We start from the raw sequence: 144,179 nt of genomic DNA, 5'->3' as shown, positions 1-144,179 counted from the left end.
TATGTAACATTGATTACCTCTCCTTATATAGGCCCCATATGTAACATTGATAACCTCTCCTTATATAGGCTCCATATGTAACCTTGATCACCTCTCCTTATATAGGCTCCATATGTAACATTGATTACCTCTCCTTATATAGGCCCCATAGGTAACATTGATAACCTCTCCTTATATAGGCCCCATATGTAACCTTGATCACCTCTCCTTATATAGGCCCCATAGGTAACATTGATTACCTCTCCTTATATAGGCCCCATATGTAACATTGATTACCTCTCCTTATATAGGCCCCATAGGTAACATTGATAACCTCTCCTTATATAGGCTCCATATGTAACCTTGATCACCTCTCCTTATATAGGCTCCATATGTAACATTGATCACCTCTCCTTATATAGGCTCCATATGTAACATTGATTACCTCTCCTTATATAGGCCCCATAGGTAACATTGATAACCTCTCCTTATATAGGCTCCATATGTAACATTGATAACCTCTCCTTATATAGGCCCCATATGTAACATTGATTACCTCTCCTTATATAGGCCCCATATGTAACATTGATAACCTCTCCTTATATAGGCTCCATATGTAACATTGATAACCTCTCCTTATATAGGCCCCATATGTAACATTGATAACCTCTCCTTATATAGGCTCCATATGTAACATTGATTACCTTTCCTTATATAGGCCCCATATGTAACATTGATAACCTCTCCTTATATAGGCCCCATATGTAACATTGATAACCTCTCCTTATATAGGCCCCATATGTAACATTGATAACCTCTCCTTATATAGGCTCCATATGTAACATTGATAACCTCTCCTTATATAGGCCCCATATGTAACATTGATAACCTCTCCTTATATAGGCCCCATATGTAACATTGATAACCTCTCCTTATATAGGCTCCATATGTAACATTGATAACCTCTCCTTATATAGGCCCCATATGTAACATTGATAACCTCTCCTTATATAGGCCCCATATGTAACATTGATAACCTCTCCTTATATAGGCTCCATATGTAACATTGATAACCTCTCCTTATATAGGCTCCATATGTAACATTGATCACCTCTCCTTATATAGGCTCCATATGTAACATTGATAACCTCTCCTTATATAGGCTCCATATGTAACATTGATCACCTCTCCTTATATAGGCCCCATAGGTAACATTGATAACCTCTCCTTATATAGTCTCCATATGTAACATTGATAACCTTTCCTTATATAGGCTCCATATGTAACATTGATCACCTCTCCTTATATAGGCCCCATAGGTAACATTGATTACCTCTCCTTATATAGGCCCCATAGGTAACATTGATAGCCTCTCCTTATATAGGCTCCATATGTAACATTGATAACCTCTCCTTATATAGGCTCCATAGGTAACATTGATCACCTCTCCTTATATAGGCTCCATATGTAACATTGATAACCTCTCCTTATATAGGCTCCATATGTAACATTGATAACCTCTCCTTATATAGGCTCCATATGTAACATTGATTACCTCTCCTTATATAGGCCCCATAGGTAACATTGATTACCTCTCCTTATATAGGCCCCATAGGTAACATTGATAACCTCTCCTTATATAGGCCCCATATGTAACATTGATAACCTCTCCTTATATAGGCCCCATATGTAACATTGATAACCTTTCCTTATATAGGCTCCATATGTAACATTGATAACCTTTCCTTATATAGGCTCCATATGTTAAATTAATCACCTCTCCTTATATAGGCTCCATATGTAACATTGATAACCTCTCCTTATATAGGCTCCATATGTAACATTGATAACCTCTCCTTATATAGGCCCCATATGTAACATTGATAACCTCTCCTTATATAGGCTCCATATGTAACATTGATAACCTCTCCTTATATAGGCCCCATATGTAACATTGATAACCTCTCCTTATATAGGCTCCATATGTAACATTGATAACCTCTCCTTATATAGGCTCCATATGTAACATTGATAACCTCTCCTTATATAGGCCCCATATGTAACATTGATAACCTCTCCTTATATAGGCCCCATATGTAACATTGATAACCTCTCCTTATATAGGCTCCATATGTAACATTGATAACCTCTCCTTATATAGGCCCCATATGTAACATTGATAACCTCTCCTTATATAGGCCCCATATGTAACATTGATAACCTCTCCTTATATAGGCCCCATATGCAACATTGATAACCTCTCCTTATATAGGCCCCATATGTAACATTGATAACCTCTCCTTATATAGGCCCCATATGCAACATTGATAACCTCTCCTTATATAGGCCCCATATGTAACATTGATAACCTCTCCTTATATAGGCCCCATATGTAACATTGATAACCTCTCCTTATATAGGCCCCATATGTAACATTGATAACCTCTCCTTATATAGGCTCCATATGTAACATTGATAACCTCTCCTTATATAGGCTCCATATGTAACATTGATAACCTCTCCTTATATAGGCCCCATATGTAACATTGATAACCTCTCCTTATATAGGCTCCATATGTAACCTTGATCACCTCTCCTTATATAGGCTCCATATGTAACCTTGATCACCTTTCCTTATATAGGCTCCATATGTAACATTGATCACCTCTCCTTATATAGGCTCCATATGTAACATTGATAACCTCTCCTTATATAGGCTCCATATGTAACATTGATTACCTCTCCTTATATAGGCCCCATAGGTAACATTGATAACCTCTCCTTATATAGGCTCCATATGTAACATTGATAACCTCTCCTTATATAGGCCCCATATGTAACATTGATTACCTCTCCTTATATAGGCCCCATATGTAACATTGATAACCTCTCCTTATATAGGCTCCATATGTAACATTGATAACCTCTCCTTATATAGGCCCCATATGTAACATTGATAACCTCTCCTTATATAGGCTCCATATGTAACATTGATTACCTTTCCTTATATAGGCCCCATATGTAACATTGATAACCTCTCCTTATATAGGCCCCATATGTAACATTGATAACCTCTCCTTATACAGGCCCCATATGTAACATTGATAACCTCTCCTTATATAGGCTCCATATGTAACATTGATAACCTCTCCTTATATAGGCCCCATATGTAACATTGATAACCTCTCCTTATATAGGCCCCATATGTAACATTGATAACCTCTCCTTATATAGGCCCCATATGTAACATTGATAACCTCTCCTTATATAGGCTCCATATGTAACATTGATTACCTCTCCTTATATAGGCTCCATATGTAACATTGATTACCTCTCCTTATATAGGCCCCATAAGTAACATTGATAACCTCTCCTTATATAGGCTCCATATGTAACATTGATAACCTCTCCTTATATAGGCTCCATATGTAACATTGATAACCTCTCCTTATATAGGCCCCATATGTAACATTGATAACCTCTCCTTATATAGGCTCCATAGGTAACATTGATAACCTCTCCTTATATAGGCTCCATATGTAACATTGATAACCTCTCCTTATATAGGCTCCATATGTAACATTGATAACCTCTCCTTAGATAGGCCCCATATGTAACATTGATAACCTCTCCTTATATAGGCTCCATATGTAACATTGATAACCTCTCCTTATATAGGCCCCATATGTAACATTGATAACCTCTCCTTATATAGGCCCCATATGTAACATTGATAACCTCTCCTTATATAGGCCCCATATGTAACATTGATAACCTTTCCTTATATAGGCCCCATATGTAACATTGATAACCTCTCCTTATATAGGCTCCATATGTAACATTGATAAACTCTCCTTATATAGGCTCCATATGTAACATTGATCACCTCTCCTTATATAGGCTCCATATGTAACATTGATAACCTCTCCTTATATAGGCTCCATATGTAACATTGATCACCTCTCCTTATATAGGCCCCATAGGTAACATTGATAACCTCTCCTTATATAGTCTCCATATGTAACATTGATAACCTTTCCTTATATAGGCTCCATATGTAACATTGATCACCTCTCCTTATATAGGCCCCATAGGTAACATTGATTACCTCTCCTTATATAGGCCCCATAGGTAACATTGATAACCTCTCCTTATATAGGCCCCATAGGTAACATTGATAACCTCTCCTTATATAGGCTCCATAGGTAACATTGATCACCTCTCCTTATATAGGCTCCATATGTAACATTGATAACCTCTCCTTATATAGGCTCCATATGTAACATTGATAACCTCTCCTTATATAGGCTCCATATGTAACATTGATTACCTCTCCTTATATAGGCCCCATAGGTAACATTGATTACCTCTCCTTATATAGGCCCCATAGGTAACATTGATAACCTCTCCTTATATAGGCCCCATATGTAACATTGATAACCTCTCCTTATATAGGCCCCATATGTAACATTGATAACCTTTCCTTATATAGGCTCCATATGTAACATTGATAACCTTTCCTTATATAGGCTCCATATGTTAAATTAATCACCTCTCCTTATATAGGCTCCATATGTAACATTGATAACCTCTCCTTATATAGGCTCCATATGTAACATTGATAACCTCTCCTTATATAGGCCCCATATGTAACATTGATAACCTCTCCTTATATAGGCTCCATATGTAACATTGATAACCTCTCCTTATATAGGCTCCATATGTAACATTGATAACCTCTCCTTATATAGGCCCCATATGTAACATTGATAACCTCTCCTTATATAGGCCCCATATGTAACATTGATAACCTCTCCTTATATAGGCTCCATATGTAACATTGATAACCTCTCCTTATATAGGCCCCATATGTAACATTGATAACCTCTCCTTATATAGGCCCCATATGTAACATTGATAACCTCTCCTTATATAGGCCCCATATGCAACATTGATAACCTCTCCTTATATAGGCCCCATATGTAACATTGATAACCTCTCCTTATATAGGCCCCATATGCAACATTGATAACCTCTCCTTATATAGGCCCCATATGTAACATTGATAACCTCTCCTTATATAGGCCCCATATGTAACATTGATAACCTCTCCTTATATAGGCTCCATATGTAACATTGATAACCTCTCCTTATATAGGCTCCATATGTAACATTGATAACCTCTCCTTATATAGGCCCCATATGTAACATTGATAACCTCTCCTTATATAGGCCCCATATGTAACATTGATAACCTCTCCTTATATAGGCTCCATATGTAACATTGATAACCTCTCCTTATATAGGCCCCATATGTAACATTGATAACCTCTCCTTATATAGGCTCCATATGTAACATTGATTACCTCTCCTTATATAGGCCCCATAGGTAACATTGATAACCTCTCCTTATATAGGCTCCATATGTAACATTGATAACCTCTCCTTATATAGGCCCCATATGTAACATTGATAACCTCTCCTTATATAGGCCCCATATGTAACATTGATAACCTCTCCTTATATAGGCTCCATATGTAACATTGATAACCTCTCCTTATATAGGCTCCATATGTAACATTGATAACCTCTCCTTATATAGGCTCCATATGTAACATTGATAACCTCTCCTTATATAGGCCCCATAGGTAACATTGATAACCTCTCCTTATATAGGCTCCATATGTAACATTGATTACCTCTCCTTATATAGGCTCCATATGTAACATTGATAACCTCTCCTTATATAGGCCCCATATGTAACATTGATAACCTCTCCTTATATAGGCTCCATATGTAACATTGATTACCTCTCCTTATATAGGCTCCATATGTAACATTGATAACATCTCCTTATATAGGCCCCATATGTAACATTGATAACCTCTCCTTATATAGGCCCCATATGTAACATTGATTACCTCTCCTTATATAGGCCCCATATGTAACATTGATAACCTCTCCTTATATAGGCCCCATATGTAACATTGATCACCTCTCCTTATATAGGCTCCATATGTAACATTGATAACCTCTCCTTATATAGGCCGCATATGTAACATTGATAACCTCTCCTTATATAGGCTCCATATGTAACATTGATTACCTCTCCTTATATAGGCTCCATATGTAATATTGATAACCTCTCCTTATATAGGCTCCATATGTAACATTGATAACCTCTCCTTATATAGGCTCCATATGTAACATTGATAACCTCTCCTTATATAGGATCCATATGTAACATTGATAACCTCTCCTTATATAGGATCCATATGTAACATTGATAACCTCTCCTTATATAGGCTCCATATGTAACATTGATCACCTCTCCTTATATAGGCTCCATATGTAACATTGATAACCTCTCCTTATATAGGCCCCATATGTAACATTGATAACCTCTCCTTATATAGGCCCCATATGTAACATTGATAACCTCTCCTTATATAGGCCCCATATGTAACATTGATAACCTCTCCTTATATAGGCCCCATATGTAACATTGATAACCTCTCCTTATATAGGCCCCATATGTAACATTGATAACCTCTCCTTATATAGGCCCCATATGTAACATTGATAACCTCTCCTTATATAGGCTCCATATGTAACATTGATAACCTCTCCTTATATAGGCTCCATATGTAACATTGATAACATCTCCTTATATAGGCCCCACATGTAACATTGATAACCTCTCCTTATATAGGCCCCATATGTAACATTGATAACCTCTCCTTATATAGGCCCCATATGTAACATTGATAACCTCTCCTTATATAGGCCCCATATGTAACATTGATAACCTCTCCTTATATAGGCTCCATATGTAACATTGATAACCTCTCCTTATATAGGCTCCATATGTAACATTGATAACCTCTCCTTATATAGGCCCCATATGTAACATTGATTACCTCTCCTTATATAGGCCCCATATGTAACATTGATAACCTCTCCTTATATAGGCTCCATATGTAACATTGATAACCTCTCCTTATATAGGCTCCATATGTAACATTGATAACCTCTCCTTATATAGGCCCCATATGTAACATTGATAACCTCTCCTTATATAGGCTCCATATGTAACATTGATCACCTCTCCTTATATAGGCTCCATATGTAACATTGATAACCTCTCCTTATATAGGCCCCATATGTAACATTGATAACCTCTCCTTATATAGGCCCCATATGTAACATTGATAACCTCTCCTTATATAGGCCCCATATGTAACATTGATAACCTCTCCTTATATAGGCTCCATATGTAACATTGATAACCTCTCCTTATATAGGCCCCATAGGTAACATTGATAACCTCTCCTTATATAGGCCCCATATGTAACATTGATCACCTCTCCTTATATAGGCCCCATAGGTAACATTGATCACCTCTCCTTATATAGGCTCCATAGGTAACATTGATAACCTCTCCTTATATAGGCTCCATATGTAACATTGATCACCTCTCCTTATATAGGCTCCATATGTAACATTGATAACCTCTCCTTATATAGGCCCCATATGTAACATTGATAACCTCTCCTTATATAGGCCCCATATGTAACATTGATTACCTCTCCTTATATAGGCTCCATATGTAACATTGATAACCTCTCCTTATATAGGCTCCATATGTAACATTGATAACCTCTCCTTAGATAGGCCCCATATGTAACATTGATAACCTCTCCTTATATAGGCTCCATATGTAACATTGATAACCTCTCCTTATATAGGCTCCATATGTAACATTGATAACCTCTCCTTATATAGGCTCCATATGTAACATTGATAACCTCTCCTTATATAGGCTCCATATGTAACATTGATAACCTCTCCTTATATAGGCCCCATATGTAACATTGATAACCTCTCCTTATATAGGCCCCATATGTAACATTGATAACCTCTCCTTATATAGGCTCCATATGTAACCTTGATCACCTCTCCTTATATAGGCCCCATATGTAACATTGATAACCTCTCCTTATATAGGCCCCATATGTAACATTGATAACCTTTCCTATTATGGGTTCTATATTGATTAATTCTCTTTTTATATTGGTTCTACATTGATTTTTTTTAATTAGTCGCATTTTATTTTCATCTCAACCAGATGCGACAGACTTCTGATAAGTCGATGAGACTGGTGTTATCCACCTTCAGCAACCTGCGGGAGGATCTGGGCCATTTACAGACTGATTTAAATGTAAGAGTCACCATGATTGTAATGTGTGGGGAGCAGAGAAGTCGGGATTAATGTGACTGTTATATCATTAGTAATAATCACTGTGTCTGTATATATGTATGTGTGTATGTATATGGATAGATAGATAGATATAAATATAATATGATTTGTGTACAGTCATGGCCGTAAATGTTGGCTCCCCTGAAATTTTTCTAGAAAATGAAGTATTTCTCACAGGAAAGGATTGCAGTAACACAGGTTTTGCTATACACATGTTTATTCCCTTTGTGTGTATTGGAACTAAACCAAAGAAGGAGGAAAAAAAGCAAATTGTACATAATGTCACCAAACTCCAAATAAGATTGTTTCAAGCATGTCATGCTCCTTTAAACTCACCTGGGGCAAGTAACAGGTGTGGGCAATATAAAAAAATCACACCTGAAAGCAGATAAAAAGGAGAGAAGTTCACTTAGTGTGGCACACACAGACACACAATGCAAAGACTAAGCATGGGCAACAGAAAGAGGAGAAGAGAACTGTCTGAGGACTTGAGAACCAAAATTGTGGAAAAATATCAACAATCTCAAGGTTACAAGTCCATCTCCAGAGATCTAGATTTGTCTTTGTCCACAGTGCGCAACATTATCAAGAAGTTTGCAACCCATGGCACTGTAGCTAATCTCCATGGACGGAAGAGAAAGATTGATGAAAGGTGTCAACTCAGGATAGTCCGGATGGTGGATAAGCAGCCCCAAACAAGTTCCAAAGATATTCAAGCTGTCCTGCAGGCTCAGGGAGCCATCAGTGTAAGCGCGAACTATCCGTCGACATTTAAATGAAGTGAAACGCTATGGAGGAGACCCAGGAGGACCCCACTATGGAGGAGACCCAGGAGGACCCCACTATGGAGGAGACCCAGGAGGACCCCACTATGGAGGAGACCCAGGAGGACCCCACTATGGAGGAGACCCAGGAGGACCCCACTATGGAGGAGACCCAGGAGGACCCCACTATGGAGGAGACCCAGGAGGACCCCACTATGGAGGAGACCCAGGAGGACCCCACTATGGAGGAGACCCAGGAGGACCCCACTATGGAGGAGACCCAGGAGGACCCCACTATGGAGGAGACCCAGGAGGACCCCACTATGGAGGAGACCCAGGAGGACCCCACTATGGAGGAGACCCAGGAGGACCCCACTATGGAGGAGACCCAGGAGGACCCCACTGCTGACACAGAGACATAAAAAAGCAAGACTACATTTTACCAAAATGAACTTGAGTAACCAAAATCCTTCTGGGAAAACGTCTTGTGGACAGATGAGACCAAGATAGAGCTTTTTGGTAAAGCAAATCATTCTACTGTTTGACGAAAACGGAATGAGGCCTACAAAGAAAAGAACACAGTACCTACAGTGACATATGGTGGAGGTCAGTGATGTTTTGGGTTGTTTTGCTGCCTCTGGCACTGGAGGCCTTGAATGTGTACAAGACATCATGAAATCTGAGGATTACCAATGGATTTTGGGTCGCACTGTACAGCCCAGTGTCAGAAAGCTGGGTTTGTGTCTGAGATCTTGGGTCTTCCAGCAGGACAATGACCCCAAACATACGTCAAAAAGCCCCCAGAAATGGATGACAACAAAGCGCTGGAGAGTTCTGAAGTGTCAGCAATGAGTCCAGATCTAAATCCCATTGATCACCTGTGGAGAGATCTTATAATTACTGTTGGGAAAAGGCGCCTTCCAATAAGAGACCTGGAGCAGTTTGTAAAGGAAGAGTGGTCCAACATTCCGGCTGAGAGGTGTAAGAAGCTTATTGATGGTTATAGGAAGCCACTGATTTCAGTTATTTTTTCCAAAGGTTGTGCAACCAAATATTAAGTTAAAGGGGTACTCTGGCACTTAGACATCTTATCCCCTATCCAAAGGATAGGGGATAAGATGCCTGATCGAGGGGGTCCCGCCGCTGGTGACCCCCGTGATCTTGCATGCCGCACCCCGTTAAAATCAGTCCCCGGAGCATGTTCGCTCTGGGTCTGACTACTGTCGATCACGGGGCCGAAGCATTGTGACGTCACGGCTCCGCCCCCGTGTGACATCACGCTCCGCCCCCTCAATGCAAGCCTATGGGAGGGGGCGTGAAAGCTGTCACACCCCCTCCCATAGGCTTGCATTGTGGGGGCGGAGCGTGACGACACACAGGGGGGAGCAGTGACGTCACAATGCTTCGGCCCCGTGATCGACAGTAATCAGACCCAGAGCGAACACGCTCCGGGGACTGATTTTAACGGGGTGCGGCATGCAAGATCACGGGGGTCACCAGCGGCGGGACCCCCTCGATCAGGCATCTTATCCCCTATCCTTTGGATAGGGGATAAGATGTCTAAGTGCCGGAGTACCCCTTTAAGGGTGCCAATAATATATGTATATACACACTGTATAATTGAGTCATGTACTGTATAAGGAAATGCATAATTTAACTTGCTGCATCTTGGACAAACCTATTTTAGAATATTTTGTATGTATTTATTTCTTTTTTAGGTAGCAATAAATATAGGTCACTTTCTTTTTCAGAAATTAGAAACTGACAAGAACAGTCTGGAGAGGGACCTGACCTTCAAGGATTCACAGATCAAGGAGTATGAGACCATTTTGGCTTCTCTACGGGAAAAGAATCGCCAGCAGCAGGTACGTAATGTAGTAGATGTGTCCTGCAGTCCTATGTAACACCACAGATAACACAATGATAACTCTCTGAGTACAGATAATGTAGTAGATGTGACCTGCAGTCCTATGTAACACCACAGATAACACAGTGATAACTCTCTGAGTACAGATAATGTAGTAGATGTGACCTGCAGTCCTATGTAACACCACAGATAACACAATGATAACTCTCTGAGTACAGATAATGTAGTAGATGTGTCCTGCAGTCCTATGTAACACCACAGATAACACAGTGATAACTCTCTGAGTACAGATAATGTAGTAGATGTGTCCTGCAGTCCTATGTAACACCACAGATAACACAGTGATAACTCTCTGAGTACAGATAATGTATAGATGTGACCTGCAGTCCTATGTAACACCACAGATAACACAGTGATAACTCTCTGAGTACAGATAATGTATAGATGTGACCTGCAGTCCTATGTAACACCACAGATAACACAGTGATAACTCTCTGAGTACAGATAATGTAATAGATGTGACCTGCAGTCCTATGTAACACCACAGATAACACAGTGATAACTCTCTGAGTACAGATAATGTAATAGATGTGACCTGCAGTCCTATGTAACACCACAGATAACACAGTGATAACTCTCTGAGTACAGATAATGTATAGATGTGACCTGCAGTCCTATGTAACACCACAGATAACACAGTGATAACTCTCTGAGTACAGATAATGTATAGATGTGACCTGCAGTCCTATGTAACACCACAGATAACAGTGATAACTCTCTGAGTACAGATAATGTAGTAGATGTCACCCTCAGTCCTATGTAACACTACAGATAACACAGTGATAACTCTCTGAGTACAGATAATGTATAGATGTGACCTGCAGTCCTATGTAACACCACAGATAACAGTGATAACTCTCTGAGTACAGATAATGTAGTAGATGTGACCTGCAGTCCTATGTAACACCACAGATAACACAGTGATAACTCTCTGAGTACAGATAATGTATAGATGTGACCTGCAGTCCTATGTAACACCACAGATAACACAGTGATAACGCTCTGAGTACAGATAATGTATAGATGTGACCTGCAGTCCTATGTAACACCACATATAACACAGTGATAACTCTCTGAGTACAGATAATGTATAGATGTGACCTGCAGTCCTATGTAACACCACAGATAACACTACTAATACAGTACTTAGCTCTGTTGTATCCAAATATGTCTAGCAACTTTTTTTTTGTATTCAGCAAGAACTAAAGGAAATTCAGATGAAGCTTCGCAGCTCGGAGGAAACCATGTTGTCCTTCCGTAATGCAGAAAGTGACAAAGATTATCGCTTGAAGGAGCTGGAATACGCCAAGAACGCTCTACATCAGGAGAATAAGAACCTGCGCGTACAGGTGGGCGGGATCTCATACGGTCATTATATGACCAGGCATGCTGGGAGTTGTAGTTGTGCAACAGCTGGAGGCACCCTGGTTCGGAAATGCTGGCTTAAAGGGGTACTCTGTGCCTAGACATCTTAGATGTCTGATGGGGGGGGGGGGGGGGTCCTGCGAACTTTTCTCCGTGGCGGATGACTGGCACTGTGAGGAGGAGGCGTGTGACGTTAGTCATAAACCGCTTGTGACGGCCACGCCCCCTCAATGCAGGTCTATGGGAGGGGGCGTCACGCCCCCTCCCATAGACTTGCATTGAGGGGGCGTGGTTGTGATGTCTAGGGGGTGGAGTATTTTTAACCCCTTCATGACCCGGTGTTTTTGCGTTTTTTCCTCCTTACCTTTAAAAAATCATAACTCTTTCAATTTTGCACCTAAAAATCCTTATTATGGTTTTTTTTTTGTGCCACCAATTCTACTTTGTAATGACATCAGTCATTTTACCCAAAAATCTACAGTGAAACAGAAAAAAAATAATTGTGCGACAAAATTGAAGAAAAAACACCATTTTGTAATTTATTGGGGGCTTCCGTTTCTACGCAGTACATATTTCGGTTAAAATGAAACTTTCACTCTATTCTGTAGGTCCATACAATTAAAATGATCCCCTACTTATATAGGTGATTTTGTCGGACTTCTGGAAAAAATCATAACTACATGCAGGAAAATGTATACGTTTAAAATTGTCATCTTCTGACCCCTATAACTTTTTTTTTTATTTTTCTGCGTACGGAGCGGTATGAGAGCTTATTTTTTGCGCCGTGATCTGAAGTTTTTAGTGGTAACATTTTTGTAATGATCGGACTTTTTGATCGCTTTTTATTCATTTTTTCATGATATAAAAAGTGACCAAAAATACGCTATTTTCAACTTTGGAATTTTTTTGCGCGTACGCCATAACGATATATATTTTTATGATTCGGACATTTCCGCACGCGGCGATATCACATATTTTTATTTACACTTTTTTTTTTTATTTAAATGGGAAAAGGTGGTGATTCAAACTTTTATTAGGGAAGGGGTTAAATGATCTTGATTTAATTTTTTTTGTTTTTCACTTTTTTTTTTTTGCAATGTTATAGCTCCCATAGAGGGCTATAACACTGCACACACTGATAATTGTTATCCCATAGGGGGCTATAACACTGCACACACTGATAATTGTTATCCCATAGGGGGCTATAACACTGCACACACTGATAATTGTTATCCCATAGGGGGCTATAACACTGCACACACTGATCATTGTTATCCCATAGGGGGCTATAACACTGCACACACTGATAATTGTTATCCCATTGGAGACTATAACACTGCACACACTGATATTGATCAATGGTTTCTCATAGGAAACCATTGATCAATGATTCTGCCGCTTGACTGCTCATGCCTGGATCTCAGGCACTGAGCAGTCATTCGGCGATCGGACAGCATGGAGGAAGGTAGGGACCCTCCTGCTGTCTTTACAGCTGTTCGGGATGCCGCAATTTCATCACGGCGATCCCGAACAGCTCCCTGAGCTAACCGGCATTAGTTTACTTTCATTTTAGACGCGGCGTTCAACTTTGAACGCCACGTCTAAAGGGTTAATAGCGCACAGCACCGCGATCAGTGCCGCACTGTCCAGAGCAGGAGAGGTTTGCTATGGGGATTTTCTCCTGCTCTGGAAAGTTCCTGATACGGACAGAGGTGTCAGCAGAGAGCACTGTGGACAAGTCAAAAAATTAATTCAAAAAGAACAGAATATCCTCTGTAGCATACAGCTGCTAAAAAGTACTGGAAGGGTAAAGATTTTTTAATAGAAGTCATTTACAAATCTGTTTAACCTTCTGGCACTAGTTCATAAAAAAAAAAGGTTTCCACTGGAGTACCCCTTTAAGCTAACAGTCTACTGGATTGCCAATACTCCTTGCTCCAGTGGGCTATGCTGTTGCTGGCAGCTAGGTGTATCTTAGGTTGTAGTTGTGCTTTAAGCTCTGTTATATATGATTGGATGTGGATTTACTATAAATTTGTATATGTTCTCTCCTTAGGTCACCGAGACGGTGTCTAGCCCAGTGCTCCAGGCCAAGACGGACGAGATCACCAGACACTACAAGGAGATGCTTGAAAGTCTCCGAGCGGAGAAGGACAAGGAGATCCGCACTTTAAGGGTGAGTCTAATCGATTGTATCTTATACGTATTCTAATCTCTGCACCGGCGCAGGTTCCAGGGTGAGAAATGCACAATAGGCTGACATTCCGACGTCTCCATGCAAAGAGTCAGAACCAACAGTGTAAGGCCATGTTCACATGGTGGAATTAATACGGAAATTCAGCCAAAATGTACTGCCCATAGACATACATGGGATTCTGCCGTCCTATTCACACAGCGAATTTGCACAAAATTAAAAACTGGTCTTTAAAGGGGTACTCCCGTGGAAAACGTTCTTTTTTTTTTTTCTTTTTTTTTAAATCAACTGGTGCACGAAAGTTAAACAGATTTGTAAATTACTTCAATTAAAAAAATCTTCATCCTTCCAGGACTTTTTAGAGGCTGTATACTTCAGAGGAAATGCTTTCCTTTTTGGATTTCTCTTCTATCACGCGCACAGTGCTCTCTGCTCACCTCTGCTGTCCATTTTAGGAACTGTCCAGAGCAGCATATGTTTGCTATGGGGATTTCCTCCTGCTCTGGACAGTTCCTAAAATGGACAGCAGAGGTCAGCAGAGAGCACTGTGCTCGTGACAGAAGAGAAATCTAAAAAGAAAAGAATTTCCTCTGTAGCATACAGCCCCTAAAAAGTAAAGGAAGGATTAAGATTTTTTAATAGAAGTAATTTACAAATCTGCTTAACTTTCTGGCACCAGTTGATTTAAAAAATAAATAAATACATTTAAAAAAAGCTTTCTACGGGAGTACCCTTGCTGCAATGGAAATTCCGCATTTCGCAAAAATTTAAAAACAGTCATTAACTTCAAAAAGGATTCAATTTTGCGGAATCCCTTTGAAGTTTACGGGGCTTTGAGCTTTTTAAAACACAGAATTCCGCTGAAATTCTGCGGCAATTTTGTTCAGCAACCTTTTCGCAGAACGGAAATTGTGGGGGGGGGGGGGGGGGGGTTTTGAGATAGGGAATTTATCATTGGGTTTTACTCTGGTTTTTGGTGGTAAAAAACAAATCCCAAATTTATGGAGGGTAGAGGATGCATATATCACCTGTGCATCCTTTACCCTAATATACTGTATATTAGTCCTAGCATATATGGATTCATTGTGTATTGCAGACCCAGATCACCAAATTCCAGCATGATGTGATGTCTCGGGAAGGAAGCAGCAGCGATTTACAGATGCGACTGCTGGAACTGACGTCTTCCCTGGAGGAGAGAGACTCTCTCATTAAGAGACAGCAAGAGGTAAATATAAGGGGTTAATACTATGAAGAGGACAGATATAAGGGGCCTCAAGTCCCTGTCTAATTCCGGGGGCCATTTCCATGATAAATACTGTATGTTCTACAGAAGATGTTTTACTAAATCCCTTGGGATAGAGCACAGATCTCATTACTGCTGCCCCCTACTGGTAAGAATATGGCTCTGCGTCCCAAAAAAAAAATACATACCATTAGTATACAGCTCTGTTTCCCAACCAGTGTGCCTCCAGCTGTTGCAAAACTACAACTCCCAGCATGCCCGGACAGCCAAAGGCTGTCCGGGCATGCTGGGAGTTGTAGTTTTGCAACAGCTGGAAGCACACTGGTTAAGACACGGTGGTATATAGGGTGCAGAGTCTACAATCGGGCCCTGCTGCTTCATTAAAAAATATGCTTCTTTCTATTTAATTTTCCACTTGACGACTAGGGGTCTCCCTACCAGTCCTGGCCGCAAGACTTTTTTTTTTTTTTTTATAGATTTCAGACTCTTGCTGGAGTCCTAAATCTCAGACTGCAGCCAGCCAGGACACAGACAAGCTCAGCACTGCTCCCTGCCTGTCAATCAGACAGGCAGGAGCCAGCACTGTGCTCATAGCACAGCAGGGCATACTCCTGTCTCTGCCTTACTGCAGGCCCTCATTCATTTTACTATCTGAGCTCCGATCTTTCTTCTCTCTGCACATGCAGTTGTAAAAAGAGAGGAGAAGACTCAGATCTGCTGGCTGCTGTGTTCACAGTCTCTATGCTGGGCCATGCCCCCTTCCTCCCTCACACTAGGACGGCTGAATGAGCAGTAGAAGACAATAAATCAGGTAGAAAGAGGGGGTTTTGAATGAAAAGAAACACAGGGATAGTGTCAGTGAGAGTCAGGGACAGATGGGGGGGGGGGGGGGGTTTAGGGAGAGTTTAGATCATGATAGATACTCTTTAATAATGTATGGGTTACTAGGCTTTGTATTCATAGTGTATAGTTCCCTGTTTATGTTATAACAGCACCATCTAGTGGCCATTTGCATACACAGTAGATTATCACATTAGAAGTTTTACCCATTTCAGCTTCCATAGCCTGTAGCCTATGAACTCTTATAACATCAGCTCCGCCCTTAGTAGCCATTTCCCCATTTTACAGCCACCATATGGCTAGTAGGAGCCGTAGCAATCCTCTGCATCCAATGGTAGCATCGCTGTTTCACCACATATATCCTTGCACTAAAAGTTGAAGTTGGGCATTGCTCCTTTTGTCAATGAATTGCCGGGAAAGGTTTAGTTGTCTGTCAAGTTATGTATCCTCACACATAAGAAGGACAGACCAGTCCTATCATCACAGTCAGAGTTCATACTAATCCATTACAATGTTTCCTTTGCCCGATTTTTGATTTTTATTCTTCCTTCTCAGGAACTTTTCAAACTCCGCCAACAGAGAGACTCCTCAAGTGTCACCAAGGAGGTCATCACAAGACAGTAAGTGGATGGTGCAACTATGGGGGTACTCCGGTGGAAAACTTATTTTTTTTAAATCAACTGATGCCCGAAAGTTAAACAGATTTGTAAATTACTTCTATTAAAAAATCTTAATCCTTCCAGTACTTATTAGCTGCTGAATAACACAGAGGAAATCTTTTATTTTTGGAACACAGAGCTCTCTGCTGACATCACGAGCACAGTGCTCTCTGCTGATATCTCTGTCCATTTTAGGAACTGTCCAGAGTAGGAGAAAATCCCTATAGCAAACATATGCTGCTCTTAAAGGAGTACCCCTTTAAGACACGTAATATGTCTGCATGCACTACTTTTCTGTACCACAAAAGAATCGGATGCTGTAGCACAGAAGTATATTAGTAATGTACTGTATGGTATGTTTTATTTTAGTTTCCACATACCGTATTTTTCGCCGTATAAGACGCACTTTTTCTTCCCCAAAACTGGGGGGGAAAAGTCGGTGTGTCTTATACGGCGAATACACCCCTATCGCGGCGGTCCCTGCGGCCATCAACGGCCGGGACCCGCGGCTAATACAGGACATCACCGATCGCGGTGATGCCCTGTATTAACCCTTCAGACACGGCGATCAAAGCTGACCACGGCGGTCCCAAACAGCCCGACTGAATAGCCGGGTTAGTGCTTACAGGACACCGGGAGGGACCTTACCTGCCTCCTCTGTGTCTTCTCCGTTCAGGGATCCCCTGTATGGCCGGCGCTCTCCTTCCTCATCATCACGTCGTCGCGTACGTGTGTAACGACGAGATGGCGGCGACGGAGAGCGAGGATACCCGGCCGGCAGCAGAGACGTTCCAGAGCGGCGGGGACACGGCGACAGCGATGGAGCGACATCCAGGGCAGCGGTGACGGGTCCGGAGCGGCGGGGACACGTGAGTATTACCTCCTATGCAGTGGTCTTCAATCTGTGGACCTCCAGATGTTGCAAAACTACAACTCCCAGCATGCCCGGACAGCCAACGGCTGTCCGGGCATGCTGGGAGTTGTAGTTTTGCAACATCTGGAGGTCTGCAGGTTGAAGACCACTATTGGGTTCAAAATCTTAATTTTTTTAGATTTTGCCCCTAAAAATTGGGTGCGTCTTATACGCCGGTGCGTCCTATAGGCCGAAAAATACGGTAGTTAAACATATTTACCAAAAAAAAAAAAAAAGTTACATGGCTGCCTGGGCATTCTGAGAGTTGTAGTTTTGCAACAGCTGTTTGGAAACACTGGACTATAGGAGAGAATGGCTCTGCTATACGCTTCTATCTTTGCTTGTTCTTGCAATCGGTCCGGGTTTGAGCGTTTGAATGTATTTTAAAGCGACAGATACACTTTAATCATTCTTTTTTTGTAAGAGAAATACAGGAGATTGCAGGGGAGCCCCACGTGATTTGAAACTACTGTATATATTAGCACTGGTTAAGCAAAGGTCAGTGAGTGATTTCTCTTACAAAAAAAGCGAACGCCCGCAGCACCCGGCATTCTAAACAAACGACTGGTTCCTGCTGCAGTGGTCGTGACGTCACGGCCACGCCTCTCCATTCATGTCTATGGGAGGGGGCGTGTCGGCTGACACGCCCCCTCCCATTGACATGAATGGAGGGGGAGTGGCGTGACATCACAAGGGGTGTGGCTGTCACATCACCATCATGGCCTCCGGCTCAGAGCGTTCTGACCATAATGTTCAGTACGCTGGAGCACCGGGGTACCCCTTTAAATATATTTTATATAAATCTATTTTAATATATAAAACTGTCATGTTTCCGCTCTAGGTACAGTAACAATTACCCCATTCTCCGGTTGCTCAATGACTATAAGGACAAAGCTCCAACAACAGGGACACAGACCATCGTCATAGAGCGGCGACAATCGTCCAAACACGTAAGAGGATCAGTCTGTGTAATGACTATATTAGAGGCTTAAATCTATCATAGTTATTTTATTATTGTACCGTTAGATGTGTAAATTTCCTTCTAACCTGTATTTCTCTCTTTTTTTTAGGATTGAGGGAAGCAACTGCTGGAGGCCCAGACTGCTGACAGGTCTCATCGGGGGAGGGGGGGCGGCTTGAGGCGCCAGACGTCCTGAGTCTGAGTGTTAGATGTTCCGGCCTTGCACACACCAAGACCATCGCTGGCAGTGAGGACTGTGAGGCCGTATTGGTGGTGGTGGGACGGTTCCCTGGGATCGGGGTTAAAGTCTTTAACAATAAAACATGTAAAGAAAATGGTAGCTTTTTTGGACATAACATTGTATGCACTGAGAAAGTTGAGAATAGTTTACGCTGCCTTTATGTTCACCGATAGCTATTTTAAATGTTAGATTTATGTAACGAAGACTGGAATAGCTACTGGATAAAGTTATGACTTGGGGTGCAAATTATATAATTAACTTTTAACAAGATATCCACTGGAAAAAAAAAATGTATCCCCTATCTGCAGGGAATAAGTGTCTGATCGTGCTGGGACCTCCCGGTAATCTCCCGTATGGGGCCCCGGCTTTGCCGTAATGACGTTTCGCACCCAGCACGTAAGCCGGTCGAAACACCCCCCCCTCTATTCATTTCTATGGGAGAGGCGGAGACAGGCAAACGTGTGTCTCCGCCTCTCCCATAGAGCTGAATGGAGGGGGGCGTGTTTAGACCGACTTCCATGCCGGGAAGCAGCAGAGCAAGGGCCCCGTACGGGAGATCGTGGGGGGAGGTCCCAGCGGTCAGACCTTCCCATGATCAGACACTTTTTCCCCCCACTGGATATCTTCTTTAATGTATCTACAGATCAATTCACTGTAAGAGTCTGTTCACACATCCTGTATATGCTGTGGATTTTATGGTGCAGATGTTGTGCTCTGTAAGTGTGTATTCACACATGCAGGATTTTATGCTGCAGAGATCATGTAAAATAAATGACTGAACACAGCTTAAAATATGCAGCTTTAGGGTACGTTCCCACCTGGCTGCAGCAGCAGCGGGAAATACACTGCGTATCCCTCGCTCATCATACACACAAGGCTTTCCGGCAGCAGCCCTATGTGTGCAGTGAGTTTTGGAGGCGGGCCCGTGTGTTGGCGTGACTGACGCGCAGCTCCGCCTCCAAAACTCGCTGCACACATAGGGCTGCTGCCGAAAAGCCTTGAGTGTATGATTAGCGAGGGATACACAGCGTATTTCCCGCTGCTGCTGCAAATTTTGCGCAGCGTGAAATTCGTGGTGGGAACGTACCCTTAAAGGGGTACTCTGCCCCTAGACATCTTATCCCCCTATCCTTAGGATAGGGGATAAGATCTCTGATCGTAGGGGGTCCTGTGATCTCTGTGCAGAATCCGGCATTTGCTTAGAACGCTTGGTGCGGCGCTGGGGGCTCGTAACGTCATGGCCACGCCCCTTTGTGAAGCCACACCCTCTCAATGCAAGTCTATGAGAGGTGGCGTGATAGGGGATAAGATGTCTAGGGAGTACCCCTTTAAATCCTGCACATCAATATGCACAGAATACTGTACGTGTGAATAGACCCTAAATCAATATCATTAGTTGCAGCCTAAAATCTGTAGTGTATATAGTAATTGTGAACACACCCTAGAGCAGTGAAACCTTAAAGGAGTAGTCCAGTGCTGAAAAACGTATCCCCTATCCTAAGGATTAGGTTTAAGATTGCGGGGCACCCCCGTGATCTCCTGTACGGGGCCCCCGCAGGAAGGGGGTGTGTCGATCACCGCACAAAGCGGCGTCTGACACGCCCTTCAGCAATCTCCGGCTCTTCCATGGCGATGTATTGAAGGGGAGTGTCAGCCGCCACTTCGTGCAGCAGTCGACACCCACTATCTGGCCAGCGAGCCGGGGGGGGGGATAGGGGATACGTTTTTCAGCACTGGACTACCCCTTTAAACCAGTTCCCCCTCCAACCTGTGGCTCTTAAGCTGTTAAAAAAAAAATAATTCCCCATCATGCCCTAAAAGCCAAAGAGCCACCCCTGTCCATGGGTTATGTCTGGTATTACAGCTCAGCAGTGTTAAAAGTGAATAGGGCTACGCTGCAATACCATACACCGCCTGTGGACAAGGTTGGCACTGTTTTCCGAAACAACAGCCATGTTTTTTTCTACGACTGCACAACCTCTGGAGCTGTCGGTCATTCTGCTGCTGTGAACTCATGAGTGGGTCAAATAATAATGCCCAAGAATGTCCAAAAATTATGGGTGGGGGTGGGGGTTATGGGAGTGATTTATCAAAACCTATGCAGAGGAAAAGTGGTGCAGTTGTTCATAGCAACCAGTAAGCTTGCATCCTTAATTTGTTTTTTAATTCATTTGAAACAAACAAAAAAAAAAGAGTTCTGATTGGTTGCTATGGGCAACTGCACCACATTTCCTCTGCACAGGTTTTGGTAAGTCCCCCCCTTATATGTGTGTGGGAAGCACAAGGCATAATACCCGGGACTGGGGCTCTTACTGAGTGATAAATGTTATCATTGTATCATAATGTTTTTCTTGTAACTTTAATAAGCCCCCAATTTATTGTCTAAACTGGAGCCCGTGTGACCACGTGGTCATACGGGGCGGCTTACTGTACCTTGTATATCATAATGGGGGGGGACCGGACTTATTACTGTGGCTTACATTAAATGCTAATACCTGGTTGGTGGCTGTTTATGGACTTCATCTATTGGTTATTTTATTAAAGGGAAAAAAAACATTAAAAAAATAAATAAAAAACGCTAATTGTTCTGGGGGTTACAATCACAGGTTGTAGGTTCATACATGTTGGAATAGTAATGGACGTTCTTTGCTTCACTGATTGGGCTACACTGTGACTTTTTGTAGCGCTACAGTGGTTTTTCTTTCCAAACAGTGTGTCTCCAGCTGTTGCAAAACTACAACTCCCAGCATGCCCGGACAGCCGAAGGCTGTCCGGGCATGCTGGGAGTTGTAGTTTTGCAACAGCTGGAGACACACTGTTTGGAAAACACTGCACTACAAGATTGTTTTCAACTATGGAGCTACAGCTGCATTGCAACGCAATACATTGAGCTGTCTGCAATCATGTGGACCGCAGTATTTAAAGCGTACCCGTCAGATCCAACAAAATTTTTTTTTTTTTTTAAATATCACTCAGTACCTGATCCTGACCATGTACATCTAATTTTTATGTGTCTATCACCTTTATTTTATTTTTTTATTACACTTTTAATTTAGCTCACTAGTCTGAATTCCTCACTGTGCAGGTCTCCGCCCCCTCCCTCAGTATGCTGTCTGCTCACATCTCCCCTAGCATTAGTAAAACTACAACTCCCAGCATGTCCTCACTGACAGTAGCGGGACACAAGATGACAGTGGGAGGATTTTTCCTCCAGCTCTGAGCCCTGCACTCACAGCTGTCAATCAAGGAAGTGTGTCCATGACATAGGTGATGACTCATGGACACAGCAGGACTAGTATGTGTCCCAGCAGGCAGGGGGGGCAGTTGTTTGATTGGCTTTTTTAGTATGAAATACTGAGAATTTTCTAATGAAAGTAATTGCAAAACCTATTGGTTATACATGCTTTACAACATATCTAAAGTTTTTGTATCTGACAGTGCCCATTTAAAGGGGATCTCCACCCTAAGGTGATTTTAGTACGTACCTGGCAGACAGTAATGGACATGCTTAGAAGGGATCTGCTCTTGTTTTGGGGCTGAATGGCTATGTTGTGAGATTACCATAACACTGTGGATAGCTATTTGTGAACTGGTATTTCCCGTTTCAGGTTTCTTTTTTTGACTACAAATCCCATAATTCCATTTTCCTCCCTCCCACACATCAGCCACCCCACCCATTGAAATGTAAATGAGCTGCATCCATTCAAAAGACCTGTGGTTTTCAATCAGGGTGCCTACAGCTGTTGCAGATTGATCGCTCCACCCATTGAAGCAGACAGGCTCCCTGTCATCAGCTGACTAGTGATGTCAGGTCTCGGCCCCATTGCAACTTGGGAAAAATCTGAGACATCAGACCTTTTGAATGCTGTTAAAAATAACAATTGGGGGGAAAATCACATGAGAATTGTGAGAAAACCATCACACACAGGTACAGACACTATATTATGAACTACACTAACTTTACAGCCCCTGTTGCACAGTCAAATAAAAAAAAATTCCTGGAATACCCCTTTTAAAATCAATCCTGTAGCGCTACAAAAAGTTGCAATGTTTCCCAGGCCTAATGTTCCAGATCTCTTTTTGGGTGCGACCCCATGTAGTGGAATTGCTGCAGATTTTTTGCAATGGAAACTCTACAGCATTTCTGCACCGTAAATCAACACTAAACTGTGCAGATTATTTTATTATTATTATTTTTTTATCTCACAAATAGTCACTTGTGGATATTACTTGGGATTCACAGCAAAATTCTACACTGCAGATATATTGTAGATTTTGAGAGTCATTATTGGAAATCCATAATATATCTGCCACTAAAACTGACTTCCCATAGATCTGATATCTGCACCGCAGCAGAATCCCATTGAATTCAACAGGACTCTGCTGTAGCAGAATTTTCATGCAGAATTCCGCACAGAAATTCCAAGGTGTGGACATTGCATTAGGGTAGGCTGATTTTCGCCAGCAGAATCTCTGTTGTTGAAAATCCGCCGCAGACCCCATTGAAGTCAATAGGGTTTGCGACAGATTTCAAACAGCGGAGATTCTGCTGGTGAAAATCTGCTGTGGGTAGCGCGCGGAGAACCTGCCCCTTTTCATATTCACAGCGGGAAATCCGCTGCGAGTTTGAAAACAAATACGCCTGTGTGAACGTACCCTAAGAGAAGAGTAAATATGGCAGTTTATCAATTAACGCCAGAAAACTAGCAATGGAAAAAAAAAAGCCCCAAAATTTTCAGATGAAATAGCCTCCAGGCACACTATGGGTTGGGTCACTGGCCCGTAAAATACGCTGTCGATTCATTATGTGTGACCCTACCCTTAGATTGAAAAAATCTGCAGATTTGAAATTATTATTATTACATTTTTTTGGGGGTGATTTTTACATTCACCTCTCTGCAGCAACAAATCTGTAATAAAACTCACTCAATTGGCTTGGAAAAAAATGTGGAACAGACCTGTGTTGTGTGAATATAGCCCTATCCCTCCTGCGTGAACTTTGCGAGTTTATTGGGGGGTATTCCGGCCTTAGACATCTTATCCCCTATCCAAAGGATAGGGGACAAGATGTCTGATCGCGGGAGGCCCGCCACTGGTCCCGTGCAGCACCCGGCGTTCTGTGCTGAAGACATGATGCCATCCACACCACGTCCCCTCCATTCAGGTCTATGGGAGGCACAGAATCACGTGTCAGGGTGGGTTCCCATTACGTTTTTCCCCATACGGCAGGGAGGAGCTAAAAACTTGTGCTCCCGTATCCCTGTGTATGCGCTCCCGTATGTAATTCATTTCAATGAGCCGACCGGTGTGATATGTTCGGTGCGGTCGTCCCCGCACCTTTTCCCCCGCACCTAAAACCGTGGTTGACCACGTTTTTTTTGGTCCGGTTGTAACAGCACATACGGGGCAAAAATGAGCCGACCGGACCGAACGTTTCACTCCGGTCGGCTCATTGAAATTAATTACATACGGGGGTGCATACGCAGGCATACAGGAGCGCAAATTTTTAACTCCTCCCTGCCGTATGCGCTCCCGTATGGGGAAAAACGTAATGGGAAACCAGCCTCAGCCAATCAAGCAGCCAATGTAAAACACTGAAATGTGACGAGTCATCTATCACATTTGCCATCAGATCACAGAATATTTCACTACACCGGGTGCTGCACGGAGATCACTGGGGGTTCCATTGGCAAGACCCCCGCGATCAAACATCATATCCCCCTAGACTTTGTATAGGGGAGACTATGTCTACGGCCGGAATACCCCTTTAATTTTCCATAAGGGAAGAATCACTGGGTCTATGAGATAAGCGGATCTTACTTGGAAGGTTCTATGGGTGATATCTAGAGATGAGCGAACTTACAGTAAATTCGATTCGTCACGAACTTCTCGGCTCGGCAGTTGATGACTTTATCCTGCGTAAATTAGTTCAGCTTTCAGGTGCTCCGGTGGGCCGGAAAAGGTGGATACAGTCCTAGGAAAGAGTCTCCTAGGACTGTATCCACCTTTTCCAGCCCACGGGAGCACCGCAAAGCTGAACTAATTTATGCAGGAAAAGTCATCAACTGCCGAGCCGAGAAGTCCGTGACGAATCGAATTTACTGTAAGTTCGCTCATCTCTAGTGATATCTCCCGTCAGATGGTGGAAGGTGTTGGATACCTGTAAACGCCGACTGCTTGCTGATAGTCTGTGCATATTCTGCATTTACTGCTGCAGCTTTTTATAGGCTGATGCTGATGAATGGAATTTATTCTAAAATAAAAAAAAATTTAATATGATAAGACTGTGCCGGGACTATTTGTATCTATAAATGGAATATTATGTACTAAACATATAAACTTATCCATTTACAGCCGGAGCTGTATTCCGCATTCTGTTAGCTATTAACACTACATTGTAGAGACTCAGGATCCCCTGCTGCCTCCTGCTAGTTCGTAGTTTGTACACAGGACGGATCGCATCGAGGTAGATATAGGGTGTACAGCAGTGTTTCCCAACCAGGGTGTCTCCAGCTGTTGCAAAACTACAACTCCCAGCATGCCCGGACCGCCAAAGGCGGTCCGGGCATGCTGGGAATTGTAGTTTTGCAGCAGCTGGAGGTCTACAGTTTGGGGACCACTGGTGTACACCATGTACTTTGTAATGAATTGATTTGGCAATAAAAACCCTACAACACACCTTTGGCTGTCCGGGCATGCTGGGATTTGTAGTTTTGCAACAGCTGGAGGTACACTGGAGACCACTGTGTGCGCCAGTGTTTTCCCAACCAAAGTGTGGCCCTCCAGGTATTCCAGAACCACAACTCCCAGCATGCCCGGACAGCCGTTTACACCATGTACTTTGAAAAGTTGTATTGTAGTTTTTTTTAAATTATTATTCTTATTATTTATTTATTAATCAGTTCATTGCAAAGCACATTGTGCATTGGGGAGTCTCAGACAGCACCATGAGGACTGCTTTCAAGCAAAATTGCGTTGCAGCTCTATATGTAACTGGAGTATAAGGTCACGTTCACACGGCGTAAAACGTGCGGAATGTCCAGGTGTGGGCATTCCGCTTATTTGGATAATCCAGCGGGTGCTAGGACCGCTTGGAAATGTGCCGTCTCATAGACGCCAATGCATTTCCAAGCAAAATCTGCAAAAAAAAGATAGGACGTGTCTATTATATTTCCAGACGCCGGAATTGGGATTTCCGTGGAAATTTCACCATGTGAACAGTGCAGCAGAATCTCGCTGAAATCAACGCAGCAGCGGAATGTCCGTGCAGAATATTCCTGCAGAATTCGGCACAGACATTCCACCATGTGAACATACCTTAAAGGGGTACTCCGAATTTTTTTATTTAATCAACTGGTGCCAGAAAGTTAAAACAGATTTGTAAATGACTTCTATAAAAAAATCTTAATCCTTCCAGTACTTATTAGCTGCTGAATACTACAGAGGAAATTCTTTGCTTTTTGCAACACAGTGCTGACATCACAAGCACAGTGCTCTCTGCTGACATCTCTGTCCATTTTAAGAACTGTCCAGAGTAGGAGAAAATCCCCATGGCAAACATATATGCTGCTCTGGACAGTTCCTAAAATGGACAGAGATGTCAGCAGAGAGCACTGTGTTCCAAAAAGAAGAAAAAAATTCCTCTGTAGTATTCAGCAGCTAATAAGTACTGGAAGGATGAAGATTTTTTAGCAGAAGTAATTTACAAATCTGTTTAACTTTCTGGCACCAGTTGATTTAAAAAAAATAAATAAATCTGAGAACCTCTTTAAGGTATGTTCACATGGTGGAATGTCTGTGCCGAATTCTGCGGAATATTCCGCAGGGACATTCCGCTGTCTGATCACAGCGGTCCTGCTGCACCAGGCGTTCGTTTTAAAGAGTCTGGTTTAGCGCTGGAGGCTTGTCACGTCATGGTCACGCCCCCTCAATGCAAGTCTATGAGAGGGAGCATGACGGCGATCACGCCCCCTCCCATAGACTTGCATTGAGGGGGCGTGACTGTGACGTCACAAGCCTCCGACCCGCATCGCCAGTCACCTGGCACGGAGCACAGTTCTGGGGTGCTGTGACGGGACCCCTGCGATCAAACATCTTATCCCCTATTCCTTTGGATAGGGGATAAGATATCTAAGGGGAAGTACCCCCTTTAAGACCTGACGTAACTCAGGTTCAGTAAAACATAAGTAGACTTTAGAATGTAACCCAGCATGGCGGTGAGGTTTAAGCCATAAGGAGAGACACACGACGATCACATTTGCTCAGTAAACCCACTCGAGTCAAAAAAGGGAAATAAAATGCAAGATACTGCTCTTTATTTTTGATGCTCATTATGATGAGGAAACACAAATATCCGCACGTGAACATGGACAACCTTATCTTACAACGTGTACGTCATTTACACCCACACACTGCCACATTACTGCTTATTCCAGAGAGGAACTGGTTACCTGAAATAAAATAAAAAAAAATAAAAAGTGGAATTGATCCTCAAAAAAAAAAAAAGTTGAAAACGGACAACAAAAAAAAACAAACAAGCAAAACAGGTAAAAGAGAAACAAAATGTTAACATTTCTCGTTCTGTATAATAGTGCAAACAAAAGGAATCTGTCACCAGCACAGACCCCTATAATGTACAAGATGGCGCTCCGCTACAGCGCGCAACAACGACCTCCACATCCAACCACCCGGCTACTGAGGAATAGAAAGGAATCCCAGCGCACACAGCCCCAGTAAAAATTGGGTTCATTTCGGCCAATATCGGACATAATACAGGCACATGTGTCCATATTATCACTACAGGTCCCAGCACGACCATTGGTCTTCGATATCAGGCATCACGGGTAGGTGGTAGGTCAGTGCTCTTCATACTGCAGACCTCCAGCTGTTGCAAAACTACAATTCCCAGCATGCCCAGACAGCCGTTGGCTGTCCGGGCATGCTGGGAATTGTAGTTTTGCAACAGCTGGAGGTCCACAGTTTGGAGACCACTGTGATGGATCTGTAGAATGCAGAATCAGTGATGCTGGAATATAAGCATGGATGTCTGAGGATGCCGGATCCAAAGCGCAAATACTTTGCACAAATAGTTCAAGAAATTTCATAGTCACACTCTTTCTCCACTTATTTAAGCTTCTTTCCAACCCCTTATTTAAACTTTTCATCCACTCCGAAGAACTGCTTAAATGAGCTCACTGAGGGATCAGGTTACAACTACCCATAGATGTCTATGTAGAGGGGAGGAGGAGAATGCAGAGTAAGACAACAGGCAAAGCAAAACAGAGAAGCTACTGAATAGTGTTGAGTAGAGATGAGCGAACGTACAGTAAATTCGATTCGTCACGAACTTCTCGGCTCGGCAGTTGATGACCTTTCCTGCGTAAATTAGTTCAGCCTTCAGGTGCTCCCGTGGGCTGGAAAAGGTCGATACAGTCCTAGGAAAGAGTCTCCTAGGACTGTATCCACCTTTTCCAGCCCACCGGAGCATTGGAAAGCTGAACTAATTTATGCAGGAAAAGTCATCAACTGCCGAGCAGAGAAGTTCGTGACGAATCAAATTTACTGTAAGTTCGCTCATCTCTAGTGTGGAGCACAAATATTCATAATGCAAATTTTTACCGTGAATATCGGCACTTTGCCATTTCGCAAATATTTAGAATATAGTGCTATATAATCGTAATGACGAATATTCGTGTTTTTTTTTTTTTCACATGCAAATTTTTATGCAAATTTTCCATGCGAATAGGGATCTATCTTGTGGGTCTGTTTTTTTTTTTTCCTTCACATGCAAATTTTCCATGCGAATTTCCGCATTGAAAAACAAAGAGAATGAACATAGCGAATATGCTAATTTCACGAACATAGGATGAATAATCATCAATATATTCGCGAAATATCGCGAATTCGAATATGGCCCCTGCCGCTCATCACTACTGAAAACTATAGTAAGTATCATACCTCTCCCAGCGCTGGATTCACAGAAGAGAGGATCCTGCTCAATCCATTATCTGTGATTGTGCCAGGGCTCACAGCCAAATTTGCCAGGATGCCAAGAATTTGCCAGTATTACACAAGTTTGAAACCAGCGTTAGGGTACGTTCAAACGGGCGGATCCACAATGTATTTTACGCTGCAGATCTTCTGCTGCAGAAAGACCGCTACAGGGTGCCTTTAGATGTGCCTGCTCGGAGCAATACGCCGATACGAGCACACACACTGATGTGGGAGACGCCGCGCATGCGCAGTGTACTCGCACACATCGCAGCTGCTCCCCCTGCTCCCTGAGCTAGGCCAAGAGCAGTCGTAGTGTGTCTGTTTGTAGCCGCGTATTGCCGCTCCTACTAGGCACATCTAAAGGCACCCTGTAGTGGTCCTTCAGCGGCGGATCCGCAGTGTAAAATACTCTTAGGGCAAATTTAAGAGAGGTTGTATTTGGAAAAAGTACATAGAATGTTAGAAATCCCTTTCAGATGATTGAAAAGGTCAAAGAACTATCTGCAACAAATCGGCAGGGATGTAACTATAAGGCCCCTGTTACACTACCGTTGTGTTCCTGCAATCATTTCCATCATGAACTCCCACCAGAAAGTCCATAAAACGGCCGTCAAAAAATCCCATACATTTCAATGGGATTTCTGACCATATTTTAGAATCGGTTATGTCCAGTTAACGTCCAATATTTTTGACGGGGCAAATAACGGTGAATGCAGTAATTTTTGTCCCGTCAAAAATGACGATTAAGTAACGGACGTAAAATTTTTTACACTAAGGTCTATGGGTTACTGATGTTCACAAATGACATCCGTTATTGTCCGTTATTTCGGCGTCCATTTTAGGACATCGTCAGTCGTAACTCCGTCCCGCGTCAGGCAAAACAGCGTCCAGCCTCAGACCAATCTCAGTCAGTCATCAGCAACAACTCCCTCCTCCAAAACTCTATTATCCCTCAGACGAAAAACTTCCTGCCGTATAGCAGAGCCGAATTAGTGTTGACTCTGCTATACGGGTTCTGCTATACATGCTATTCTGTGTCGGCTCTGCTATACAGACCCTGTAGAACATGTAGGGGGCATTTATCATTGTAGGTGTAGGTGAACCATTTATCATTGTAGGTGTAGGTGAAGCATTTATCATTGTAGGTGTAAGTGAAGCATTTATCATTGTAGGTGTAAGTGAAGCATTTATCATTGTAGGTGTAAGTGAAGCATTTATCATTGTAGGTGTAAGTGAAGCATTTATCATTGTAGGTGTAAGTGAAGCATTTATCATTGTAGGTGTAAGTGAAGCATTTATTATTGTAGGTGTAAGTGAAGCATTTATCATTGTAGGTGTAGGTGAAGCATTTATCATTGTAGTTGTAGGTGAAGCATTTATCATTGTAGGTGTAGGTGAAGCATTTATCATTGTAGGTGTAAGTGAAGCATTTATCATTGTAGGTGTAAGTGAAGCATTTATCATTGTAGGTGTAGGTGAAGCATTTATCATTGTAGGTGTAAGTGAAGCATTTTTCTACACCTTTTTTTTTGTGTGCTGTAATGTGCAGAAGCACCAAATCTATTAAATGGTCACAGAGTATTTGATACATGTTGCGCAAGTCCGAAATTTCTCTCTTCACATACACCAAAAAGCTAAGCTAAGTCTGGGCTGGTGTAGTTTTCGAGACTTTTCAGTGGCCTTGCACCTTTTTTGCACCTTTTTACAAAAAGGTGCAGTTCATAAAACCCGTCCATATCTTGTGTATTGCCAAAATCAGTGGGTTGCAACTCAAAATCAGCAGAAATGTGTAAACCAAAAGGCGCAAATAAACCCTGTTTGCGCCTTTTCTAGACACAAAAACCAGTCTGAAGACAATGATAAATGTCGGTTGTGTAGTGCCTGTGGTACATGTGCAAGTTTCACAGTTACGACTCTGCTATACATGCTGTGCAGTGTCGGCTCTGCTAAGTGGCAGCTAGTTTCATCTGAGGGAGGAGAACCCTTTTTGGACAAGGGAGGAGGGAGTTGTGGCTGATGGATGGTGGCGATTGGTGTGAGGGAGGAGGCGGGACGCTGTTTTGCGGGACGGAGTTACGGCTGATGACGGACGATGTCCTAAAATGGACACCATACGTTATTTTTATATTCCGTTATGATCCATTATTGCTACTGAGCATGCTCAGTACAGCATCAGAACCAGGAAGTCACATGGAAATAAAATAACGGAAATAAAATAACGGACTATAACGGATGATAACGGATGGATACACATGTCCGTTAAAATTGGTCATCAGTTATCATCCGTTGTATTCAGTTATTTCATAATTTTTTCATGACCCGTTATTGCTGAATAACTGGTGTCAGAAGGCAGGAACATAGCGGTAGTGTGAAAGGGGCCTAAGGCTATGTTCACAGGGCAGAAATTCTGTGATCCTGCTCAAATTCCATCCTGAAAAGCTTGCTGCGGAATCTGAGCAGAATATCTCTGTGCTAAAAACACAGAATTCTGATGAAACTCCAAGCCCCATCAACTTCAATGGGATTCTGCAAAATTTGAGGACACGTTCAAATGTTTTTCAGAATCCGGAGAGCAGAATTTAGGGCTGCAGAATTTCTGCAGTCGAAATTCTGCAGTGGAAATGGGATAGCGGAAATCCCATTCAATTCAATGTGCAGTTAGTTTTGTGGAATTTTTCAGTTGAATTTTCCCAGCAGACATAACCTTAAAAGGGGTACTCCGCTGCTCAGTGTTTGGAACAAACTGTTCCGAACGCTGGAGCCGACTCCGGGAGCTCGTGAGGTTATAGCCGCGCCCCTCATGATATCACATCCCGCCCCCTCAATGCAAGTCTATGGGAGGGGGCGTGACTTGCATTGAGGGGGCGGGACATGACAGTGACCCCTTTAAGGACCCTTTCACATGGTGGAATTTCTGGGGGGACATTTTGTAGGCCATCTCCATAGCGGATTTCACAGAAATAATGAACGTGTTTCATTCTTTCTGCAGAGTCCAGAATTTGAATTTCTATGGTGGAAATTCTGCTATGTGCACGATGAAGCAGATTCCCATTGAACACAATGAGAAGCTGCAGCAACGGAATTTTTTCTGTTTAGAAATTCCACTAAGGCAGCGTTTCCCAACCAGGGTGCCTCCAGCTGTTGCAAAACTACAACTCCCTGCATGCTCGGACAGCCGAAGGCTGTCCGAGCATGCTGGGAGTTGTAGTTTTGCAACAGCTGGAGGCACCCTGGTTGGAAAACACTGCACTAAGCGGTGCAGAGAAGCCATACCTTGTCATTAAAGGGGTACTCTGTTGGAAAAAAATAATTTCGAATCCACTGGTGCCACAAAGTTAAACAGATTTGTAAATTATTTCTATTTCAAAATCTTAATCCTTCCAGAACTTATCAGCTGCTATAGACTACACCGGAAGTTGTATTTCTTTCTGGAGTTCTTTTCAGTGCTCTCTGCTGACACCTCTGTCCATATCAGGAACTGTCCAGAGTAGAAGCAAATCCCCATAGTAAACCCCTCTACTCTGGCCAGTTCCTGATACGGACGGAGGTGTCAGCAGAGAGCACTGTGATCAGACAGAAAAGATCTCCAGAAAGAAATTAAACTTCCCATGGAACATACAGCAGCTGATAAGTACTGGAAGGATTAAGATTTTTAAATAGAAGTAATTTACAAATCTGTTTAACTTTGTGGCACCAGTTGATTAGGAAAATGTATTTTTTTTTACACCGGAGTACCCCTTTAATGCGGTGTAATGTATTACTGCCACAAAAGACCCCAGCACATGACAGACACGGGCTTTGGTACAGATCTTCTATTTCAGGTTTGGATGATGTAATTTTATAACATTCATTACGGTGTGAATTAAAACTTAAAGGGGTACTCTGGTGAAAAACTTTTTTTTTTTTTAAATCAACTGGTGCCAGAAAGTTAAACAGATTTGTAAATTCTTCTTCTATTAAAAAAATCTTAATCCTTCCAGTACTTATTAGCTGCTGAATACTACAGCAGAAATTATTTTCTTTTTGGAAAACAGAGCTCTCTGCTGACATCTATGTCCATTTTAGGAACTGTCCAGAGTAAAAGGAAATCCCCATAGCACACATATGCTGTTCTAGACAGTTCCTAAAATGGACAGAGATGTCAGCAGAGAGCACTGTGCTCATGATGTCAGCAGAGAGCTCTGTGTTTCAAAAAGAAAAGAATTTCCGCTGTAGTATTCAGCAGCTAATAAGTATGTGAAGGATTAAGATTTTTTAATAGAAGTAATTTACAAATCTGTTTAACTTTCTGGCACCAGTTGATTTAAAAAAAAAAAAAAAAAAAGTTTTTCACCGGAGTACCCCTTTAAGTTTTAATAGGATTACTAAAATACACTAAAATAAAGATAGCAGGGTTTCCTCCACTAATAAAAGATCAACAATATACTCAGGGCTTATATTAGTGTATATTCCCTGTATATTCTTTTAGAATAATAATTACAATTTAACAACAGAAATAAGCAATCAACGGGGGGAGTAATGGGGGAGGGGCAGCTCACCCCAAACCCTTTTAGTCTATGTTCACACAGCCGCTTGCGTAAGGAATGTCCGCCCAGAAAACACGGGTGCACATTCTGCAAATCTGAATGATCCGGCGGGCGCTTGGAAATGTGCCATCTCATGGATGGCAATGCATTTCCGAGCACATTCCGCAAAAAGAATGGATATGTCTGTTCTAGCCGCGGATTCTGGAATCGGGATTTCCGTGGTAGAAACATCTGCTGCGGAAATTCTGCTGTGTGAAATCAATGGGACCCTACTGCAGCGGCTTGTCCATATGGAATATTCGTGCAGAAATTCCGCAGTCTGAACATCTGGGCTCCACACAGAAATCACTTCAAAGGGTTACTCCACTGGAAAACATCTTATCCCCTATCCAAAGGATAGGGGATAAGATGTCTAATCGCGGGGGCACCCCAGTCATCAGCACCTCCGCGGTGGTGGCACCCTAGTCATCGGGTGCATGGAGCGAACTCCGCTCCGTGCCGGATGACTGGCGACTATTGCCGCCACGCCCCCTCCATTCCTGTCTATAAGAGGAGGCGTGACGGCTATGTATTAGCCAATATGCCCCCTCCCAAAGACATGAATAGAGGGGGCGTGGCATGGCGTCACAAACACGGAAGCTCCAAGCTTCTGTGTTCCAGACGCCGCCGCTGCCGGCCCAGAGATCGCGGGGGTCCCCAGCGGCGGGACCCCTGTGGATCAAACCTCTTATAAGATGTTTTCCGGCAGAGTACCCCTTCAAGGATATCCCATAATTCTCCAGAACTGGTCATTAGATTGTGATTAGGCATCTGGAGTTGGCGGATGCAGCTGAATCCACACGTTTTTATGCATTCTCTGGATATATCGTGCACTATAAGAGTCTGTACCGGTGACGGACGTCCCACACAACACATATCAAAGTAATAAAAGACACACAAAACGTTCATTGTTGCAGGACTCGTCTGAAGTAGCCCTGGGCCGTGGTTTATGGAGTGCGGTTTGGTCGGCGGCATGCTAACAAACACACAGCGTTACTCTGAGAACGGGGGGGGGGGGGGGGGGGTGCGTAAATGTTCACTGGAAACCGGTGAATCTGCAGCCCCTTCACTGCAAAGGCTGATGGGGGGGGGGGGGGGGGGGGGGGGGGGGGAACGCACTTTACGGGTTACGCCACAGCTTGGAATTACGGGTGATTCCTTTCATTTGACAGAATTGAGGCTGTTGTACTGATCCAGTCAGTGGTCGGGGTGAAGGTTACAGGACAAATACTGCAAAACTGAGGAATTGCTTGGAATTTGATTATAAAGGATATTTAGATATTGGAATGTGCAATTGTCATGAGTGTCAGCTCTTGGGCCCAGACCCTGTTCCATGAGCTAATTGAAAATGATGGCCCTCCAGCTGTTGCAAAACTACAACTCACAGCCTGCCCGGACAGCCAACGGCTGTCCGGGCAGGCTGTGAGTTGTAGTTTTGCAACAGCTGGAGGGCCATAATTTGGAGACCACTGTATATGTGTATGTGTGTGCATATTATATATATATGTACAGAGGTCCCTCAAGTTACAATATTAATTGGTTCTGGGACGATCATTGTATGTTGAAACCATTGTATGTTGAGACCAGAACTCTATGGAAACCTGGTAATTGGTTCTAAAGCCCCAAAATGTCATCCAAAAATAGGAAAATGTGAAAATTAAAGAAAAATAAGTAGATAACTAATTATATATATATATATATATATATATATATATATATATAACATATAAAAGTAAGAAAGATCTGCTGGGAGCTGTAAATCATTGTCTATGTCAAAGCAGGGAGCCTCCAGCTGTTCCAAAACTACAACTCCCAGCATGCCCGGAGAGAACAGGAGCTTCTTCTGGGTCCTGTACAGTACACAATGTCCTAAAAAAGTAACATGGAGTCGCCCTCACCTGGTGTCCAAAGGAGCAGGTAACCCTGGTACAGGTAAAGAGTACAGAACATGTAATACCTCCCTGTACTGTAGGGGGCGCTACCAGACACCAGTCAGTGCATACGCATCAGTAATACAGGTAAAGAGTACAGAACATGTAATACCTCCCTGTACTGTAGGGGGCGCTACCAGACACCAGTCAGTGCATACGCTTCAGTATGTTTTTACCAGTAAATTGCCCATTCTGATTGGTCAGTTCTCTCGGCCATTGACAAGTTTCACAGATCTGGGCTGTCTTTGTCCAGATTGTCATTGTATGTGGAGTCTGGTTTCAACTTACAATGGTCCAGAAAAGACCATTGTATGTTGAAACTATTGTATGTTGAGGCCATTGTAAGTTGAGGGATCACTGTATATGTGTACACACAAAACACTTTTTTTTTTTAAATTAATTCTTATATATATATAACTATATTCCTTATAAGAGAACTCACTAGTATTGCAGTAGTTGTGCCAAACCGAGACCATCTCCTGCCGTCCCTCACTCGCACAAGACGCTTTCGACAAGAGATAAAAGTGCTAAAAGTTCTGGTATAATTCTTCCATCTATAGATATAATATATATTTATTTACATTATATATTTAAAAACTCCATCAGACTCATACGTACAATAAAACAGGATCCTACCGCACAACATTCCACTGTAGTAACGATACGTAAGGTCCTTACTCGGGACAATGTCGCCTTGTCTAGCACCTTTATATATCTTGCTTCATTTGACCTTTAGTATCGTGGAGAGGGAAGAAAAAATAATAATATATATGCTACTGAATCAATACTGTATCCAGCAACACGTCGTGTTAGCAGCGCTGTAAACTTTTTATACACAAAAACACGTCATTCACCGCTTCGTTTCGCAGAACAGGGAAGTTTTGCAAACGTTCAGGCACAGAGTTTTAAAAAAAGGAGCGATTGTGAACCCTGGACAGATAACGCCTTTTGCATTGGAGGTGGAGACAGTCAACCCTCCCAAGCTTGCTGGTACTTGTGGTTCTCTTGTGGTTTGGAGCAGCCACAGACTGCTCATTTCTGATCTGGAGAGATTAAAATAGACCCCCATCCCCCCCCCCCCCCACCCAAACTGAATCTTTCTTTTCAGGGTTGGTTCACACGTTAAAGATTTAACCCCTTCACGGCTGAGGAACGCACAGCAAAGTGCAAAACGTAAAAGGGAGAAGAAGAAAAAAAAAAGACTGCGGTTCCCAGCTTTGAAGCGGCTGAAATCTTTCTGCGCCCTAGGTGGCAGCTACAGTTACATGATCGCCTCTTTGTGGTGCCTCATGATATGCTGATTTTTTTCTGACGGCCTCCGGAATCCCTTCTTGCAGAACTCGCAGCGATGCGGGTAGTCCTTTGTGTGTATGGAGATGACGTGCCGCTTAAATCCGGATGCGTCCGTGGTGCTGTACTCGCAGTATTGGCACTGGTACACTTTCTTGCCGCTGTGCGTTTTCATGTGCTTCTTGAGTTCAAGTTGAAGCCGGAAGCCTCGTTTGCACTTTTTACATTTAAAGGGCAAGTCCTTGGTGTGAACAGAGAGGATGTGTCCGCTTAGTATGAAGGGGTCGGACGTTTTAAAGTCACAGTGTCGGCACTGGTGAATCTTTTTGCCCTTGTGGGTCTCACTGTGCTTCTTGAGTTCTGAGGGACGGTGAAACCCTTTCTCGCACACCTCACACTTGTGCGGGAAGTCCTTAGTGTGAACAGATATGACGTGCCGTTTAAGGTCGCTGGAGTTGGTGCTCTTGTGGTCACAGTGAGGGCACTGGTGAGTTTTGTGACCCTGAAATAGCTCTGTGTGCCTTAAAAGTTCCTTTTCATCAGTAAACGCCTGTGGGCACTGTTCACACTTATACCGCAAGTCTGTCCCGTGGCGGCTTTTAATGTGTGTTTTTAGGTTGGACTGGTCGGCACACCTAAATTCACAATAGTGGCACAAGTATGGCTTCTCGCCCGTATGTGTCCTCATGTGTTTTTTTAGCTCGGAAGGGTGCCGGAAACCCTTTCCGCATTCGACACACACGTGAGGAAAGTTTTTGCTATGGACTGCCAGCAGATGGCGGTTCAGCAGTCCCTGCTCACTGCTCTCATAGTCACAATATTTGCACTTGTGGAGTTTGGGCTCTTTGTCTCGCAGGATGAGTTTGTTGGAGTTGAGGGGGCTCGCCTCGCGGTACCTCCGCGTGTATTCTGTGAACTCGTGCGTCTTGTCCACTTTGCTGCTCAGTTTGTGGCTCTCCAGATGGTTGTGGAAGCTAACCTTCTTGTTGGTAGTGAAGTCACAGTCCGTGCACTGATACTTCTTCTTCATCATGTGATCGGGGTGATTCTTCATGTGTCGTTTCAGGAAACCTCGGGATTTAAACTTCTTTCCACATATGTGACAAGGGTAGACTGTTAGCGGCTGCCCATCTGGACCAATGATGACCGCTGAGCAGAAAACACAAGAGCAAAAACTAAAATAATGCAACAAAGTATAAGTATATTCAGCAGATGTTTTAGGTGTGGCCCCACCAAATTGAAGGGGCACTCCAGATAAAAGTTTTTAAATCAACTGGTGCCGAAAGTTATACAGAACTGTGAATTACTTCTATTTAAAAATCTTAAGCCTTCCAGTACTTATCAGCTGCTGTATGTCCTGAAGTAAGTCATGTAGTCTTTCCATTCAGACACAGTGCTCTCTGCTGACACCTCTGTCCGTGTCAGAAACTGTCCAGAGCAGAAGCAAATCCCCATAGTAAACCTCAACAGCTGTGGACAGTTTCTGACATGGACAGAGGTGGCAGCAGAGAGCACTGTGATCAGACTGGAACGACTACACAACTTCTTCTGGGGCATACAGCAGCTGATAAGTACTGGAGTCTTGCAATTTTTTTTTACAAATATTTAAACTCTCGGGCACAAGTTGATACTGGATGAGGAAGCTGTGCAGTAAAGAATGCAAAAAACAATCCTGCAGGATAGAAAAAGACCCTAAAATAACGTGAGTGCTAAAGCTGCAGTATTAGAAAGCTCTGAAGAAAAAGTGCGCCCTGAATGCCAATCTTGCATGATCAAGGAGCACCAAAGGTAAGTTTCCACGTGGCTGAATGTGGAGTGCCACGGCATGCTCTGAATGTGGCATTAGTATCTTAAAGGGGTACTCCAGTGGAAAAAAATTTTGTAAAAATCAACTGGTGCCAGAAAGTTAAACCGATCTGTAAATTACTTCTATTAAAAAAATCGGAATACTTCCAGTACTTATCAGCTGCTGTATGCTCCAGAGGAAGTTATTTTCTTTTCGAATTTCTTTTCTGTCTGACCACACTGCTCTCTGCCGACACCCCTGTCCATGTCAGGAACTGTCCAGAGAAGGAGCAAATCCCCATAGCAAACCTCTCCTGCTCTGGACCGTTCCTGACATGAACATAGGTGTCAGCAGAGAGCACTGTGGTCAGAAAGAAAAGATATTCTAAAAGAAAATAACTTCAACTGTAGCATACAGCAGCTGATAAGTACTGGAAGGATTCATATTTTTTAATAGAAGTAATTTACAAATAGGTTTCTGGCACCAGTTGATTTAAAAAAAAAAATAAAATAAATGTTTTCCACCGGAGTACCCCTCTAAAGCTAGCTCTCCCATTTACCTGGACAGGTGATAGAGGAAAGATAACAAAAGTTTTGACTGGTTAGGGCAGTGATTAGAGATGAGCGAACTTACAGTAAATTCGATTCGTCACGAACTTCTCGGCTCGGCAGTTAATAACTTTTCCTGCATAAATTAGTTCAGCTTTCAGGTGCTCCGGTGGGCTGGAAAAGGTGGATACAGTCCTAGGAGACTCTTTCCTAGCAATGTATCCACCTTTTCCAGCCCACCGGAGCACCTGAAGGCTGAACTAATTTACGCAGGATAAGTCATCAACTGCCGAGCCGAGAAGTTTGTGACAAATCGAATTTACTGTAAGTTCGCTCATCTCTAGCAGTGATTCCCAACTGGGGTGCCTCCAGCTGTTGCAAAACTACCACTCCCAGCATGCCCGGACAGCCAACGGCTGTCCGGGCATGCTGGGAGTTGTAGTTTTGCAACAGCTGGAGGCATCCCAGTTGGGAGACACTTGGTTAGGGTCTAAGTGTTTAGATCTCCCACAAATCTCAATGCATAGCTGGGGGAAGCGTACAGCGCTGCGCTTTACTCCTCAGCTCCCTGCAATCTTCTTCTCACTGCACTGGATATTAGATCTTCAGGGCTCATCTCATGGTGAGATAGAGATCGCAGGGAGCCGGGAGTGAAGCACCCAAAGCTCAGTTAGGCTGGGTTCACACTACGTTTTTTCCCATACGGGAGCGCATACGGCAGGGGGGAGCTAAAACCTCGCGCTCCCGTATGTCACCGTATGCGCTCCCGTATGTCATTCATTTCAATGAGCCGGCCGGAGTGAAACGTTCGGTCCGGTGGGCTCATTTTTGCGCCGTATGCGCTTTTACAACCGGACCTAAAACTGTGGTCAACCACGGTTTTAGGTCCGGTTGTAAAAGCGCATACGGCGCAAAAATGAGCCGACCGGACCGAACGTTTCACTCCGGCCGGCTCATTGAAATGAATGACATACGGGAGCGCATACGGGAGCGCGAGGTTTTAGCTCCCCCCTGCCGTATGCGCTCCCGTATGGGAGAAAACATAGTGTGAACCCAGCCTTATATCGAGACACTGGTGAGGATCTGAAGAATCAGACACAAACTTATGACATGTCCCTGCAACATGTGAAAAGTTTTTTTTTTTTATATAATGACAGGGACACTTTACTCGCTGTCGATCAAATAAATATACGTAATACTCCTGGCTACTTTGCCTTTGCTTTCCTGCAAATGGCGGTACCTGTCTGCCACTGCCTGGCGTCGCCTCTTCTCCTCTTCTTGGCCTTTTGTTTTAGAGCTCTGCTGGTGGCAGTACTGTCGCAGATCTGCAGGTACTGGGTCGCTGTTCCATTCTTGTTTTCCAGCCGTGGCTCCAAGGTTCCTGGAGCAGAAAATGCCATATGTAACTGGACTGTGCCGTCATCCCTGGCCCATCCATAAGTGGCGTAGTGTCACATTCAGAGCCAAATTCATAAGTCTGCTGGAGGTCACGTAGATTCAGACTTATTTTACCCATTACGCCTGCGTATGTAAAGCTTTATAGAGGTTCTCAGCACTGGAGAAATGTGATATAGAGTAGTGATCATAGGCAAAGGGGATTATGGACTTTTCCCATTTAGAAACATTATACTATACTGCATCTCCTTAAAGGATAAGTCTCATGCTAGAAAACGTATCCCCTATCCTTTGGATGAGTTTTAGATCGTGGGGGGTTCGAGCTCTGGGGCCCCCTGCGATCTCCTGTACGGAGCCCCTGTGCTTTAGCACAGGAGCGCCTCACGACCCCGCCCCCCCCCCCCCCCCCCCCCCGAAACGGAGGCCGCCACGCCCCCTTCATATAGTTCTATGGGAGAGCTGTTCGTCAACCTTCCACTCTCCCATAGAACTGTGGCGGACTCCGTTTCGGGCAGGGGTCGTGACGCGCTCCTGTGCTAAAGCATACAGCAGCTGATATGTACTGGAAGGATTACGATTTTTTAACCCCTTAAGGACCAAGCCCATTTTAACCTTAAAGGAGTACTCCGGGATGGAAAAATTGTCCTCCATACTGCTGGCAGTAAAAAAAAATAAAGAGAAACATACCTTCCTTCGCTCCCCCGGTGCCTCCGGTAACCCACTCCGGTCTCCTTCGGATAGGGGATACATTTTCTATCATGAGACTTATCCTTTAACTGGCTGCTTCCCAATTCAATTGTGAATTTAAATAGTGATAAGATAGATTTATGGAGTAATGTTCTTCGAACAACTTCTATTCTATAGTTCACAAGACTCTAATGCATTAGATTGTGCACCTACATAGTGATAAGATAGACCTAAGGATCAATGTTCTTTGAACAACTTCTATTCTATAGTTCACAACACTATAATGCATTAGATTGTGCACCTACATAGTGATAAGATAGATTTATGGAGTAATGTTCTTTTAACAACTTCTATTCTATAGTTCACTACACTCTAATGCATCATACTGTGCACCTACCAAATGTATGGCAATGCCTGCTCTGTCTGTGACACTGAACCTGCAGGGGTAAAAAAACAATACACCAGACCTCTAAAAAGGTAAACTCCAGACTCCTGTACCCCATGTAGACCCCTTTGGTCCCAGCTTATCCCAGTGAGAACAATTCTACAGAACTGCTAAAATCCATCATGTCCAATCCTTCTTCTCCCTGATATCTGTCACCAGGGGAAAGTAGGGTCACCTCTATAGACAATAGGTAGTTGGCCATTCCAACCAACGTTGTCAGATTTTGACGACTTTCCTCAACTGTCTGCGGACACTTTTTTTTTTTTATAAGGCTTTTCTTAAAAACAGGAAAACAAAACAATACAAGACACTCGACGCTGCACGTAGCCGCCGCCAAGGGCAATCAAAATTCAGTGTATGGAAGCAGGCAGCGCCAGTCATCCAAAGTTTCCATAGGGCAAAACAATACAGGTGGCGGAGCTGGAGTATAAGTGTCCACGGTGACATCAGTTAACGCTCCATAAGAAGGGGGAGAGTCTGTATAACTTCATCTGAGTGTGTATAGGCAGTAACAGTATCTCCTGCTACTTTATAATAAAAGAGAGTATTAGCCATGCCTTTATAGGAACCTAGTAAAGTGCCATAAAGTTCTACAGATTTGTAAATTACTTCTATTTAAAAATCCCCTTTCAGTACTTAGCTGCTGTATACTGCTGTATACTCCAGAGGAAGTTGTGTAGTTCTTTCCAGTCTGACCACAGTGCTCTCTGCTGCCACCTCTGTCTGTGTCAGGAATTGTTTGCTATAGGGATTTGCTCCTGCTCTGGACAGTTCCTGACACGGACAGAGGTGTCAGCAGAGAGCACTGTGGTCAGAATGGAAAGAACTACACAAACTTCTTCTGGAGCATACAGCAGCTGATAAGTACTGGAAGGATTAAGATTTTTTTAAACCCCTTAAGGACCAAGCCCATTTTAACCTTAAAGGAGTACTCCGGGATGGAAAAATTGTCCTCCATACTGCCGGCAGTAAAAAAAATAAAGAGATACATACCTTCCTTCACTCCCCCGGTGCCTCCGGTAACCCACTCCGGTCTCCGCCGCGATCCTCTTCCTGGTTGCCAGTGGTCGGTGAGTCATACTGCACTCAGCCAATCACCGGCCGCAGCGAAGCCCCGACTTGGCTGGCGATTGGCTGAGCTGACGTTTTTGGCAAGGCAGCAGGTGCCTTCGCTGCGGCCGGTGATTGGCTGAGTGCAGTATGATTCACCGACCACCGGCAACCAGGAAGAGGATCGCGGCGGAGACCGGAGAGGGTTACCGGAGGCACCGGGGGAGCGAAGAAAGGTATGTATCTCTTTATTTTATTTTTTTTTACTGCCGGCAGCATAGAGGACAGTTAAGAGGACACTTTTTCCATCCCAGAGTACACCTTTAAGGACCAGGCCAATTTTATTTTTGCGTTTTATTGCATACATTTACGTCTGTGGTCGTTAAGGGGTTAAATAGAAGTCATTTAAAAATCTGTATAACTTGAAAAAAATTTTTTTCCTCCATTATACCCCTTTAATATTATACTAAGAGTTTCTAAGATTGGGAACAGTCAGCAGAACACTTCCAGCATAGCTGTAAAAGTAACAAGTGTTTTGAAACTCAAAGCCGACCTCCAACCAAAACCTGAAAATGCAAATATAACTGCAAGAAAGACCTAGTCTAGGAAGCAAAGACACAGGGAGCTGTTTGCAGAGCTAATTTGTGTGTGACAGAGAATTCTCCTAACTACCAACACGGTGGCTTTAGGGGGGCACAAAGGAGAAGAAAATTCCCAGTGATCACAGTGTCAGGGCCCTGAAAGATTCCTGGACCCTGGATGGTAAGTTCAGTTGTATCAAATTTTAAGCAAAAAATGACAAATGTCATTCTGCCCGACACATTGTGAATGAAAAAGACGTTTGAGCTTGGTATGAAAGTGTTTGGGATATAGGGGTTTACTTTCATACCTTGCTCTGTAATAACTCACCAGTCTCCTGCCAGTCGCCATATTTCCTGGGCAGCTCTCGCTCTTCTCCTACAAAGAAGAAAGGAAAAAAAAAGTCACATACGAATATTAGTCATTTTTGGTAGTATAAAGTGACATCTGTCATTCTGAATATCCGAAAACAGATCTAAGTAATACAGGAGAACGAAATAAAAGATCTAAATAGTGAAGTGTAGAAATATGGACGGCACTCACCAGGGTAGTAGCTTCAAAATATCCTTTATTGTGCAAGCAGGGTGGCGGTGTCAGGCAGGTATCGTGGCAGGAACGCCGAAGGCGTTCCTGCCACGATACCTGCCTGACACCGCCACCCTGCTTGCACAATAAAGGATATTTTGAAGCTACTAACCTGGTGAGTGCCGTCCTTTTTTCTACAATTAGCTTTTGGATTTATTTATAATGTTTCTGGACTGAGCACCGTGCTGGCTAGGTAGCTATCTTAACACACACACACCTGGGTCTTTCTAGTGCCGTAGTTACAGCAGTGCCGAACTCTCTGCCTTGTCCACGTTAAAGGGGTACTCCGGTGTAAAACGTTTTTATTTTTTTTTATCAACCGGTGCCAGAAAGTTAAACAGATTTGTAAATTACTTCTATTAAAAAAATGTTAATCCTTCCAGTACTTATTAGCTGCTGAATGCTACAGAGGAAATTCTTTTCTTTTTGGAACACAGAGCTCTCTGCTGACATCACGAGCACAGTGCTCTCTGCTGACACCTCTGTCCATTTTAAGAACTGTACAGAGCAGGAGAAAATCCCCATAGCAAACATATGCTGCTCTGGACAGTTCCTAAAATGGACAGAGATGTCAGCAGAGAGCACTGTGGTCATGATGTCAGCAGAGAGCTCTGTGTTCCAAAAAGAAAAGAATTGCTCTGTAGTAGTCAGCAGCTAATAAGTACTGGAAGGAGTAAGATTTTTGAATAGAAGTAATTTACAAATCTGTTTAACTTTTTGGCACCAGTTGATTAAAAAAAAAAAGTTTCCACCAGAGTACCCCTTTAAATAAAAGATCTGTCAGTTTCCAGAACTTCCACTGGCAAAATGAACCACAAGTTGCATATTGTAAGAGACAGAATATTTAGGGCAACTCGACTGCTAACCAGAGTTCATGGAATAAATCTGAGTAAAAGTTCAGTAACTTTACAAAAACTTTTATTTTCTGCTTTGCATGGTATTTTGTACCATTCAAAACAAGAATCAAATACAAAATTCTGCTGCTAACCTATAAAATAGACAGCGATTTAGACCCCTCCAATACTTATCATGTGTACCCCGCCCCTCAATGCAAGCCTATGGGAGGGGGCGTGACAGCTGTCACGCCCCCTCCCATAGGCTTGCCTTGAGGGGTGGAGCGTGACGTCACACGCCGCCTGCCCCGTGGTCGCCGGTAATCAGTCCCGGAGCGATCATGCTCCGGGGACTGATTTTAACTGGGGTGCTGCATGCAAGATCACGGGGGTCCCCAGCGGCGGGACCCCCGCAATCAGGCATCTTCTCCCCTATCCTTTGGATAGGGGATAAGATGGATAAGCGCCGGAGTACCCCTTTAAAGAAGTTTTCCAGGACTATGAGGGAGATTTATAAAAACCTGTCCAGAGGAAAGATTGCCGAGTTGCCCATAGCAACCAATCAGATCGCTTCTTTCATATTTCACAGGCCTCTTTTAAAATGAAAGTCCAAAACTCAAATCCCACATAAGATGAAAACAATATTTAGTTACAAAGTTAGGTTTATAACCACTGTCCAAAAATTGAGCTTTTGCTTATTGTAAATGTTATTCTGTTTGCGGTGCCATAAAGCACTGATATTTTGCTACCATTGTCTCATAATAATCAGGGACGGCTTTTCACTTGCCATAAGCAGCTGCCCAGGCTACAGGAACAAATGTTTTGCTCAAGCTGGAGTCCTCACTCTGAGCCTCCGGAAGAGAAGTGGCTTCCTCTTCGCCCACGATGACCTCCATGTAAACTTCATCTGCAATTTCTGCGCACCCTGTGTATAATAAGAGAACTGATAAAAAAAAGTCCTGATGCACATCACATTTTCTGGATCAAAAACAGCAGATGGCAAGAGATAAGAGAAAGCTCTGATACATTGTAACAATCGGTCTGAGATAGCATGATATGGCTGTTCATAAACATTACAAGTCAGCCAAGACCGACTTTAAAAAGACCGACCAGCCATTTATGTGTATGGGGCAGCTGAATTTCAATATGTTCAATCAGAGAGGTCCAGAGGAGGAGAAAGATAGGCCCACAGGCGAAAAACAAAAAAGAAGCCAACAGAGGAGAGGGAGGAGGATGACAACAGGAGGGGACAGGAGGAGGAGGAGGATGGGACCAGAGGAGGAAGAGGACGACAACAGGAGGGGACCAGAGGAGGAGTAGGACGACAACAGGAGGGGACCAGAGGAGGAGTAGGACGACAACAGGAGGGGACCGGAGGAGGACAACAGGAGGGGACCAGAGGAGGAGGAGGACGACGACAACAGGAGCGGACCAGAGGAGGAGGATGAGGACAACAGGAGGGACCAGAGGAGAAGGAGGAGGACAACAGGAGGGGACTAGAGGAGGAGGACGACAACAGGATGGGACCAGAGGAGGAGGAGGAGGAAGACAACAGGAGGGGACCAGAGGAGGAGGACGACAACAGGAGAAGACCAGAGGAGGAGGACGACAACAGGAGGGGACCAGTGGAGGAGGCGGATGACAACAGGAGGGGACCAGTGGAGGAGGAGGAAGACAACAGGAGGGGACCAGAGGAGTAGGAGTAGGACAACAGGAGGGAACCAGAGGAGGAGGACGACAACAGGATGGGACCAGAGGAGGAGGAGGAGGAGGAGGACGACAACAGGAGGGGACCAGAGGAGGAGGACGACAACAGGAGAAGACCAGAGGAGGAGGACAATTGGAGGGGATCAGAGGAGGAGGACGACAACAGGAGGGGAACAGAGGAGGAGGATGACAACAGGAGGGGAACAGAGGAGGAGGATGACAACAGGAGGGGACCAGTGGAGGAGGCGGATGACAACAGGAGGGGACCAGAGGAGGAGGCGGATGACAACAGGAGGGGACCAGAGGAGGAGGATGACAATAGGAGGGGACCAGAGGAGGAGGATGACAATAGGAGAGGAGGAGGAGGAGGAGGATGACAACAGGAGGGGACCAGAGGAGGAGGATGACAACAACAGGAGGGGACCAGAGGAGGAGGACAATAGGAGGGGACCAGAGGAGGAGGATGACAACAGGAGGGGACCAGTGGAGGAGGCAGATGACAACAGGAGGGGACCAGAGGAGGAGGAGGAGGACAACAACAGGAAGGGACCAGAGGAAGACAATAACAGGAGGGGACCAGAGGAGGAGGACGACAACAGGAGGGAACCAGAGGAGGAGGAGGACAACAACAGGAAGGGACCAGAGAAGGAGGAGGACAACAACAGGAAGGGACCAGAGGAGTAGGAGGACAATAACAGGAGGGGACCAGAGGGGGACAACAACAGGAGGGGACCAGAGGAGGAGGAGGAGGACGACAACAACAGGAAGGGACCAGAGGAAGACAATAACAAGAGGGGACCAGAGGAGGAGGACGACAACAGGAGGGAACCAGAGGAGGAGGAGGACAACAACAGGAAGGGACCAGAGAAGGAGGAGGACAACAACAGGAAGGGACCAGAGGAAGACAATAACAGGAGGGGACCAGAGGAGGAGGACGACAACAGGAGGGAACCAGAGGAGGAGGAGGAGGACAACAACAGGAAGGGACCAGAGGAGTAGGAGGACAACAACAGGAGGGGACCAGAGGGGGACAACAACAGGAGGGGACCAGAGGAGGAGGAGGAGGACGACAACAACAGGAAGGGACCAGAGGAGGAGGACGACAACAGGAGGGAACCAGAGGAGTAGGAGGACAACAACAGGAGGGGACTAGAGGGGGACAACAACAGGAGGGGACCAGAGGAGGAGGAGGAGGAGGATGACAACAGGAGGGGACCAGAGGAGGAGGAGGATGAGGATGACAACAGGAGGGGACCAGAGGAGAAGGAAAACAATGGAGAGGCCTGGAGGAGGGGAATGACTAAGGCTTACTTCCCAGTCCACATTCAATACACATGCATACTCACCCTAAGTAAGTGTGCAAGCATTTGGGGGAGATGGGAAAGATAGCAATTGGCTGAAAGATACGTTGATAAAATAGGCTGCCCACATACAGAATCAATTATTGCCGGATCATAAAGAAATTGTCTGGGTAATCCAACACATATCTAATATTTATATTTATCTATTTTATATTTATGATTATCAATTCCCAAGGGAAACCAATGGAGTTTTAAATGCAGCTCTAGACATAATCAAAGTATAAAACAAGATATAAATCATAATCCATACAAGAAAAGTAAAATGTTTGACAAGGAAGGATAAAGACGTGTATATCTTTACCAATATCTTCATCTTCCTGAGTGGAGTCTTTCACAGTCATGTAAACCATCTTCTCCCTTTGTACTCGAGCCAGACCGCCCTGCTCGAGGACTCCGGCGATGGAATGCCCGTTGTGGAAGTCGCTTTCTGTAACAATTTCTGTCCCCCCTGGAGAAAAAAAACATTTTAAAACAGGAGAACTTCACAAAACAACAGCTTCTTAAAGGCAGGTAATATGGGGAAGATGTATATCAAGCTATATGTGACCATCTCCTGTGCACAGCCTGGGAGCAGATAGAATACAATGGTGTAATGTTAAAACTCCAACAGGAGCCAATGGGGGATAAGGGTCAAAATTTACAGTAACTTACACTCCGATGGCGCTGTACAATAAAAAAAAATTCTGTGTAAGTCAAAGGAGTAATATTTGCTACCTTTTTAAGTCCTAAAATTTACTAAATACTAACATACTTTACATCAGTACCACACAACGTTCCCATAATCCAGCATCAGACTTTTAAGCAAATTGATATAAATAAAAAATAAAATCTATGTATTTGATCTTCAGCAAACTTCAAGCTGGCCGTCAGCATCAGTGCCAGGGCCCCAGAAGAACCATTAAAGGGGTACTCTGCTCCTAGACATCTTTTCCCCTATCCAAAGAATAGGGGATAAGATGTCTGATCGCGGGGATCCCGCCGCTGGGGATCCCCGCAATCACTGTGCAGCACCTGGCGTTCATTTAGAATGCCGGGTGCGAGTGTCGTGACATCACGGCCACGCCCCCCTCGTGACATCATGCCACACCCCCTCAATGCAAGTCTATGGGAGGGGGCGTGGTGGCCGCCACGCCCCCTCCCATAGACTTGCATTGAGGGGGTGTGACATGATATAATGAGGGGGGTGTGGCCGTGACATCACGTCCCCGCCGCTTGATTCAAGCATTCGGGACAAAATATTCCTAATGCTGGGGCAGAGGAGTACCCCTTTAAGTTCTTTGCCTATTTCACGACTCAAAGATTTACTACAAATTAAAAACATCTACATGGGGAACATCTAGGGGATAAGATGTCTGATTGCGGGGTTCCAGCCGCTGGAGACCCCGCAATCTCAGCTGCGGCACCCCAGACATCCAGGGTACGGTGCAAAGTTCGCTCCGAGTCGGATGACTGGCGATGCGGGGTCGGAGGATCATGATGTCACGGCCACGCCTCCTCAACGCATAGACTTGCATCGAGGGGGCGTGGCCATGATGTCATGAGCCTCTGGCGCTGCACCCGACGCTCTAAACGAATGCCAGGTGCAGCAGTGAGATCGGGGGGGGGGGGGGGCCAAAGCGGCGTGACCCCCGCGATCAGACATCTTATCTCCTATCCTTTGGATAGGGGTTAAGATGTCTAGGGGCGGAGTACCCCTTTAAATATGCACTGGAGACGAGGTGAGGGGCCATACTACCAGCTCACTCCAAGTTAATCCCCAATGGGACTATTTTTGTCACATGAACAGATCGAATATAACAGACTAGCACAATCCTGACACTGAACAGCATTTGTCAGATTTTCACTTTTAGCACATTGCTAACGCAGTAATTTCTTGATTTTACTGATCTAAAGCAACAACCCAACTCCTGCAACATTCAACACAGTTCATTGAGGGAGCTCATGTGTCTGACATGTAGCAGCTGTTTCCAAACATTTGTAAAGCAACTATGGATGTGTATGGAGAAGAAATACATGAATCTCAAATTGATACAATGCAGCGGCCCTAATTTACTAAGAATGGGGTTTTCTTTGAGGGTTTTAATTCCATACAATTTTTTTTCCACAGAATTTATAAATTTTCCCTACATTTTGGTTCAAATACAATACACCACATTTTCTGTGGAAACCTTTGTAAATATGCTTTTTTTTGTGAAAATATCAGGGACACGCCCCTTTTCCTGACGGACACACCCCCTTTTCAGGGTTTCTCATTAAAACTAGAGTTGGTCGTTTTTTCTGGCGCAGTGAGACAAGAATCTGGCACGCAAGCCGACAAAACATGTGGGGTTTACAATAGTAAATCAGGGCCAGTAGAGCAATGCGATGGTGACTTGACCTTGATGTAGATTTGAATTATGAAACATTCTCATGAAGCAAAAAGACCCTTTAAACGAGTTTCCATGATTTCACTTAAATTGTCCAGGGGCAGAATATGGGAGGCTACATAAATAAATAAAAACCCTCTCGCCTGTCTGCCTACTCTGCTCACGCACCATGCATCCTGCGCACTCTCCATGTAGTCGATCACTACCCTCCGTAGTTACGTGCAGAGTGTATAGAACGTCATTGGGGCATTTCCGCCAAAGACTATGGAGCATCATAGCGCTGGATAAGAAGCAAGTGGACTGGGGATAATGTGTTGTCTCTTACAAAACCCTCTAACAAGCCAGATGTTCTGATTGGTGGGGGTTTGGATGAGCACTGTGCCTCTTTGTATCGAAGAAAGCATCCCAAAAAATAAATAAAAATCTATGGGTTTTCTGTAAATTTGTATACCACTCGCAGAATCCAGCGGTGATCATAACAAACAAACAGCTAAACACTACAGGTTCATTTTAGAGATTGGTGAACCCGGACCTTCACCAATTAAAACACCCTTTAAAGGGGTACTCCGCCCCTAGACATCTTATCCCCTATCCTCTGATCTTGGGGGTCCCGCCCCAGCGGCGGGACCCCTGTGACCTCCCTGCTGCACCTGGCATTCGTTTAGAGCACGCCTCGCTCGTGACATCACGGCCACACCCCCTCAATGCAAGTCTATGGGAGGGGGCGTGGCGGCCGTCACGCCCCCTCCCATAGACTTGCATTGAGGGAGCATGGCCGTGACGTCACGAGCCTCCGCCCCGCATCGCCAGTCGAAGTTCGCTCCGTGCACCAGGTGTCTCGGGTGCCGCAGCCGAGATCAGACATCTTTTGGATAGGGGATAACATGTCTAGGGGCGGAGTACCCCTTTAAGACCTGCACGTGTTTCCATATTGTTAGACTGAATGACCAGGTCTCCTAAAACTGATCCAGTAGGGGCCGGATGATTAGATTTCAGCTGTTTGTCAAAAAATATTGTGGAAATAAATGATGTTCATTATGCAGCTGATCGGAGGCAATGGATAGCTGATACAAGGTTATACATATTCACAATCTATCATTTCATGGTGAGATGGTTTGATGGCTGTGTGTGCAGTACTGACCTATTTCCACATCATCATCTGCCTCCGCTTTGAATATGTAAACTTTAATCACCTCTGAACCAAACCCATCTTCTTTAGACGCGGCGTCCCCATGGGAAACCTCTGTGCTGATTTTAAGAGGAGTGCTGCCGATGCGTTCTAACTTGTCCCCGACGTCATCTACTGAATGAAGGAAATGTATTTACATTATGTTAATTAATCTTGTAGAGAGAATGTGAAGCAAGAACGGTTGTCTGGCATAGATACAAGCACGAGAATAGTGCTGGGCGGTATACCGGTTCATACCGAACACGGGTGTTTTTTTGTATTTTTTTTAAATTTATTTATGATATGAATTTTTCATATACCGCAATACCAGTGAGTGTATACCCTATTGGGGATGGAGGGCGTACCTGTACACCCTCCGCCCGCTCCCTTCCTATAACGGTTATAATGATTATCCCTATAATTATAGCTGGTCGGGCCCGGTACCTAGCAACGGCCGAGACCCGTGGCTAATAGCGCGCGGCACCGATCGCAGTGCCGCGCGCTATTAACCCTTTAGATGCGGCTTCAAAGTTGATAGCTGCGTCTAGAGTGAAAGCTAATTAGCTCAGTGTGCTGTTTGGGCCCACCGCAGCTTCCTGAACAGCTGGAGGACACGAGGAGGGTCCCCTATCTTTCTACTACGTGTCCGATGGCCAAATGACTGTTCTGTGTCTGAGATCCAGGCATGAGCAGTCAAGCAGCAGAATCATTGATCAATGTTATCCTATGGGATAACAATGATCAATGTAAGAGATCAGTGTGTGCAGTGTTATAGCAGTGTTATAACATTGCAAAAAAAAAAAAGTTAATAAAAGATCATTTAACCCCTCCCCTAATAAAAGTCAGAATCGCCCCTTTTCCCATTTTAAAAAGTAAATTAAAATTAAATTAAAAATTCCCATTAAAAAAAAAAATAAATACTGTTAAATATTGTGAAACCGCCATAATTAAGAAAATACCATGATATACATTTTTGGTCATACCGCCCAGCACTACATGAGACCCCCACAAAATGACAAACCTATGTGGATAGATTTTATAATGAGTTGCGGGAACTAAGATCCACAGAAGGTCCACAATGATCTTGATTTCTTGTGAAAATATTTAATTTGTCCCTCACTGATTTGAATGACTGCTACAATGAAAACTGCAAATAGGTGTCGGAGACCCAATTCCTGTTTGTAGGAACTATTGTTATAGGGGAACAAAAGGTTTGTCTGATTTTAAACACAAAAATAAAAGCAGTGGGTGGTTTATCATGATGGGGGAGTGAACTGGGAAGATGATAGAATGTATCAAGATGATGACAAGTATTCTTTATAGAATTCACTTCTCATCACATGAATAAAAAATAGATAAAAAATTTAAAAAGATGCACTTCCAGGTTTGGCTAAAACAAATCCAACAGTCTACATGTACTTTCAAACCCCCTTTTATACACATTACAGCCTGCATTATAGTCTACAGCTACAGTCACTATTCAGATGGCTTCAGAGATGAACTCTCCAGTATTAAAAGAGCTCAGTTAAGCTGTTAGTGGGTGTCTGTCCATAAGCCCTCTGACAGTGTCCAATAACCTGCAGAATAGCGAGTGCAGCTCTGGAGTATAATACAGGATATAACTCAGGATCAGTACAGGATAAGTAATGTAATGTATGTACACAGTGACTTCACCAGCAGAATAGTGAGTGCCGCTCTGCAGTATAATACAGGATATAACTCAGGATCAGTACAGGATAAGTAATGTAATGTCTGTACACAGTGACTTCACCAGCAGAATAGTGAGTACAGCTCTGGGGTATAATACAGGATATAACTCCGGATCAGTACAGGATCAGTAATGTAATGTATGTACACAGTGACCTCACCAGCAGAATAGTGAGTACAGCTCTGAAGTATAATACAGCATATAACTCAAGATCAGTACAGGATAAGTAATGTAATGTATGTACACAGTGACCTCACCAGCAGAATAGTGAGTACAGCTCTGGAGTATAATACAGGATATAACTCAGGATCAGTACAGGATAAGTAATGTAATGTATGTACACAGTAACCTCACCAGCAGAATAGTGAGTGCAGCTCTGGTGTATAATACAGGATATAACTCAGGATCAGTACAGGATAAGTAATGTAATGTATGTACACAGTGACCTCACCAGCAGAATAGTGAGTACAGCTCTGGAGTATAATACAGGATATAACTCAGGATCAGTACAGGATAAGTAATGTAATGTATGTACACAGTGACCTCACCAGCAGAATAGTGAGTACAGCTCTGGAGTATAATACACGATATAACTCAGGATCAGTACAGGATAAGTAATGTAATGTATGTACACAGTGACCTCACCAGCAGAATAGTGAGTACAGCTCTGGGGTATAATACAGGATATAACTCAGGATCAGTACAGGATAAGTAATGTAATGTATGTACACAGTGACCTCACCAGCAGAATAGTGAGTACAGCTCTGGAGTATAATACAGGATATAACTCAGGATCAGTATAGGATAAGTAATGTAATGTATGTACACAGTGACCTCACCAGCAGAATAGCGAGTAAAGCTCTGGAGTATAATACAGGATATAACTCAGGATCAGTACAGGATAAGTAATGTATGTAGACAGTGACCTCACCAGCAGAATAGTGAGTACAGCTCTGGAGTATAATACAGGATATAACTCAGGATCAGTACAGGATAAGTAATGTATGTACACAGTGACCTCACCAGCAGAATAGCGAGTACAGCTCTGGAGTATAATAGATGATGTATTAAAGCACGACACAATATAGAAAATAGACAATGTAATGTGTTTATAGAGTGACACAAGGATTTGTGAGTAACATGATGAAATCCTTTCTGCCTGCAGCCACTGTATACAGATTTATACTATATTATTATAAATCCCATTAAAGCCAATGAGAAATCTGCATACACTGAGCTGGCCCATTAGATGGTTGCAGGTAGAGATGTGTGAAGTCACAGTGATTCGATTCGTCATAAACTTCTCGGCTCGGCGGTTGGTGACTTTATCCTGCATTAATTAGTTCAGGTGCTCCGGTGGCTGGAAAAGTTGGATACAGTCCTAGAAGAGTCTCCAGCCACCGGAGCACCTGAACTAATTTATGCAGGATAAAGTCATCAACCGCCGAGCCGAGAAGTACGTGACGAATTGAATCACTGTAAATTCGCTCATCTCTAGTTGCAGACATAGAGAATGTAAGCTTGTAGGTCTAAGAATATTTGGGTGGAAGCTGGGGATATGAAGTGCTCCAACAGAAAAGTTAAGCTCCTTCTCCTTTAAAGATATATTATAAAAAATATTGGACCTACATGTAAAATACTATCAAACAGTGGTGGTACGCTTTAAAATTCTAGGAACGAACAATGGGAACCATCAGTACTTAAAAGTAATAGGCGTCTTACAGATAACAGGCAGGTAAGTCATGGCGGTCTATTTGTATAGCATACTGTATGTGCGGGTACTTACACAACCAACGTACAATGGCATGTGATGGGTGAGTGACAATAATCTTTCAGGCTCTTATTTATGGGGTCATGATCCCCTCTGTGCCTCAAGAGGAATACAAGCTTAAGGAGCCCAACATGAAATCTGGGCTCTCTGAGTTTGATACCTCATGTAAATACACTGTGAATAGAAAAAAAAACAAGGGCAGGGTTTAGAAAATCCTTAATTTTAATAATTAATTTTGTTACTACCCCTTCCCAAGCCAAATACAGAGGTGAAACATGTTCTAACCGAAGAGCAATGATCCAGCACTTGAATATAGGAAAAAGCTTTATTAACCCCTTAAGGACCAGGCCTATTTTATTTTTGCATTTTTCGTTTTTTCCTCCTCGCCTTCTAAAAATCATAACTCTCTTATATTTCCATCCACAGACCCATATGAGGGCTTGTTTTTTGCGTCACCAATTGTACTTTGTAATGACATCACTTATTTTACCATAAAATGTACGGCGCAACCAAACAAATATTATTTATGTGGGAAAATTGAAAATAATCTTGTATTTTGAAAATTTTGGAAGGTTTTGTTTTCACGCTGTACACTTTCCGGTAAAAATGACAGGTTTTCGTTATTCTGTGGGTCAATACGATTAAAATGATCCCCATGTTATATGCTTTTCTATAATTGTAACGCTTAAAAAAAAATCTCAAACCATTAGTATGTTTGAAATTGCCCTATTTTGACCACCTATAACTTTCTCATTTTTATTTATTTATTTTTTTAATTCTCATTCTATACATTTAACATTTTACAAAAACTGCAAGGTTACATAATTCGCAACTCTAACCATTACATACCGTATTTTTCGCCGTATAAGACGCACTTTTTCTTCCCCAAAACTGGGGGGAAAAAGTCGGTGCGTCTTATACGGCGAATACACCCCTATCGCGGCGGTCCCTGTGGCCATCAGCGGCCGGGACCCGCGGCTAATACAGGACATCAACGATCGCGGTGATGCCCTGTATTAACCCTTCAGATGCTGCGATCAAAGCTGACCGCCGCGTCTGAAGGGGAAAGTGACACTAACCCGGCTGTTCAGTCAGGCTGTTCGGGACCGCCGCGATTTCACCACGGCGTCCCGAACAGCCCGACGTAATAGCCGGGTTAGTGCTTACAGGACACCGGGAGGGACCTTACCTGCCTCCTCGGTGTCTTCTCCGTTCAGGGATCCCCTGTATGGCCGGCGCTCTCCTTCCTCGTCATCACGTCGTCGCGTACGTGCGTCGGCGTGCGTAACGACGTGATGGCGGCGACGGAGAGCGAGGATACCCGGCCGGCAGCAGAGACGTTCCGGAGCGACGGCGACAGCGATGGAGCGACATCCAGGGCAGTGGTGACGGGTCCGGAGCGGCGGGGACACGTGAGTATTACCTCCTCCTGCAGTGGTCTTCAATCTGCGGACCTCCAGATGTTGCAAAACTACAACTCCCAGCGTGCCCGGACAGCCAACGGCTGTCCGGGCATGCTGGGAGTTGTAGTTTTGAAACATCTGGAGGTCCGCAGATTGAAGACCACTATTGGGTTCAAAATCTTAATTTTTTTAGATTTTGCCCCTAAAAATTGGGTGCGTCTTATACGCCGGTGCGTCCTATAGGACGAAAAATACGGTACATAACATACATACATAATCCTTTACCCAATCATCTCCCATACAGTGGCGCCCTCTTCTTCCTACATCTTATTGACAGTTTCCGTCTGGTGTGTTTCTCATTTTATTAATATTATCGAATTTTATACATTCCAATATTTTAGTAAGAATTCTCTATTTCTCCCTTAAATTCTTTCCATAGTGCCCATTTCTGATTAAATATTGTAGTTTCATTCCTTCCTATCGCTAATATTTCTTCTAATTTATAACAATGTTGTACCATATTAACAATTTCTTCAAATTTTGGGACTTCTGCTCGCTTCCAATATCTGCAAAGAGCTAATTTAGCTATTACCAAAATTTTACAAATCAAAAACCGCATCCCCACTGGATAAATTTGGGTTTGTAATAGTAGCAACGCTCTTTGTGGTGACAACTTGATTGAAATGTGGGTAACGTTCATTAAAAGTGATTCCACTCTGTGCCAATATACTTGACTTCTTGGACATTGCCATAAAATGTGTATGAGAGGGCTCATTTTTTGCACCATGATCTGTAGTTTTTATCAGTACCACTTTTACTTAGGTTTTACTTTTTATTTTAAAAAAAATGTTTTATAAAATGTGACAAACAAGCAGCAATTTTGGACTTTTAAATTTTTTTTATGTTTACAACGTTCACTGTACGGGTTAATTAACAATATATTTTAATAGTTCAGACTTTAACACACGCGGAGATAGCAAATATGTGTATTAATTTTTTTTTACGCTTTTTGGGGGGTAAAATTGCAAAAACGGACGTTTTACTTTTTTATTAGGGGAGGGGATTTTTAAAATAATTTTTTTTATTTTAATATTTTTTACACTTTTTAAGTCCCCATAGGGGACTATTCATTGCAATCATTTGATTGCTAATTCTGTTCAGTGTTATGTATAGGACATAGCACTGATCAGTGTTATTGGTGATCTTCTGCTCTGGTCTGCTCGATCTCAGACCAGAGCAGAAGACCCCGGGAGACGGCCGGAGCCAGGTGAGGGGACCTCCGGCCGCCATGCTGGGTGATCGGATCCCCGCGGCAGCGCTGCGGGCGATGCGATCATCCATTCAAAGTACCACACTGCCGCAGATGCTGCGATCTGTATTGATCACGGCATCTGAGGGGTTAATGGCGGACATCCGCGCGATCGCGGATGTCCGCCATTACCGGCGGGTCCCTGGCTGCTGATAGCAGACGCGAGCACCGCTCCGGTGATCGCGATCATGGCGGCGTGTAAATGTACGTCATGGTGCGTTAAGTACCACGTCACCATGACGTACATTTACGTCCATTGTCGTTAAGGGGTTAAAGATCACTGGACACAGGTAAAAACCGACCATACCTTCAGACGCGTTTCGAGCGCATGCGCTCGAAACGCGTCTGATGGTATGGCCGGTTTTACCTGGGTCAGGTGATCTTCAATAAAGCTTTTTCGTATCTTCAAGTGCTGGATCATTGCTCTTCTGTTCTATGTTGGAGTGCCCTGCCGGGCACAGACCCGTGCACTACTACGAGGTGGTGAGCTGGGATTCCTTTACATTTTGTGAAACATGTTCTGCCTCATCATCACCTAGTAAATTAATTCTGTAACCTAGCACCATGAATTAAATACCGAGTCCAGCACCTAACACCTGCAGGGTGACCTTTGGCTGTCCCGTAGGGGGTTAACATCATCTTACTAGGGACCATCTGATGGCTTCTTTGCCACTGGTGACAAACCAAAGCTGGACACTAGGCGACAGTAATGTACAGTACCAGTTAAAAGTTTGGACACAACTTCTAACTCCATGGATTTTCTTGTTGGCTTTTTTTTCTAAATTGTAGATTCATATTGATGACAAAACACATGTGGAATGAAGCAGTAAACAAATAAAACGTTTTTTTTTTTTTTTTTTTTAAATATATTTTTTATATTGAAGTATACGGTAATTATCATCTCGGTATTCCTAACTGAGAGAACACAAATTTACTAACATGAAAAGATTATCTATCCAAGTTATTTCTCTACATAACAAATGTTCACAGTGATTTCCATTGGTGACACTGCAGATGTCTAGTCCCTTAAGGACTCTTCTGTTTTTGCACTTTCACTTTTTCCTCCTTACCTTTTAAAAATCATAACCCTTTCAATTTTCCACCTAAAAATCCATTTTATGGCTTATTTTTTGCGTCACCAATTCTACTTTGCAGTGACATTAGTCATTTTACCCAAAAATTCACGGCGAAACGGAAAAAAAAATCATTGTGCGACAAAATCAAAGAAAAAACGCCATTTTGTAAATTTTGGGGGCTTCCGTTTCTACGCAGTACATATTTCGGTAAAAATGACACCTTATCGTTATTCTGTAGGTCCATACGGTTAAAATGATCCCCTACTTATATAGGTTTGATTTTGTCGCACTTCTGGCAAAAATCATAACTACATGCAGGAAAATGTATACGTTTAAAATTGTCATCTTCTGACCCCTATAACTTTTTTATTTTTTCGCGTACGGGGCTCATATTTTGTGCCATGATCTGTAGTTTTTATCTGTATCATTTTTTGTTTTGATCTGACTTTTTGATCGCATTTTATTTTTTTTTATGGTATAAAAAGTGACCAAAAATCCGCTATTTTGAACTTTGGAATTTCTTTGCGTGTACGCCATTGACCGTGCGGTTTAATTAACGATATATTTTTATAGTTCGGACATTTACGCACGCAGCGTTACCACATATGTTTTTTATTATGTTTATATATTTTTTACATGGAATTTGGGAAAAGGGGGGTGATTTAAACTTTTAATAAGGAAGGGGTGAATGTGTGTTTTTAAACTTTTTTAAACATTTTATTTTTTACACTTTTAGTCCCCTTAGGGGACTTTAAGGAGAAATCATTTGATTCTTCATACAGATCAATGTGGTTCCATAAAACCACATTGATCTGTGTGCTCTGCGCTCGATTGATAAAGCCTGGTCCTGCCAGGCTTTATCTCTCTCAGCGCAGGAGCCAGCATGAAATGAGAGGTAAGCCCTCAGGCTACCTCAGCGACCACCCCACTGGAGCCGGCGATCTAAAGGGTTAATAGTCGGCCGCGGCGATTGCGGCATGTCAGCTATTAACACCGGCCCTCAGGTACAGGAATCAGGTGGGGGCTGGCCGGTATGACGCGGGAGCCCGCGCCATACCACCTTAAGGGCACATGGACGAGTATAGACCTCCATGGTCGTTAACCGGCTAGGCCAGTGTTTCCCAACCTGGGTGCTTCTAGGTGTTGCAAAACTACAACTCTCAGCATGCCTGGACAGCCAAAGGCTGTCCAGGCATGCTGGGGGTTGTAGTTTTGCAACATCTGGAGGCAGCTTGGTTCGGAAACACTGGTCTAGGCAGTAGTCCAGTTTTGTCCAGAAATCTCAGCGTCAGTGTGTTAGTGATGCGTCGTCTCAGGTTGGTCAGATCCTGGGGCTGGAGGCGGGGGGGAGGGGGATACACTGAGTCCTTGATGTAGCCATAACAAAGGATTAGATCACTGGGTATTAGATCTGGTGATCGTAGAGGTCAGCGCAACATTTGGCCTCCATTTGGATGTTCGCAGATACCTGAATGAAATAGAACATTGGGTCGGCCACATCAAAAGCAATGATTCCCCAATGTTGCACTGGCCTCCACAATTGCCAGATATGACACCCTGTGTCTTCTTTCTATGAAAGCTACATCATGAACTCAGTTTATCTGTCCACAAAATCCCCCCACCCCAGGATCTGACCAACCTGAGACAACGCATCCATATGCCCACGTCTGAGTGCTGCCTTGACAAAACTTTGATAGATAATGCATCTTTTCATGTTAATACATTTGTGTTACGTTCTCTCAGTTATGAATATCAAGGCTTTAATCGTGCACCATCCTTTTTGAATCATCCTTTACTCTATTATACTGGAGCTTTCCTTGAAGACTCTTGGAAAATCATTCAAAGTGACTACATCATGAAGCCGATTGTGACAACGGCGAGAGTGTACAAAGCGGTCATCAATGCAAAAGACGGAAGAATTTTAAATATATAATCGTATTCTGGATTAACAATTTTTTACTTTACTACTTCTGTTCCATCAGTTTTCTTGTTTATAATTTGAATCTACAATGTACGGAACAAAATATGGGATTAACCCTTAACGACAAAGGACGTAAATGTACATCCTGATGCCCTGGTACTTAACGCATCAGGACGTACATTTAAGTCCTATACATGACGCGAGCACCAGACCGGTGCTCCCATAATGCACGGCAGGTCCCGGCTGCTATCAGCAGCCAGGGACCTGCTGGTAATGGCGGACATCAGCAATCGCGCTGATGTCCGCCATTAACCCCTCAGATGCCGTGATCAATACAGATCACGGCATCTGCCGCAGGGATCCAATCATCCAATATGGCAGCCTGAGGTCCCCTTACCTGCTATGGCCGTCATCTCGGGGTCTTTCCTCTAGTCTGACATCAAGCAGATCAGAGAAGAAGATTGCCGATAATACTGATAAGTGCTATGCCTATGCATAGCACTGTTCAGTATCTGCAATCTATTGATTTCTATAAATAGTCCCCTATGGGAACATAAAAAGTGTAAAAAATAAAAAAGGTAAAAAGACCAATAAAAATTTTAATGGACCCTTTTTCCCCATTTTATACCAAAAAAGTAAAAACAAAAATTATTAATAAACATACGTGGTATTGCTGCATGCATAAATGTTGGATCAAAATATAATGCTAATGATCCCGTACGATGAAAACATTATATTTTTTTTTTAAAGTCCAAAATTGTTGCATTTTTGTGACAGGACATAAAAAATTTTTGATAAAAAGCAAATAAAAAGTTACATATACGCAACAAATTAGCCCTCATACATCCCCGTATACAGAAAAATGAGAGAGTTATAGGTGATAAAAATAGAGTGATTTTAAACATACTAATTTTGTTTAAAAAGTTTGAGATTTTTTTTAAAGCCGCACAATAATTAAAAAAAAACATCAAATTTTTTTCCATAAAGTGTACAGCATGAAAATGAAACCTTCCAAAATTAGCAAAATTGCGATTTTCTTTTCAATTTCCCACACACAAATAATATTTTTTTCTTTGCGCCATACATTTTATGGTAAAATGATTGATGCAATTACAGGCAATTGGTTGTCCAAAAAAGAACTAGCCTCATATGGGTCTGTGGATGGAAATATCAAAGCTATGATTTTTAGAAGGAGGAAAAAGCGAAAGTGCAAAAATAAAAATGGGCTGTGTGCTTAAAGGGGTATTCCAGGAAAAAACTCTTCTTTTATATACACACACATATATATATATATATATATATATATATATATATATATCTCAACTGGTTCCAGAAAGTTAAACAAATTTGTAAATTATTTTTATCAAAAAAATCTTAATCCTTTCAATAATTATCAGCTGCTGAAGTTGAGTTGTTCTTTTCCATCTGGCAACAGTGCTCTCTGCTGACATCTCTGCTTGTCTCGGGAACTGCACAGAGAAGAGGTTTGCTATGGGGATTTTCTTCTACTCTGGACAGTTCCCGAGACAGGTGTCATCAGAGAGCACTTAGACAGAAAAGAACAACTTTTTAGATTAAGATTTTTTTTATAGAAGTAATTTACAAATCAGTTTAACTTTCTGGAGCCAGTTGATACATAAAAAAAAAAGTTTTTTCCTGGATAAAAGGGGTTTCCAAACTTTTGACTGGTACTGTATCCAAGTTGGCTGCTGTACAGAAACCTTATCTTTAGTGCTTTACCTTCAGCCTCAGAGCTGTAAAGAAGCCTCTGAGGATCTGAAGGATGACAAGTACACACCTGGGAGTAGGTAAGTGCATTACATGTGCGACTATCCAACTTGGCAGTCCCAAGGATGATAAATATATGGATCCAATTATCAAGGCAGAATATTTAGAGGAAATCATGGGAGCAAGAGGACAGGCAGGAGGCTGGAGTGGTGTTGCCCCTATAAATTGTAGGTTTCCTGCAGACTGAATGAACAGAACTTTACTTACATGATATCATCAGATAATCTTCAGCAGGACCTTTCATATCGTCATCATCCTCTGCTTTAATGGTTACGGAAGATCCGGCAGCCTGGATGTCAGGGGAATGAATTATGGCATCTGAGTCACAGCTGGCCACCAGAACCTCCTGTGAGACCATGGTGGGAGAGTGGGATCCGGACATTGCGTCTTGCACTACATGGGCCAAGTGACCATCGCTCCCAGTGACGAGATCGGCCACAAACACTTGGTCAGTAACAGTTTCGGTAATGATGTCAGATTCCAAGACATGATGGGTGTCCTCCAGCTCCTCCTCCATAGTGACATCGGTTTCCAGGACGGCCTCCGGTACAATGACGCTCTCTGTCACAACGTCCTCCTCAGTGATGATGTCAGGACCCTGCACGACTTCATCAGACAGCTCCTCCTGTGCCAACGTGATGTCATCGTCCGTAATGACATCAGAAACTAAGACAGCCTCTGGAACCGAGACGACGATGTGGTCGCCATCGACGTGGGCTGTGCCCGTCATCCCAGCCACTGTGGAGAACAACCAAGGAAGTGAGAAATGTTTAGACGTGAGTTAAAGGGGTACTCCGCCCCTAAACATCTTATCCTTTATCCAAAGGATAGGGGATGAGATGTCTGATCGCGGGGGTCCCGCCGCTGGGATCCCCATGATCTCTGTGCAGCACCTGGCGTTCTTCAGGCATCGCAACGTCACAGCATCACCCCCTTGTTACATCACGCCACACCCCCTCAATGCAAGTCTATGGGAGGGGGCGTGGCGGCAGCCACGCCCCCTCCCATAGACTTGCATTGAGGGGGTGTGGCGTGACGTCATGAGGGGAGTGGCCATGACGTCTCGACCCCCGCCGTTTGCTTCAAGCGTTCGGAACAAAATGTTCCGAATGCCAGGGCAGTGGAGTACCCCTTTAAGTTCTTTGCCCATTTCACGACATAAAGATTTACTCCATTTAAAAACATCTACAATATACTTAGCCATGAATTACATTTATCTGTTATTACTGAAGGGTTTGCTATGGTCTGTAGGATTTTTTTCACCCAAGCAGTAAAAATAAAAGGAAAACGACTGTACCAAAGTCCTGCATGATCATCGTATGAGGAATTTTGGCTTCTTGTATCTGGAGTTCCAAACCTCCACCTCCCGGATCCATGCTTATTCCGAGTCATTCACAATACCTGTCAGCACATAAAGCCACATGTAAATGGTTATCCCAGACGGATCAGGATGGACGCTCTGCTCAAAGCGTTTACACAGAGTTCCAGTTATAGTAGGGGGGTCATCAACCTGAAGGTACTGGGGGAGAATGATCAATCATTTCTTCAAAGCCTTTTTTTTATTTATTTTTATGCTGTGTTTCTGGCTTCCGTGCGCCAAATTTATCAAAACGGTGCAAGACTTTGATAAATTTTGCACAAATTAAAAAAATCACCTTGGAACTTACTGTAGGATGTCATTTTTCTAAGCCATGGTAGAGGTGGTATGAATTAGCGTTTTGTATTTATTCATTTTTACGTTTGCGCAATATTTTTGCTCCTTTTAAAAAAAAAAAAAAAAAAGAGGCAGGGGGAGATTTATCAAAACCTGCCCATAGGAAAAGTTGCCAAGTTGCCCATAGCAACCAATCTGCTCGCTTCTGTAATTTTTAACAAGGCATCTGATTGGTTGCTATGGGCAACTGGGCAAAGTTTCCACAGGTTTTGATAAATCTTGCTCTTAGTTAAAGGACATGTGCAATATAACTTATCCCCTATAAGAAGAATAGGGGATAAGTTATAGATCGCAGGGGGTCCGAGCGCTTGGGCCCCCCGCAATCTCCTGGATGGGGCAGGAAGTGCAGTTTCGTCCCCAGCAGAAAGCCGCGGCAGACACGCTCCCTCCATGTATCTCTATGGGGTACATGGAGGGGGCGTGTAGGCCGCCGCGTCATGTGGCGTCGAAAAGCCCCCTTTCCAGCATACTGTTGCGGCCCCGTCCAGGAGATAACGGGGGGGGCCCAGATCTCGGACCCCCCCACGATCTATAACTTAACCCCTATCCTTCGGATAGGGGATAAATTATATTGCACTACAGATGTCCTTTAATAAATCTTGTCCACTGCATAGTCAAGAATGAAGCACTGCATTTCACAGTCACTTTTTCCAAAGTGGTCTATTTTGAAATTGCGCAACATTTTTGCACAAAAACTCACTGCGCAAAAATTTTGTGCCAAATTTCAGCCAGTAAAATGTCATAAAGGCAATGATAGATCCCCCCTCATAAGCAGGACACTACTACCTAGGGCAGCGTTTCTCAACCAGGATGGGCATAGGGTATAAAGATGATTGATACAACTAAGGCCTTTCTAAATAGAGAGATTATCAACTGAATGGCTTGTTTACTGCCCAATGTAAAAGGCCCAGTAAATGCCTATTTGTCAGTAAATCACATTCTAAAGCAGACCAAAAAATCATTGATTGTTGGCCTCACATTCACCCAGAAAAATGATTGAAGCGCCCTGCCGTATGAATAATCCAGCGATCGCTTGTGTCTACAGAGTGGATCAGCCCTCTAACCTAGCAGTTACATGCACAAGTATTCAGAAAGTCTTCAGATTTCACTTTTTTCATATTTTAGCCTGGTGAATAAAATAAAAAAAATCATCTAGTTTTCCACCATCATTCTGCAATCAATGCCCCATAATGACAAGGTGAAAACTGAGTTTTATAATTTTTTCTAGGCCATTAATTCCGACATCCACTGCTCAGGAAGGGGCGTGTCCAAGGCAAGCACAGAGCCTGCCCTCACTCATCATGCATTCACTTCCTCCCCGAGTCTGCTGTGCTGTGGGGAGTCTCTTCATCCAATCACTGCAGGCTGCTCTGTAACCCCTTATATAGAGTGTACCTGGACAGTGTGGCTTGAGCTAGGTGTATAGCAACATTATTTAGTGAAGTTACTCAAAAACTCTGACGTATTCTCCAATTCGATAGACTTATTTTCCTCATTTTAGCTTCACAGTATATTCAGTAACTTCATACAAAAGATGTCTGATCTCAATCAGGTCAGATGGATAACGACCTGTGCTCCATCCTGCCATTTCAGGGCAAACCCCCTTAGTCATGCGCACAGGTAGGACAGGTCAGGTGATATATATAGGGCGTCACACTAAAACAATTAACTCTTTCTGCACTAGAAATTCTAGAGATAACTTCACCAAAGGATAGGGGATAAGATGTTAGATCGCCGCGGTCCCGCTGCTGGGGACCCCGGGGATCGCTGCTGCAGCACCCCGCCATCATTACTACACAGAGCGAGTTCGCTCTGTGCGTAATGACAGGCGATACAGGGGCCGGAGCAGCGTGACGTCATGGCTCCGCCCCTCAAGACATTACGGCCCGTCTCCTTAATGCAAGTCTATGGCAGGGGGCGTGAAGACCGCCACGCCCCCTCCGATAGACTTGTATTGACGGGGGCGGGCCGTGACATCACAGGGGGCGGAGCCATGGTGTAACAATGCTCCGGCCCCTGTATTGCCCATCATTACGTGCAGAGCGATCTCGCTCTGCGCAGTAATGATAGCGGGGTGCTGCAGCAGCGATCCCCGGGGTCCCCAGCAGCGGTCATACCCCCGCGATCTGACATCTTATCCCCTATCATTTGGATAGGGGATAAGATGTCTAGGGGCGGAGTACCCCTTTAAAGCACAAATATATCCATTCACCCCAACAAAGCTCAGAGAAATACTTTATAACTACGTTCGTTCCTCATTTAAACCTTTCGGTTCCAAAGCCTCCAACTCTGTAATCAAAAATGTCTCACGACGCAATAAAATGTATTTTATTGTCTTTCTAATTCGTTCTACATTCAACATTTTCTATTACCTGACACTGCATGACAACAACTTCTGAAGTGCCGCGCTACACTAGTCTCGCCATATTGCGTTTCCACCCGTCTTAAAGGGGTACTCCGCTGCTCAGCGTTTGGAACGTTTGCCTCTTGACAACGCTACTTCGGTAGTGAAACATGTTGAGGGGGCCTTTTAAGTTTTATTACAGACGCCATGTCCTGAATATTTCATTAGTGCAGGTGTTACTGCAGGCACCTTGCACTATTCTATGAGTTCACAATATTAGACCGGATGGTCAAATCATTTAATCCAAATCAGGACTATGGAGCGGATGATAATTTTAAACTTAATGTGCGGAAAATAACAATAAAGATTGCACTTTTAATTAGGATGTATGGGAAAACAGTTTTTTTTTTGGGGGGGTTGCCCAAGGGTAACCTATAAGTTAGTGGATAATGGGAGTCCACCACGATTTTTTTGTCCTTTTTGAGTAACGTACTCGATATACCGTATTTTTCGCCGTATAAGATGCACTTTTTCTTCCCCAAAACTGGGGGGAAAAAGTCGGTGCGTCTTATACGGCGAATACACCCCTATCGCGGCGATCCCTGCGGCCATCAACGGCCGGGACCCGCGGCCAATACAGGACATCACCGATCGCGGTGATGCCCTGTATTAACCCTTCAGACGCGGGGATCAAAGCTGACCGCCGCGTCTGAAGGGAAAGTGACACTAACCCGGCTGTTCAGTCGGGCTGTTCGGGACCACCGCGGTGGTCCCAAACAGCCTGACTGAATAGCCGGGTTAGTGCTTACAGGACACCGGGAGGGACCTTACCTGCCTCCTCGGTGTCTTCTCCATTCAGGGATCCCCTGTATGGCCGGCGCTCTCCTTCCTCGTCATCACGTCGTCGCGTACGTGCGTTGGCGTGCGTAACGACGTGATGACGGCGACAGAGAGCGAGGATACCCGGCCGGCAGCAGAGACGTTCCGGAGCGACGGGGACATGGCGACAGCGATGGAGCAACATCCAGGGCAGCGGTGACGGGTCCGGAGCGGCGGGGACACGTGAGAATTACCTCCTATGCAGTGGTCTTCAATCTGCGGACCTCCAGATGTTGCAAAACTACAACTCCCAGCATGCTGGGAGTTGTAGTTTTGCAACATCTGGAGGTCCGCAGGTTGAAGACCACTATTGGGTTCAAAATCTTACATTTTTTTTCGATTTTGCACCTAAAAATAGGGTGCGTCTTATACTCCGGTGCGTCCTATAGGGCGAAAAATACGGTACATGAAATATCACATTGACTTGTATTATATACTTTTTTTTTTGCGTGTGTACCTAGGTAGAAAGTATAGGTCATATCTTCTACACATGCACAATAGGGGTTTCAGAAGGCGCAAAATGCCCGGTTATCATATTTTCACTTATACATTAATTACATAAAAAGCTTTATGCAATGTATTGAATACGTTGTACGTATTTTTTTTTAAACGTATAAACATAAAAAAAATTGGGTGTTCGTTTTAACATCCGTTTTATATATACGTTTCTAACATACCCATCGAACGTATTAGAAATCGTGATGTGAACACAGCCTTATATACATGAAGAAAAAGCTGTATCAAGAGACTTTTGTGTTTTAAAAAATTCTCTGTAAACCCCTCCTCTCTGTTTTCATTCTGCAGTCTGACAGGACCGGAGTGAGCACAGAGGAGTGTTAGTCATGACCTCACTTCCTGGATTTTGTCCCAGCCTGTGCTTTAGCTGGGACAAAGATGATGCTGCAGCGGGACAGGACTTTGTTCTGAATAGTATGGGGACCCCTAGTGGTCTTTTTTTTTTTATACAGTCATGGCTGTAAATGTTGGCACCCCTGAAATTTTTCAAGAAAATTAAGTATTTCTCACAGAAAAGGATTGCATGGTTTTGCTATACACATGTTTATTCCCTTTGTGTGTATTGGAACTAAACAAAAAAGCTAATTGGACATAATGTCACCAAACTCCAAAAATGGGCTGGACAAAATTATTGGCACCTTTCAAAATTGTGGATAAAGAAGATTGTTTCAAGCATGTGATGCTCCTTTATACTCACCTGGGGCAAGTAACAGGTGTGGGCAATATAAAAATCACACCTGAAAGCAGATAAAAAGGAGAGAAGTTCACTTAGTCGTTGCTTTGTGTGTCTGTGTGTGCCACACTAAGTATGGACAACAGAAAGAGGAGAAGTGAACTGTCTGAGGACTTGAGAACCAAAATTGTGGAAAAATATCAACAATCTGAAGGTTACAAGTCCATCTCCAGAGATCTAGATTTGCCTTTGTCCACAGTGCGCAACATTATCAAGAAGTTTACAACCCCATGGCACTGTAGATAATCTCCCTGGGCGTGGACGAAAGAGAAAAATTGATGAAAGGTGTCAATGCAGGATAGTCCGGATGGTGGATAAGCAGCCCCAAACAAGTTCCAAAGATATTCAAGCTGTCCTGCAGGCTCAGGGAGCATCAGTGTCAGCTCGAACAATCCGTCGACATTTAAATGAAATGAAACGCTATGGCAGGAGACCCAGGAGGACCCCACTATGGAGGAAACCCAGGAGGACCCCACTATGGAGGAGACCCAGGAGGACCCCACTATGGAGGAGACCCAGGAGGACCCCACTATGGAGGAGACCCAGGAGGACCCCACTGCTAACAGCAAGACTACATTTTGCCAAAATGAACTTGAGTAACCAAAATCCTTCTGGGAAAACGTCTTGTGGACAGATGAGACCAGGATAGAGCTTTTTAGTAAAGCAAATCATTCTACTGTTTACCGAAAACGGAATGAGGCCTACAAAGAAAAGAACACAGTACCTACAGTGACATATGGGGGAGGTCAGTGATGTTTTGGGTTGTTTTGCTGCCTCTGGCACTGGGGGCCTTGAATGTGTACAAGACATCATGAAATCTGAGGATTACCAATGGATTTTGGGTCGCACTGTACAGCGCAGTATCAGAAAGCTGGGTTTGTGTCTGAGATCTTGGGTCTTCAAGCAGGACAATGACCCCAAACATACATCAAAAAGCCCCAGAAATGGATGGCAACAAAGCGCTGGAGAGTTCTGAAGTGGCAGCAATGAGTCCAGATCTAAATCCCATTGATCACCTGTGGAGAGATCTTATAATTACTGTTGGGAAAAGGCGCCTTCCAATAAGAGACCTGGAGCCGTTTGTAAAGGAAGAGTGGTCCAACATTCCGGCTGAGAGGTGTAAGAAGCTTATTGATGGTTATAGGAAGCCACTGATTTCAGTTATTTTTTTCCAAAGGGTGTGCAACCAAATATTAAGTTAAGGGGCCAATAATTTTGTCCAGACCATTTTTGGAATTTGGTGACATTATGTCCAATTTGCTTTTTTTCCTCCCTTTTTTGGTTTAGTTCCAATAAACACAAAGGGAATAAACATGTGTATAGCAAAACATGTGTTACTGCAATCCTTTCCTGTGAGAAATACTTCATTTTCTTGAAAAATTTCAGGGGTGCCAACATTTACATGACTGTATAAACCATGATTTCTATAACAAGTATTTTTAATTTAATTATCTACATAAAGAGACGTGAACTCGGCAACGCAGGTATAACTGATCCAAAACAGTAACTTCTTTATTTACAAAAACATATACAGGATGATTCGTCTAGGTGTAAAGATATTGCGGGGAGAGACAAATGGGAGAGGTTATGGAGCAGTGGAATCTGACAGCTGTTTCGTGCCCATAATGCACTTCGTCAGACCCCCTTTGGAGGTGGTAATGGTAATTATTTTTACTTTTATTTAGGAAAATAAGTATGCTTAACGTTGCTCTATGACACTTATCTTTCCGCATGCGCAGCTGTATGAGAACTCATTTATTGTGCTGTGATCTATAGTTTTTATTGTTACCACTTTTGCTTTAATGGGACTGTTTTTTATGAATTATTTATAATAATTAAAATTTTATATGAAATTACCAAAATATCTTCAATTCTGGTATTTTTTTATGTTCCTGTCGGTTGCCATGCCAGATCATAAACACATTTTTAATAGGACAATTCTGCACACAAAGATTATTAATAAAATGGGAAATGGGATAATTTTTATATTTTTAAGTGCCCATAGGTGCTTATTAATCGCAATAATTAGATTGCTAATACTGTTTAATGAAACACAATGGCATAGCACTGATGAGTACTATCGACAATCTACTTGTAAAGACTGCCTTGGCAATTAGGCGGCACGGAGGTTAGCTGGTGAAGACCACTGCAGAGGTCCCGATCAGACGCCCGCTACCAGTCATTTCTTAATTTTAGGTGCCATAATCAGCACTGATGGCAGCACCTAAAAGGGTTCATGAAGAACATCGTCAAGATTGCTGAGGTTTGTCATTAGCGGTTAGTTGCTGGGTAGGAGGCAAGCTCAGTCCCTGAGTTTGCTTCATAGTCTCCTAGCACTCCTAGCTGCCATATGCATGTGAATTTTGTGTGAAGGGGTTAATAAAGAAAGCCACCTGATTGGTTGGTATGGGCAACAGATCCACTTTTCCTCTTCAAAGCCAAGACAACACAGGATCGGCTTAGGGACAACTCTGTGAATGTCCTTGAGTGGCCCCAGCCAGAGACCGAACCCAATAGAACATCTCTGGAGACCTGATAATGGCTTCTACTGATGGTCCCATCCAACCTGACAGAACTGAGAGGATCTACAGAGAAGAATGGGAGAAAGTCCCCAAATCCAGGTGTGTAAACCTTGTGGCCTCATCTCCAAGAAGACTGGAAGTTGGAATCAATGCCCAAGGGGGCTTCACCCAAATCCTTAGTAAGGGGTATGAATACTTATGTAACTGCAATATTATAATTCTTCCTTTTCAATAAATTAGCAAAGGTTTGTAACATTCTGTGATCACTTTGTCATTATGAGGGATTGAGTTAAGATGGGGGAAACCTGATTTTTTATTTTAGCCCAAGGAGCAACAATGTAAAAGGGTCTAAAGACTTTCAAAATGAATTGTTTAGTGATGAAGTGGTGACAGTACAGGGGGTGACCTGCAAATAGTATGGAAATGACCGGTACATAGTATGAAGTGATGGGTAGGGAAAACAGAGGTGATAGTATGGAGGGGATAGGTACAGAGGTGATGGTATGGGAGGGAACGGTACATAGTAGAGCCCTGCACAGGACTGTTTTGTGTTGTTTTTTTTTCTATATATTCCCCTTTGCTGGATTTCTGACCATTACCACCTGCTCCCGCAACGTGTCCAATCCCACCCGCTCCGCAACGTGTCCAACCCCACCCGCTCCGCAACGTGTCCAATCCCACCCGCTCCGCAACGTGTCCAACCCCACCCGCTCCGCAACGTGTCCAACCCCACCCGCTCCGCAACGTGTCCAACCCCACCTGCTCCCGCAACGTGTCCAATCCCACCCGCTCCCGCAACGTGTCCAACCCCACCCGCTCCTGCAAGCGGCAACAGAAATATTAGCCCCACATGCTATTTAATTACCCCTGTACTATTTTATTTCCATTTTATCAGCCTCTGTAGTATTTCATCAGGCCCCTGTGGCATTTCAGAGGGCTGCAGGACTGCACAGGACCCGCTGTATGTTCTGTGACCGCTCTCTGGATCATGTGAGTACACAGAATAGGGTGATATTATGAAGATAATCAGTATTCTGCATAGAGATGATGTGTAAGTGGTAAAAGGTGCACAGTATGGTTTGATAATATGAATATGAGGGATACACAGTATGGGGTGAATATATATCATATTCATACTATGTATGGGAGTAAAAGGTACATCGAATGGATTAATTGTATGAATATGACAGATACATAGTATGGCCTGATGAAGAGAACAATACATAGTATGCGGGTGATGGCTACATACAGTATGAAGGTTACAGTACAGGAGTGATAGAATAAAGATAAGCGATACAGAGTATGGGGGTAATAGAATGAAGCTGACTGTGCTCCTGTATATCTGGGGGGACCTGTATACATTGTATATCTGGGAGGGTCCTCTATATGTGGGGACTTCTGTTTAACGGCAGATCCTGTATATAGGGGGGTCCTGTATACTCTTTATCTCTTGAGGGGTCTCTATATTTGGGGAGTTCTGTATACTGGGATCCTGTATACTTTGTATCTGGGGGTCTTTGTATATCTGGAATCCTGCATATCTGGAGATCATGCAAATCTAAAGGTCTCTGTATACTGTGTATATCTGGGGGAGGGATTTCAGTATATCGGGGGTCCTGTATATATGGAGGAGGGGTTGTCTCTGAACATCTGGAAATCCTGTATATCTAATGGTCTCTGTATATCTGGGAATCCTGTATATCAGGGGGATCCTGTATACTCTATACATCTGGGCATCTCTGTATATTTGGGGGTCTTTGTATATCTGGAATCCTGTATATCAAGGGGAGGGGGTCTCTGCATATCTGGAGATCATGTAAATCTAAAGGTCTCTGTATACTGTGTATATCTGCGGAGGGGCCTTTGTATATCTGGGGGCCCTGTATATTTAGGGGGAGGGGTTGTCTCTGAATATCTGGGAATCCTGTATATCTAAGCGTCTCTGTATATCTGGGGTGAAGGAGTCTCTGTATATCTGGGTATCCTGTATATGTGGGGGTCTCCTATACACAGTATATCAGGGGTCCTGTATAACTGGGGGGGGGGGTCCCTGTATAGCTGAAGGGGGGGGGGGTCTCTGCATATATGAGGAGCATATCAATCTGAAGATCTCTGTATACTGTATATATCCTGGGGGAGGGCTCTGTCTGTATGTCGGGGGTCTCTGTATATCTGGGGGTCCCTGTATAGCTTAAGGGGGGGGGGGGGTCTCTGCATATATGAGGATCATGTCAATCTGAAGATCTCTGTATACTGTATATATCCTGGGGGAGGGCTCTGTATGTCGGGGGTTTCTGTATATCTGGGGGTCCCTGTATAGCTTAAGGGGGGGGTCTCTGCATATATGAGGCTCATGTCAATCTGAAGATCTCTGTATACTGTATATATCCTGGGGGAGGGCTCTGTATGTCGGGGTCCTGTATATCTGGGGGTCTCTGTATAGCTGAAGGGGGGTCTCTGCATATATGAGGATCATGTCAATCTGAAGATCTCTGTATACTGTATATATCCTGGGGGAGGGCTCTGTCTGTATGTCGGGGGTTTCTGTATATCTGGGGGGTCTCTGTATAGCTGAAGGGGGGGTCTCTGCATATATGAGGATCATGTCAATCTGAAGATCTCTGTATACTGTATATATCCTGGGGGAGGGCTCTGTATGTCAGGGGTCTCTGTATATCTGGGGGTCTCTGTATAGCTGAAGGGGGGGGGGGTCTCTGCATATATGAGGATCATGTCAATCTGAAGATCTCTGTATACTGTATATATCCTGGGGGAGGGCTCTGTATGTCGGGGTCCAGTATATCTGGGGGTCTCTGTATAGCTGAAGGGGGGGGTCTCTGCATATATAAGGATCATGTCAATCTGAAGATCTCTGTATACTGTATATATCCTGGGGGAGGGCTCTGTATGTCGGGGTCTCTGTATATCTGGGGGTCTCTGTATATCTGGGGGTCTCTGTATATCTGGGGGTCTCTGTATATCTGGGGGTCCCCCGGCCTCCATGGCTCCTCCCGGCCTGTGTATTATGGATTCGGCGCCCCCGGCCGCGGCCTGTCCTCCCCCGGCCCCTCCGGTTACCTGCCGGGCTCCGGGCATCCTCTCTCCGCCGGGGTCTCGGGTCTTCGGATCAGGGGGCTGCGGGGGCCTCGGCCAATGAGCGAGGGAAGCGGGCGCGGCCTCCTCCTCCTCCCCCCGGGCCGCTCCGGCCTCCTCCCCCCCGCACCTCACGTCACTGGCGGAGGGAGAGCGGAGAACCGGCAGCTCCAGGCCCGGGAGGCTGCGGCACTACAAGTCCCAGCACTGACAGTCACCTCACCCGCTCCTCACGGGAACGGGCTCGCGTAGTACTACAACTCCCAGCATGAGCGCTCCTCTGGTGGGACGCAGGCCCCGGCCGTGAGCTGGTGTCGCTGTGGTGTGACTGGGCCTCCATGATCCGGGGATGGCCGCACAAGCCTTATCCGTCACCCCACAGGCCGCCATGTTATCTTGTACAAGCAGCGAAGCAGTAACCCATAGCAACCAATCAGATCACTGCTTTCATTTCTCTTCCTTCCTCTAGGAACAAGCATTCATCTCATTGGCTACTGTCAGCCATTCTAAAGAGTAAAACGGTCATTAATTGGTTGTTGCGACACAGCAGTTACCCAGGGCAACCAATCAGATTACTGCTTTCATTATCGACTTTCCCCTGGAAACAAGTGTTATTTGATTAGGTTCTGTTGGACACGCCTCTGAAGAGTGAAGCAGTGATTTGGTTGCCCATAGCAACCAATTAGATTTTTGCTTTCCCTAGTAACAAGCATCCATTTTAATTGGTTGCTATTGGATACACCTATGAAAAGTAAAGCGGTGAACTGGCACGCTTGACAATAAGACAGTGTTTTCCAAGCAGGGTGCCTCCAGCTGTTGCAAAACTACAACTCCCAGCATGCCCGGACGGCATGCTGGAAGTTGTAGTTTTGCAACAGCTGGAGGCACCATGCTTGGGAAACGCTGCAAATAAGGATACGTACAGTTCTGACAGACATAATGTTTTTATTTTTCTTCCCACCCCATTGTGTGAGGGCCTGTTTTTTGCGGGACGAGCTGTACTTTTTATTGGTACCATTTTTGCGGTACATTATACCTTTAGATTATTTTCAGTCCACTTTTTTGACCAACATTAGCAATTTTTGCGCTATTTTTTTATAGATTTTTTCAGCGTTCACCGCGAAAGATAAATAACATTATCATTTTATAGTACAAGTGGTTACGAACGTGCTGATACCTATTATGTATATTTTTTTTTATTTTTTTTTATGATAATATAGATCTTTATTGGGAAAGGGGCATTTATTAAATTTTTAACATTTTACCTATGTACATATTTAAAAACATTTTATTTTTATACTTTTTACTTTTTCCCTGTTATACTACACTGAAGTTCACCTGTATTGCAGCACAGTATAACTATCAGTATACGCTGACATTTTTCCTATGAGACCCAGCCTAGGGCTGGACCTCACAGGCTTCCATACCTGACATCATCTGGCCACCTGCTGCCATGGCAACCATCGGAACCCCGCAGTTGTATCGCTGGATCGCTAATGGGAAACTGGGAGCCCCCTCTCCCTGTCAATCCTATAGATGCCGTGGTCAGTACTGACCACACCATCTATGGTATTACCACTGCCGAGACTGGTACGACTTTAGTTTGGCACTGAGATTGAATAGGCAGGATGTATGGGTACAGATTTGTAAATTTCTTCTATTAAAAAATCTTTACCCTTCCAGTACTTTTCAGCAGCTGTATGCGACAGAGAAAATTCTATACTTTTTGAATTTCTTTTTTGTCTTGTCCACAGTGCTCTCTGCTGACACCTGATGCCCGTATCCGGAACTGCCCAGAGCAGGAGAAAATCCCCACTGCAAACCTATACTGCTCTGGACAGTTCCTGATACAGACAGAGGTGTCAGCAGAGAGCACTGTGGACAAGACAAAAAAGAAATTCAAAAAGTATAGAATTTTCTCTGTAGCATACAGCTGCAAAAAAGTACTGGAAGGGGGAAGGGTAAAGAATTTTTAATAGAAGTAATTTACAAATCTGTGTAAAGGAGTACTCCGGCGCGCACTTTTTTCCTTTTATCCCGTCCGGGCTGCAAAATAAAAGAAAACGCACTTTCTCTTACCTGCCAACGCGCCCCCGGAGCTCCGGTACAATCCGGTACAGGTGTTCGGTCCCCGGGCTGTATTCTTCTTACTTCCTGTTAGCCCGGCGCGTCACACGGAGCTTCAGCCTATCACCGGCCGCAGCGATGTCCCGCCTCGACCGGTGATAGGCTGAAGCTCCGTGTGACGTGCTGGGTTAACAGGAAGTAAGAAGAATACAGCCCGGGGACCGAACACCTGTACCGGAGCTCCGGGGGCCCATTGGCAGGTAAGAGAAAGTGCGTTTTCTTTTATTTTGCAGCCCGGACAGGATAAAAGGAAAAAAGTGCGCGCCGGAGTACTCCTTTAACTTTCTGGTACCAGTTGATGTGAATACTGGTAAAATACCCTCTGCCTATGTGAAAAGTGTGTTAGTGTGGGAGCCTAACTACTATATGGGGTCAGAGGGCCTAACTACTATATGGGGTCAGTTTGGAGGCCTAACTACTATATGGGGGCAGTGTGGGGGCCTAACTACTATATCGGGGCAGTGTGGGGGCCTAACTACTGTACGGTGGCAGTGTGGGGGCCTAACTACTATGCAGGGGTAGTGTGGGGGCCCAATTACTATATGAGGGCAGTGTTAGGGTCTTAACACCTTGCAAGAGGGCAGTGTGGGGGCCTAACTTCTATACGGGGTCAGTGCAGGGGCCTAACTGCTGTACGGGGGCAGTGTGGGGGCCCAATTACTATATGAGGGCAGTGTTACACAGATGAGTCTGTATAGAGGATTGTATAGAGGTGAGGATTGTGCTGGAGTGAGGAGCCTTAAAGGGGTGATTTTTTTTTTTTTTTTTTTTAAATCAACTGGTGCCAGAAAGTTAAACAGATTTGTAAATGACTTCTATTAAAAAATCTTAATCCTTCCAGTACTTATTAGCGGCTGTATACTACAGAGGAAATTCTTTTCTTTTTGGATTTCTTTTCTGTCTGACCACAGAGCTCTCTGCTGACACCTCTGTCCATGTCAGGAACTGTCCAGATCAGAAGCAAATCCCAATGGTTCCTGACACAGAGGTGTCGGCAGAGAGCACTGTGGTCAGACAGAAAAGAAATTCAAAAAGAAAAGAACTTCCTCTGTAGTATACAGCCGCTATTAAGTACTGGAAGGATTACGATTTTTTAATAGAAGTAATTTACAAATCTGTTTAACTTTCTGGCACCAGTTGATAAAAAAAAAAATAGGTTTCCACCGAAGTACTCCTTTAATAGCTTTGTATATAGTAGATTTTATTCAATGACAGTATGGTGGTATTATTCAATTGCTATGTGGTGTAATGGTAGTGGTCATGGTGTGGCAGTATTATGTGGTATTAAAAATTAGGTGGGGTAGAATGGGCCCCCAAAAAAGTGCTTGCTCTGGGTCAAACCATTAAAGACGGACCTGCAATGTTGCATAATGTATAATGATGTATAAACAAATAATAAAAATGATAAAAACACTAATCCATCAGCCATATCTCTTAAAAACATGGCTGGGTACACACCGTGCATTTACTGGCCACGGATTATTATCACATTTCGCTGGGTTCACAGATGCAGCATTTAACACTTTGTAAAAAAAAGCAGTAAAAAACACAAAATGACACTACGTGAACCCGGCCTATCAGCTGTAAAATGATTGCTACGAGCAATGCCGCCATTCTCTCATAACTGCGCTCTAATCATGAGCAACGCACAACAGCGACACATTAATAAACGTATTATCTTTTATTGACGATTATTCTGTATAACCAGGAATGAGGAGATTCATCTTACAGGCGGTCTGACCTTACAGAGCCAATAATCTTCTCAGACCCAAAATACCATAAGCAGCGGCCATATTCCTCGGAGGAGCCCAGAACACGACGTATTATATTCATTATTATGGGCCTTAATAGTCATTGTACGTTTTAACTTGTGGACGTCCAAAGTGAAAAGATCGCTGGGCCCAGGCAGCGTTTGGAGGGTAAGGCTCTGGCGATCTCTGCTGGTAGTCATCGGGGGGCAGCGGGGGCCCTGAGAACCTCTGTAATAGAAGAGATGACAGGTGAATGGAATAAATAGCAGAAACCATGTTGATGATCAACTGGCACCAGAAACTTAAATAGATTTGTAAATGACTTCTATTAAAAAATCTTAATCCTTCTAATAATTATCAGCTGCTGAAGTTGAGTTGTTGTTTTCTGTCTGGCAACAGTGCTCTCTGCTGACATCTCTGCTTGTCTCGGGAACTGCACAGAGTAGAAGAGGTTTGCTATGGGGATTTGCTTCTACTCTGGACAGTTCCCGAGACAGGTGTTATCAGAGAGCACTTAGACAGAAAAGAACAACTCAACTTCAGCAGCTCATAAGTACTGAAAGGATTAAGTTTTTTTAATAGAAGTCAATCACAAATCTGTGTAACTTTCTGGAGCCAGTTGATATGTAAAAAAAAGTTTTTCCTGGATAACCCCTTTAAAGGGGTACTCCGCTGAAAACATCTTATTCCCTTTCCTTTGGATGTTAGATAAGAAGTTTTCAGCGGAGTACCCCTTTAACTTTGACACAGATTACAGTCGCATGCTGTGGATGACGCTTCACTGGTTTTATAATGCGTTCAGCCGTGTCGCGGACGTAGACGCTGGTGACTACTGATGTATTTTTATGATGGATGCCACTTGCTGGGCCGAAGTATGGCTTCTTTCACACTACGTTCAAACAGTATACAGTACGTACGCGCATTGATTGATCCTGGCGCAAATTTTAAATGGATACTTAGACTCCCATTTACCTGATGGAGGCCAAAAATGTCTAATGTTGGCCTCCATTTGTTATGTATGCAGTGGGGTCTGTTGGATTAAAGGGGTACTCTGGTGGCAAACAAATGTTTTAAAATCAACTGGTGCCACAAAGTTAAACGGATTTGTAAATTACTTTGAGTTAAAAATCTTAATCCTTCCAGTACTTATCAACTGCTGTATGCTCCACAGGAAGTTGTGTAGTTCTTTCCAGTCTGACCACAGTGCTCTCTGCTGACACCTCTGTCTGTATCAGGAACTGTCCAGAGCAGGAGAGGTTTGCTATGAGGATTTGCTTGTACTCTGGACAGTTCCTGACATGGACAGAGGTGTCAGCAGAGAGCACTGTGGTCAGACAGAAAAGAACTACACAACTTCCTGTGGAGCAGAACATACATTAGCTGATAAGTACTGGAAGGATTAAGATTTTTAACTACAAGTACTTTACAAATCCTTTTAACTTTCTGGCACCAGTTGATTTAAGAAAAAAAAATTGTTTTCCACCAGAGTAAAGCTTTAAATATTCTACTGAATGGATGTTTACCGTGCGGTATTTGTCCTTTTAACGATAGACATATATGAGGGATTTTCTGAAATAGCTGTAAAATATTTTCTTTTTGCAAATCACTGTAAACCGCACCATTTTTGCCATAATTTTGGTAATTTGTTTTAAAAACACATGCGATACTGCAACCGTACCACAAAGCAGTAAACATGCCTCCAGCTCAAAGTAAGGCTGCGTTCACACGGCTGTCTAGACCCGTTCTTCTCCCCTTAAAAAAAAAAAACTGACTTAAAAAAAAAACACAATAACGGATGCAAACTGATGTTATCGTTTGTCACCGTTTGTATCAGTTATTGTTCAGTTAATAAACCAAAAAATAAAAATAAAAAATTTTTGTTCTGAGCATGCTCAGAAGTAAAAACGGATCAAAAAATGGATTGAAAAAAAAACCGGTTGAAAACGGGTGACATTAACCCCTTAAGGACCGGAGGTTTTTCCGTTTTTGCATTTTCGTTTTTTGCTCCTTGCCTTTAAAAAATCATAACTCTTTCAAATTTACACCTAAAAATCCATATGATGGCTTATTTTTTGCGCCACCAATTCTACTTTGTAATGACGTCAATCATTTTGCCCAAAAATCTATGGTGAAGCGGGGAAAAAAATCATTGTGCGACAAAATTGAAAAAAAACGCTGTTTTGTAACTTTTGGGGGCTTCCGTTTCTACGTAGTACATTTTTCGGTAAAAATGACACCTGATATGTATTCTGTAGGTCCATACGATTAAAATGATCCCCTACTTATATAGGTTTGATTTTGTCGGACTTCTGGAAAAAATCATAACTACATGCAGGAAAATTAATACGTTTAAAATTGTCATCTTCTGACCCCTATAACTTTTTATTTTTCCGTGTATGGGGCGGTGTGAGCGCTCATTTTTTGCGCCGTGATCTGAAGTTTTTAATGGTACCATTTTTGTATTGATAGGACTTATCTTATCATTTTTAAATGATATAAAAAGTGACCAAAAATGCACTATTTTGGACTTTGGAATTTTTTTGCGCGCACGCCATTGACCGAGCGGTTTAATTAATGATATATTTTTATAATTCGGACATTTCCGCACGCGGTGATACCACATATGTTTATTTTTATTTTTATTTACACTGTGTTTTTTTTTTATTGGAAAAGGGGGTGATTCAAACTTTTAATAGGGGAGGAGTTAAATGATCTTTATTCACTTTTTTTTTTCACTTTTTTTTTGCAGTGTTATAGGTCCCATAGGGACCTATAACACTGCACACACTGATCATTGTTATCCCATAGGGACCTATAACACTGCACACATTGATCATTGTTATCCCATAGGGACCTATAACACTGCACACACTGATCTTCATCATTGATCACTGGTTTCTCATAAGAAACCAGTGATCAACGATTCTGCCGCATGACTGCTCATGCCTGGATCTCAGGCACTGAGCAGTCATTCGGCGATCGGACAGCGAGGAGGCAGGAAGGGACCCCCCGGCTTTCCTGTAAGCTGTTCGGGATGCCGCGGCTATCCCGAACAGCTCGACTGAGCTAGTCGGGAACTTTCACTTTTAGCCGCGCGGCTCAGCTCTGAGCGCGCGGCTAAGGGGTTAATAGCGCGCGGCGCCGCGATCGGCGCTGCGCGCTATTAGAGGCGGGTCCCGGCTTCACTATGACGCCGGGCCCGCCGTGATATGACGCGGGGTTACTGTGTAACCCCGCGTTATATCAGAAGAGCAGGACCAAGGACGTACCGGTACGTCCTTGGTCCTTAAGGGGTTAAAATAAAAACGGACTTAAAAAAAAAAACACAATAACGGATGCAAACTGATGTTATCGTTTGTAACCGTTTGTATCAGTTATTGTTCAGTTAATAAACCAAAAAAAAATGTTTTTTTTGTTCTGAGCATGCTCAGAAGTAAAAACGGATCAAAAAATGGATTGAAAAAAAAAAACGGTTGAAAACGGATGGCATTAAAGGCTCATCCCTTTTCCATAGACGTCAACGTTAAATTTACTGTATCCGTTTTTTCTTCCGTTTTTTTGACAGAAGAAAAGATCCTGCATGTGCAGTTTTTTCTGCAGTAGAAAAAAAACGGAAGTGAGTGCCGACTGGTACAAACGGATGTAAAAGGATTGTAAAAAAATCCCATTCACATGAATGGGATTTTTTTTAAACAGTTTTTAATCCGTTTACATCCTGCAAGACTGGAACCGAAACGGGGGTAAAAAAAAAAAACGGGGACAGACGGCGGTGTGAACGCACCCTAAGCCGCACCAGATGGTATGTTCAGGCCCCATTCAAAGATCAATAAAAAGAGTTTAAAAATATTTCTAATAGATTTTTGTTTGAAAATGCAATAAAGAACATTGGAAAAATAAAGCTCGAGTAAACTTTGCGCCAGAATTTAAATGTAAACAAGAGTTTGGAAATGTCCTGTAATCGGGACTAGATCCCACGTCACACTCACCTCTGCACAACTGGAGCGCGTTAGGTAAACTTTGGCTTTTCTTTACATAAGCTCCTTTGAAAATGTAGTGAGGTTTTGGCGCCATTTAAATATTTGGTGCAAAGCGCGGTAAAAAAAGTGGTGAAAAGAAAAATCACACTACAGTTTTGAATTTACATTCGAAAATGTCCCTTGAGGAATCTTATCATTTTGTTCCGAAAGCTGCGGGTAACAGGGGTCGTGACGTCATGGCCACGCCTCTTGCGCCATCGTGGCACGCCCCCTCATTGCAAGTCTATAGACTGGCATTGAGGGGGTGTGGTGTGACGGCACGACCCCTGCCGCCCACACCTAGCATTCTATATGAACGCCGGGTGCTGCAAAGAGATTGCGTGGGTCCCAGCCGCGGGACCCCCATGATCACACATTTTATCCCCTGTCCTTTGAATAGGGGATAAGATGTCTTGGGGCGGAGTACCCCATTAAAGGGGTACTCCTCTGGAAAACATTTTTCTTTTAAATCAACTGTTGCCAAAAAGTTAAACAGATTTGTAAGTTTCTTCTAGTTAAAAAAATCTTAATCCTTCCAGTACTTATCAGCTGCTATATGCTCCACAGGAAGTTGTTTTCTTGTTGAATTTAAATTCAGACAGAAAATAAATTTTAAAAGAAAATAACTTCCTGTGGAGCATACAGCAGCTGATAAGTACTGGATGGATGCATGGATTAATGTTCTAGTGGATTAATGTCCTAGTGACTCCGTTCAGCCATTGAATTTAATGGTATTCATTACCCTCTTTTACAGTATACATTTGCATCCTGTTTTCGGCACCATGACAACGTTAAGTCTGATGTAATTTATATTCTAATATCTATTATCTATATAATATTTAATATCTAGGGCTGTATATAGAATAATACAGTCAGTCACATGGCATGTATCAGCTCTGTGCTGCCAGGGGTGATACTGGAGAAGGTAACTAGCAGAATTGTGACTGCAGCTCTGGAGGTGACTGGAGTACAGTGCACACTACATTGATCTAATCCTACAGATTATTATTAGCACAATCCTTTCTTTACACTTACAGAGTATTGTGGCCCCCGTGGCTCATAGTTTGGGTAGTCCGGCTCAGGGCCTCTGTAGCCATTATACTGATTTTGTGGCCTTACTTCCGAGTAACCAGCCGAAGGAGCATCAGAGTAATAACTGGAATACAAGAGACGCCATTACTGTACACGGGATATACTGACAGCGCCAAGAACGAGATCACAGCGTGTCATTCTACAACCAAACACATCTGTAACTACAGGATATATTTACATGACTCCACCAGCAGAATAGTGAGTACAGCTCTGGAGTATAATACAGGATACAACTCAGGATCAGTACAGGATCAGTAATGTAATGTATGTACACAGTGACCTCACCAGCAGAATAGTGAGTACAGCTCTGGAATATAATACAGGATACAACTCAGGATCAGTACAGGATCAGTAATGTAATGTATGTACACAGTGACCTCACCAGCAGAATAGTGAGTACAGCTCTGGAGTATAATACAGGATATAACTCAGGGTAAGTACAGGATAAGTAATGTAATGTATGTACACAGTGACCTCACCAGCAGAATAGCGAGTACAGCTCTGGAGTATAATACAGGATATAACTCAGGATCAGTACAGGATAAGTAATGTAATGTATGTACACAGTGACCTCACCAGCAGAATAGTGAGTACAGCTCTGGGGTATAATACAGGATATAACTCAGGATCAGTACAGGATAAGTAATGTAATGTATGTACACAGTGACCTCACCAGCAGAATAGTGAGTACAGCTCTGGAGTATAATACAGGATATAACTCAGGATCAGTACAGGATAAGTAATGTAATGTATGTACACAGTGACCTCACCAGCAGAATAGTGAGTACAGCTCTGGAGTATAATACAGGATATAACTCAGGATCAGTACAGAATAAGTAATGTAATGTATATACACAGTGACCTCACCAGCAGAATAGTGAGTACAGCTCTGGAGTATAATACAGGATATAACTCAGGATCAGTACAGGATAAGTAATGTATGTACACAGTGACCTCACCAGCAGAATAGTGAGTACAGCTCTGAAGTATAATACAGGATATAACTCAGGATCAGTACAGGATAAGTAATGTAATGTATGTACACAGTGACCTCACCAGCAGAATAGTGAGTACAGCTCTGGAGTATAATACAGGATATAACTCAGGATCAGTACAGGATAAGTAATGTAATGTATGTACACAGTGATCTCACCAGCAGAATAGTGAGTACAGCTCTGGAGTATAATACAGGATATGCAATAGGAGGGACCTATGAGTGGAGGGTAAATCCAATATTATTAACATTTGACCGCTAAGCGGTCACTAAGACCCTAAATTTCCCACCCAATATAAAACTTAACGTTTAATGAGCCGAGATTAAAATAACCTCACACATATTGATCCATGGTGCATTGATTGGCATGGCACTGCATGCTATAGAAGTGAATTGAAAAATTAGACTGTGGCTGCAGTCCACAGTCTATAGTGTGAGACAATTAAAAATCTAACACATTGCCCGCCCGCCCGACGTTTCGCCACAGGCTGTGGCTTTATCAAGGGCTAAGAGGCAAATGGCGTGCAAACAAGCCTTGCAGGGGTTTAAATAACCTCCTGTCTCTAACGTCATTAGAACATGTCACTTCCTGTATTAACATGACATCTCATTGGTTACAATCATATGCAGACTAATGATTGACCGCTTCCTGGCCAATGAATTTTAGACCAGGATGCATCTTGCTATATTCGTTTGATTGACAGCATCCTTGACCAACCGGCTGAGAACAATAAAGCTTCTGAACCCCTCATTGGTGCCGGAAAATGTATACGTATGTGCGCCATCGGTCCTGCGCTAACTAATAGCTTCCCGAACCTCCGATATGGGCGCATGCGCAGTATGGATGCGCAGAAGAACGTGCGCGAATACTTAGTCATATACAGGCACTGCTGGAAGCTGCGCGACAGCCATATGCGCCGGCACTTAGCCGATTTTTGGCATATGATTCACTCATGGCTATTGTGATAGGGCTGTAATACACAATATAACCACTATTGTGAACAAACGACTGCGTAGCAAGGATAGGTTAATTCAAGAACACTAATAAGTTACTATCTGGCAATATAAGACGGCCAACCTAGCAACGTAGGTATAAGATCAGAACAAGGAATATTAATCGATAAAGGGAGGAGTAAATACTCATCTGTTCTGCATAGATGTAGTCATAATTAATTCATATCATCAACGGAAGTTAATCATAAATATAATTAATAAAGGCTTATAACGGCTCTTCTATATAGTAACAATTGTAATAAGTGATTCCTGTCCTACAAGAAGGCTGCAAAGGTGAAGCCTTCATTCAGTCCATTTGGACTTTGGGATTTTAATCTCCAAATCCAACGGGCTTCTTCTTGAAGCAGTCTGGTGTTAAGATTGCCACGTCTCGGACCTAGTTTACACTGGGTAATGCCACAGAAACGTAATTCAAAGGGAGCATCATTGTGTACAGTCCTCATATGCCTAGCAATTGGCGTATCTTGGTAGGTGTTAATAGTACTCATATGTTTTGAGATACGCCTACGCAATTGTTGAACTGTCTTTCCTACATAGATTTTAGGACAATTGCAAGTGGCTAGGTACACTACCCCCGTCGTTTGGCAGGTGATGAAGTCCCTAATTTGATATTTCCGATTATCAATCGGATTAGAGAATTCTTTTGTACGTGGCATAAATTTGCAAAAATTGCACCGTCCACATGGATGTGATCCTTGAATTGATGATTTCAACCAACTGGATGCAGACTCCTCTGCATAAAAACTCCTAACTATTTGATTTTGAATATTGGGTCCTCTACGATAGGTTATAGAGGGGTAAGTAGAGATCACCTCCCTAAGGTCATTATCCACCTGTAATATAGGCCAATATTTCCTAAGTATATTCATGATTTTTTGATTGTGTTGATCAAAAGTTCCGATACATCTAATGATCTTTTGGCCACTATTGTCTTTAGCCAATTTGTGATCACGTAATAATTCAGATCTTGGAGTAGCCCTGGCTCTGGCGAAGGCCTTGTGAAGGACTTTCTTAGGGTAACCTCTATTGGTGAAGCGTCTATACAGGAGATCACATTCTTCTTGAAATTTAAGAGGATCAGAGCAATTCCTTTTGGCTCGTAGATATTGACTGATAGGGATACCTTTCTTCAATGGTACAGGATGATAACTCTTCCAATTGAGAAAACTATTGGTTGACGTAGGTTTACGATATATAGAAGTGTGAATGTGACCAAGTGAATCAATAGTGATAGTGAGGTCAAGAAAATGAAGAAATTTATCATGAATTTCAGAAGTAAAGTGCATATTAATATGATTAGTGTTAAGTGCTTGAACGAAGGATTGAAATAATTGTGTGGTGCTGTCCCAAAAAATCAATATATCATCTATATAACGACCCCAAAATAAAATGTGAGAGTTAAATTCTTGAAAAGTGTCAGAGAAAACGTGAGTGTCTTCCCACCACCCTAAGAATAAGTTAGAATAATTCGGTGCACAAGGAGTGCCCATAGCAGTGCCCTTCAACTGAAAATAAAAGTGCCTATCAAAAAGGAAAAAATTGTGAGTAAGTAAAAAACGTAATAAGGTCAAAACAAATTTGTTGTGTGCTGTGTACTGAAGACCTTTAGTAGTTAGGAAATGTTGTACAGCATGAAGTCCCTGTTCATGTTGGATGTTTGTGTAGAGAGATTCCACATCCAAACTAGCTATAAGAGTACCTGGAGGGAATGTGATCTCCTGTAATTTCTTCACAGTGTCCTTGGTATCCTTAATAAAGGACGGAAGAGAGGAAACAAAAGGGGCCAAGAACTGATCTACATAGTGACTGATATTTTGTGTAATATTGTCACACCCTGAAACAATAGGTCTGCCAGGGATAGGGGAACTCCGTTTGTGCACCTTAGGAAGGGCGTAGAAAGTGGCTATTGTTGGCGATGGATTAAAGAGATATTTAAATTCTTCTTCTGTTATCAATTGGTCTATTTTTGCCTCTTGTAAAATTGTACGTAAATTCTGGTTAAACTCCTGAAGTGGGTTATGGTCAAGTTTACGATAAGTATCTTTATCATTCAACAGTCTCATCACCATAGCCTTATAATAACTTTTGTCCATCAGGACGATGTTTCCTCCTTTATCAGAAGGTTTGCAAACAATCTCATTATTATGTTGTATTTCATCAAGTGCTCGGATTTCTTCCGTAGATAAGTTAGATGGAATATGGGGAGTCCTTGACCTTAGGGAACTGATCTCATGTGTAACCATCTTAACAAAAGTATCAATATTAGAGTATTGTGACAAGGATGGTGTAAAACTTGACTTAGGTTTAAGATTAGAGAAGGGAGCTTCAACTGAGACAATTCCTGTCTCACTTTCTTCTTCTAGCTGTTCTAGCATAGTAACAACTTGCTGATCTTGTTGTCTGTTCACAGCAGGATTGGTAGCAAGGTTTTTGTGAAATTTGTGTAGGGCAAGCTTCCTGCCAAATAGATTTATATCTTTAGTCCAAGTAAAAATATTACAAGGTGGTGTAGGGGTGAATGATAACCCCTTTTGTAATACGGACAGATGGTGTTCATTCAGAACTAGGGATGACAGGTTACAAATTTGCAATTGGTCACTGGTAGCATCAGTTATTGTCTGGGAATTGGATTGTATCCCCATTTGTCGCGATCCCTCAGTTGGACCCCTGGTTCTAAAAAAAGGTGAGGGGGGTTCTGTGGTAATCCTCCCATATGAGTAATCGTTGGAATGCCAGGTGCCCGTGGGGCAGCTGTTGTTGCTGTAGGACCAGGTATCACTGGGGTCATATGTACCTCTGCAGGATTGGGTAAGGCAGAGGATAAAAATCCATGTGAGTGCATGGAGGGATGACCACCTCCTTGAGTAGTATGAGGTGGGCATGGTTGTGAATGGCCTTGTGGTCTAGGGGTGTTCTCAGATTTAAAAGTACCAGTATTTTTTCTGTAAGGTTGACGTCTCTTATTGCTCCTAGATCGCGATCTAGGGTGAAACCTCTTAGGGCCACTCTGGACGTTAGTACTATCCTCAGTACCTGAGTATTCAGAATCCGAAATATCTGTATACCTATTACCCTGAAAATCTTGTTGTTGTGATTTTAAATAAATCTGTCCTGTTTCAAAATCCCTCTTGTCTCGTACGTATTTCCTGTGTTTCCTTTCTTTAATCTCACTTAAAAAACTATCAAGATGTTTCTTAAGTTTTTGCTCCAAAAGAGGATACTCAGGTTGTGTTTGGAATATTTTAATTTCACTAATTTGTGTTTCCAACTGTATACCAATTTTTGTAAATGCACCCTTCTCAAAATCTAGTAGATATTGTAACATACGTAAGGAGTTTTCAGTTAAAAGTTGTTGCCAACCTTGTATGAATTCAGTTTCGTTTTGATGTGAGTTAGGAGTGATATTGATTCTTAAACCACGATAAACAATTTTTTGCTGGAGGTATGTTTCGAGACTGGCAATCTCCCACCAGGAGCGATAATACTGTTTATAAGTTTTTTGTAAATCCCTAAAAGCTGAATTTATATCAACTTGATTAAAGGGAAGATTTTGAAGTGAAAAGACATGAGCAGCATCAGCTTTAGAGTGCTCTAAATTAGGTTTGTTGGACAGGAATCCAGCCATCAGTGCATAATAAGCTTGACAGTCCACAAAAAGGAGTGATTAACTCCAATTAATTAATGCAATAGGAGGGACCTATGAGTGGAGGGTAAATCCAATATTATTAACATTTGACCGCTAAGCGGTCACTAAGACCCTAAATTTCCCACCCAATATAAAACTTAACGTTTAATGAGCCGAGATTAAAATAACCTCACACATATTGATCCATGGTGCATTGATTGGCATGGCACTGCATGCTATAGAAGTGAATTGAAAAATTAGACTGTGGCTGCAGTCCACAGTCTATAGTGTGAGACAATTAAAAATCTAACACATTGCCTGCCCGCCCGACGTTTCGCCACAGGCTGTGGCTTTATCAAGGGCTAAGAGGCAAATGGCGTGCAAACAAGCCTTGCAGGGGTTTAAATAACCTCCTGTCTCTAACGTCATTAGAACATGTCACTTCCTGTATTAACATGACATCTCATTGGTTACAATCATATGCAGACTAATGATTGACCGCTTCCTGGCCAATGAATTTTAGACCAGGATGCATCTTGCTATATTCGTTTGATTGACAGCATCCTTGACCAACCGGCTGAGAACAATAAAGCTTCTGAACCCCTCATTGGTGCCGGAAAATGTATACGTATGTGCGCCATCGGTCCTGCGCTAACTAATAGCTTCCCGAACCTCCGATATGGGCGCATGCGCAGTATGGATGCGCAGAAGAACGTGCGCGAATACTTAGTCATATACAGGCACTGCTGGAAGCTGCGCGACAGCCATATGCGCCGGCACTTAGCCGATTTTTGGCATATGATTCACTCATGGCTATTGTGATAGGGCTGTAATACACAATATAACCACTATTGTGAACAAACGACTGCGTAGCAAGGATAGGTTAATTCAAGAACACTAATAAGTTACTATCTGGCAATATAAGACGGCCAACCTAGCAACGTAGGTATAAGATCAGAACAAGGAATATTAATCGATAAAGGGAGGAGTAAATACTCATCTGTTCTGCATAGATGTAGTCATAATTAATTCATATCATCAACGGAAGTTAATCATAAATATAATTAATAAAGGCTTATAACGGCTCTTCTATATAGTAACAATTGTAATAAGTGATTCCTGTCCTACAAGAAGGCTGCAAAGGTGAAGCCTTCATTCAGTCCATTTGGACTTTGGGATTTTAATCTCCAAATCCAACGGGCTTCTTCTTGAAGCAGTCTGGTGTTAAGATTGCCACGTCTCGGACCTAGTTTACACTGGGTAATGCCACAGAAACGTAATTCAAAGGGAGCATCATTGTGTACAGTCCTCATATGCCTAGCAATTGGCGTATCTTGGTAGGTGTTAATAGTACTCATATGTTTTGAGATACGCCTACGCAATTGTTGAACTGTCTTTCCTACATAGATTTTAGGACAATTGCAAGTGGCTAGGTACACTACCCCCGTCGTTTGGCAGGTGATGAAGTCCCTAATTTGATATTTCCGATTATCAATCGGATTAGAGAATTCTTTTGTACGTGGCATAAATTTGCAAAAATTGCACCGTCCACATGGATGTGATCCTTGAATTGATGATTTCAACCAACTGGATGCAGACTCCTCTGCATAAAAACTCCTAACTATTTGATTTTGAATATTGGGTCCTCTACGATAGGTTATAGAGGGGTAAGTAGAGATCACCTCCCTAAGGTCATTATCCACCTGTAATATAGGCCAATATTTCCTAAGTATATTCATGATTTTTTGATTGTGTTGATCAAAAGTTCCGATACATCTAATGATCTTTTGGCCACTATTGTCTTTAGCCAATTTGTGATCACGTAATAATTCAGATCTTGGAGTAGCCCTGGCTCTGGCGAAGGCCTTGTGAAGGACTTTCTTAGGGTAACCTCTATTGGTGAAGCGTCTATACAGGAGATCACATTCTTCTTGAAATTTAAGAGGATCAGAGCAATTCCTTTTGGCTCGTAGATATTGACTGATAGGGATACCTTTCTTCAATGGTACAGGATGATAACTCTTCCAATTGAGAAAACTATTGGTTGACGTAGGTTTACGATATATAGAAGTGTGAATGTGACCAAGTGAATCAATAGTGATAGTGAGGTCAAGAAAATGAAGAAATTTATCATGAATTTCAGAAGTAAAGTGCATATTAATATGATTAGTGTTAAGTGCTTGAACGAAGGATTGAAATAATTGTGTGGTGCTGTCCCAAAAAATCAATATATCATCTATATAACGACCCCAAAATAAAATGTGAGAGTTAAATTCTTGAAAAGTGTCAGAGAAAACGTGAGTGTCTTCCCACCACCCTAAGAATAAGTTAGAATAATTCGGTGCACAAGGAGTGCCCATAGCAGTGCCCTTCAACTGAAAATAAAAGTGCCTATCAAAAAGGAAAAAATTGTGAGTAAGTAAAAAACGTAATAAGGTCAAAACAAATTTGTTGTGTGCTGTGTACTGAAGACCTTTAGTAGTTAGGAAATGTTGTACAGCATGAAGTCCCTGTTCATGTTGGATGTTTGTGTAGAGAGATTCCACATCCAAACTAGCTATAAGAGTACCTGGAGGGAATGTGATCTCCTGTAATTTCTTCACAGTGTCCTTGGTATCCTTAATAAAGGACGGAAGAGAGGAAACAAAAGGGGCCAAGAACTGATCTACATAGTGACTGATATTTTGTGTAATATTGTCACACCCTGAAACAATAGGTCTGCCAGGGATAGGGGAACTCCGTTTGTGCACCTTAGGAAGGGCGTAGAAAGTGGCTATTGTTGGCGATGGATTAAAGAGATATTTAAATTCTTCTTCTGTTATCAATTGGTCTATTTTTGCCTCTTGTAAAATTGTACGTAAATTCTGGTTAAACTCCTGAAGTGGGTTATGGTCAAGTTTACGATAAGTATCTTTATCATTCAACAGTCTCATCACCATAGCCTTATAATAACTTTTGTCCATCAGGACGATGTTTCCTCCTTTATCAGAAGGTTTGCAAACAATCTCATTATTATGTTGTATTTCATCAAGTGCTCGGATTTCTTCCGTAGATAAGTTAGATGGAATATGGGGAGTCCTTGACCTTAGGGAACTGATCTCATGTGTAACCATCTTAACAAAAGTATCAATATTAGAGTATTGTGACAAGGATGGTGTAAAACTTGACTTAGGTTTAAGATTAGAGAAGGGAGCTTCAACTGAGACAATTCCTGTCTCACTTTCTTCTTCTAGCTGTTCTAGCATAGTAACAACTTGCTGATCTTGTTGTCTGTTCACAGCAGGATTGGTAGCAAGGTTTTTGTGAAATTTGTGTAGGGCAAGCTTCCTGCCAAATAGATTTATATCTTTAGTCCAAGTAAAAATATTACAAGGTGGTGTAGGGGTGAATGATAACCCCTTTTGTAATACGGACAGATGGTGTTCATTCAGAACTAGGGATGACAGGTTACAAATTTGCAATTGGTCACTGGTAGCATCAGTTATTGTCTGGGAATTGGATTGTATCCCCATTTGTCGCGATCCCTCAGTTGGACCCCTGGTTCTAAAAAAAGGTGAGGGGGTTTCTGTGGTAATCCTCCCATATGAGTAATCGTTGGAATGCCAGGTGCCCGTGGGGCAGCTGTTGTTGCTGTAGGACCAGGTATCACTGGGGTCATATGTACCTCTGCAGGATTGGGTAAGGCAGAGGATAAAAATCCATGTGAGTGCATGGAGGGATGACCACCTCCTTGAGTAGTATGAGGTGGGCATGGTTGTGAATGGCCTTGTGGTCTAGGGGTGTTCTCAGATTTAAAAGTACCAGTATTTTTTCTGTAAGGTTGACGTCTCTTATTGCTCCTAGATCGCGATCTAGGGTGAAACCTCTTAGGGCCACTCTGGACGTTAGTACTATCCTCAGTACCTGAGTATTCAGAATCCGAAATATCTGTATACCTATTACCCTGAAAATCTTGTTGTTGTGATTTTAAATAAATCTGTCCTGTTTCAAAATCCCTCTTGTCTCGTACGTATTTCCTGTGTTTCCTTTCTTTAATCTCACTTAAAAAACTATCAAGATGTTTCTTAAGTTTTTGCTCCAAAAGAGGATACTCAGGTTGTGTTTGGAATATTTTAATTTCACTAATTTGTGTTTCCAACTGTATACCAATTTTTGTAAATGCACCCTTCTCAAAATCTAGTAGATATTGTAACATACGTAAGGAGTTTTCAGTTAAAAGTTGTTGCCAACCTTGTATGAATTCAGTTTCGTTTTGATGTGAGTTAGGAGTGATATTGATTCTTAAACCACGATAAACAATTTTTTGCTGGAGGTATGTTTCGAGACTGGCAATCTCCCACCAGGAGCGATAATACTGTTTATAAGTTTTTTGTAAATCCCTAAAAGCTGAATTTATATCAACTTGATTAAAGGGAAGATTTTGAAGTGAAAAGACATGAGCAGCATCAGCTTTAGAGTGCTCTAAATTAGGTTTGTTGGACAGGAATCCAGCCATCAGTGCATAATAAGCTTGACAGTCCACAAAAAGGAGTGATTAACTCCAATTAATTAATGCAATAGGAGGGACCTATGAGTGGAGGGTAAATCCAATATTATTAACATTTGACCGCTAAGCGGTCACTAAGACCCTAAATTTCCCACCCAATATAAAACTTAACGTTTAATGAGCCGAGATTAAAATAACCTCACACATATTGATCCATGGTGCATTGATTGGCATGGCACTGCATGCTATAGAAGTGAATTGAAAAATTAGACTGTGGCTGCAGTCCACAGTCTATAGTGTGAGACAATTAAAAATCTAACACATTGCCCGCCCGCCCGACGTTTCGCCACAGGCTGTGGCTTTATCAAGGGCTAAGAGGCAAATGGCGTGCAAACAAGCCTTGCAGGGGTTTAAATAACCTCCTGTCTCTAACGTCATTAGAACATGTCACTTCCTGTATTAACATGACATCTCATTGGTTACAATCATATGCAGACTAATGATTGACCGCTTCCTGGCCAATGAATTTTAGACCAGGATGCATCTTGCTATATTCGTTTGATTGACAGCATCCTTGACCAACCGGCTGAGAACAATAAAGCTTCTGAACCCCTCATTGGTGCCGGAAAATGTATACGTATGTGCGCCATCGGTCCTGCGCTAACTAATAGCTTCCCGAACTTACCCCTCTATAACCTATCGTAGAGGACCCAATATTCAAAATCAAATAGTTAGGAGTTTTTATGCAGAGGAGTCTGCATCCAGTTGGTTGAAATCATCAATTCAAGGATCACATCCATGTGGACGGTGCAATTTTTGCAAATTTATGCCACGTACAAAAGAATTCTCTAATCCGATTGATAATCGGAAATATCAAATTAGGGACTTCATCACCTGCCAAACGACGGGGGTAGTGTACCTAGCCACTTGCAATTGTCCTAAAATCTATGTAGGAAAGACAGTTCAACAATTGCGTAGGCGTATCTCAAAACATATGAGTACTATTAACACCTACCAAGATACGCCAATTGCTAGGCATATGAGGACTGTACACAATGATGCTCCCTTTGAATTACGTTTCTGTGGCATTACCCAGTGTAAACTAGGTCCGAGACGTGGCAATCTTAACACCAGACTGCTTCAAGAAGAAGCCCGTTGGATTTGGAGATTAAAATCCCAAAGTCCAAATGGACTGAATGAAGGCTTCACCTTTGCAGCCTTCTTGTAGGACAGGAATCACTTATTACAATTGTTACTATATAGAAGAGCCGTTATAAGCCTTTATTAATTATATTTATGATTAACTTCCGTTGATGATATGAATTAATTATGACTACATCTATGCAGAACAGATGAGTATTTACTCCTCCCTTTATCGATTAATATTCCTTGTTCTGATCTTATACCTACGTTGCTAGGTTGGCCGTCTTATATTGCCAGATAGTAACTTATTAGTGTTCTTGAATTAACCTATCCTTGCTACGCAGTCGTTTGTTCACAATAGTGGTTATATTGTGTATTACAGCCCTATCACAATAGCCATGAGTGAATCATATGCCAAAAATCGGCTAAGTGCCGGCGCATATGGCTGTCGCGCAGCTTCCAGCAGTGCCTGTATATGACTAAGTATTCGCGCACGTTCTTCTGCGCATCCATACTGCGCATGCGCCCATATCGGAGGTTCGGGAAGCTATTAGTTAGCGCAGGACCGATGGCGCACATACGTATACATTTTCCGGCACCAATGAGGGGTTCAGAAGCTTTATTGTTCTCAGCCGGTTGGTCAAGGATGCTGTCAATCAAACGAATATAGCAAGATGCATCCTGGTCTAAAATTCATTGGCCAGGAAGCGGTCAATCATTAGTCTGCATATGATTGTAACCAATGAGATGTCATGTTAATACAGGAAGTGACATGTTCTAATGACGTTAGAGACAGGAGGTTATTTAAACCCCTGCAAGGCTTGTTTGCACGCCATTTGCCTCTTAGCCCTTGATAAAGCCACAGCCTGTGGCGAAACGTCGGGCGGGCGGGCAATGTGTTAGATTTTTAATTGTCTCACACTATAGACTGTGGACTGCAGCCACAGTCTAATTTTTCAATTCACTTCTATAGCATGCAGTGCCATGCCAATCAATGCACCATGGATCAATATGTGTGAGGTTATTTTAATCTCGGCTCATTAAACGTTAAGTTTTATATTGGGTGGGAAATTTAGGGTCTTAGTGACCGCTTAGCGGTCAAATGTTAATAATACAGGATATAACTCAGGATCAGTACAGGATAAGTAATGTAATGTATGTACACAGTGACCTCACCAGCAGAATAGTGAGTACAGCTCTGGAGTATAATACAGGATATAACTCAGGATCAGTACAGGATAAGTAATGTAATGTATGTACACAGTGACCTCACCAGCAGAATAGTGAGTACAGCTCTGGAGTATAATACAGGATATAACTCAGGATCAGTACAGGATAAGTAATGTAATGTATGTACACAGTGACCTCACCAGCAGAATAGTGAGTACAGCTCTGGAGTATAATACAGGATATAACTCAGGATCAGTACAGGATAAGTAATGTAATGTATGTACACAGTGACCTCACCAGCAGAATAGTGAGTGCAGCTCTGGAGTATAATACAGGATATAACTCAGGATCAGTACAGGATAAGTAATGTAATGTATGTACACAGTGACCTCACCAGCAGAATAGTGAGTACAGCTCTGGAGTATAATACAGGATATAACTCAGGATCAGTACAGGATAAGTAATGTAATGTATGTACACAGTGACCTCACCAGCAGAATAGTGAGTACAGCTCTGGAGTATAATACAGGATATAACTCAGGATCAGTACAGGATAAGTAATGTAATGTATGTACACAGTGACCTCACCAGCAGAATAGTGAGTACAGCTCTGAAGTATGTAGAACTGTTTATAGAAATGTTGGAAACAATGAAGGTGAATGTGAAATTTAAGCCCCTCTCTCCCTTTCGCACACTCGCTGTATAATACTCACTTCAGTCGAGGTATTGGTGATTGTGGTCGTTCAGTGTTCTAAGAAATAAATCAGAAGCAGTAGTCAGAATGCAGTGTGATTGTTCCCATCCTTCTCTCTCTTGGGGAGGGGGGGGGGGGGGGGGGCACTCCAGAAACGCCAGCAGAAGTTTTGTCTGGAGATTCCGCAGTGTGAACCCGGCCTTATGCTTCATCTCAGAGTTCACAATTGTAGGCAGATAATGTCAGCTCTACCAACAGATACATGGGATGCTCGGGAGCTCGTGACGACATAGCCCCACCCCCTCATGACATCACGCACTGCCCCCTCAATGCAAGAATTGCATTGAGGGGGTGGGGTGTGACGTCATGAGGGGGTGGGGCTCTGACATCACGAGCTTCCGGCTCCAGCGTTCGAAACAGTTTGTTCATCTGATCAGCCGAGTACCCCTTTAAGCAGTCCTAGTGCGGCCATAAGTATCATAAAATTGGTAGTCCTTGTGGCCCAAGGCAGCTTTAGAAAGTTAAACAGATTTGTAAATTACTTCTATTTAAAAATCTTAATCCTTCCAGTACTTATCAGCTGCTGTATGCTCAAGAGGAAGTTATTTTCTTTTTGATTTTCCTTTCTGTCTTACCACAGTGCTCTCTGCTGACACCTCTGTCCATGTCAGGAACTGTCCAGAGCAGGATAGGTTTGCTATGGGGATTTGCTCCTATTCCTACATGGACAGTTCCTGACATGGACAGAGGTGTCAGCAGAGAGCAATGTGGTCAGACAGAAAAGAAATGTAAAAAGAAAAGAACTTCCTCTGTAGTATACAGCAGCTGATAAGTTCTAAAGGATTAAGATTTTTACATAGAAGTCATTTACAAATCTGCATAACTTTCTGGCACCAGTTGGTGCCGGAGTAGCCCTTTAAAATTGGCGTTTTTTTTGTGTGTTTTTTCCCTAGTTCTTCATTAGAAATCCTTGAGTCACATGATGAATAAATCACGTAACTTTTTGTGCTAACATAATATTAATATATTACGGGACTACATCGCAGTCTATGAGACAGCACACGTCCCAGTCCTACCGCCGCCAACTTAAGCTGAGCCTGCTGAAGGGTCTGTTCACACAGCAGAATTTCTGCATGCGGAATTCCACCTCAAATGAAAGACCAATAGACTTCCGCAAGCAGAAATTCAGAAGTGTGAATGGAGTGCGGAATCCCATAGAGGTCTATTGGGCTTTCTTTTGAGGCAAAACCAAGGGACCTTGGTTCCAGTCCGGTCCGGGGCGCGTATCCCCCACGTCATTGTTATCCAATGCTGCTTCCGTCTATACCAAACTGCAATAAAAAACATCTTGTTACCTGTGGGGGGTCTGGATTTATACTTCTGGACCCCTCCTGGGGATCGAATGATTTGTTTTCGTGCGTTTCAGTCGTCTTTCGCTCTGACTTAGTCCTAAAAGTAGAATATCAAGCTATGAGTCCAAAAGATGACCCTGCCCAAATTGCATTGTTCCTCTATTATATGACAGATATCACCTGTACAGTCACTATACACTGTGATCAGACATGACATCCACACTATCAATACAGCTAGTCATCTGTTACTGCTGACAACAGGCCCCTATATGATGTCACAGGGGTATTCACAGCTCCGCCCCCGTATGACATCACTAATATAATATAATGACGTGATCACAGCCCCGCCCCCTGTATGACATCACTGATATAATAGAATAGTAATATAATGACATGTGATCACAGCCCCGCCGCCTGTATGACATCACTGATATAATATAATATAATGACATGTGATCACAGCCTTGCCCCCTGTATGACATCACTGATATAATATAATAGTAATATAATGACATGTGATCACAGCCCCGCCCCCTGTATGACATCACTGATATAATATAATATAATGAAATGTGATCACAGCCCTGCCCCCTGTATGACATCACTGATATAATATAATAGTAATATAATGACATGTGATCACAGCCCCGCCCCCTGTATGACATCACTGATATAATATAATATAATGACATGTGATCACAGCCCTGCCCCCTGTATGACATCACTGATATAATATAATAGTAATATAATGACATGTGATCACAGCCCCGCCCCCTGTATGACATCACTGATATAATAGAATAGTAATATAATGACATGTGATCACAGCCCCGCCCCCTGTATGACATCACTGATATAATATAATGGTAATATAATGACATGTGATCACAGCCCCGCCCCCTGTATGACATCACTGATATAATATAATAGTAATATAATGACATGTGATCACAGCCCCGCCCCCTATATGACATCACTGATATAATATAATAGTAATATAATGACATGTGATCACAGCCCCGCCCCCTATATGACATCACTGATATAATATATTAGTAATATAATGACATGTGATCACAGCCCCGCCCCCTGTATGACATCACTGATATAATATAATGACATGTGATAACAGCCCCGCCCCCTGTATGACATCACTGATATAATATAATATAATGTGATCACAGCCCCGCCCCCTCTATGACATCACTGGGGTTGATGTTATTCACTTACTTTTTCTCTTTTTCCGTCTTGTTCTTTGGTGGTTTTGTCTTACAGAAGTGAATGAGCTGCGCTGTGACGGCAACAACAAACGCCAGCGCCACACCTGGGAACACAGCGACCACAATCAAGTCCAGCGTGCTCCACACCTGGTTGCACTTGTTGCCCAAGTACCAGTAGTTTCCATTGGGGCCTCTGTAGAACGGGCAACTGGAGGGCAACAAGGTGGGTTATTTATAAAGCACAATATACGGGACAGTCTAACACAGCGTTTCCTTTCCCATCCAGTGTGCCTCCAGCTGTTGCAAAGCTACCACTCCCACCTTGCACCAGAGTGTGCTATATTTTATAAAAAAAAAAAAAAAAAAACTACAAAAATTCCTAAAACCCAAACACTGCATTGATATATTCTTTAATGTTCTACTATATATTTTTTAAATGACACATAAAAAAAAAAAACATGCGTTTTTTGCAAAACCGGATTAATTTTATTTACACATAACTTATTTTGGGCATTTTTTATTTTTTATCTGGAAAAATAAAGAAACACCCCAAAAACTGCCTCTGATTTTGCAGTTTTTTTATGGCTTTTTTTAGGGGGTTAGAAGCAGAATTTACACTTCGATTTTTTTTGCAAAAAAAAAAAAAAAAAGAATCCAAACAAAAAAAGGGGCTTTTTTTTTCACTCTTTTTTTGGCGTTTTTCCACGGTTTTGGGCTCAGCGGCAGTTTTTTAAATTCTCAGCATGTTGAGACTATGGCGTTTTTTTTTTTTTTAACAAAATCATGGCATATCTCTCCCATAGAAGTCTATGGGAGCGGAAAAAAAGAAAAAAAGCCAGCATTGGCGTTTTTTTCTGGTGTTTCCCCCCATTTCACTTCAATAGAAATCCTTGAGTCATATAATAAAAGAATCACATGACTTGTCATGAGAAAAACGAAGGGAAAAAGGACGCCAAAACTAAAACCCAATGGGTTCATTTATCAAAACCTGTGTAGAGGAAAAGCTCTCCAGTTGCCCGTAGCAACCAATCAGATCACTTCTTTCAGTTTCGAGAGGCCCTTTTGAAAATGAAAGAAGCGATCTGATTGGTTGCTATGGGCAACTGGTCAACTTTTCCTCTGCACAGGTTGTGATAAATCTCCCCCAATATTTTTGAGAGAAAAAGACACCACAAAAAAGAGGGCAATTTTTTGAGGCCTTTATTCAGATTAACCCCTTCCCGCTATAGGACGTATGCATACGTCCAATCATCCAACACGTTCGCGCAATTGGACGTATGCATACGTCATAGCGATCTCCTGCACTGCCGCGGGCAGCACAGGAGATCGGCGACGGGACCCGGCTGTCAATCACAGCCGGAGTCCCGCCGCAGCTGCCGGAGCCACAATCGCGCCGGTCGCGGCAGCATTAACCCCATAGATGCAGTGATCAATCCGAATGACGGCATCTATGGTGTTGACAGGAAGAGTGCTCTCCCCCTGTTCTCCAACGGCGGCGCCGTTGGTTGCTATGGCAGCAGGAGGTCAGATCATTGAGGCTGGGTCGCACAGGCTGCTCATCAGGTCATACTGTGCTGCAGTACAAATGTATTGCAGCATAGTATAACCTGTAAAAAATAAAATAAAAATGTCTTCAATAAAAGTATGAAGTGCAAAAAATAAGCCCTCACTCAATGGCGTCGGACGAAAAATAAAAAAGTTACGGCTGTTGGAAAATGAATGGCAGAAAAAGAATTTTGCTCAGAAAAGGAAAAAGACCATAGAAAGCCATATAAAATGGATAGCACCATAATCGTACCGACCCACAGAATAAATATAACATCACTTTTACCGCCCAGTGTACACCATATAAAAAAAGCCAGAAATGTTCCAGTTTTTCACAATATTTTGACGTTTTTCACACAAAAATGCTGCATGTGTCAACAAAAATGCACCAGTTATATAAAGTACAATATGTCACGAAAAAACTATCTCAGAATCGCTCCGCTCAGAAAAAGCGTTCTGAAGATATTACCATTTAAAGAGATACGTGTCAAATAATAAAAAAAAAAAGAGCCTGGTGATTGAGGTAAAAAATGGGTCCGTCCTTAAGGGGTTAAAAAAATAAAAAACGGCAAAAGTAATCCAAGGGGAAACTTAGGGTGCTTTCGCACTACGATTGTAGTGTACGGTTGCTGGATCCGGTTGGGAGGGGTGAAAACCGGCCGCTCCCGTATCCCAGCCGGATCTGGCCCGAACCCCATTCATTTCAATGAGCCGACCGGAGTCAAAACGCTGACCCCCGTTGTCTCATTTTTCCCCGAATACGGTTTTCTGACCGGACCTAGAACCGTGGTATACCACGGTTTTAGGTCCAGTCAGAAAACTGTATACGGAGCAAAAATGAGACAACGGGAGTCAGCGTTTTGACTCCGGTCGGCTCATTGAAATGAATGGGGTTCGGGCTGGAACCGGCTGGGATACGGGAGCGGCCGGTTTTCACCCCTCCCAACCGGATCCAGCAACCGTACACTACAATCGTAGTGCGAAAGCACCCTTAGCCTTAGGTTTAGTTTTTTGTTTTTTTTTGCGTTTTTGTCAGTGGAAGTCATTTCATTCATTGATCAGGTGACTTAAAGCGGTACTCCACCCCTAGACTTCTTTTTCCCTATCTAAAGGATAGAAGATAAGATGTCTGATCGCGAAAGCGGAAGCTCCAAGCTTTTGTGTTCAGAATGCCCAGCGCCGGCCCTGAGATCGCGGGGGGGTCCCAGCGGCCAGATAGGGGATAAGATGTCTTGGGGCGGAGAACCCCTGTAAGGATTTCTACTGAAGAATTTTTTTTTTTTTTGGGGGGGGGGGGGGGGGGGGGGAACTCCCCCAAAAATGACAATGTTAAATCCACATTGTTATTTTTTTCACTTTTTTTTCCCTCCCATAGAAGTCTATCTACTAATCTAAAAGGGGTACTCCAGTGGAAAAACATTTTTCTTTTTAAAATCAACTGGTGCCAGAAAGTTAAACAGATTTGTAAATTACTTCTGTTAAAAAATCTTTACCCTTCCAGTACTTATTAGCAGCTGTATGCTACAGAGGAAATTGTATTCTTTTTGAATTTCTTTTCTGTCCGACCACAGTGCTCTCTGCTGACACCTCTGTCCATATCAGGAACTGTCCAGAGCAGGAGAAAATCCCCATAGCAAACCTATGCTGCTCTGGACAGTTCCTGACACGGACAGAGGTGTCAGCAGAGAGCACTGTGGACAAGACAAAAAAGAAATTCAAAAAGAATAGAATTTCCTCTGTAGCATATAGCTGCTAATAAGTACTGGAAGGGTAAAGATTTTTTAATAGAAGTCATTTATAAATCTGTTTAACCTTCTGCCACCAGTTCATTTAAAAAAAAAAAAAAAAGAAGTTGTTTCCCACCGGAGTACCCCTTTAAGTTACAAGTACCGTATACACCAGTGATCTCCAAACTGTGGACCTCCAGCTGTTGCAAAACTACAACTCCCAGCATGCCCGGACAGCCGTTGGCTGTCCGGGCATGCTGGGAGTTGTAGTTTTGCAACAGCTGGAGTTACGCTGTTCTGAAAACATTGTTTTAGGGGATCATTTCTGGGGTTCCATAACACAGGTTATAACACAGACATTACGGGACGTCACCTGCAGAAGGCTTTGCCGTTCTTACAGCTACAGGGGACGCCACTGGGGCAGAAGTTGCCGGCATCATTAGCGCAGCTGCCAAAATCCTCCACATTGTCACAACTGGCTGTAAGAGAAAAAGAAAAGTCGTCATTATAAGGAATTAGTCCCAAAACGTATAACTTAGATTTTAGGTTTTGTCCTCCATATACACTATGTAAATAAAAGTATAGGGCCCGGCTCTTAAAGGGTTAATCCAGGAAAAAAAACTTTTTTAATATATATCAACTGGCTCCAGAAAGTTAAACAGATTTGCAAATTACTTCTATTAAAAAAAATCTTAATCCTTTCAGTACTTATGAGCTGCTGAAGTTGAGTTGTTCTTTCCTGTCTAAGTGCTCTCTGATGACACCTGTCTCGGGAACCGCCCAGTTTAGAAACAAATCCCCATAGCAAACCTCTTCTACTCTGTGCAGTTCCCGAGACAAGCAGAGATGTCAGCAGAGAGCACTGTTGCCAGACAGAAAAGAACAACTCAACTTCAGAAGCTGATAATTATTGGAAGGATTAAGATTTTTTAATAGAAGTAATTTACAAATCTGTTTAACTTTCTGGAGTCAGTTGATATTAAAAAAAAGTTTTTTTCCTGGAATACCCCTTTAATGAATAAATACAAGTGTCTCATTTAGTCTCTTTTTTTTTTTTTTTTTTTAAACTGTAATGTTTATTAAAGATTTTTCCAGAAACATAAATCCAAAAACAAGAAAAATCGGAGTGTGACAATACTGGGGCCGTAGCCCAATACAATCTGCAAAGTACAGTGGGTCAAATCCCAAAAACAATTATCACAAATGAATTAGAAAGCGGGTATAAGGTAAGGCCAAGACAGGCCAATATAGGCACAGAGATTCGCGGAAGGCCTCCGGTACCTACGACTACCACAGTAGCACTTAAATAGCCTAAACAAGTGTGTTACCACGCAACATGTCTCATTTAGTCTCATCCCCACAAATGTATAATATCCAGCTCTGACCAATGGGATCACCTTTACATACATTAGTGATAGAATATGTCGTTCTATAGCGCCCCCTGATGTCAGCGCGTACTGTAATAGGAGCCACCGCCACAACAAGTCACATCCTGAGATGTCTTCTCTCCTGGATCCTCCCCCATCAGCTGAATTATGGAGAAGTGGAAGCATTTAGGATCCACAGAGACTCAGCCATGAAGCGGAGACCATGTGAAGTTACAGAGCGGGGTCAGCGAGTGCGGAGGAGCTTAAAAGCCGCCAACACTCTACTGACATAACTGCAGAGACCAAACCTCATCGGGTAATAACATCAGTGCAAACCCTGAGCCCGCCAAGACCTGCATGCCACCCTTACATCATCAAGCACAAAGCCAAGGGTGTAAAGTGGCAGATGGAGGGGTGTAAAGCATTAGATAGAGGGGTGTAAAGCATCAGATTGAGGGGTGTAAAGCATTAGATAGAGGGATGTAAAGCATCAGATTGAGGGGTGTAAAGCATTAGATAGAGGGATGTAAAGCATCAGATTGAGGGGTGTAAAGTATTAGATGGAGGGATGTAAAATGTCAGATGGAGGGGTGTAAAGCGTCAGACAAAGGGGAGTAAAGCATCAGATGGAGGGGTGTAAAGTGTCAGACGAGGGGGGGATTGTGTCAGATGGAGGGGTGTAAAGTGTCAGATGGAGGGGTGTAAAGTGTCAGACGAGGGGGGGATTGTGTCAGATGGAGGGGTGTAAAGTTTCAGATGGAGGGGTGTAAAGTTTCAGATGTAGGGGTGTAAAGTTTCAGAGGGAGGGGTGTAGCATGTCAGATGGAGGAGTGTAAAGTTTCAGATGAAGGGGTGTAAAGTTTCAGATGGAGGATGTAAAGTGTCAGATGGAGGAGTGTAAAGTGTCAGATGGAGGGGTGTAAAGTGTCAGATGGAGGGATGTAGAGTGTCAGATGGAGGAGTGTAAAGTGTCAGATGGAGGGGTGTAAAGTGTCAGATAGAGGATGTAAAGTGTCAGATGGAGGGATGTAGAGTGTCAGATGGAGGGGTGTTAAGCATCAGACAAGGGGAGTAAAGCATCAGATGGAGGGGTGTAAAGTGTCAGACGGAGGTTGTTGATTATGTCAGATGGAGGGCTGTAAAGTGTCAGATGGAGGGGTTTAAAGCATTAGATGGAGGGGTGTAAAGTGTCAGATGGAGGGGTGTAAAGCGTCAGACAAAGGGGAGTAAAGCATCAGATGGAGGAGTGTAGAGTGTCAGATAGAGGGATGTAAAGTATTAGATGGAGGGGTGTAAAGTTTCAGATGGAGGGGTGTAGCATGTCAGATGGAGGAGTGTAAAGTTTCAGATGAAGGGGTGTTAAGTTTCAAATGGAGAAGTGCAGCATGTCAGATGGAGGGGTGTAAAGTATCATACAGAGAAGTGTAAAGTGTCAGATGAAGGGGCCTTTTCTGTTCCCCCTTGACTGGCCACACAGAGCACGAATCTCACCCCATCCAACACCTCCGGGATGAATAAGAATGGAGATTGCGAGCCAGGTTCTATCCTCCAGGGTCTGACCTCACTAATGTTCTTCTGGATGACTGGGAGAAAATTCCCACAGACACCTTCAGAATCTTGTAGAAAGTCGCAGAAGAACGGAAACCAATTTTAAGAAATCCCAATATAAAAAATTTAAATCCCATCGCATAATTTTTCCCATTTTTTTTAAATAAGAAAAAACATAAACTACAAAAAATAGATATAACTGCTATTGCCACGTACAAATAAAGTAAAACATTACTTATCCTACACGGTAAACTCTATAGAAGAATAGAAGAAAAAATACCAAATGCCAGAATTGCTGCTCACCACAGCTAAAAAAAAACATTGAATAAAAAGCGATCAATAAGTCACAAGCATCCTAAAAAAGTACCAAGAAAAACTACAGATTCACTTACATTTCCTAACCCAGCCCCTTAGACTGAGATATATAATAGTTATTGGGGTCAGGATGTGAGGATACAGGACAGCCTCACAAAAACTGTATACATTTTAATGACCCCGGAAAATAAAGATGTCATCATTTTTACTGTACCATTAAATTTAATCCCCACCCCATAAAAAAAATTAAAAAAATTAAAATAGACTTGAAGGGTTATTTCGTCCATAGACATCTTATCCCATATCCAAAGATGTCTGATCTCGGAAGGCCAGCCGCTGGGACCCCCCGCGATCTCCGTTCATCATGCGGCATACTGTGCTGGGCTGATGCTCCAATCTCGGAAGCCTCTGAGTTTCCGGGATTGAAGATGTGATTTCACGCACCCCCCCCCCCCCCCCATTCATGTCTATGGGAGGGGGCGTGACAGCCGGATGCTGTACTGGTGCTGCACAGAGATCGCAGCGCCCCCCCCCCCCCCCCCCCCCCTCCATGATCAGACATCTTATCCTCTATCCTTTGGATAGGGGATAAGATGTCTATGGCCAGAATACCCCTTTTGTATAGGGTCACATGTGCTGTATTTTGCTGCATATTTGTTGACACATTTTTCCCTACCTAGTGACTTCAATGGGTAGCAAACTACGGCGTGTGACCCTACCCTTACATAGACTTTTTAACATTTGATGAACACAACATGTATAGCAATGTGAAAGTGCGAAATACACAAACAGTAATAAAATACTAATAAAAAGTTGACATTTGTTGTATTACCCCCCCCCCCCCCCCAAAGGTTGACCTGTATTTGGCTCCAAAAATCTTTCCATCAGTTCCGAGCAGTTTCCCTGCACCTGCTGAAGAGAAGACCCATCCCCCCCACCCCCAGCTTGTGTCCACCACTGTCATGGCGGTGATGGTGTGCTCAGGGTGATGGGCAGTGTTGGGTGTCCACCATACATAGTGTTTTGCACTGAGGCCAAAAAGTAAAATCATGGTCTCCTCTGACCAGAGAACCTTCTTCCATGTTTGCTTTGTCTCCCTCTTGTGATAAACACCACACAGGATGTCACTTTCTTCTTCCACTCTTCTATAAGACCAGATTTGTGGAGTACATGACTAATAGTTGTCCTGCTGACACATTCTCCTGCTGTTGATCTTCAGCTCCTCCAGGGTCAACACGGGCCTCTTGGTTGCGTTTCTGATGATTTTCTTGCCCGGCTTGTCAGTTTGGGTGGACGGCCTTGTCTCGGTAGGTTTGTGGTTGTGCCATATTCTTTCCATTTTCCGAAGATGGATTTTATGGTGCTCCGGGAGATGTTCAAAGCTTAGGATCATTTTCTATAACCTAATATGGACACTCAGTGCTAGATCTGACCGACCATAGAAGTTGTGAACGGTCTATGAGACATCCCAGGTCACAGACTGGGGGAGAGACAGACCGGCTGAGGTCTTCAGGTGATCACTACTGTCGGTAAAGATGATGGATGATCCCCAATATCATCTCTGGATGTACTCTGACTCTGCGTTCACCACTTTATAATAATATATCGACTACAAATTATAACAAAAGAGAGATAAATTCTTACGTTCTCCGGCCGCCGCCGCCACCAAGAGATAAAGAAGAGCAGAAACCAGGCTGAGATTCCAGGAAGTCATTTTATCTGGAAGACAAACTGCAGGAACGTATGAGACGTCTCCTCCCGAGAGAGAATTTATATTCAGTAGAAATTACTGATTAACCATGGCCGATCCCCAACATCACCAGGATTAATCTTTGCTCCGTGATTGTAGATGTGAAACACTTATTGAGCTCTGATTTACATATAATCTATATCTAATGTAAATACGTTCCATTACTTATCTTGTATTGATCATGTGTTACATTCAGTATAAGGCAGGGTTCACACCACGATTTGTAGGCACAGATACATCAGAAAAAAGTCATACTGACTTGCCTATGTGTTCATTCTTGGACAGGCACCAGCCCATTCATCACCATGACCCGAGTGTAGTCAGCTAGTGACTATGTCCAGGTCATTGTCCCAAAGTATCCAAGGTTTTTCTCGGAGAGAAAATTGCTTCAAGCCGCATTTCCCAGTCTGAGCCCAAACTAGTGCACACTCCAGAAATGACTCAAACGACAAATGTAATCACTGGCTGACTACGCTTGGGCCATTGAAATTAAAGGGGCTCATACCTGTCCCAGCACGGACATTCTGACTTTTTTAATGTTACAGTTTGCCAATTTTACGGAAAAAAAAACCTAAAATCTTGCAGTGACACAAGTATTCATATCCTTTACTCAGGACTTAGGTGAAGCCCCTTTAGCAGTGATTCCAGCCTCAAGACTTCTTGGGGATGAGGCCACAAGGTTTACACACCTGGATTTGGGGATTTTCTGCCATTTTTCTCTGCAGATCCTCTCAGCTCTGTCAGGTTAGATGGGGACGGTCAGTAGAAGCCATTTCCTGGTGTCTCCAGAGATGTTCCAATGGGTTCGGGCTCTGGCTGGGGTCACTCAAGGACATTCACAGAGTTGTCCCTGAGCCGCTCCTGTGTTACATAGTTACATAGTTAGTATGGTTGAAAAAAGACATACGTCCATCAAGTCCAACCAGCGAATTGAAGGGAAGGGTGTAAGGGGATAAGGGAAAGGGATGTAGTTTTATAATTCTGCATAAGCTTTAATGTTATTTTGTTCCAGGAATGTATCTAACCCTGTTTCAAAGCTGTTAATTGGTCCTGCTGTGACCAGTTCCTGAGGTTCCGAATAGCATGCAATGTCAGGCTGCTGCTTCCAAAGCCGGCAGGATATTGTCATGTATCAAAAGAGGCATGGACTCAAGGGACAGGGACATAATACTCCCCCTTTATAAAGCATTGGTACGGCCTCACCTGGAATATGCTGTTCAGTTTTGGGCACCTGTCCATAAAAGGGACACTGCGGAGTTGGAAAGGGTGCAGAGACGCGCGACTAAACTAATATGGGGCATGGAACATCTTAGCTATGAGGAGCGATTAAAGGAGTTACAATTGTTTAGTCTTGAGAAGAGACGTTTAAGGGGGGATATGATAAACGTATATAAGTTTTTTAATGGCCCATACAAAAAATATGGAGAAAAACTGTTCCAGGTTAAACCCCCCCAAAGGACGAGGGGGCACTCCCTCCGTCTGGAGAAGAAAAAGTTTAGTCTCAAGGGGCGACACGCCTTCTTTACCGTGAGGACTGTGAATTTATGGAACGGTCTACCTCAGGAACTGGTCACAGCAGGAACAATTAACAGCTTTAAAACAGGGTTAGATACATTCCTGGAACAAAATAAGATTAATGCTTATGAAGAAATATAAAATCTCATCCCTTCCAATATCGCGCCACACCCCTACCCCTTAATTCCCTGGTTGAACTTGATGGACATATGTCTTTTTTTCGACCGTACTAACTATGTAACTATGTAACTATGTAGACCGTTCCATAAATTCACAGTCCTCACGGTAAAGAAGACGTGTCGCCCCTTTAAACTAAACCTTTTCTTCTCCAGACGGAGGGAGTGCCCCCTCGTCCTTTGGGGGGGTTTAACCTGGAACAGTTTTTCTCCATATTTTTTGTATGGGCCATTTATATACTTATATACGTTTATCATATCCCCCCTTAAACGTCTCTTCTCAAGACTAAACAATTGTAACTCCTTTAATCGCTCCTCATAGCTAAGATGTTCCATGCCCCATATTAGTTTAGTCGCGCGTCTCTGCACCCTTTCCAACTCCGCAGTTTCCCTTTTATGTACAGGTGACCAAAACTGAACGGCATATTCCAGGTGAGGCCGTACCAATGCTTTATAAAGGGGGAGTATTATGTCCCTGTCCCTTGAGTCCATGCCTCTTTTGATACATGATAATATCCTGCCGGCTTTGGAAGCAGCAGCCTGACATTGTGCTATTCTGTAGTCTGTGATCCACAAGTCACCCAGATCCTTCTCTACCAGTGTCTCTGCCAGTTTAATCCCCCCTAAGACATACGACGCTGCAGGTTATTAGTATACACAGCCCCCCTCTATATACACAGCCCCCCTAAGACATACGATGCTGCAGGTTATTAGTACCCAGATGCATAACTTTACATTTATCCACATTGAACCTCATTTGCCAAGTGGATGCCCAGACACTTAGTCTATCCAAGTCATCCTGTAACTTATGCACATCCTCTATAGACTGTACCCCCCTCTATATACACAGCCCCCCTCTATATACAGAGCCCCCCTCTATATACACATCCTCTATAGACTGTACTGTGCTACAAAGCTTGGTGTCATCTGCAAAGATAGAAACAGAGCTGTTAATACCATCCTCTATATATACAGAGCCCCCCTCTATATACACATCCTCTATAGACTGTACTGTGCTACAAAGCTTGGTGTCATCTGCAAAGATAGAAACAGAGCTGTTAATACCATCCTCTATATACACAGCCCCCCTCTATATACACAGCCCCCCTCTATATACACAGCCCCCCCTCTATATACAGAGCTGTTAATACAATCCTCTATATCATTGATAAATAAATTAAACAACAGCGGTCCCAGTACTGAACCTTGGGGTACACCACTAATTACCGGGGACCAATCAGAGTACGAATCATTGACCACCACTCTCTGGGTACGATCCATGAGCCAGTGTTCAATCCAGTTACAAACTAAAGTTTCCAAGCCCAAGGACTTTAACTTACCTGTCAGACGTCTGTGAGGGACAGTATCAAACGCTTTGGCAAAATCCAGAAACACTATATCCACAGCCATTCCTCTATATACACAGCCCCCTTCTATATACACAGCCCCCCTCTATATACACAGCCCCCCCTCTATATACACAGCCCCCCCTCTAAATACACAGCCATTCCTCTGTCAAGGCTTCTACTCACCTCTTCATAAAAGCAAATTAGATTGTTTTGACAACTTCTATCCTTAGTAAACCCATGCTGGCTATCACTTATAATACTATTATCCCCTATGTATTCCTGTATGTAATCCCTTATAAGTCCTTCAAACAATTTACCCACAATGCAAGTTAGACTTACCGGTCTATAAATGCCTGGCGAAGACCTAGAGCCCTTTTTGAAGATTGGTACCACATTAGCCTTGCGCCAGTCCCTTGGCACAATACCAGACACCAGAGAATCTCTAAATATCATGAACAAGGGTACAGATATTACTGAACTTACCTCTCTAAGAACTCTTGGGTGTAGTCCATCCGGCCCTGGAGATTTGCTTAATTTACTTTACTTAACTTACCTTGTACCATCTCTACATTAAGTCAGTTCAGTACATTATATGATGTGTTACCAGCACTGACCTGTACATGATGTGTTACCAGCACTGACCTGTCCAATGTCAGCTCCTTTTTCCATAGTGTATACAGAACTAAAGAACCCATTCAGTAGCTCCACCTTTTCTTGATCGCCCGTGACAACCTCCCCATTATCATTATTAAGGGGTCCTACATGCTCTGTCCTTTTGTATTTATATATCTAAAAAAATATTTAGGATTAGTTTTGCTTTCTTTGGCCACCTGTCTCTCATTTTGTCTGTTGTCACTGTAGGGATGGTATTGGGCAGGTGATGGGCAGTGCCTGGTTTCCGCCAGACATGATGCTGCCCCCACCATGATCACTGTAGGGATGGTATTGGGCAGGTGATGGGCAGTTCCTGGTTTACTCCAGACATGATGCTGCCCCCACCATGATCACTGTAGGGATGGTATTGGGAGGGTGATGGGCAGTGCCTGGTTTCTCCCAGACATGATGCTGCCCCCACCATGATCACTGTAGGGATGGTATTGGGCAGGTGATGGGCAGTGCCTGGTTTCCCCCAGACATGATGCTGCCCCCACCATGATCACTGTAGGGATGGTATTGGGCAGGTGATGGGCAGTACCTGGTTTCCTCCAGACATGAGGCTGCCCCCACCATGATCACTGTAGGGATGGTATTCGGCAGGTGATGGGCAGTACCTGGTTTCCTCCAGACATGATGCCACCCCCACCATACTTCACTGTAGAGATGGTATTGGGCAGTAGATGGGCAGTGCCTGGTTTCCGCCAGACATGATGCTGCCCCCACCATGATCACTGTAGGGATGGTATTGGGCAGGTGATGGGCAGTGCCTGGTTTCCTCCAGACATGATGCTGTCACAACCATGATGACTGTAGGGATGGTATTGGGCAGGTGATGGGCAGTGCCTGTTTTCCTCCAGACATGATGCTGCCCCCACCATGATCACTGTAGGGATGGTATTGGGCAGGTGATGGGCAGTGCCTGGTTTCCTCCAGACATGATGCTGCCCCCACCATGATCACTGTAGGGATGGTATTGGGCAGGTGATGGGCAGTACCTGGTTTCCCCCAGACATGATGCTGCCCCCACCATGATCACTGTAGGGATGGTATTGGGCAGGTGATGGGTAGTGCCTGGTGTGGTGTCCTGGTACCGTATTGCATACAGTACCTAGTGTAGAGGTCCCCAAAGTCAGAGTAACTAAGTTCAGGTAGGGTTCCTCAGGTGGGACAGCCCCTAGTCGCCTCTCCTTAAGTCTAACTGTAATGTTAATAAATGTATATATTAATAATTATATCTATATTTTATAGAAATGTATAGAACTTACCTTGTTCAGCGTCGCAGGACCTTCGGTCATGTGACCATGCTAGTAACCTCTATGGTATGTTGCAGGACCTTTGGAGGTCCTTGGGTCACGTGTTACCCACAAATCTCTGTAATGGTGATTGACATCCATTTGGACCAATTAGCGTTAGTCCAGCCCCTGCCCATATAAGGGAGCTGCGTCCAATTATCGCTCTCTTGGGTTGCTGCTCTCGTGGATGCCGGACTATCAGAACGGTGCTACGCAACTTTCAAAGACATGCTAGCCCTCAAAACCTACGGCCTCAGCAGAACCCAAAATCGTCAGTTTTACTCTAATTCCTTCTAATGCTAGCCTTACTACTGTACCACAACTAAATCCAGTGGAACAGCGCAATATCTTAAAAGACTCTTAATGCTAAAGTCCCAACCATTGTCAATCTCCAAAGAAGCGGTTGTTATGCTAAGAGACTGTTATGTTAATGAAGTGTACAGAAAATCTTCAGTAAAAGTTAACGCTGTTTACAGAAGCTCACCGGTTGTGAACAATCCATTATTATTATCTACCTCAAACCTATTATCATCTACCTCCCTATCGTTCCTGGGAAGGGCGGCGGTAGGAAAAGCTTTATAGAGGAGCCCGCACCCTGGCGTTACGAATAGCAAGGGTTAACTAACACCCTCACAGCTACACTCCCCATACCCTACACCCCCCAGGCTATCACACTGGTTTCCCCCAGACATGATGCTGCCCCCACCATTATCACTGTAGGGAGGGTATTGGGCAGGTGATGGGCAGTGCCTGGTTTCCCCCAGACATGATGCTGCCCCCACCATTATCACTGTAGGGAGGGTATTGGGCAGGTGATGGGCAGTGCCTGGTTTCCCCCAGACATGATGCTGCCCCCACCATGATCACTGTAGGGATGGTATTGGGCAGGTGATGGGCAGTGCCTGGTTTCCTCCAGACTTGATGCTGCCCCCACCATGATCACTGTAGGGATGGTATTGGGCAGGTGATGGGCAGCGCCTGGTTTCCTCCAGACATGATGCTGCCCCCACCATGATCACTGTAGGGATGGTATTGGGCAGGTGATGGGCAGTGCCTGGTGTCCCCCAGACATGATGCTGCCCCCACCATGATCACTGTAGGGATGGTATTGGGCAGGTGATGGGCAGTGCCTGGTGTCCCCCAGATCATGATGCTGCCCCCACCATGATCACTGTAGGGATGGTATTGGGCAGGTGATGGGCAGTGCCTGGTGTCCCCCAGATCATGATGCTGCCCCCACCATGATCACTGTAGGGATAGTATTGGGCAGGTGATGGGCAGTGCCTGGTTTCCCCCAGACATGATGCTGCCCCCACCATGATCACTGTAGGGATGGTATTGGACAGTTGATGGGCAGTGCCTGGTTTCCCCCAGACATGATGCTGCCCCCACCATGATTACTGTAGGGATGGTATTGGGCAGGTGATGGGCAGTGACTGGTTTCCTCCAGACATGATTCTGCCCCCACCATGATCACTGTAGGGATGGTATTGGGCAGGTGATGGGCAGTGTCTGGTTTCCTCCAGACATGATGCTGCCCCCACCATGGTCACTGTAGGGATGGTATTGGTCAGGTGATGGGCAGTGCCTGGTTTCCTTCAGATATAATGCTGCCCCCACCATGATCACTGTAGGGATGGTATTGGGCAGGTGATGGGCAGTGCCTGGTTTCCCCCAGACATGATGCTGCCCCCACCATGATCACTGTAGGGATGGTATTGGGCAGGTGATGGGCAGTGCCTGGCTTCCCCCAGACATTATGCCACCCCCACAATGATCACTGTAGGGATGGTATTGGGCAGGTGATGGGCAGTGCCCGGTTTCCTTCAGACATGGTATTTGGCAGGTGATGGGCAGTACCTCGTGTCCTCCAGAGATGATAGTAAGAATTGAGGCCAAAAAGTTCAGTCTTGGCTTTATCAGACCTGTCTTGCTTTGTAATTACTGAACATTGTGTAATGCTTGTTTTACCCTGTAGAGGCACTGCAGGCAAATTTTGCATTTCTGCCAGGTTTTTCCACAGAACACAATTAATCTTTGGGGTTTCCAAAAGTGAATCAGTCTTTTGTCATTGGACCCGAACAAGTAGAGGTTGTCCACAGTAAAGGACTTCTTTTCTGCCTTTGGGATTGGCCCCTCTCATGAAGTCTTTGGTTCTTACCAGTACACAATAGGATGAAATCTGCTGAGGCCTCCTTATCTCCACTCTCTCTATTATGTTAGGCACATGATAACATTCAGGTAGCTTCATTTGGTTTGGCCCCAGATAACGGAGCTTCCTCATGTCGGAGGAAAACTATCTGGAAGGACTTTGCTCCGATATCACTCATCAGACCTTGGACTCTTAATATTTTTCCTCTTTTCACTTCCTGGTTCAATTACATTGATATTAATATAAGACAACTGACATAAAGCACTATATGCCGAGAACCGGTCTGGGCCCCAAGATATTACAAATCATAGCCCCCTCCCTGATCATCCACCAATAGTCCTGAAAGCTAAAGCTAATTAAAGCTAATAACGACATGGATTGGTTAGGGCCCATTCACACTATGTATTGTCTGAGCGGAATTCTGCAGAAAATACAGTGCAGCAGCCTCTTATTGTTCTCAATGTAATTCTGCTATGCCCATCACACTACAGAATTCCCGCGGCACACGTTCTGCTATTGAAATTCCGGACCCCAGACTCCGCCGAATGAACATATTTATTGCCCTGGCGGAACCCACCTGGGAATGAATTGTCCTCTATGAAGATGACGCATTTCCGAATGGTCCAGACGCCTGCCTGTTCTGCTGCCTGCTACAGTTGGATTCCGGAATGTGAATGAGCCCTAAGTCCTCACCATGTTTCTCTGCTCACGATTAGCGATCCTGATGCTGATATAATGTAATATTTACAATGTAATATTAATCTGGACCAGTGATTCCCATGCTGGGGCTCTCTAGCAGTTGTTACACTACAATTCCCAGCATTCCTGGACAGAGTTGTAGTTTTGCAGCAGCTGGGGAGCCACTGGGGCATGTTATGCTGCAGCCGATCACTGTCCTCGGCCACATGTACCCGCTGTGACAGAAATGGTTGTTGGTGACCGATATATTTCCCCAAGGAACCCGTCATATGTATCTAAAAGGTTGTAGGAGTCCCAAATCTCATCCAGGGAAAGCTGAGTGATGTATGAAAAATATCTAGTTAAATATTTCAAATCTTTTTTCAGGCCTGAATTTTTAGGCATTGAAAGACAGATTGGTAGTGGGGACTTTCATCCCCTTTCGGGCCAGTCCAGTTTTCAGTGTGGCCCACAATCAGAATTTCGAAGACAACTGGTTACTGGGCTTTAAAGGGGTACTCCGGTGGAAAACTTTTTTTTAATTTTTTTTTTCAACTGGTGCCAGAAAGTTAAACAGATTTGTAAATTATTTGGTGTCCTGGTACCGTATTACATACTGTACCTTGGTTATTAGTCCCCAAAGTCAGAGTTCCTAGGAACTGTGGGATTCCGCTTCGTTAGTCATCAACTAGTCACCCCTCAAATAGTTAATATATTTCTAAAATAAATGTAAATAATGTATAATAAAAGTGTACTTACCTTGCGCTAGCGTCGCAGGACCTGCGGGTCACGTGACGAGGTTTAGTCTCTATGGTTTGTTGAAGGAACTTCGGTGGTTCTTGTGTTAGGTGTTCACCCACAATGCCATGTAACGGTGAGTGACAGCTGTTATGGACCAATCCAAAAATGGCCAGCCCCTGCCCCTATAAGGGAGCTACGGCCATTATTCTCTCTCTTTGGTTGCTGACACTGGATGAGGTAGGACCTCCGCAACTTTTGACAATTACTAGGCCAAAGCCTTGCGGCCTCGGCCTACGCTAAAGACTGTGAGTTCTTAAAATTCCCTCTCACTCAGCAAGATCACTGGACATAAACCTACCCCTAAATCCAGCGGATCTATGCTACAAAATCCTCCTAAACTAAAGAGAACTTACCCGGTCCCAACCACTGTCAATCGCTGCTCAGCTGTATATAGACTCTGTTATCTGGACTGTTACCGGTTACTGCATGTTACAGAAAATCTTCAGTAAAGTTTCAACAAATTTTCAGCTAAGCACTGGTTGTGGACAATGCGTTATTTTGCACTCACCTATTGCTCTTGGGAAGGGTGGCGATAGGCCCAGCATTACCTCAGCATTTAACCCTCACCCTGGCGTCACGAGTGACAAGGGTTAATAAACCCCTGATACCTGCTCAGCAACACCCCAGCTACCCTACACCCCCGAGGCACACCACAATTACTTCTATTACAAAATCTTAATCCTTCCAGTACTTATTAGTTGCTGAATACTACAGAGGAAATTATTTTCTTTTTGGAACACAGAGCTCTCTGCTGACATCACGAGCACAGTGCTCTCTGCTGACATCTCTGTCCATTTTAAGAACTGTCCAGAGTAGGAGACATACTCCTCAGAGGGGACATATTGACTTGTGAGAGTGACACATTTGATGACTGTCTCTTTGGGTGGCTGGTGGGAAGCCACCTGTAAAGATAACGAAAAATATTGTATAGATAGTGATTGGATGAGTAGGAATCTATGTTGTAATTTTTATTTTTGTTATGCTTAAAAATATAAATCAGGAGAAGCCCTGTTTAAACTTTACTTCTGTGTCCCTGTCTCTGACTGCTATTTGCCATGATTTCCCTGGTTCTATGGAGCTAATCTCCCACACACTGCGTATATTGACTATGTATCTGTATCTGATATGCGTCCCTTTTTTTTTTTTTTACATTTTTTCAAACAAGAATAAAGGTCATAGACAGAGATACGTGTACCCAATATGGCTGCACGACCGCATTAGATAAGAAAACCTATTTATAAAACAAACTTATGCATATACAAACTGAGGTACCGTAAAAAATAAGTGTTAAAGGAGTTCTCCAACTGAAATCTTTTATCCCCCGCTGTGCCTGGGCTGTAAAACTATACATAATAAACTTTCACTTACCTGCCTACGCTCCCCCGTTGTTCCGATATCGCCGCCCGTGCTCCGGTCCCTGTCAGCTTCCTCTTCCTGCGGGTCGGTGACTTCACTCTGCTCTCAGCCTATCAGCGGCCGCGACGGGACATTGCTGCGGCCGCTGATAGGCCGAGCGCAGAGTGAAGTCACCGACCCGCAGGAAGTGGAAGAGACCGGGACCGGACAACGGGACGGCGATATCGGAACAACAGGGGGATCGTAGGCAGGTAAGTGAAAGTTTATTATGTATAGTTTTACAGCCCGGGCACAGCGGGGGTTAAAAGTTTTAGCTTAGAGAACTCCTTTAATAGTAATAAAATAAATAAAATCAACTAGCAAAAAGCTAGATCAAAGAAAGTAAATACCAAAATTCGGTTAGCATGATAGTCGCACTGCTTAAAGGGGTCACCAGACTCTATGAGAGAAAAAATAGCTGCCTACCATAACTATGACATGCGGTGGAAAAATGTTTATTGACAAAAAAGCTTTCACCGAGCAATTTCCCCTTGAAATTTGTCAAATCCCAACGTGTTTCTGTCCACATGTCAGATAAATTATTGGGGCGTCTTCAGGGGAATAGAATATAAAAAACCAAACAAATAGTTGCAGAGAAATATAAACTGATTGTTGTATATAAAACAGAGGATTAAAGGACGACTAGTCACGAACTGATCAGAATAGGTGAATTTATATTTCTCGGTAACTATTGTGTGACTATTGCGCATACAGTATTTTATGCCCAAAATCTGGGTTTACTTTTTATGATCTAGCTTTTGGAAAACTCACTTTTCCAACTTTTTAATAGCTTACACCAGTTTTTTCCAACCAGTGTGCCTTCAGCTGTTGCAAAACTACAACTCCCAGCATTCCCGGACAGCCGAAGGCTGTCCGGGCATGCTGGAAGTTGTAGTTTTGCAACTGTAGTTTTTGTCTTTACACTTGACACACAAATTTGCATGGTAGACGTGATGTATGGTGCACAACGGCTAAACCCACTTGTTGTTTTTTTTTGTTGTTCCCGTAGACATTTTCAAGCCAAAATTTTGTCCAAAGAAACTGCATAGTCCCAACATGCTACAATTCTGGAAAACTACCACTGAGGCGAAAACTGTAGGAAAAACGCCAAAGATACTGAGAAAACGCCAAAGAAAAAAATGCCAAGTGGGTTTGGACATCTGGCCGAGATGTTCTTTTCACACAGACAAAAAAAAAAAAAAAGCTGTGTGGCATTTATGACCTTATTTTGGGCGTAAAAAAAAAAAAAAGTAAATATTAAATAAAAAAAACAGGTGGAAACCTAGCCTAAGGCTGGGTTCACATCACGTTTTTCTCAATACGGGACCGCATACGGCTGGGGGGAGCTAAAACCTTGCGCTCCCGTATCTCAGCCGTATGCGGCCCGTATGTAATTCATTTCAATGAGCCGACCGGAGTGAAACGCTGACTCCGTTCGGCTCATTTTTGCCCCGTATGCGGTTTTCCCACCGCACCTAAAATCGTGGTCGACTACGATTTTAGGTCCGGTGGAAAACCGCATACGGGACAAAAATGAGCCGACCGGAGTCAGCGTTTCACTCCGGCCGGCTCATTGAAATGAATTACATACGGGCCGCATACGGCTGAGATACGGGAGCGCAAGGTTTTAGCTCCCCCCAGCCGTATGCGGTCCTGTATTGAGAAAAACGTGATGTGAACCCAGCCTAATACTGTTGTCTTCTTATGAGGCCGAGGTTCCTTGAGGGCCCCTCAGGCACAATGGCGCCGACGCGACTGCTACTTAGGCACCCCCTATAGTTACGATCCTGCAGGGCCCAGACAGAGGGGGAGATTTATCAAAACCTGTCCAGAGGAAAAGTTGCTGGGTTGCCCATAGCAACCAATCAGATGGCTTCTTTCATTTTGCAGAGGCTTTGTTAAAAATGAAAGAAGCGATCTGATTGGTTGCTATGGGCAACTGGTTAACTTTTCCTTGGTTAACTTTTCCTTGGATAAATCTCCCCCAAGTGTATCTAAGGACAAAAAGTTTCAGGTTTTCCCATAGCAACCAATCACAGCTGAGCCGTGATTGGTTGCTATGTGAAAACCAGACAGTTTTTTTTGGCTAACGTAAGTGGGACAAAAAGGACAGTGATAAAATAGGTGGATATTGAGACATTTTCGTCTGTTTTATGCCTCAAAACACCTTTATCAAAACATGTCTTTGTTGCCCATAGCAACCGGTCAAAATGCAGCTTTAGGCCCCTTTCACACTACAGGTATCATCCTGTAAAAAACCTCCGTTATTACTCCCGGCATAAAGTCCCGAAAACGGCCGTCAACAAATCCCATTCATGTTGCATCAAGCATATCCGTTTTTTTTTTGTTTTTTTTTACTAATATCAGTTATTTTTGCCGGCACAAAAGACGGTGCATGCACTAATCTTTGGTCCGGCAAAAAAAAAAGAAATAGTTAAAAACCGGATGTTAAAATTTAACATTGAAGTCTATGGGAACCTGAGATCAGTTATCATCAGTTATTGTCAGGTTTTTTAACATTCGTTTTTTTTTAGTACTGAGCATGCTCAGTACAGCTTTACAAAAAAAGGGTTTAAAAAAACGATTAAAAAAACAGATGTAACTGGTAATAACGGATGAAAAACATAAAAAAAACAAAAAAAAACATTACAAATAACGGATGATGGTCATCAGTTATCATCCGTTATGACCAGTTATTGCATCCGTTTTTTCCCCCATCCATTATTGTAAAATAACGGCAGTAAAAAAGCAGGATGATACCTGTGAAAGGGGCTGGATGAAGGCTGAGCGGTGACTGGTTGCTATGGGCAACAAAGACAGCTCTTTGTTTAGACCAGGGATCTCCAACCTGCGGCTCTACAGCGGTTGCAAAACTACAACCCCCAGCATGCCCTGACAATCTTGTGACACGCTTCACTGCCGGAGTGATGTCACAATGAGGAGGCAGATGCCTGACGGCCCAGGTCACCGGTGACATTCATGAGGTAAAGTGTCTGAGGACGAGACCTCAAAGGCAACGTCGTCATCATCGTCCGCAAGGTGGAGAACCACAGCGTCCCGCAGCCATGGCGTCCACATCCGCGGCCTAGCAGAGTCCATCACCAGAGTGCTGCCACCGCCGCCGCCGCCAGTCACAATGGAGCCGAGGAGACCGCCTTTATTATCCGAAAGGCCGAACCAAGCGACTGTCCTGAGCTCCTGAGAATGATAAAGGTGAGAAGGGGAAGATATAATGGCCGGAGGTCAATGTTATTATATCAATGATGGGGGGTCGGGGGGGCAACATCACTTTATGGCGGGAAAAAAACACTTTACTCATAAAACGCTGTTTTATGAGCATTTTTTCCCCTCATTGCGGCGTTTTTCCTCTCATAGTCCCCTATGGGCAAGTTTCCACACAACTTATTTTTATTTTTTTAAAGTTCTGAGCCCTAAGAGCAGTTTTTCCAACCAGGGTGCCTCCAGCTGTTGCAAAACTACAATTCCCAGCATGCCTGGACAGCCTTCGGCTGTCCAGGCATGCTGGGAATTGTAGTTTTGCAACAGCTGGAGTCACCTTTGTGGGGTAAACACTGCTCAGAACTTTAGGTTGCCCCAAACTACACCATTTATCTTCCTATAGGTTAGTAGCCCTGACTTACCTGCTCCACATCACAGAGTTGTAATATAAAGAGGCTGTATAGAAGAAAAAAAAATAAAAGAACCCGTTTTATTTTTTTGCAGAAAAAAGCGCCCCTCCCATCCATGGTTCTGTCTGGTATTGCGGCTCAGCCCGACTCAAGTTCATACCAGACACAGCCTATAGACAGGAGGGGCGCTGTATCTGGAAGAAGGCGTCTTCTTAATCCAGACAAAGAAGATCTGCAGCCCTGGACACTTTACCTATCAGCAGGATAGGGGATAAGCGTCTGATCGAGGGGGGTCTGAATGTTGGGACCCCCCGCAATCTCCTGTACAGAGCCCCGGCTCTGCAGCGGCTCTTCATGCTGCGGCCGACACGCTTCCTGCACGGGAGCCCCCATATATTTCTATGGGAGAGGCGGAGATGCAGCGTTTGTGCACCCCCACCTCTCCCACAGAGCTGTATGGAGGGGGCATGTCATCCACCTCAGTGAGGTCGACAACACACTCATTAGCTGTGCAGAGCCGCGGCAATACCGGGTCCCTATACGGGAAATCGCGGGGGGGTCACAACAGTTGGACCCCCCGCGATGAGACACTTACCCCCTATTTTAGGGATAGGGGATAAGTGTCTAAGACTGTGGTACTCCTTTAGGGTGCGTTCACATGGAGTAACTCAAGAGTAATTCATGCCGAAAAATTTACAGGTGAAAAAAAGAATTGTATTTTTGCAGGAAATTTGCGCAGAATTGCGCACGGAATTTCACGCGGAAATGGGGGAGAAAGAAGTGAAGGGTTTTTCAGCCATTTCCATCGCGAAAACGATGTCGGGCGGAATTTTTTTTACCTTTGACTTCTATTGGATTCTGCTCGCAGATTGCGTTTGAAGAATGAACATGCTCATTCTTCAAGCGGAACGGAATTCAGCGTCGGAATTCCGCTAGCAGAATTTCCGCAGCGGAAAAAACATTAAAGTCAATGGGCAGAAGAGATGTGCATTAATTTGGAGCGGAGAATTCAAGAGGAATTACTCCATGTGAACGCACCCTTAAAGGCGTATTCCAGGCCAAAACTTTTTTTTTTATATATCAACTGGCTCCGGAAAGTTAAACAGATTTGTAAATTACTTCTATTAAAAACTCTTAATCCTTCCAATAGTTATTAGCTTCTGAAGTTGAGTTGCTGTTTTCTGTCAAACTGCTTTCTGATGACTCATGTCCCGGGAGCTGTCCAGCTCCTATGGGGATATTCTCCCATCATGCACAGCTCCCGTGACGTGACATCATCGTTGAGCAGTTAGACAGAAAACTTCAGAAGCTAATAACTATTGGAAGGATTAAGATTTTTTTATAGAAGTAATTTACAAATCTGTTTAACTTTCCGGAGCCAGTTGATATATAAAAAAAAGTTTTTGCCTGGAATACCCCTTTAATCTCTAACCAACAGGATCCAATGACCAGGAAAAAAAACAGTACCCTCCTCTCCTGAAAGACTCTGTGCTGCTGTTAGGTTGTCATGTTTTCCATGTGTGTCAGTTTTAGAATTTTTATACATGGGAACACCTATGGGAACAAATTTCGGTGTGAAAGCACACTAACACCCTCTTATTGTATAGGAACTGGCGGAATATGAGAAAATGCCGAATGCCGTGGAAATAACGGAGAAAGGTGAGATGATGAAGCGAAACGTTCCTAAACGGTCCTGTCATAGACGTGGAGTAATGTCATATATACAAGACAACACACTATGTGAGGGGAATTTACCCATGATGGTGCCAGAGAACAATTATTCGACACCTTTATGTAATGTCTGTTTATTTTTACATTTTTCTGTTCAGCTGTGTATTCACACACTAGTTTGTTCATAGCAGTTGGCTATTCCTCCTGGATAGGGAATGGTTAATGCTCTGGACGAATGGTAACTAGGGTGTGTCTATTTTAAGCCAGACTTCTCTGCTGTCTGGGCTGGTTATTGAGTGCAATACTTCTATGTCTGCTTGAGCATTTATCTTGTCTTTTCATCTGGGTTTTTAGCCATGGTTATATAGCATGCGCCTTGTATTTTAGTCTGTGTTACTTTAGTCGGTTTTAGTATTATGTCTGTTCAACTTTGTCGGTGTTCAAACTATGTCTAAGTCTTTCTTGTTACCTGTGCTGTATTTTATATTCCTGTTAGGTATCCTGGTTCTGTGTCCTAGTGTGAATAGTGTCTTATATTTCTATCCTGTTTGGTTGATCCTATCCTTTGTACTTGTGATAGTGACTTGTAACTTACCTAGCTTTCTCTGTACTCATTCTGATATCTGGTTTTGTGAACTCTTTGTTAATTCACTATATTCTGTTCTGTTTGTGAGTTTATATTCTGCCCTGTTTGTATTTATTATTTGTTTTTACGTCACTGCGCAGGAAGGGACCGGCTCCCAGTTGTCGACTCACCGTTTAGGCAGGGAGAGATGTTTTAGGGTCAGTTTAGGGCTCACTCTCCCTGTCCCCCCATGTCAGTCCCTGACACTTTAAGGGTACGTTCACACATGTGGATTTACAGCGTATTTTACGCTGCAGATCCGCCGCTGAAGGACCCTCTGTATGGTGCCCTTAAATGTGCCTGCAATACACCGCTCTGAGCAGACACACTGCGATGTGTGAGTCGCCGCGTATGCTCGGTGTACCCGCAAACATCGCGGCCGCTCCCCCTGCTCAATGAGCTAGGCCGAGAGCTGCTGCGATGTGCGAGTATACTGCACATGCGTGTGGCGACTCGCACATCGCAGTGTGTCTGCTCGTAGCGGTGTATTGCCGCTCCTAGCAGGCACATATAAAGGCAGCATATAGGAGGTCCTTCAGCGGTGGGTCCGCAGCAAAATACGCTGTGAAAATCTGCACGTGTGAACGTACCCTAAAGGAGAAGTCTCAAGAATAAAAACATATCCCATATCTGCAGGATAGGTGATCATTTATATATGGCGGGAGGTCCGAGTGCTGGAGCAGCCCGTCCTGACCCCCACCCGAAGCGGGGGCTGCCCTTATATCTTTATGGGAGAGCCGAAAATAGCCGAACGGGAGGGGGCATTGCGGTCGTCGCTTTGTGAATGGGTCGTGATGCTCCACGGGAGAGTCAGGGCTCCGTACAAGAGATCGCGGGGGCCTCAGCGCTCGGACCCTGCGGATAGGGGATATGTTTTTATGCTTAAGACTTCTCCCTAAATATGTGTGTTGGTAATGTGTACGTGCGCCAAATCTATTAAACGCCTGCAGGGCATGTGCTAGTACACATTTTTTATTATTACACTTCAGTCAACAATTTGTATGACTCCTCCGCTGATTTTTCTGCATTTATTTATTTTTTACCTGTTGGGCCAAAATGTGCAACGTTTTACTAACGCTGCCCAGAGCCGTCTGGGTTGGTGAAGATTTGCAACTAATCGCCCGACACGTCGCAAATGGTAAATTCGTGGCCACTGTAAAAAGTTACCAAACTATGAGATGGACATAGAGAAATGTTACTTTGCTTCATCATTACTGACTACATTGTAAAGAATTAATACCGAAAGATGATAACAGGACCCAGTCCGGATGAGCTCCGAGTTTTCATGAACTTTACAGCATACAGTGATAAAAGGGTTAAAGGATTTATTTAAAGGGGTACTCTGGAGGGGAATAAAAAAAAATTTCAATCAACTGGTGCCAGAAAGTTAAACAGATTTGTAAATTACTTCTATATAAAAATCGTAATACTTCCAGTACTCATCAGCTGCTGTATGCTCCAGAGGAAGTGTACTCTGCTGAGGTGTCTATTCTGGTGAGTATATACTCTGCTGAGGTGTCTATTCTGGTGAGTATATACTCTGCTGAGGTGTCTATTTTGGTGAGTATATACTCTGCTGAGGTGTCTATTTTGGTGAGTATATACTCTGCTGAGATGTCTATTCTGGTGAGTATATACTCTGCTGAGATGTCTATTCTGGTGAGTATATACTCTGCTGAGATGTCTATTCTGGTGAGTATATACTCTGCTGAGATGTCTATTCTGGTGAGTATATACTCTGCTGAGGTGTCTATTCTGGTGAGTATATACTCTGCTGAGGTGTCTATTCTGGTGAGTATATACTCTGCTGAGGTGTCTATTTTGGTGAGTATATACTCTGCTGAGGTGTCTATTTTGGTGAGTATATACTCTGCTGAGATGTCTATTCTGGTGAGTATATACTCTGCTGAGATGTCTATTCTGGTGAGTATATACTCTGCTGAGATGTCTATTCTGGTGAGTATATACTCTGCTGAGGCATCTATTCTGGTGAGTATATACTCTGCTGAGATGTCTATTCTGGTGAGTATATACTCTGCTGAGGTGTCTATTCTGGTGAGTATATACTCTGCTGAGGCATCTATTCTGGTGAGTATATACTCTGCTGAGATGTCTATTCTGGTGAGTATATACTCTGCTGAGATGTCTATTCTGATGAGTATATACTCTGCTGAGGTGTCTATTCTGATGAGTATATACTCTGCTGAGGTGTCTATTCTGGTGAGTATATACTCTGGTGAGGCATCTATTCTGATGAGTATATACTCTGCTGAGGCATCTATTCTGGTGAGTATATACTCTGCTGAGATGTCTATTCTGATGAGTATATACTCTGCTGAGATGTCTATTCTGATGAGTATATACTCTGCTGAGGTGTCTATTCTGATGAGTATATACTCTGCTGAGATGTCTATTCTGGTGAGTATATACTCTGCTGAGATGTCTATTCTGATGAGTATATACTCTGCTGAGGTGTCTATTCTGATGAGTATATACTCTGCTGAGGCATCTATTCTGGTGAGTATATACTCTGGTGAGGCATCTATTCTGGTGAGTATATACTCTGCTGAGGCATCCATTCTGGTGAGTATATACTCTGCTGAGGCATCTTCTGGCGAGTATATACTCTGCTGAGGTGTCTATTCTGGTGAGTATATACTCTGCTGAGGCATCTATTCTGGTGAGTATATACTCTGCTGAGATGTCTATTCTGGTGAGTATATACTCTGCTCAGATGTCTATTCTGATGAGTATATACTCTGCTGAGGTGTCTATTCTGGTGAGTATATACTCTGCTGAGGCATCTTCTGGTGAGTATATACTCTGCTGAGGCATCTTCTGGTGAGTATATACTCTGCTGAGGTGTCTATTCTGGTGAGTATATACTCTGCTGAGGTGTCTATTCTATTTCCTTACAAATATTAAAAGCTTTATCGGCACATCAATACAGAATAACAAAGAAATCCAACGTGTTTCGCCAGTTACCTGGCCTTAATCATGGGTTTTAAGTTACAGTAAAAAGCGCACATTTAAAACACGATGTTTGAGCTTGTGACTCGCTGCACAACGACTGAATCACTGCAAAGTATGGGGGATAAGATGTTTAATACCGAGGGTCCTGCCGCAGATTTATATAATGCTAAATCCCTTTGATCCTTTGCGTCCATGTTCCTGGATTGACAATAACGTGGTGTGAACAGTGCCGGACACTTTGGAGTTCCTTGTACTTTACAGTCCATTTTTTTTTTCCTTTGGCAGATTTACTAGAAGACGGCTTTGGCGCACATCCCTATTACCACAGCCTTATAGCGGAGCTGACAGAGACCGGAAAGCACACAGGTGAGGGGGCTTCTGGGGGTCTGAGAGGTCAAACAAACCACTGAGGAACATGATCTACAGCTCACTGATCTCCTTACAGGCAGCGCAAAAGTTGGATTCGCTATGTATTATTTCTCATACGACCCTTGGACTGGGAGGTCACTTCACCTGGAGGAATTCTTTGTCATGGAGCCGTATCGAGGTGACGATCATTTAAACCAGTGTTTCCCAACCAGGGTGCCTCCAGCTGTTGCAAAACTACAACTCTCAGCATGCCTGGACAGCCTTCGGCTGTCCAGGCATGCTGGGAGTTGTAGTTTTGCAACAGCTGGAGGCACCCTGGTTGGGAAGCTCTGATTTACACTGTTTATAAGCAGAAACATTCTCTGTTGCAGTCCCATGTAAATAAATGATTAATGTCACATCCATGTCTAAACAGGTTTGGGAATCGGATCGGATATGCTGAAGAAAATTAGTCAGGTTGGTTCACTTATGTATACATGTATTGTAATGTATGTACACAGTGACCTCACCAGCAGAATAGTGAGTGCAGCTCTGGAGTATAATACAGGATATAACTCAGGATCAGTACATGATAAGTAATGTAATGTATGTACACAGTGACCTCACCAGCAGAATAGTGAGTACAGCTCTGGTGTATAATACAGGATATAACTCAGGATCAGTACAGGATAAGTAATGTAATGTATGTACACAGTGACCTCACCAGCAGAATAGTGAGTACAGCTCTGGAGTATAATACAGGATATAACTCAGGATCAGTACAGGATAAGTAATGTAATGTATGTACACAGTGACCTCACCAGCAGAATAGTGAGTACAGCTCTGGAGTATAATACAGGATATAACTCAGGATCAGTACAGGATAAGTAATGTAATGTATGTACACAGTGACCTCACCAGCAGAATAGTGAGTACAGCTTTGGAGTATAATACAGGATATAACTCAGGATCAGTACAGGATAAGTAATGTAATGTATGTACACAGTGACCTCACCAGCAGAATAGTGAGTACAGCTCTGGAGTATAATACTGGATATAACTCAGGATCAGTACAGGATAAGTAATGTAATGTATATACACAGTGACCTCACCAGCAGAATAGTGAGTACAGCGCTGGAGTATAATACAGGATATAAATCGAGATTTTCCTAGCTTGTGACGGAAAATATAAGTTATATGAAGACAGGAGGCTCATATCTTGCATTAATCTTTCTTTAACCCCTTAAGGACCGGAGGTTTTTCCGTTTTTGCATTTTCGTTTTTTGCTCCTTGCCTTTAAAAAATCATAACTCTTTCAAATTTACACCTAAAAATCCATATGATGGCTTATTTTTTGCGCCACCAATTCTACTTTGTAATGACGTCAGTCATTTTGCCCAAAAATCTATGGTGAAGCGGCAAAAAAAATCATTGTGCGACAAAATTGAAAAAAAAAACGCTGTTTTGTAACTTTTGGGGGCTTCCGTTTCTACGTAGTACATTTTTCGGTAAAAATGACACCTGATATGTATTTTGTAGGTCCATACGATTAAAATGATACCCTACTTATATAGGTTTGATTTTGTCGGACTTCTGGAAAAAATCATAACTACATGCAGGAAAATTAATACGTTTAAAATTGTCATCTTCTGACCCCTATAACTTTTTTATTTTTCCGTGTATGGGGCGGTATGAGGGCTCATTTTTTGCGCCGTGATCTGAAGTTTTTAACGGTACCATTTTTGCATTGATAGGACTTATTGATCACTTTTTATTCATTTTTAAATGATATAAAAAGTGACCAAAAATGCACTATTTTGGACTTTGGAATTTTTTTGCGCGCACGCCATTGACCGAGCGGTTTAATTAATGATATATTTTTATAATTCGGACATTTCCGCACGCGGTGATACCACATATGTTTATTTTTATTTTTATTTACACTGTGTTTTTTTTTTTATTGGAAAAGGGGGGTGATTCAAACTTTTAATAGGGGAGGAGTTAAATGATCTTTATTCACTTTTTTTTTGCAGTGTTATAGGTCCCATAGGGACCTATAACACTGCACACACTGATCTTCTATGTTGATCACTGGTTTCTCATAAGAAACCAGTGATCAACGATTCTGCCGGATGACTGCTCATGCCTGGATCTCAGGCACTGAGCAGTCATTCGGCGATCGGACAGCGAGGAGGCAGGAAGGGGCCCTCCCGCTGTCCTGTCAGCTGTTCGGGATGCCGCGATTTCACCGCGGCTATCCCGAACAGCCCACTGAGCTAGCCGGCATGCTTTCGGTTTCACTTTAGACGCGGCGTTCAACTTTGAACGCCGCGTCTAAAGGGTTAATAGCGCGCGGCACAGCGATCAATGCCGCGCGCTATTAGCCACGGGTCCCGGCCGTTGTTAGAGGCCGGGCCCGAACCGCTATGACGCGGGGCCACGCCGTGGCCCCGCGTTATAGATCGGGAGTGGACACATGACGTTCCAGTACGTCATGTGTCCTTAAGGGGTTAATTAATGCCCATAGCAGAAAAATCTTTATACAAAACGTATTTAATAAAAAATCTTTTAAAACTACATATCCCAGCAGTCCCCTGTGAACTCCTCCTCCTATCCCAGCATTCTGGCTGCTATATAAGGGACTGCTTGAAGATCCTCTTCCTCTTTCTTTATGCGAACTGCATGACCGTCACCAGAACCACGGAACGCCGGAATCCGGGACAGCTCCTCCTCGGCACCTCCGAACCTCCGGCCAACAGGACCGAAAACCGGGAACAAAACTGTTAAGGAACAATTGCAACAGAACATATCAGGCTGCACCGAAACACCGCTGTCTTCGTCTTCTCCTTTCAATACCCTGGAAGGAAAAAACAAAACACCATAACAGGGAGGGTAGGGAGGGAAGATACTCGCCTCCTGTCTTCATATAACTTATATTTTCCGTCACAAGCTAGGAAAATCTCGATTTATATATCAGACAGGAAGCTCATATCTTGCAAGTTTAAAGCTACTACTTAAACATAGACAATAAAACAAATCAGAGGATCGATACAGAAACATGATCTTTTGGTCGGAAATAGAACTGCCGAAAAGTCAATTCAGACGACCAGTCAGCGGCCATTAAGAGATCTGAAAGAGAACCACCAGAAATAACTACTTTAGTGGCCATAGCCCCTCTCGAAGAGTGGGCACCAAATAGGGAAATGTCAATCCCCGCCATCTCCATGGCCGACCGTACCCACCTGGCCAAAGTGGCCGAGGTGACAGGCAAATGAGGTTGAACATAAGATACTAATAACTGAGTATGAGAAAGAGATCGCAAAGACGCTGTGCGTGTCTCATACGCTTGAAAAAAAACGTACCACACATAGTCGGGGATGTGTCGGAAAAAAGGGGTAAAAGACCGACTGTAGTCCTGTCTTGGTCCTGCGAACAACAGAAAATCTGACCCCTTCAGGTGAAAACTGCCGTCTAGAGATGTCGAGAGCTCTGACATCCGATACCCTCTTAATGGAAACCAGACATAATAACATAGTCAATTTGAATGACAGAATCTTTAAGGACAGTGAATCATTGTCTTCCCAAGAGGAAAACATGTCTAAGACCCGGGAGACATCCCAGGTTGACTGATATCGAGGACGAGGAGGACGTTTAAATTTCACTCCACGTAACAGTCGGCATACTAATGGATGTTTGCCCACTGGTAAAGCATCTACCGGGTAATGATACGCCCCTATAGCGGATCTGTAAACATTAAGGGAACTGTAAGATTTCCCAGCCTCAAATGATTCCGCTAAATAATTCACTACAACTGAAACAGGTGCCTGAACGGGATCAATTTGTCGTTGATCACACCAACGAACCCACAAGGCCCAGGCTGATCGATATGCCGATCTAGTCCCTGGGGCCCAGGCCAAGGCGAGGAGGTCTCTAGCTGATTGTGAAAGGTCCTCACCTGCATCTGGCACGCCGAAACCAATCACCCAAGGAGCGGAAGGTTGCCTTCCATGACCAACGGATGGGATTCCATGGTCGGATTCGTGAGAAGTTGAGGCGACTGGGGAAGCAATCTGGGGTAATCGACAGACATTCCCAACAGAAGGGGAAACCACGGTTGCGTCGGCCACCAAGGGGTGATCAGCACCACCGTCGCTCCCTGAGTCACTATCTGAAGAAGCACTCTGGTAATCATCTGGAAGGGGGGAAACGCATAATGGATCCCCTCCGGCCATGGTTGGCGAAAAGCGTCCACTGCTGACGCTTCCGGGTCCGGCCTCCAGCTGTAAAAGCGGGGTAACTGACGGTTGAGACGAGACACAAAAAGGTCCGTATGCAAGGGGCCCCAGAGATCTCGAATCGCCCGAAACACCGAGCGATCCAGCATCCAGTCGCTGGAATCGGACAGGTAACGAGAATTCCAATCCGCCACTGAATTGGATACACCTGGTAGGTATTCCGCCACTGGAATGATGTCCCGGAAAAGACAGAAATGCCAGAATTTGGATGCAATGTCCGTCAACACTCTGGATCTCGTGCCACCAAGGCGATTGACATATTGCACTGCCGCTACATTGTCCATGCGTAACAAAACGCAGCAATTGTACTTGTGCGGAAGAAAACTCTTGATGGCAAAGAATGCCGCCATGAGTTCCAGCGCGTTGATGTGAAGAAGGGATTCTTCTTCGGACCAACTCCCTCCTGTTGTGGCTTGCCCACAGCGAGCACCCCAACCGTGGCGGCTCGCATCCGACTCTATTATAACATCTGGGCAGGAAGTGAATATAGCTTTGCCGTTCCATTCGACGGCATGGCGAAGCCACCAGTGCAATTCTGCTACTGCTTCCGGACAAAGGGGAATTTCGTCCGCATAGCGTAGACCCTGTCGAAGATGAAGAATTTTGAGTCTCAGAAGGGCCCGATAATGGAGAGGAGCCGGAAAAATCGCCTGAATGGAGGCTGCCAGCAGGCCGACAATTCGGGCTATCATTCTTAGCGATAACCGACCCTTGCGCAATACTGCCCGGATTTCTTTGTGAATCAGGGCCAGTTTGGCGTTGGGTAAACGCAGTACGGCTTGCTCGGTATCCACCTGGAAACCTAAAAACTCCATCTTCTGGGAAGGACTCAGCACTGATTTCTTGTTGTTGATCAGGAACCCTAGTTCCTCCAACAAAGACTCCTTCCATTGGCTGTGTAACAAGGCCTGTTTTCTGGAATATGCCATGATTAGCAAATCGTCCAGATAGATAATCAAACGTACCCCTTTGCTCCTGAGAGCTGCCACTACTGGCTTGAGTAATTTGGTGAAGCACCAAGGGGCCGATGACAACCCGAATGGTAGGCAAGTGAATTGCCACATTCGCTCCCTCCATAGAAACCTTAGGAATGGTTGGGAGGACGGGTGCATGGGCACGGTGAGATACGCGTCCTTTAAGTCGACCTTTACTAGCCAGTCGCCCGGCGATAGCAGATCGCGCAACAGATGGATCCCTTCCATCTTGAAGTGACGGTAAGTCACATGTTGATTTTAAGTCCCGTAGGTTGATCACTGGGCGAAAACCGCCATCCTTCTTTTTGACAAGGAATAGGTTGCTGACAAACCCGGGAGATAGAGGATCTACCTCTTGCACTGCCTGCTTCGATACAAGCTCTTGGAGCTCGTTGTCTATGAGATTCACGTTTAGGGAAGAAAACCGAATGGGATGTGGATTAATGTTCAATTTTGGAAGAGATTGAAAGTCTATCTGGTACCCTGCTACCGTATTGAGGATCCAAGCATCTGCTGTAATCAGACGTGGATAAAATACCTCAGTCTGCCTCCCACCAACGTGTATGGAAGAGGAGATGGGAGTGTACTCACCGGTCGTCGGGCGAGATCTGGGAAATCCTCGGCCTCCACGTCCTCGCCAGGGTCGTCCACGAGGGGGAAAGAAGGGAGCAGGTTGTGCCACAGGTAATGCGTACGGTTGCTGAGTAGGAGCGTACGGTTGAGTGGCTGGTCTAGTGTAGGGCCTGTATTGAGCAGAACGGCCGACAGGTCGCCCTCTGCCCCTGCCGGCCTTGCCAAAAACCTTTGTGTTTGGACCCGCCTTTTTTAGTGAGGTCTGGGCCTTATCTAGGCTGGTGAAAAGACTCACAAATTTATTTATGTTCTTTATGAGGTCCTCTCCGAATAACAGACCTTCAGCTGAGGGACCTGGCTCGGTTTCTGCCAAATGAGATAATTGGGGTTCCAATTTCATCAAAATAGACCGTTTACGCTCAATGGAACAAGTGGTGTTGGCACTGCCTAACATGCAGATTGCCCGTTGGGCCCAGCCTCTCAATTGTACCAGATCCACCGGTTGGGCAGTGGACGCTGCCTGTTCGGAAAGGTTAAGAATCTTGGTCAAGGGACCTAGAAGGTCCAATGCACGATCCTGGATCACCTTAAAAGATCTTTCAATTCCCTTTTTGGCATATTTGCCAGAGTGAGTCAAATATTTTACTAAGACCGGGTCTATTTCCGGTGTAGAAGCCACCTTTCTGGGACATTCGGCTCGCAATTTGTTGCGATTAGCTCTATCCAGGGACCTTCTGGTCCAAAATGCTATATAGTCCGCGACTTGCGGTAACGGTGCCCAATCCCCGGAGCGAGGGTGTGTGATTGCTTCCGGGCTGAAAAATGGTTGACCAAGCGAATCTAAAAGTGTCTCGGATGGTATATCCGGAGTGGCGTCAGAATTTTCAGCCATAAACCCCGCCTCCTCTGTATCAGATTCTGAGTCTGTGGTCTCAGCCACCTCAGAGGCTTCAGAAGACTCATCATTGGATGTGTCAAAAGAGTTTGGTTTTGCTCTATTAGTGGACTTATGCCTCTTATGGTTGTTCTCCTTGAGGCCCAAGGGTCGGTCATATTCCTTAACATGCGGGGTGTGACAGGCCGGGGTAGGTCCTGTCTGGGGCATATTGTTTTCTTCCCCTGCCGGGGAGTCGGAGTGTCCAGCAATATGTTTGCGCTTACTCAGCGCTTTACCCTTTTTAGGTTTCTCCCCTGAAGTAGAGGGATGAACCGCAGAGGCTAATTCAGCCTGGACGGACCTATTAATAAGGTCTTGTATTTGAGAAGCTGACATTATGTGGGATGCTTCTAACTCTATTGCCTCACCAGCAGTAGAAGACATGCCAGGGAAAGGAGCCTTAGTGTTATCCCCTGCCATCACAGACTATCTGAAAGCTACAAGTAGCGATAGTTATAGACTATTCCAAGGTGAGGCAGGTATGAGCTCCACTGATCTAACTATTAATAATAAGTTGAAAAGATAGGGAGGTAATAGGTCTACCTGAACTGACTATTAGTAGCGCAGCTAACAACCGTTGGCGCTCCTCTCACCGCTCGCACAACAATGCGACGAAGAGAGGAGGCGTATACAAGTTACAGCGAGGGCCAGCCGAAATCTTGCGAGATTTTCAACCAGGAGCGCTGTTATTGGGTGTGCGGCGTCGGCAAACGCGCGTCACCCGGCGCACGTCATAGAGGATACGCCCACCTCTCTTCCTTCCCCGCAACAGACAGCCAGGGCAGGAAGGAAGGAAGAAGAAGGCGCGAAAGTTCACAAAATGGCGCTGGGTAAGGAAGAGGGAGAAAAGAACAGAGTAGCGCACCAGGCACAAGAATAGATTTGAGCACTGATGCGAAAGTATAGCGAAAACGATAGTATTAGAAAAACAATACCGCAAAACTAACAGGAAATAGAAAGAAAGATATATAGAAGGAAATATATATATATATATATATATATATATATATAAATATATATAAACAACTACTGGTAGATATAACACTAAAGTAAAGACGAAATGTCCCAAAACAGAGAAAACATACATATAAAAGAGATTTAAGAAACAAATATACTATAGGTACTTATCTGTCTGCTATGAGCAGAAAGAAAGAGGATCTTCAAGCAGTCCCTTATATAGCAGCCAGCATGCTGGGATAGGAGGAGGAGTTCACAGGGGACTGCTGGGATATGTAGTTTTAAAAGATTTTTTATTAAATACGTTTTGTATAAAGATTTTTCTGCTATGGGCATTAATTAAAGAAAGATTAATGCAAGATATGAGCCTCCTGTCTGATATATAACTCAGGATCAGTACAGGATAAGTAATGTAATGTATGTACACAGTGACCTCACCAGCAGAATAGTGAGTACAGCTCTGGAGTATAATACAGGATATAACTCAGGATCAGTACAGGATAAGTAATGTAATGTATGTACACAGTGATCTCACCAGCAGAATAGTGAGTACAGCTCTGGAGTATAATACAGGATATAACTCAGGATCAGTACAGGATAAGTAATGTCATGTATATACACAGTGACCTCACCAGCAGAATAGTGAGTACAGCTCTGGAGTATAATACGGGATATAACTCAGGATCAGTACAGGATAAGTAATGTAATGTATGTACACAGTGACCTCACCAGCAGAATAGTGAGTACAGCTCTGGAGTATAATACAAGATATAACTCAGGATCAGTACAGGATAAGTAATGTATGTACACAGTGACCTCACCAGCAGAATAGTGAGTACAGCTCTGGAGTATACTACAGGATATAACTCAGGATCAGTACAGGATAAGTAATGTAATGTATGTACACAGTGACCTCACCAGCAGAATAGTGAGTACAGCTCTGGGGTATAATACAGGATATAACTCAGGATCAGTACAGGATAAGTAATGTAATGTATGTACACAGTGACCTCACCAGCAGAATAGTGAGTACAGCTCGGGAGTATAATACAGGATATAACTCAGGATAAGTAATGTATGTACACAGTGACCTCACCAGCAGAATAGTGAGTACAGCTCTGGAGTATAATACAGGATATAACTCAGGATCAGTACAGGATAAGTAATGTATGTACACAGTGACCCCACCAGCAGAATAGTGAGTATAGCTCTGGAGTATAATATAGGATATAACTCAGGATCAGTACAGGATAAGTAATGTAATGTATGTACACAGTGACCTCACCAGCAGAATAGTGAGTACAGCTCTGGAGTATAATACAGGATATAACTCAGGATCAGTACAGGATAAGTAATGTAATGTATGCACACAGTGACCTCACCAGCAGAATAGTGAGTACAGCTCTGGAGTATAATACAGGATATAACTCAGGATCAGTACAGGATAAGTAATGTAATGTATGTACACAGTGATCTCACCAGCAGAATAGTGAGTACAGCTCTGGAGTATAATACAGGATATAACTCAGGATCAGTACAGGATCAGTAATGTAATGTATGTACACAGTGATCTCACCAGCAGAATAGTGAGTACAGCTCTGGAGTATAATACAGGATATAACTCAGGATCAGTACAGGAAAAGTAATGTATGTACACAATGACCTCACCAGCAGAAGACTGAGTACAGCTCTGGAGTATAATACAGGATATAACTCAGGATCAGTACAGGATAAGTAATGTAATGTATGTACACAGTGACCTCACCAGCAGAATAGTGAGTACAGCTCTGGAGTATAATACAGGATATAACTCAGGATCAGTACAGGATCAGTAATGTATGTACACAGTGACCTCACCAGCAGAAGAGTGAGTACAGCTCTGGAGTATAATACAGGATATAACTCAGGATCAGTACAGGATCAGTAATGTAATGTATGTACACATTGGGGGAGATTTATTAAAACCTGTCCAGAGGAAAAGTTGCCCATAGCAACCAATCAGATCACTCATTTTTCAGAGGCCTTCTCACAAATGAAAGAAGCGATCTGATTGGTTGTTATGGGCAACTCAGCAACTTTTCCTCTGGACGGGTTTTGATAAACCTCCCCCAGTGACTCTACCAGCAGAATAGTTAGTGCAGCTCTGGATTTGAGACTCATCAGACCAGACAACGTTCTTCCATCGTGCGGTTTTGGAGCCTGTGTGAATTGTAGCCTCAGTTTCCTGTTCGTAGCCGACAGGATTGGCACCCGGTGTGGTCTGCTGCTTCTGTAGCCCATTTGTTTCAGGGTTGGACGTGCTGTGCAGTCAGAGATGATATTCTGCAGACCTTGGCATAGTTACTGTTGCCTTTCTGACATCTCGAACCAGTCTGCCTATTCTCCCCTGACAACATCAAGGCATTGTCGTCCACAAAATTGCTGCTCATCGTATAGTTACTCTTTTTCAGACCATTCTCTGTAAACCTTACAGATGATTGTGCGTGTAAATTCCAGTGGACCAGCAGTTTGTAACATACATAGACTGTCCTGTCTGGCACCAACAGCCATGCCACGTTCAGAGCCACATAAATCCCTTTTCTTCTCCATGCTGATGCTTGTTTTAAACGTCAGCAAGTTGTCTTGACCAGATGTACTTGCCTAAATGCAGCCACGTGATTGGTTGATTAGCTATTTGTGGTAACAAACAATAGAGCAGGTGTATCTAGTAAAGTGGCCGGTGAGTGTACATTCACTCTTCAGTCACTCTTCTGCTTATGGAGATTAAAGGGGTACTCCGGTGGAAAACATTTTTTTATTTATTTATTTTTTTAAATCAACTGGTGCCAGAAAGTTAAACATATTTCTAAATTACTTCTATTAAAAAATCTTAAGTACTGGAAGGATTATTAGCAGCTGTATGCTACAGAGGAAATTCTTTGCTTTTTGAATTTCTTTTTTGTCTTGTCCACACTGCTCTCTGCTGACACCTGATGCCCGTATCAGGAACTGTCCAGAGCAGGAGAAAATCCTCATAGCAAACCTATGCTGCTCTGGACAGTTCCTGACACGGACAGAGGTGTCAGCAGAGAGCACTGTGGACTAGACAAAAAAAAAAAAAAGAATTAAAAAAGAAAAGAATTTCCTCTGTATTATACAGCAGCTAATAAGTACTGAAAGGATTAAGATTTTTAAATAGAAGTAATTGACAAATCTGTTTAACTTTCTGGCACCAGTTTATTAAAAAAAAAAAAAAAAATAGTTTTCCACCGGATTACCCCTTTAAGTCTATATATAACCTGAAAATAGTGATTTGAGATTGATTTACACTTCTCAGTGCCCTTGTATTATATGGGTACTCTAGCAAAAAACATCTTATTCCCTATCTAAAGGATAGCGTGACCCCCGCGATCTCTGGGCCGGCAGCTTCCGTGTTCGGGACAGCACGCCCCCTCCATTCATGTCTATGGGAGGGGGTGTGACGGCTACGTTGTAGCAGTCACGCCTCCTCCCATAGACATGAATGAAGGGGGCGTGGCGGCTGTAGTCGCCAGTCATCCGGCACGGAGCGCAGTACGCTCTGTGCACGGATGACCAGGGTGCCGCGCCACAGATTGCAGTGGTCCCCCGCAAACAGACATCTTATCCCCTATCCTTCGCATAAGGGATTAAGATGTTTTTCGCTGGAGTAGCCCTTTAAAGAGGCACTCCACTGGAAAACATTTTCTTTTAAATCAACTGGTGCGAGAAAGTTAAAACAGATTTGTAAATTACTTCTATAAAAAAAAAAATCTTAATCCTCCCCGTACTTATCAGCTGCTGTATGCTCCACAGGAAGTTCTTTTCTTTTTGAATTTTCTTTCTGTCTGACCACAGTGCTCTCTGCTGACACCTCTGTCCATGTCAGGAACTGTGCAGAGTAGGAGCAAATCCTCATAGCAAACCTATGCTGCTCGGGACAGTTCCTGACACAGACAGAGGTGTCAGCAGAGAGCACTGTGGTCAGGCAGAAAGGAAATTCAAAAAGAAAATAATTTCCTCTGTAGTATTCAGCAGCTGATAAGTACTGGAAGGATTAAGATTTTTTAATAGAAGTAATTTACAAATCTGTATAACTTTCTGGCACCAGTTGATTTAAAAAAAATAAAATAAAAAATGTTTTCCAGCGGAATATCCCTTTAGAGGGGTACTCCGCCCCTGGCATCTTATCCCCTATCCAAAGGATAGGGGATAAGATGTTAGATCACCGTGGTCCCGCTGCTGGGGACCCCCGGGATCCCCGCTGCAGCACCCCGCTATCATTACTGCACAGAGCGAGTTCGCTTTGTGTGTAATGACGGGCGATACAGGGGCCGGAGCAGCGTGACGTCATGGCTCCGCCCCTCATGACATCACGGCCCGTCCCCTTAATGCAAGTCTATGGCAGGGGGCGTGAAGACCGCCATGCCCCCTCCCATAGACTTGTATTGACGGGGACAGGCCGTGACGTCACGAGGGGCGGAGCCGTGACGTCACGATGCTCCAGCCCCTGTATTGCCCGTCATTACGTGCAGAGCGAACTCGCTCTGTGCTGTAATGATAGCGGGGTGCTGCAGCAGCGATCCCCGGGGTCCCCAGCAGCGGCACCACGGCGATCTGACATCTTATCCCCTATCCTTTGGATAGGGGATAAGATGTCTAGGGGCGGAGTACCCCTTTAAGCTCCATTACAGTACACAGGTAAGATCTATCATCATTCTCTTCTCCTTTCTCTATAGGAAGCCATAGAACAACGTTGCGGCTCCATGTATTTCCTGGTCTTGCTGTGGAACTTGTCCTCCATAGAATACTACAAGAAGAGGGGCGCCGCAGACCTGACAGAGGAGGATGGTTGGCACCTGTTCACATTCTCTAAGGACGACCTGAAGCGGATGGCGGAGGGAACCTCAGTGTCCACCACAAATGGCGCCTCAGGTCTTTGTACCAGACACTTTACATCCAGCCAATAAAATCTGCAGATCAACATCTCCCGCAGTCTACACAGGTCATAGTCTGTAACACCATCTACTTTTTGTGTTTCATTCAGACCTGTGCACCCTGGACAGTATTCTGAACCGTACGTTCCCTTTAATCCTTTCAGTATTGATCAGCTGCTGTATGCTCCAGAGGAAGTTGTGTAGTTCTTTCCTTTCTGACCACAGTGCTCTCTGCTGACACCTCTGTCAGTTTCAGGCACTGTTCAGAACAGGAGCAAATCCCTATAGGAAACCTCTACTACTCCTGACAGTTCCTGACACAGACCGAGATGTCAGCAGAGAGCACTGTGGTAAGACTGGAAAGAACTACACAACTTCCTGTGGAGCATACAGCAGCTGACAAGTACTGGAAGGGTCAAGATTTTTAAAGGGGTATTTCAGGCAAAAACTTTTTTTTATATATCAACTGGCTCCGGAAAGTTAAACAGATTTGTAAATTACTTCTATAAAAATTTTTTAATCCTTCCAATAGTTATTAGCTTCTGAAGTTTTCTGTCTAACTGCTCAATGATGATGTCACGTCCCGGGAGCTGTGCATGATGGGAGAATATCCCCATAGGAACTGCACAGCTCCCGGGACGTGAGTCATCAGAAAGCAGTTAGACAGAAAACAGCAACTCAACTTCAGAAGCTAATAACTATTGGAAGGATTAAGATTTTTTAATAGAAGTAATATACAAATCTGTTTAACTTTCCGGAGCCAGTTGATATATAAAAAAAAGTTTTTGCCTGGAATATCCCTTTAAGTAGAAGTAATTTACAAATCTGTTCAACTTTCTGGCACCAGTTGATTTAAAAAAAAAAAATACTTTCCACTGGAGTACCCCTTTAATCCTTTCAGTATTGATCAGCTGCTGTATGCTCCAGAGGAAGTTGTGTTGTTTTTTCCAGTCTGACCACAGTGCTCTCTGCTGCCACCTCTGTTCATGTCAGGAACTGTTCAGAGAAGGAGCAAATCCTCATAGGAAACCTCTACTGCTGACAGTTCCGGCACGGACAGAGGTGGCAGCAGAGAGCACTGTGGTCAGACTGGAAAGAAGTACAAAACTTTCTCTGGAGCATACAGCAGCTGATAAGTACTGGAAGGGTTAAGATTTTTATATAGAGGAAAGTTATAAATCTGTTTAACTTTTCTGGCACTGGCTGATTTGAAATTTTTTTTTTCTCCAGAGTATCCCTTTAAATGAAACCTTTAACCCTTTTATTACTGTATACCAGTGGTCTCCAACCTGCGGACCTCCAGATGTTGCAAAACTACAACTCCCAGCATGCCTGGACAGCCGTTGGCTGTCCGGGCATGCTGGGAGTTGTGGTTTTGCAACATCTGGAGGTCCGCAGGTTGGAGACCACTGCTGTATACTGTAAAGCTCATGAAACCAAGAAAATTTCTGCATTTGTTCATATACTCGGAGCTCATCCGGTGTAAGGGGTTGAACGGTTATTACTAGAGAGGAGCAAACTTACAGTAAATTCGATTCGTCGCGAACTTCTCGGCTCGGCAGTTGATGACTTATCCTGCATAAATTAGTTCAGCTTTCAGGTGCTCCCGTGGGCTGGAAAAGGTGGATACAGTCCTAGGAGACTCTTTCCTAGGACTGTATCCACCTTTTCCAGCCCACCGGAGCACCTGAAAGCTGAACTAATTTATTTACACAGGATAAGTCATCAACTGCCGAGCCGAGAAGTTCGTGACGAATGGAATTTACTGTAAGTTCGCTCATCTCTAGTTATTACTACCTGCGTTGACCAGGGAGTCCTCAGACTTCTGCGTAGATGGATTTGTGTGTAGAAAAAGCAGAGCACATTACAGTATAACAAATATGGATGTAAAGAGGCTCATGTGAACCCTGCCTAGAACTCGACTGTATCCCAGGGGTTCCTTGAGCAGTGATCAGCTGATCCTCAGGTCAATGCCTAGTGCAATGGTCTCCAAACTGTGGCTTCTAAATTTTACATAACTACCATGCCAGGCATGCTGGGAGTTGTAATTTCGCATTATCTCACGGACCACTGTTTGGAGACCACTGGCCTAGCGGATGTAAGCGGCAGACACCCATATACAGTGATCCCTCAACCTACAATGGCCTCAACATACAATGGTCTTTTCTGGACCATTGTAAGTTGAAACCAGACTCAACATACAATGCTATCTGTGAAACATGTCAATGGCTGGAAGAACTGATCAATCAGAAAGGGCAATTTACTGGTAAAACGCCTGTAATACTGAAGTGCATGCACTGACTGGTGTCTGGTAGCGCCCCCTACAGTACAGGGAGGTATGACATGTTCTGTACTCTTTACCTGTATTACTGAAGTGCATGCACTGACTGATGTCTGGTAGCGCCCCCTACAGTACAGGGAGGTATAACATGTTCTGTACACTTTACCTGTACCAGGGTTACCTGCTCCTTTGGACACCAGGTGAGGGCGGCTCCATGTTACTTTTTTTGGACATTGCATGTACTGCAGAGGACCCTGAAGAAGCTCCTGTTCTCTACATATACCAGTGTTTCCCAAGCAGGGTGCCCTCAGCTGTTGCAATACTACAACTCCCAGCATGCCCGGACAGCCTTCGGCTGTCCGGGCATGCTGGGAGTTGTAGTTTTGCAACAGCTGGAGGCTCCCTGCTTGGGAAATGCTGACATAGACAGTGATTACAGCTCCCAGCAGATCTTTATTACTTTTATATGTAAGGATTTGCTTTATCTATATTAGTTATCTACTTATTTATCTTTAATTCTCACTTTTTCCTATTTTTTGGATGACATTTTGGGGCTTCAGAACCAATTACCAGTTTTCCATAGAGTTCTGGTCTCAACATACAATGGTCGTCCTGGAACCAATTAATATTGTAACTTGAGCGATCACTGTATGTTGCCAGCACTTCTGTTCCTGGTGACCACAAAAAGGAAGATGGTGGCTGAGACCCCGCATTGGATGATGGGTAACTTGGTGGTTGGTTTTCTATTACACCAGTGCTTTATAGACAGGGAAGGTGATACTGGAGAAATATTAGGCTCTGTTCACACCACTGATATCTCCATCATGGGCCTGGGCAAAATTAAACCTATAAGGGGCCACTTGCAGTTGGCTTTGTCCCCTTTCCCTGCACTGTTTGGGTGCCCAGATGCTTCAGCAGTAAGGGGCCGCGAAATTTCCGATGGTGGTCCTGTCTCCGCTCGTGATGTTCAGAATAATTTAATTCCCTATAAATAAAGCTTCTTCCAAGTTTGATTAAAGGGGTATGCCGGCTTTATACATCTTATCCCCCATCCAAAAGGACAAGATGTATGATCGCAGGGGTCCCCGCGATATCAGTGCAGCCCCCGGCATTCTGTGCCGGGCGCTGCCTCCAAGTCCGAGACAAGAAGTCCCGGCCACACCCCCTCCATTCCTGTCTATGGGAGGGGGGGGGCGTGACAGCCTTCATGGCCCCTCCCATAGACATGAATGGAGGGGGCGTGGCGTCACGAGGGGGCATGGCGTGATGTCACGTCTCCAGTCCCGGAAAAAAAAAAAAGGTTTCAGAGACTGGAGACGCAGCCCCATGTAGAATGCAGGTGCTGCACGGAGATCGCGGGGGTCACCAGCAGCGGGCCCCCGGCAAGCAGACATTTTATCCCCTGTCCTTTGGATAGAGGATAAGATGTAATTGGCCGGAGTACCCCTTTCTGTTTTTCCCCCCCAGAGGGAATGTTCACACTGATTAATTAGTGCGGAATTCTGTGCGCTGAATTACGCGTCCAAAACTAACGATAGTGTGAATGGGTCTTCTGCGGACCTGTTCACACTGCGGAATTTCCGCGGCGGACAATTGATCTGCGCAGAGAACGAACATGTTCATTTTTTGCACGGAAGTCCGCGAGCTCTGCATAGCCACCAATGTTGACGGCGCAGTGCCGCGCGGTCCTACCGTCGAAGTATTTCAGCAGCGGCCACCAGATGGAGTCTCCGCTAGCGGAATTCTGCAAGCGGAGATTGCGTTCACATTACGCAGCGTGAACATACCCAGAGGCTGAAAACCAAACGCTGCTGGAACACTGCTCCCAGAGATTGTTACAATGTGTCAGTATAGGAAACCTTGTTGCTGCATTTAGCTCACAGGGGATCATTCACACTGATACACTGTAACAACCCATTAGCCTTATTTACTGAAAACATAAGGACTGGATTACGGATTCCACGATCAATAACGAACAGGACCGGATCACCACCGCGTCTTGGACGTCTCTATTTATTTTATCAAATGTGAGAAAGTAAAACACGTGAGTTAGGAGGTTAGAAAAAAAGTTTTCTGTGGAGACCTTCATTAACGGGATCCGGGGGCGGCCGCTCAGGATCTGGTGCTGTACAGATCTACATCCTCAGGGTTCGACTGCCCGTGGTCAACAAGCTCCGGTGGGGGCTGAAACTTCATGTCCTTTGGCGACTCTGTAAGGGATATAAAATACAAAGTAACAGGTGAAGGATAAGCACTTTAAATGCTTTGCATTCGCTGACGACCTTCTCCTGTACATCTCCTCCCCGGAGACTTCGCTCCCTGCTCTCGTCTGTGCTGGGGGATTTTGGTAGGTTGAGCAACTACAAGATAAACTGTTCCAAGAACGTAGCTATGAATGTGTCCCTTCCTCCCACTGTTGTCCAACATCTTAATGTACGCACTGGAGAAACAGGTACCCGCACTCACCGCTTAGCTGCTGTAGCTTGACTCCTACGGCTTGCACGGACGATCCGGTGTCAGACTTGCAGCAGGGCGCTCAGAAGCGAGGCGACTGCAGACAAAGTTTCGCGCTGATTGCGCTTCTTCCTGCCTCGTACGAATTTTCCCGTACGAAGTTTC

The 144,179-nt window shown here is 43.6% G+C and overlaps 5 protein-coding genes across 16 annotated transcripts in view; 2 read left to right on the top strand and 3 right to left on the bottom strand.

The window, feature by feature from the left end:
• The window catches only part of POF1B (POF1B actin binding protein), a gene marked incomplete in the record, with an annotated part of 126,140 nt that extends 106,368 nt beyond the window's left edge, over nucleotides 1-19,772 (top strand). For all 5 annotated transcript variants that reach the window (XM_056540431.1, XM_056540430.1, XM_056540429.1 and 2 more), the window contains 8 exon segments: nucleotides 8,108-8,200; nucleotides 10,755-10,868; nucleotides 12,127-12,279; nucleotides 14,352-14,471; nucleotides 15,586-15,714; nucleotides 17,128-17,192; nucleotides 18,986-19,094; nucleotides 19,215-19,772. In XM_056540431.1, the coding sequence (XP_056396406.1) occupies nucleotides 8,108-8,200; nucleotides 10,755-10,868; nucleotides 12,127-12,279; nucleotides 14,352-14,471; nucleotides 15,586-15,714; nucleotides 17,128-17,192; nucleotides 18,986-19,094; nucleotides 19,215-19,220 (789 nt within the window).
• Nucleotides 19,773-27,633: 7,861 nt separating this feature from the next.
• Nucleotides 27,634-74,961, bottom strand: ZNF711 (zinc finger protein 711). Of its 6 annotated transcripts, XM_056540421.1 has the most exons (11): nucleotides 74,398-74,959; nucleotides 63,823-64,012; nucleotides 62,819-63,349; nucleotides 51,609-51,770; nucleotides 48,403-48,549; nucleotides 45,821-45,958; nucleotides 43,946-43,993; nucleotides 40,700-40,840; nucleotides 36,472-38,274; nucleotides 36,278-36,389; nucleotides 27,634-27,796 (listed from the first exon to the last, which is right to left on the bottom strand). In XM_056540421.1, the coding sequence occupies exons 2-9, from the start codon at nucleotides 64,001-64,003 to the stop codon at nucleotides 37,097-37,099; spliced, it is 2,526 nt and encodes an 841-aa protein (XP_056396396.1). In that variant the 5' UTR covers nucleotides 64,004-64,012; nucleotides 74,398-74,959; the 3' UTR covers nucleotides 27,634-27,796; nucleotides 36,278-36,389; nucleotides 36,472-37,096. The 6 variants fall into 6 exon arrangements, with proteins under 6 accessions (XP_056396396.1, XP_056396400.1, XP_056396395.1 ...); XM_056540425.1 differs by having other exon boundaries at nucleotides 36,278-38,274; nucleotides 51,609-51,767; nucleotides 74,398-74,961; XM_056540420.1 differs by having other exon boundaries at nucleotides 36,278-38,274.
• A 3,233-nt stretch (nucleotides 74,962-78,194) lies between these two features.
• On the bottom strand, nucleotides 78,195-120,247 carry LOC130291226 (uncharacterized). 3 transcript variants are annotated; one of them, XM_056539780.1, is made up of 9 exons: nucleotides 120,124-120,247; nucleotides 108,038-108,209; nucleotides 107,243-107,329; nucleotides 102,742-102,847; nucleotides 99,107-99,304; nucleotides 97,880-97,973; nucleotides 96,544-96,581; nucleotides 83,342-83,462; nucleotides 78,195-78,518 (listed from the first exon to the last, which is right to left on the bottom strand). In XM_056539780.1, exons 3-9 carry the CDS (start codon nucleotides 107,310-107,312, stop codon nucleotides 78,384-78,386), a joined length of 762 nt encoding a protein of 253 aa, XP_056395755.1. In that variant the 5' UTR covers nucleotides 107,313-107,329; nucleotides 108,038-108,209; nucleotides 120,124-120,247; the 3' UTR covers nucleotides 78,195-78,383. The 3 variants fall into 3 exon arrangements, with proteins under 3 accessions (XP_056395755.1, XP_056395754.1, XP_056395756.1); XM_056539779.1 differs by lacking the exon at nucleotides 120,124-120,247 and adding an exon at nucleotides 118,345-118,585; XM_056539781.1 differs by lacking the exon at nucleotides 120,124-120,247 and adding an exon at nucleotides 115,927-116,295.
• Nucleotides 120,248-120,298: 51 nt separating this feature from the next.
• SATL1 (spermidine/spermine N1-acetyl transferase like 1) lies at nucleotides 120,299-139,374 on the top strand. The gene is made up of 6 exons (XM_056539783.1): nucleotides 120,299-120,576; nucleotides 122,600-122,651; nucleotides 126,547-126,627; nucleotides 126,707-126,808; nucleotides 127,046-127,086; nucleotides 139,082-139,374. The coding sequence occupies exons 1-6, from the start codon at nucleotides 120,568-120,570 to the stop codon at nucleotides 139,310-139,312; spliced, it is 516 nt and encodes a 171-aa protein (XP_056395758.1). The 5' UTR covers nucleotides 120,299-120,567; the 3' UTR covers nucleotides 139,313-139,374.
• A 4,183-nt stretch (nucleotides 139,375-143,557) lies between these two features.
• APOOL (apolipoprotein O like) overlaps nucleotides 143,558-144,179 on the bottom strand; it is a 16,923-nt gene continuing 16,301 nt past the window's right edge. The window contains exon 9 of the mRNA XM_056539615.1: nucleotides 143,558-143,770. Within this exon, the coding sequence (XP_056395590.1) occupies nucleotides 143,673-143,770 (98 nt within the window). The 3' untranslated portion in view covers nucleotides 143,558-143,672. The remainder of the gene's footprint in view (nucleotides 143,771-144,179) is intronic.

This window comes from Hyla sarda, chromosome 9 (genome assembly GCF_029499605.1).
Source record: "Hyla sarda isolate aHylSar1 chromosome 9, aHylSar1.hap1, whole genome shotgun sequence".
NCBI classification, from domain to species: domain Eukaryota; kingdom Metazoa; phylum Chordata; class Amphibia; order Anura; family Hylidae; genus Hyla; species Hyla sarda.
Note: the sequence above shows the minus strand (reverse complement) of the source record. Positions and strands in the feature narration are given on the sequence as shown.

Coding starts and splice junctions, on each gene's coding strand:
- ZNF711 (XM_056540420.1), bottom strand. CDS start 64,003: ATGACTCGGAATAAGCATGGATCCGGGAGGTGGAGGTTTGGAACTCCA. Junction 51,771..62,818: donor AGATTATCTGATGATATCAT/GTAAGTAAAGTT, acceptor TCCTTCATTCAG/TAGATGACGTCGGGGACAAG. Junction 45,959..48,402: donor TCAGGAAGATGAAGATATTG/GTAAAGATATAC, acceptor TATTATACACAG/GGTGCGCAGAAATTGCAGAT.
- SATL1 (XM_056539783.1), top strand. Junction 126,628..126,706: donor AGAGACCGGAAAGCACACAG/GTGAGGGGGCTT, acceptor ATCTCCTTACAG/GCAGCGCAAAAGTTGGATTC. Junction 127,087..139,081: donor TGCTGAAGAAAATTAGTCAG/GTTGGTTCACTT, acceptor CTTTCTCTATAG/GAAGCCATAGAACAACGTTG.
- LOC130291226 (XM_056539780.1), bottom strand. CDS start 107,312: ATGACTTCCTGGAATCTCAGCCTGGTTTCTGCTCTTCTTTATCTCTTG. Junction 99,305..102,741: donor AACGGCAAAGCCTTCTGCAG/GTGACGTCCCGT, acceptor GTTGCCCTCCAG/TTGCCCGTTCTACAGAGGCC. Junction 97,974..99,106: donor AAGACGGAAAAAGAGAAAAA/GTAAGTGAATAA, acceptor TTCTACTTTTAG/GACTAAGTCAGAGCGAAAGA.